The 129,284-nt window shown below is 38.5% G+C and overlaps 1 protein-coding gene across 1 annotated transcript; it reads right to left on the reverse strand.

Annotated features, from left to right (window-relative positions):
* Positions 1-28,104: 28,104 nt before the first annotated feature.
* Positions 28,105-120,069, reverse strand: LOC104605806 (Small GTP-binding protein). The gene is made up of 22 exons (XM_010270707.3): positions 119,762-120,069; positions 119,459-119,635; positions 101,442-101,528; positions 100,796-100,852; positions 100,614-100,679; positions 76,456-76,518; positions 72,549-72,593; positions 72,258-72,358; positions 67,696-67,792; positions 48,904-48,975; positions 40,930-41,084; positions 40,773-40,830; positions 38,939-39,019; positions 38,724-38,810; positions 37,697-37,768; positions 37,440-37,574; positions 37,268-37,341; positions 32,203-32,290; positions 31,357-31,434; positions 29,446-29,521; positions 29,173-29,213; positions 28,105-28,756 (listed from the first exon to the last, which is right to left on the reverse strand). The coding sequence occupies exons 1-22, from the start codon at positions 120,014-120,016 to the stop codon at positions 28,661-28,663; spliced, it is 2,061 nt and encodes a 686-aa protein (XP_010269009.1). The 5' UTR covers positions 120,017-120,069; the 3' UTR covers positions 28,105-28,660.
* Between the last annotated feature and the right edge of the window lie 9,215 nt (positions 120,070-129,284).

Consider the following 129,284-nt stretch of genomic DNA (forward strand, 5'->3'; position numbering starts at 1 on the left):
CCCATAAATCAATCCAACCCTCTCTCTTTGCTCTTTTGTGTCTTAGGTTGGCACAGAAGATCTTCCATGTCGATTGGTTCCTGTTTGCCACACCCAAACCCACTCTTCCCGAATCCCTTAAGGTCCTGGTTGTTCCTCCCCTTATTCCGCAACTCATTCAAAGGATCATCTTTCGCAGCCAACTTATAGGCATACCTAGGTCATGACCGAACACGAACCGAAGGGAGTGAGGACACAAAGCAATCCCAGGTTTCATCCTGGGATGATAATGAAAGTAAAACAAGAAAAATAAATGCAGGGGATGATAATGAGGAATCTTACCTGGTCGTATTTTGGTTCGGGTTCGTTGTTGCAACAGCCATCAGGGGTGTTTCAATTGATTTCCGTCACGGGTGGTTTGCCTTCGAGTCTAGATGGCGATTGTAGAAGATAACCAAAATGAACTCCCATATGCGAGCCACTTTATCTGGTAAAGAAATCTCTAATGGTGGTTTAGTTCGATCGAACAACAAAGCTTGCAAGAACAGGAGGGATCTCAACCGGTTTCAGATCGTCTTCTCTAACGATAGTTGCGACTGGGGATTATATCCAAGAGATTGATAAAAGGGGAAGTGGTTTCGGTGTAAACTTCGCCTGAACTCAGAGGGAAACTTCAATAACTTGCTGCAATTGGCTCCGTTGTTTGTTCTCAACGCCAGTAAGGATTCTTGACGCACAATTCTTGTTGATGGTGGAGGATATCGATGTTTGTTCCTCCTGTCGTTTCCAGAAGCAAGTTTTCTGAGTTCACCATGACTCTTCTCTTCTCCCTTGGACTAATTTTTGAGGTGGTTTAATTGGGGCTCTTGTTTCTCCAGTAACTGACCTTCTATGACAAGAAGAGAAAGAGGAAGTTTCCCATTCCACATACAAAGAGAGGGAGAGAAAGAAAGGAGGTGAGAGAGTGAGAGGATTCAAGCTCTTCATCCCCCTTCATCTTCGATGGATGGACCGATTGATTTGCTTAGTGCTCTGCGAGTTTTCAGTTGGTCGGTACTCGGTAGTTAAGAAAGATCTTTTTAGTTCCTTGATTTTTGTAATTACTCAATAGAAGGGTAGAAAGGACATTTCAACAAAATCGTTACGATTTAACACGGTTCTGACCATACATAAACAAACAGTGAGGACAGAGTTAGTCAATTAACTGGGTAATTTAAGAAATTTGCCCCTGTGAATATACAAGTTTCATTTTTTTTTTTAATAGGAATCTTGATGTATTGGATTAAAAAAGGGCTCTTTTTTGAAAGGGATTTTTGGTAAATCCTGTGTTGAAAGGACCCTATGACTAGATAAATCCTCACTCTCCTTCTACAAAGGATTTGAACCACAAGAACATTACTTAGAACAATTTACAAATGAAAAAGAAAAAAAAAAAAAAAACTTTGTTAGTTTCAAAAAGCTGTCCATATTTAGAAACAAGAACATTTTCAAAATATGATGTTACAAGTCAACATTTTTATAGGTATGCCCTTGTAAGTCAAATAATTTACTAATATTCTATTGCATATGAATTGACCAGGCAAAACCTATTGCTTTTCATAAGTTGTGATGTTTTGCTTCCTACTAATTAGTGTTTCCTATGCAAGCTTGACACCTACAACTCTAACTCATTGGAATACGTTAGGGGATATGAATGATAAAGCTCATCTCCAACTCAAGGGTGATTATTTAACCTTGATTTCTCTCATTGTTAAAGTATCTTCATATAATGGTAAGTTGTGATAAAGCTTTAGTATACATCTATACTACTTATAAAAAGTGTGAATGAGGAGTTATTATCTTCTGCATTTTTTCTTTACTGAAATATCCCTCCTCTTGAATTTAGTTCATCTTCATTGAAATGGTAGAAAATGTAATTAAAAGAATACCATTAAGTACATTCAATTAACTCTCATTACGTCTCACATTTAAATCGTTAAATAAATCACATTCTATCTCATTGAATCCAACATTTATACTTTTGTTTATCATCATTAAATTCCACTAAAAAAATCCATACAAATAATTATTAATAGAATAAAATTTTATATTTTTAAAATAAATATAGAAATGAAATCATATTTTTCATCTAGGTGGTGGGTAAGTAGTTCAACCATTTGTGTCAAATGGATAATTTCATGATGTCATAAATAAATAATACAAATTTAGAAATATAAAAAAATACCTTTATTTATCATCATTAAATTCCACTAATCCATGCACAATAATTATTAATAGAATGAAATTTTATATTTTTAAAACAAACCTAGAAATGAAATCATATTTTCCATCTACGTCGTGGGTAAGTATTTCAACCATTTGGTCAAATGGATAATTTCATGATGTCATAAATAAATAATACAAATTTAGAAATATAAGAAATATAGAAAATAAAAATAAAAAATTGGACACATTTCTATTATTACATATTTGTTATATTAAAAAATAACTATGATAAAATAGACATAATTTTATTAATGGACATCAAATATACAACTTAAAACTAATGGGAACTTAAACCATCTTTCTATCTAGGGGGTGGGTTAGTGGTTCAACCTTTCATGTCAAATAGGTTAACCCATGATGTATAATGAAAAATAAATTTTTTAAAATAGAATAGTACAAAAAAAATATGAAATAATTTTGGGCACATCTATAATATTGTATACTAATAATATAAACAAAAATAAGTATAATAAATAATAATTATTTTATCAATGAGATAAATGAAATGCAAAATTTAAAACTAGTTTGAAAATGAAACCATTTCCATATCTATATGGTAGGTAGGTCAATAATCTAACATTCCAGGTCAAATGGGTTAATCTATGATGTCATAACTACGTAACGAATATTAAATACATACATACATACATACATACATACATACATATATATATATAAATTCAAGGAAAAATATAATCTTTGTAGAAAACATTTTGATACAATTCTGTTGTTATATATTCACCATATTAAACAAAAATAAATGTGAAAGTAAGAATTACTTTTATCGATGATGAAAATGGAATACATGATTTAAAATCAACTAAAAAATCTAACTGGTTTTTCCATCCAAGTGATGGGTTAGTGGTTAAACTATCCATGTCAAATGGATGTTATCATTAAATAATAAAATACATAAAATTCTAGAAAATGTAGAAATTTGTCGATAATTTTGGGTACATTCTATAATATTATATATTCATCATATAGAAAAGTGTGATTAAGGAGAATTAGTTTTCATTAATGATAGAAATAGGATAAAAATTAGGATAAAAAATAAAGAACATTAATGTTTAACACATGACCCGAGTAACCATGTCAAATGCTTCAACAATTTAATTAGCTAGGTCATCGTAGGCAACTGGTTTAGTAGAGATGCAAACAGATCAGACCAGATTTGAATAGATTTGATCGGATCTCATAAATATTGATTCGAACCCGAATCCAAATCCGATCAAAATGTCAGATATTCGAATATGATACGATCCTATTTAATTTTTTAAAAAAGTAATAAATTATTAAAAGAAAAAGAAAAATATAATAGTTGAAATAAAAAACAAAAAAGTATAAGTATTTTTTCAACTATTTCCATCATATAAAAATTTTACAAAAATGCAATATAAATAACATATTTATATATAAATAATAAATGACATATATATTATATATAAATAATATATACTGCAATATAAATAATTGATTTGACCACAATATTAAAAACCAATCTTCAAACAATATATTGGAATTGCATTTCTTCTTGGTAAATAAGTAATTTTTATTATCTCATAAATTAAATAATAAAAAATATAAATATAATTTTTTTTTATAAATCTTATAAAAAAAGTTGAACATACATTAATATTATATATTCTTCATATTAAACAAAAACATGTTTGAAAAAATGAGAATTATTGTTAGTAAAGATAGAAATGGCTAAAATACAAAGAAAAAAATAAATTAATGTCTTAATCATAGTCCATTATCCTAGTAAATAGGCTAATGGTTCAACCAGTAAGGTCCTTTGGTTATTGATTATTATCGTCATCATCATTTGGTACTGCCACATACAAAAATAAATGTGGAAATAAGAATTACTTTTATTAATGATGAAAAATATAAAGCATGATTTAAAATCCACCAAAAAAGAAAAATTATTTTTCCATCCAAGTGATGGGTTAGTGGTTCAACTATCCATGTCAAATGGATCAACACATGATGTTATTATTAAATAATAAAATACATAAAATTCTAGAAAATATAGAAATTTGTAGATAATTTTGTGTACATTCTATAATATTATATATTCATCATATAAAAAAAGTGTGATTAATGAGAATTATTTTCATTAATGATAGAAATGGGATGAAAATTAGGATAAAAAATAAAGAGTATTAATGTCTAACACATGACCCCATTAACCATGTCAAATGGTTCAATGATTTAATTAGCTAGGTCAGGCAAGTGGTTTGGTATGGATGCAAATAGATCGGATCGGATTTGAATCAGGGTATATTTGAATTCGATTTGATATGAAGATATGATCAGATCTCATAAATATTGATTCAAATCTGAATCTGATCAATATGTTGGATATCCAAATCTGATACGACCCAACTTAATTTAAAAAGAAATAACAAATTATTAAGGAAAAGAAAATACAATAGTTGAATAAAGAAAAACAAAAAATATAAGTACTTTTTTAATTACTTTGATCATATAAAAAGTTTACAAAAATGCAATATAAATAATATATTTGTAATTAAATAATAAATAACATATATATTATACATAAATGATATATATATATAATTAATTTGACCACAATATTAAAAACCAATATTTAAACAATATATTGGAATTGCATTTCCTCTTGGTAAATAAGTAATTTTTATTATCTCATAAATTAAATATTTAAAAATAAAAATATAGAACTTTTTATAAATTTTAAAGAAAAATTTGAACATGCATTAATATTATATAATCTTCATATTAAACAAAAATATGTTTGAAAAATAAGAATTATTGTTAGTAAAGATAGAAATGGCTAAAATACAAATAAACAATGAATTAATATCTTAATCATAGTCCATTTTCATGGTTAAATAGGTTAATGACTCAACCAGTAAGGTCGTTTGGTTGCTGACTATTATTATAATCATCATTTGATATTACCACGTGCAACGCACGTACACTTTTACTAATTCTTTGAAATATGAACGTTAGTTGCATCCATTAATCTATATATGTATATGTATATAATAAAATAGTTTAGGGCCCAAAAATTGATCCAACAAAAGGGCTATCAGAATAGCAAGATACACTTAATTAATATCAATTTTCCTTTCAATTAAATTCATAGCAAATAATAAAACTTACTTCTAATGCGCAAACATGGAATAAAGGGCCAGAGAAAACAATGAGTGACGAACAATGCATTATTATTGAAATCTGGGTCCTTTGTCACAACAACTTATAATGGCAAAACCAATAAATCTTTTTAAATTCAATTCCTTACCAAATGCAACTGGATCAAATGTATGAGCTTTTTAAACTATGCAAATCAATATAATATTTGTTATAAAGGTCTATCAAGCAAATTTATATCTAATACAATAAACATATAAAAGTTTAAAACATTATTCATTTTTATAGCTGGGGCAATAATGCTATCGAATAACTGGCCTACCACATTTCATATGTTGATGTGGACCAAGGTTTATGATATGAAGAATTTTCAGTTTGTAAGAAAAAAATTTGTTGCATTTGAAAATGGTTCGCTTGTGCAAGTTGAAATATAGGTACAAAATGTCAATTAGATTCATGGTTTTTAAAACCGACTCGATGATCGAATCGGTCAGGAGCCTGGTTATTGGGTTGAATGGTCCGATCATTTGATTTATGGTTTGATCGTTCAAATCGAATGCTCGGCCCGTTCTAACAATAAAATATAAAAAATAGTCAAAACTGTTCAAACGGTTAACCACCCGATTCAGTAATTTGCTGACCAAAATCAACGGTTTTAAGGAGAAATCCGGTTTTCGAGAAAAACAAAACCGGTCATCCCAGTTTTTCCGGTCCGATCCGATTTTGAAAACCATGATTAGATTTGTGGATGATACTACATGTAGAATATTTATTGTCTTTAATAGGCAAGTAGAAATCTTGTTGGGTAAACTAGTTCATGATGCAAAAAATTTCCTCTTGAAAGTATGAGCTACACCTTGCCTACTCACCTATTCACTAGTGATTGTTCTCACTACAAATGTTCAGTGGGAATAAGAAGATCGACACCTGTTTCGAAGATTCAAAAAATGGTAGCATATGCACAAATACAACAAATCATAACTTAAACCATCGAATATAATGTGTATCATAAAGAATGAATAACAGTAATGATTACTCATGAAAGTCCACAAGTTCAAGCCTAGAGCTCAGCAATTCAGAACTCGAATTCAGTACTCATATGATTATTCTCACACCGTCCTCACAGTCACTTATAGTTGTACATCAGGAATATATATTCCTAAGACACAACTGCAAGTGACTATAAAGATGTTATGAGCACGGTCTTGTGAGGATTAAATCCGATCTTAGCAATTTAATCTCAAAATAAGAAACTTGTGACATTCATAAACACATAAACATATATATATATATATATATATATATATATATCTACTTACTAAAGCCTAATTTGATGACTTGTACTTATACAAGTACCTCATCACCTCTAATGCCTCAAAGGCCATTATATATTGGAGAAGTAGCAAAGTGCCTAAAATACGACCAGTGACATATTCCAAACTATTAGACTTACTTGACTTACCTCCTCTTCTATTTTTGAATTTTTTATAGGCTAACAGACCTACTTACTTTCTATCTTATATGCACACTTCCTTACCATTATATCTTATTTGCCCAGGTGAAAGTAATTTACAAGTTTATGTTTAAACTAATTTGGTGATTTTGTGTATTTAGCCCCTGCGAAGCAAGGCCCCCTACTATTAGTTTATATAATAGTAGTCGGTAGCACTTAATTAACATTTCAATTGGGCTAAGCCCGATATAATGGTCCAAACCATATTAGAAACCAAAGCAATTACATAATAGAACTATTTGGTTTGATTTGGTCTTTATGCTAAAATAGTTTGGTTTGGCATGAAAATTTCTTAAACCCTAATTTATTGGTTTGGTCTAAGATCTCCAAAACTGGAACATGGACACCCCTATGGGGAATTTACTAGTAGGCAAGTTTAATTGCTGAATACAAAGATAACTAAGGGATTTTTGGTAATTGTGTACTTTGCAAAAAAGGATTCGCTCTGATTCTGTTACGTGGATAAAAAGAAAGTGCACTCTCATAGGTCCCATATTTTCCCTCACAAGAGAGAGAGAGAAAAGAAAAAGAATTATGGCTAATATCATATTAGGGTCGAAGGGATTTCATCTTATCTCAGTTGTTAATGGATTAGAAAGTCCAATGCTCAATTCAACTCTAAATTCAATTATCCTAGATTCCGGTGTTAGAACTTGCATATGATAATATATATATATATTGAAGGGAAGGGAGATTCATCATATGGATGGCCGAACCATACAGAGTGGCTGGACGAAATTTTAAGCATCTCTTTTTTCTTTTCCGGGAATCGTATTCCCAGTTTTAGAAAAACGACATTGTTCAAAGATCGTTCTTGAAACAAACCGGACTAGATATGAAACCAATAGAATAGGAGAGCAATACCTAATACGGAATCCACACGTGTAGCTTCCAAAATAGGTGTTCACACCCAAAAAGGGTACCAAAACCCACCTCCACTAAGATGGCACAGATTGAGATGAAGCAGGTTCAACAAGAACTGCAATCCTTTAGCAAGGATCAAACAAGGGATGGTGAGAACGAATTAAATATGATTTTTCTTGTAAAAATCAGAATCAAGATCCAATCTTGATCAGTCCAAGAAATTAGAGATCGAATAGGGTAGGGCAACAAGAACATAGGGAGAGAACTGAGAGTAGAAAAAGGTGAAACTAAATCAATCCGCCCCCTCTATTTATAAGCCTTAAGGATCAGTTTCTCCTAATCCAATTAGGAGTTTCCTAATCCAAATCTTTATTTGGATCTGAACTCCTTAAGTAATAAAGCTTATCCCCTTATCTTATCTGTTGATCCAAACCCAGATCCATAGCCATATTTGCCCCATGTCACATGACTGCTTAAGCTGTCATGTGACACCTTGATTAATCATATTAATCTTGGGCCCTAGGCCCATTAAGTAAGTGGGCTCACCTTCCCTTTTAATTGTTGGCTAACTTGCCTCTCTTTGTCATGGGACCTTAACATTGATCTCACAAAAGCTATATGGTGCAGTCCCCGATCGTTCACTTTGTCCGACAAAGGGCTGATCCTGTCACTATGATCACCCACTTGAGTGAATTCTGAACTACCCCAGCATACCCAGATTTTGACCCCGCTAAGGATCTCACTGATTGGCATATCAAAGACATCCCAATCCAACACCCAGTGTAATACCATAATCGAGTTTAAGGGTTAAGTGTAACTTTCCAGTTTTGCCCACCAGTCTCCAAGGTCCAGGGCATAACTGGAAAATGGTCCGGGTTTAGTGTTTCAAGTAAACACACACTACATGTGCTTCAGGTCTCACCCTAGCAGCTGAGACAATCTATCCCAACCGACTTGACAACACATTAGTGTCAACCTTGGTAGGATAAACCTCCCCAAGTCTATCCAACGACTAAGAACATTTTAAACTAACATGAGTCTCATAAGTGTCCAGTTTAAGGGTAATTACACAGAAACATACTAGATATAACATGAATCAATTATGTACTTTGATTCATTTACAATAAATGTCTAATGTACATCAATCTGATTGATAAGTTTAACATTTTATACTTATGCACATTTATTATACATATAAGTTAAATTGCAACACGTGGCACCACGTAACAACTAGGCAAGCACCCAGGCAACAACTTACCAAGTTGGTGTCCCCCACCGGGCAGTTCGCCCCCAGGCAGTTCACCACCAGGTAGCTCGCCACCAGGTAGCTCGCCACCAGGTAGTTCACCACCAGGCAGTTCGCCACCAGGGAGCACTACCAGGCAGTTCGCCACCAGACCGCCATCAAGCAGTTCGTCACCAAGTAGTTCTCCCGCAGGGAGTTCACCACCAAATAGCTCATCACCAAGGCACATCACCACCGGGTCAAACAACGAGGTACTTAGCCAAAAAATTTATACATCACAAAAAATGGTACGCGACCAAAAACGGTTACATCAATTGGCGCCGTCTGTGGGAAACGCTACGAAAAGCTAAGTTCTCATCCTACAAAAGCTAAGTTCTCATCTTACCAAAGCTAAGTCCTCACTTTTTTGAAGCTATCACTTTATAGTTTACATTTTTTATGAACTCAAAAACTATGCATGGGGCTAACAGACTAAGTAGCTCTACCAACCTTACTTTCAATTCAAATAATGCCTCATCAGTCCTCTCCGCAAGGTCCCCCCTACAAAGATGAGCTCTTCGTGGCTTCCGCGGGAGTTGACGGCCAACAGACTACATAGGCGCCCTTACCGGTCGAGCCTTCCAAGGCTCCCGTGTGAGCTGGCAACCTAAAGTTAGTAGTGCTGCCCCCGAAGGTCGAGCTCCTAGTAGCTTCTTGTAGGAGTGGGTGACCGGCCTTACGAAGCTGATGCAGCACAATCATAGCTCGACACCTCACAGGCAAAGCCTACGGGCCACATTACTGCTTAAGACCCGGTCGCCTCTCCGGCACGAGCAAAGTCAAAAAAGAGTAAACTACGAGTCACTCCCAAAAGCCTACGGGCCACATTACTGCATAAGACCCGGTCGCCTCTCCGACACGGGCAAAAGTCAAAAAAGTAGACTACGAGCCACTCCCAAAAGCCTACGGGCCACATTACTGCTTAAGACCCGGTTGCCTCTCCGGCACGGGCAAAAATCAAAAAAGAGTAGACTACGAGTCACTCCCAAAAGCCTACGGGCCACATTACTGCTTAAGACCCGGTCGCCTCTCCGACACGGGCAAAAGTCAAAAAGGAGTAGACTACGAGTCACTCCTAAAAAGCCTACGGGCCACATTACTGCTTAAGACCCGGTTGCCTCTTCGGCATGGGCAAAAGTCAAAAAAGAGTAGACTACGAGTCACTCCCAAAGCCTACGGGCCACATTACTGCTTAAGGCCCGGTCGCCTCTCCAGCACGAGCAAAAGTCAAAAAAGAGTAGACTACGAGTCACTCCCAAAGCCTGCGGGCCACACTATTGCTAAATATCCAGTCGCTTTCTCAACAGGAACAAAATCAGCAAAAGTGAACTATAAGTTGCCCCAGAGCCTAAGGGCTACACTACTGAACTGGCGGAGACCCCCTCGTCTTACTGGCAGCTCGCCACATACAGGCAGCTCCCAAAGCCTAAGGAATTGGACCAAAACTTTCTAGCTTGTCGACTTACGGGCCAAAAGAAATCTACTCCCTTCGCTGAGTTACTCTCAGCTCGGGAGTGGGGGGCAATTGATGAGGGCAGATTTGGCCCTCCAGTGAAATTACGACACGTGGCACCTCGTGACAACTAGGCAAGCACCCAGGCAACAATTTACCAAGTTACTGTCCCCCCGGGCACCGGTCTGGCTGGCCTGGCGCGACCTACACGCGGCCTGGCGCGGCCTGCGCGCGACCTGTGCGCAGCCTGTGCGACCTGGCCGGATCAGCCTGCCACAGGCGCCAACCTGGCAACTTGGCCCGGACACAGGCGCCGACCTAGCAATCTGGCCCGGACACAGGCGCCAACCTAACAACCTGACCCGGACACAGGCGCCGACCTGACAACCTAACCCGGACACAGGCGCCGGCCTGGCAACCTGGCCTGGACACCGACCCGCCAACTAACACAGGCGCCGACCTGGCAACCTGGCCCGGACACCGACCCGCCGACAGACACAGGCGCCGGCCTGGCAACCTGGCCCGGACACCGACTCGCCGACTGACACAGGCGCCGACCTAACAACCTGGCCCGGACACAGGCGCCGACCTGGCAACCTGGCCCGGACACCGACTCGCCGACAGACACAGGCGCCGGCCTGGCAACCTGGCCCGGACACCGACCCGCCGACTGACATAGGCGCCGACTTGACAACCTGGCCCAGGCGCCGACCTGGCCGCCTGGCACAAGCGCCAGCCTGACAACCTCGAGGAGTTCATCATCGTACCCCGGTTCTGACGGGATATGACGTCTTACCATTTGACGGCTTTTCACCCACCTAACCCGTGAGGGCACCACTATATAAGGACTCCAACCCCCAAAGCCAGAGGGGGAAAAAAGGGATAGTAACCCCCGCTCTCTAGCTCTCTCATTTCTCTCCAAGCCCTCTGTAATCAGAATGCTAACTTAGGCATCGGAGAGTCCCCGCCGGGAAAATACCCCCGAGTCCTCTGATTCAGTTCTCGCAGGTCCCTCAGCTCCCGCCGTCTACAAAGGAGAGAAAATCACCTCACGCGGAGGGTAGTCGGGTTGCGCTGCACCAGGGAGCTCCACCATCCCCTGAGTTGCAGACCGCCTAGGAGCAAGTCAAGTGACGAGTTCGCCACCAGGCAGTTCGCCCCCAAGCAGTTCGCCACCAGGTAGCTCGCCACCAGGCAGTTCGCCATCAGGCAGTTCGCCACCAGGGAGCACTACCAGGCAGTTCGCCACCAGGCAGTACGCCACCAGGCAATTCGCCACCAGGCAGTTCGCCACCAGGCAGCTCGCCACCGGGCAACTCGCCACCAGGCAGTTCGCCACAAGGAGCACTACCAGGCAGTTCGCCACTAGGCAATTCGCCACCAGGCAGTTTGCCACCAGGCAGCTCGCCACCGGGTAGCTCGCCACTGGGCAGTTCGCCACCAGGGAGCACCACTAGGCAGTTCGCCACCAGGCAGTTCGCCACCAGGCAGTTCGCCTCCAGGCAGTTCACCACCAGGTAGCTCGCCACCAGGTAGCTCGCCACCAGGTAGTTTGCCACTAGGCAGTTCGCCACCAGGGAGCACTACCAGGCAGTTCGCCACCAGACCGCCATCAAGCAGTTCGTCACCAAGTAGTTCTCTCGCAAGGAGTTCGCCACTAAGTAGCTCATCACCAAGGCACGTCACCACCGGGTCAAACAACGAGGTACTTAGCCAAAAAAATTATACATCACAAAAAATGGTACGTGACCAAAAACGGTTACATCAATACTTATGTACATTTATCATACATATAAGTTAAAATAATTAGGCTTTTTAAAACTTTTTTAATCTTTCTTCCTATCTAAATAAAAGCTTAGAATTTTTTAACTTTTGTATATAACATGACTTTTGTGCGAAAGGAAAAGTTTTGATTGGAGTTCTTTGACAATAACTACTAGGAGGTAAGGATGGTTATAGTGTAAGTGTTTAATGGCTAGTCACCAAATATGCACAAGCTTATATTATCAATTTCTTCTAAGAAATTATGTCTAATTTTTTTATGAATTCTAATCCTTTTTCATATTAAACTTCTTATCTTTAATTTATATGTTGCATTCTTGAAATATGAGCTTCCAGGGAACCTTCTAGGGAATGGCTTATGAATTGCCTTTTGCTTACTGTTTTTTATTTTTAAGGGCAAATATTTTAAAGTACCCCTATGGTTTAGGAAATTGACTAACTCTACCCTTACTGTTTATATATTCTCTTAAAGTACCCTAAGTTTTTGACAATTGTCTAAAACCTCCCTTACCGTTAACTTTCTGTCACACTCTGTAACATGTGACATCACGTGATTGATATATTTTCTAAACATTCCTAAAATACCCTTTCTTGCTCTTCTTGCTAACCTTCTTGCTCAAGCAAACCTACCTCGTTCTTTTTGGTTGGAAGCCTTTACCACCGCCATCTTCTTGATCAATCGACTCCCATCACGGAATGTCGGCCATGCGTCCCCACTTGAACTCTTATTTGGTAAGTCCCTAGATTACTGTTTATTGAGAGTTTTCAGTTGTGACTACTATCCACCTCTTAGGCCTTACAACAAAGAGAAATTCAATTTTCGATCAGAATTGTGTAGCTTTATTGGCTATACAGATGATCATAAGGGCTACCACTGTCTTCATGTTCCGACTGGCCGCATTTACACTTCTAGAGATGTGTTGTTTCATGAAAATTCATTCTCCTATGCAAGATTGGCATCCTCCCCAAAGGCAGAACAATGACCATCTCCATCATTACTGGGCCCTCCTTTGGTAGTCCGTCATGCCTTAACACCTCACCATGGCAGCAATGATGTTACTGACAGCCACTCCACTGATCTGTCTTCCTTGGTTTCTCCTTCATCTGGTGCGGAATCACCATCTCCATCTCATACAAAATTTGGTTTTCCTTCTAGTCCATCATCTACAACTCATGAGGTTACTGTAACATTCTCTTAGCCACCTCTTCATTATGAGTCCACTGCCACATCATTCCATGCCATGCAAATCAGATCCAAATCTGGTATTTATCGCCCAAATCCGAAATATGCTATGTTTTCTCATACGATGGACGATGATGAACCTACATCATATACACAGGCAGCAAGAGATCCTCGATGGCGTAAAGCTATGAATGCTGAATTTGATGCTCTTCTACAAAATAATACCTAGTCTTTGGTTCATCTTCCATCTAACAAACAAGCTATTGGCTGCCACTGGGTTTACAAGATCAAACGCAGGTCTGATGGGTCTATTGAGCGCTTTAAGGCGCACCTCGTTGCTAAAGGCTATCACCAACAGGAAGGCATTGATTTTGATGACACCTTTAGTCCAATTGTTAAACCAACCATTGTGCGCTTAATCCTTTCCATGGCTGTCTCTTTCTCTTGGACCACTTGTCAATTGGATGTAAGTAATGCTTTTCTCCATGGTTTCCTTGACGGAGAAGTCTATATGGTCCAACCGTCGGGTTTTGCTCATCCTTCATATCCAAATCATGTTTGTAAGCTCCATCATTCTCTCTATGGCCTTCGCCAATCTCCAAGAGCCTGGTTTACATTGTGAGATTCTCTTCTTGCTCAGGGATTCACAGAATCGAAGGTTGATGCTTCACTCTTCATTTATTACACATCATCGGATATCACTCTCATTTTGGTGTATGTGGATGACATCATCATTACTGGCTCCAATGCTTCAATGATCTAGTCCATTATTGGTCGCCTCTCCAATGAATTTTCTTTATGTGATTTCGGCTCACTTCACTTCTTTCTTGGCATTCAATGTACATAGACATCTACTGATCTTCATCTTTCTCAATCTCAATATGCTTATGAGATTCTCAAGCGCACAAAGATGACCAAAGCCAAGCGATGTTCCACACCGATGGCCACCAGTACCAAGCTTGTTGTAGATCCTTCCTCACCCTTTGAAGATCCCTCTCTGTTTCGTAGCACTGTAGGTGCCCTTCAATATCTTACAGTGACATGACCTGATCTAGCCTACTCCATGAACAAAGTATCACAGTTTATGTCCCAGCCATCTGTATCTCATTGGATCGCTGTTAAGCGCATCTTGCGCTACTTCAAACACACCCTTCATTTGGGTCTCACTATTACCAAGAGTTCATCCTTTCAATTACATGGTTTTAGTGACTTCGACTGGGCTGGTTTCCCTGACGACCAGTGCTCCCATGGTGGGTACTGCATCTACTATGGACCTAACTTGGTGTATGGGCATCCAAGAAGCAGCCAGCAGTTTCCTGCTCTAGTACAAAGGCAAAATACCACTCTCTTTCTCATCTTGCTGCGGAACTAACTTGGCTTCAAATGTTACTTCAAGAGTTGGACATGCCTCCCTCCTCTCCTCCCATCCTGTGGTGTGACAATATGGGGCTACATACCTTGCCTCTAACCCCGTTCACCATGCCCGCAGCAAACACATTTCCTTAGATTATCATTTTGTATGAGACAAGGTCCAACAAAAGCAACTTCAAGTGTATTTTTTGTTTACTATCGATTAGACAGCAGATATTTTCACCAAACCTCTTCATGTTACTCGGTTCAGTTCTATGACAAGCTCACTGTAGGTCCCCCAGTTTCGCTTGAGGGGGGGGGGGTGTTAGTTGTACACAAAATTATCCATATGAGTTGTAATTGGATAATTAGTAACGAGATAATCATTATCCCTCACTGAACCTCATCATTTTCTCATTATCTCTTGTAACCCCGTCGTTATCTCTTGCAATCATCCCAAATGAATACAATCAAATCATTAGTTTTTAATCCCCAAATCATCCTAGTTCTATCTGGCCCTTCTTCTGAGCCTCCTAGTTCATGCCAAACCAAGAGGCTGCCACAGAAGGCAAATGTCTATAGCCTAGGGGTTCTGCTGCTAAAGGTGTTGACAAGGAGGTTGTCATTGCAATATCATGCCTTAAGTCTGCAAGGCGAACAGGGTGTTGATCTTTCCAAGTCGATAAGGTCAGTGGTGAGGGAGGAGTGGACGACGAAAGTATTCAATCTGGAGCTACTGAGGTACAAGAACATAGAAGAGGAGATGGTGGTGATGCTAAATATGTGGTTGGCTTGCTGATGGAGCAAAGCAGAGAAGAGGTCTACAATGTCAGAGGTGGCAAAGATGATTGAGGAGATATGGGTGGAGCAATCCCCACTAGGCGAGGACGTGGATGAATCATGCAATGCTAATTTCTGGTTGGTGCAGTGCTGAACCTCTCTCTCTCTCTCTTTGGATGTTAAATGCTAATTTCTTCTTTGTTTCTTATTCTAGTCTTCTGGCAGTCAAAAGCTCAGACCAAATGAGCTAGAAGTGAGGTTCTATGTATATTGGTACCGTCGAGAGACAACATTGCTCCATTTTGACAACACCCTAGGTGGAAAGCTTGAAGACAGATCATCTCCTTTGAGACCAAAACCCGCTCCAAAATCCATGCTTTCTTATAGACATGGAGTATGAAATAGGAGACAGAGTGGACTTGGAAGTTGATATTCCTAAAATTTTTTCATCAATTGGGTTTTATTTTGAAAATTTGATGAATAGTGGAGGGCAAATTTGACAATCATTTTTTCATTAGTGCTTAATGACGATATCAATTGTTAGAAAACTTGGGGGGGTACTTCAAGACAATATATAAACAACAAGGGTAGAGTTAGTCAATTTCCTAAACCATAAAGATACTTTAAGGTTGAGTCTCTCCATTTAGCAGACCATCATTTTTTATATCCTCTTCTCCAATGAAAACTAGGAGTGGAGGGATAAAAAACACCCAAGGCTGAGAAGGCAGAGAAAGGAGTCAAGGGACTTGTTAAAGGTTATGCCCAAGGACTTGAACAAGTTGTTAACATTCACAGCACTCAAAATAACCCAATAACAACAACTATCCAGCAACACAAAAGCAAAAATCAGAAGTTTAAATAAAGGAAAGTATGAAGAATAAACAATCACAAGGAGAAACAAAAGATTTATGTGGTTCACCCAATGAGGACTACATCCACGGGCAAAGCCAGTAAGCCATTGATTTACTATCAATATAAAAAGGAGTACAAGAGATTGTATACATCACCTCTTTACTAGTGTTGTGAAATAACCCACATATATATACAAACCCCTTTTGCACCTTAAATAAAGAGTATCCTCACCTACACAATGTCACCACAAACCTGGAAGACCATTATGAAGAAAGCCAAAAATAGTAGAATACACCCTTTGTGGAAGAAGAAAGAGAGAACCACCACACCCAAGTGTATATTGCAAGCACAAAGAACCTTTTTGTTGTTCCTTCTTTTCTGCTACTCTTTCTCTCTCTCTCTCCAAAGCAAAAAAAGAAACCCCACTCTGGCTTTAATAGAGGAACATGCATCTCTCCTTTCGAGACTTGCTTTCCATTCCCCAAGTCTATAACCAGAAATCTCTGGGACTCGACTCGACGTGTCTTGTCCAAGTAAGGGTAGTGTCTCCTGCAATTTAACCTGTGATTCATGGTCCTTATTATCTCTTTTCTTTTTCATTTCACGAGCGAAAATTGCACTCCCTTCTCTACGTACATGGATGGTCTTGGGTTACTGATTCACTCACGCACAGACCATTATTTGTTGTGTCTGTTGTTCCTACATCAAGAGACATTGTGCCCTTTCATCTTTGGCGCATTGTTTACATCATCTCAAAGAAGATCATGATCACTACATGTCGTCGGGGTCGATATATATCACTAGAAAACCATATCTTACATGAAGAAGCAAGATGAATTCAGTTCTGTTCTCCATGAATTTAGCCTTTCTGGTTTCTTGTTCTAGATAAATGGATTGGACAGTATCAGGGTCTATACCACCCAGAATATGGTTTAGGGCATTTCTGCAAATCTATGGATATGGAGAGGAGAGTGTACCGTACTTGCTGGGCCTATCTGGTTGGGTCTATACCACCCAGGGTAAGGCCTGTCTGGACTTCTGCTGCCAAAGGAAGAAGCTTCATATTGTGCTGGAGGAAACCGATGGGAGCGAGGGTGGCTTCTGAGTTGAATGATCACTTGGCAGTGACTGTAGATCAATATGATGTTAGTTAGAGGTGTAAATCTGGCCGTGCTGCCCGTGGTCTGGCATGAATTTGGACCGGCCCGGCATGACACGACACGATAGCACACGGGCCGTGCCAGGCTTGGCACGATGGTTCGTGCTGTGCTGGGCCTAGGGTTTTAGGTCCACGGGCCGGTATGGCACAGCACGACCGAGCGGGCCGTGCTGCTTGCGGCCCGACACTACCCATATATATTATTTATATATTACTTATATATGTTTTATATATTTATATAATATTATATAAATAATAATTATATAATAATATATAGTATATAATATATTAATAAAATAAATATTTTTTTAATTTTATTATATTATTTAATTATTGTATATATAAGCAATTATATACACAAAATTCATATAAAATTAAAATATTAAATTTTTTGTCAATTTTTTTTAAATAAATTGTTTGGCTGATGCACGGCCCGACCTAATTCAAGGCTCAGCTCACGGGCCAGCCCGGCCTGTGGCACGACACGGCATGGCACGGGCCTACACGGGTTTGGGCCTGGGCCGTGGGCCCTGCCAGGCCGACCTCCAAAATTTTCACCGAGGAGAGCGGCACGGCCCACTTTACACCTCTAATGTTAGTGCTAGAGGGGAAGAAATCAGTCAAATCACTGAGGACCGAGACATTTACAGTTGGTTCTTGGTGCGTGAGCTGCAACAATGAAGACGACATTAATGACAACACTTTCAAATAACATTTGAGTTGTGTTTGCCCATATGTAGAAGAAATTGTAGAAGCTGCTACACTAGAAGTTCTGTTTGGATCGAGCCCAAGTGGGTTAAGCCTTTCCCCAGCCTCAGACGGATTAAAACAGGAAAAACAATTCACATTGGAGAACATCAGAACACCCCATAATAACTAGTGTTACAATTTACAAAATTAAGGTGAACATTTATTTTTCTTGGGATTTCAAGAAATGAACTCATTGCTAAATTTTACTCAAGTACGTGTTGGCCATGTAAGAACTGAAAATCATGGTGAAAAGAAAGAAATTTTATCTACCATCAGAGATAATATTAAGTAATAATGTTATGAGATATCCATTTTGTGTCTAATTATATGGGGGATTCATGTTATCCTTTACAATTCAATAATTTGTATTAAACATGCTTTTGAGTTAACCTTTTAAGGTGAAGTCAGATTTTAGATTAAATGGGGAATTCAAAACTTACCTTGAAAATCAGAAAAATAAAAGAGGGTCAAGCACTCAAAGAAGGAGATTAATTGTTCTGTTATAATTATTCTTTTAACAAAAGCAGAATAACTTTTCTTTTGGCATTATCACTTTTATATGATTATTCTTTTAACAAAAAAGAAAAGGAAATTAAATTGAGAAATCCTCTCAACTGCTTGAATGGTTTCCTGAGACATTACAGACGTAAGGAATATTATCCATTGTGTGTGGCTTGTGTCAACCTTTTGTGATCAACAGATCCAAACTCATTTTGTTATATGACAAATACAAACATACGGGATCCAAAGTGATCAATTTTTTTGAAAAGCAAGTAATTATTTATGCATAAAATTAGCCTACCAATATCTGCATGTAAAGGGCCAGCTTACCTTTTCCTTCAATTTATATATTAAATCAAAGGTCATTACCCCATGTTGGTTCCAACTGTCTATGGCTTAGTCGTTTAGGGAGGGATGAATGAAACACAGACACGATTCTTCAAGGCTGCTCAATGATCCCCTAGAGATGTCTCTCCCTAGTCGAAGATTGCAAGCATTTAGTTCAAAGATCTAGCATGAATCATCTGCATTGACACCCACACAGAAGGAAACTCCGTATTGAGGAGTTGACCAATCCTAGGTCGACTTCCTCTCTTACCAAAGAGAGTTCTAGAATTCTTATCAAAGAGAGTCCTAGATTTCCTACCAAAGAAGGTTCTAGTCTTCCTTTCAAAGAAGAACCAGCTACTATACAAAGGACTCTTATCAAAGAGAGATCAATCAGTGCAAAAAGGAAACTCTCATCTTAGCAAGTTTCCTATTGAAGCTCATTTCCTTATTCTCTCTATTTCTATTCTTGTAATTGTTTTTAATTTTTTTTTATTATTTTACATATATATATATTCAGTTATATACAGTTATTCAATATAGTGAAATTCGACCCATTCGTTGAATACCATTCTTCTCTTAACTTTAACTCTCCGCAATAGTGGCTAGCAAACCAAGGATTATATTGGACCGTGAAGAGCTTATCCTCGGATTTTAATTCTTTTAGTTTTTCTCAATGCAGCCAGCAGGGCTCAATATAAGAAATATCCTAAGGGATGTTTATATTAAAGAGTTCAAATCAGCCTCCCACAACGTCCCACAGCAGATCCCTACTGTATATTGGGAACATCTCCCGATGATGACATCATCATTTCTAATATTATTATCGGGAGATGTTCCCAATACACAATGGGGATGTGCTGTGAAACATTGTGGGGGGCAATTTTGTGGGGGGCTGATTTGATCTCTATATTAATTAAAAGCCAAAGCATCCAAAGTAGTTGATTGAGCTTTATGTGTGCCAAGCAATCCATCGCCTGATTTGCCTCGCAATAGACATAATGATAAAGATAGGTTCAAGAAAGATAAGATATACCTTTCTCAAACCTATCCTTCAGCTCCAAGAAGTTTGCGATGATGCTCTTCAATCTCCAAGGGGGATCAAGCTTTTAAAGAAGACACGAATTGAAATGACTAATTTGGAGCCACCTTTGATGATGATTTGGCAAGGTTCAAAATATCGATACGCCTGATACTCCGATAGGGGCGTATTGGGCAAATCGATACACATTTTGGTTGTTTTTTTTATTTTTTTTTGCAACCGGTTTAGGTCTCCTCTACCCCTTGAACCGGTTAGACCTCCAATACACCCACTGTAGGGGCGTATCGGAGGGGTACCAGAATGATACGTATTGGTTGATACGGGTAGATACGTGTCGATACTTTGAACCTTGTGATTTGGTAATCCATGAAATTCAGCGCTAGATTATGAGTTTCCCATACAACCCAAGCTCTAAAAAATAGATCAAGTGCCATAACTGATGAAGAAAATGAAGAGTTGCAAAGGAACATTTCTAAAGAGGAAATTCATATGGCCCCTAGTAAGGCTCCAAGGCCAAATGGTTATCCACATCTTCTTTTCCAAAAATATTGGGACCTAGTTAAGGAGGATGTCCAAAAGGAAGTGGATTATTTTTTTTAGAGAGGGCATTTTAAACATAGAGATTAATTCTACTTACATAGCTCTCATCCCAAAAAGTGATACATCCAGAGTCAGCTTCTCAATTCAGACATATAAGTTTTGATAACACATAGTTTGCAAGATAATAGAAAAGATTTTGACAAACAGACTCAAACCAATTTTAGACAGAATAATCACCCCCAATCAAAGTGCCTTCATTCCTAGCAGCGTTATATCTGATAATATTTTAATAGGTCATGAAGTTCTGCATTTCATTAATCATACAAATTAAAAGCTTCAAAAGGCTTGATGGCTATTAAATTAGACATGAATAAGGTCTATGATAGGTTGTACTGGTTTTTTTTTTCAAAAAAAAAAAATGAAGAAAATGGGTTTGGGGGAAAAGTGGATTAAGTGGGTGATGAGTTATGTTTTTTCTATTTCATATCAGATTCTAATTAATGACATTCCCTCTCCCCTTACTTATTTTTTATTTGCTTTGATGTCTTGTTGAGAATTTTGGCAATGAATGAAGGTTGAGAATAAAGGTTTGTCATGGATTAAAATTTGTAGACAAGCTCCAATAATATTGCATTTATTTTTTGCAAATGACAGTTACATTTTCACAAAGGCCGATTTCCGAGAAGCAAGCTCTTTGCCGGAAGCCCTCTCAATTTATGATTTAGCTTTGGGCCAACAAGTGAACTATAACAAATCTAAAGTTTTCTTCAATAATAATATAAACTCAAGATTATAAAAACTTGTAGCCAATTCCCTGCACATAAAGAAAGTAGAAAATCCTTCTATGTATTTGGGTACTTACAATTGCATAGGTAGGAAGAAAACTCAAATTTTTGAGTATTTAACTGAGAGAGTAAAGAATAAAACAAAAGGGTGGAGAGGATCTCTACTATCCCAAGAGGGCAAAGAAGTCCTTATAAAGTCAGTAATCACGACCATTCCTATCTACTTCATGTCATTCTTCCTAATCCCAAAAAAAATGTGATTCCATGTCTAAATGTCAAAAATCCTTTTGGTGGGGGGCAAAGAAAGTGCTAGAGGTATTAGGTGGATTGCTTGGGATCAAATATGTAAGAGCAAATCAAATGGGGGATTGGGCTTCAGGGACTTTCGCGCCTTTAATTTAGCTTTATTGGCTAAACTAGCTTGGAGGTTGTGCCTAGATGAAACTAGTCTTTAGGCAACGCTAGTCAAAGCAAAATACTTTCCTAACACTCATTTCTGAAAGCTAAGTTAAATAATAGAGCTTCTTGGGGATGGAGGAGTGTGATGGAAGGTAGAAGAGTTCTCAGTAATTGAATCATATGGAAAGTGAATAAGGGGACTAAAATAAGTGTGTGGAATGATCCATGGATTCCTGAAGTGGAAGGCTACAAGCCTCATGGTCTGTGTCCTGTATCTACAGTAAATCTTAAAGTGGTTGATCTGCATGGATTAGTCTAGAAGATGCTGGGAAGTGGGAAAGATAAATGACTTGTTTACAAATTTCACTGCTAAAAAAAATCCTCAAAATAGACATGTCTTCAAACCCTTGGGAGGATAAAATTATTTGGGCCTGAAAAGAAAGTGGAAATTTCTCAATCAAGTCAACTTATTCTATTACTCAGAAACTTATATGAAAACATGAGAATATTTCTGCTACCCTTCCTCTCTAAACTAAGGCTTGGAAGCTTCTTTGGAAAATCCCAATAGAGCCAAAAGTCAAGCAGTTTATGTGGAAGTGTTGCCTGAATCGAATTATAGTAATGAAAAATCTTTTTATAAGGCATGTTGCCCTCAGCTCTATGTGGTAGGTGTGGAAAAGATGAGGAAACCAAAACCATTATTCATGCTTAGTTGCTCTACGACAAGATTAGATGCATTTGGCTAGGATCAAGGGTGGGAATTAATCCAGATCATAGTTGTGGTTTTAACTCTTCTCCTTTTGCTATAATTGGATCTATTCACAAGTCGTTTGAGGGGAAATATCACTCCTTGTAAAGGAAATCAATAACCTATTCAAAGGGCACTGAAGTGGGATAGATCCCTACTAGGTGGAAGTCCCCATCAGTTGGTTTTTGGAAATGTAATGTTGATGGCAGTTTTCTGAATTCAAGCAAGGCGGCTTTTGGTTTTGTTGTTAGAGATTTTGAAGGTTTTTGTTGGGGAGTTTGGGTGTAGTCTTTCTTGTGCTTCCTCTCCTCTAGTGGCTGAAGCAAAAGCCTTGTTTGAGGTTGTTTCTTTTGCTATGAACTCAAATTTGGATAATATTTTGTTTGAATCTGACAATTCTCAGTTGATCTCTTTTATCACTGGTAAAGAAAGCTCTTGGCATCAAGATATCTTTTTTGTTTGCAAAGATATTAAGCTCTTGTGTGCAATAAAGAATGTTAAATTCTAGTGGACTCTTGAGAATCTAACAGGGTTGCCCATGCAGCTGCAAAACTTGGTTTGAAGATTCAACTTTGGTTGTCTGATGCTGCTCCTCTCTGTCTCTCTATTGATATTAGAGAAGATGTTATTGCTGTTGTTAGTCCAAGTTAATGTGTTTTCCTTTTTTCTTAGTTTCTTTAGGTTTTGTTCCTTTTGTTTCTTGTTTCTTTGCTTTTATTCCATTGCGTGATCTCTAGCAATGCTAACAACTGAGCAATTCCCTATATTATTACATGAAGCATTAAAGTTTAGTTTAATGATCCCCATTTTGGGACTTCTCCACAAGATAGTCTTTCACACCTTTACATCAAGGTCATGGTAAGTGTTTTTTGTACATTCTAGGTTCTCTCACACTTCCTTTACCACCATTAATCCTTGACAGTTTGGTCATCCTCAAAAGGACCTTCAATAATTGGGTTAACAATTATCCAAATTTGTTTTGCAATCTTACAACTTTTAATAATATGATCTGTATCCTCCTCAGTCCCACAAAAACAACGCAAGACATCGATGTTAGTTCCTCTTTTCCTAATATTACTCTTTGAAAGAAGTCTATTATTAAGAAAAAGGACAATGAACACTTTAATTTTTGGGGACAATTTAAATTCTAGACATTACACAACCAATTTGTTGAAGAAACTACAACTCGCATAATGAGTACTTCAACATATATGTCGTCTTGATAGAGAACTTTCCTTTAGTATTAGGACCCCAAACCATCTTGTCTTCCTTTGAGTTTGAGTGAATAAATATCAAATTTTCCTTAACCAGATTTGATTATGGACCAATTTGCAAGTTTTGTTCTCATCCCAACAAGTTGTATCATGGTCAATCACATCCGAGACAAGAAGATTGTTATTCTCTATCTCCTATTGATTTATAATTTCTGCTATTGTCTTATTACCTACCCATTGATCATTCCAAAAGTTAACAGTTCTATCATTGCCTACTGCCCATCGAAATCCCTCTCCAAACCCAAGAAATTCCCTTTTTTACTTTAACGTTCTAGAAATTTCATTTTTCAAGTACTTATTTTTCATGATTTTCACATAAATATTCTCTTCATCATTTAACATTTTCCTTCCCAGCTTTACCAAATTTGCCTCGTTTACCAATAAAGCATTCTCATACCCAAACCACCCCATCTTTCAATTGCATTAGTCCACAAAAAAATTCTTTGGATTTTATCAATCTCATTAATAAAATTACTAGGGATCTTCAAGGATCTCATGATGAACTGGGGAATCATGTTAATTGTAGAATTAAGAAAAATCAAACTTTCAGCTAAAGAAAGAGAATTCTTCTTCCATCAAGCCATTTTTAGAATTACTTTTTCGTTAATATTTTCGGATGTGTTCTTGGGGACTCTGCCATTAATTAGAGGGGACCCCAAATACAATTCTGGATTTGTTTCCATGGGGATTCTAAGAATTTTTGCTAGGATTTTTTGAAGTCTATAAGGAATACTTTTTAAAAATTTGACAGAAGATTTAGCAAAGTTTGGGCACTAGCCAAAGGCTTTTGCAAGGTTTGTCAAATGTCTTTAATTTTCAAGCACGTCAGAATAGATGTATTTGCAAAAATAAGAGTCATTTGCAAATTGCAAAATAAGTGCCTTTAGAAATCTTACACCCAATAGGGTTTCCTGATTCCTGAGACTCCCTTTCCAACTTCTTTGATAGAGTTACAACACATGGAACAAAAATGTATGGGGAGAAAGGGTCTCTTGCCCAATCCCCCTATTTGGCTTAAATTCTCTAGTGGGGCAACCATTAATTAAAATCTGATAGGTCTCCATCTTAATGCATTCCATAACCCAAGATATCAATTTCTCATGAAAACCAAATTTTCTAAGGACCTTTACAATGAAGTCCCACTCCAACTTTTTCCATGTCAATTTTGCAAACCATAATACCTGAGCTCCCATTTCTTTTCTTCATAGAATAAAACATTTCATAGGCAATGAGAATGTTATCATTAATTTGTCTATTTGGAACAAAAACACTTAGAAAGATTTGTTTAAAATCACACACATTTTTTCACTGTGAAAGAAAGATTTCACAACTTTACAAACTATTTCTTCAACAATATTCCATATTTTTTCTTTTAAAATAGAGCATTTAACCCATCAGGACCTGGAGCTTTAAGGTCCTTGATTGTTTTAATAGCTTCAAATATTTCTTCATTTGTAACTTCTTTAGTGATTAGCCTATTCCATTCCTCAGAAATACAATTTCTAATATCACTAATAAAATCATTTACTCCACTAGTTCCCTCATATTTGAATCTTTGCTCAAACTTGTCAGAGAAATAGTTGGATACAACCACCTGTTTATCAACCCAAGAGCCATCATCAATTTTCACCCCTATAATAATCCTATTCCAAGATCTTTTGATGGTGGTTGTAATGTAGAAAATTTCGTTATTTTTATCACCCATCTTAATCCAATTTATTCAAGATCTCTGAGCCTAGTATGCCTCCTCACGAGCTAAGATCTTATCAAGCTATTTTTGGAGAGCACCCTCAAAATTTAATAATGCAACATTATCAAATTCCCTAGAGATCTTATTTTGGGCTTCCTCAATCCTATCCATTAAAATTTCCTTCATTATGAATATATCAATTAATTGATTTTTATTCCATTCATTTAAAGTTTTAACAAGGTTATTTCTTTTCCTAACAAATTGCATAGCTCTGGATCCATTTTCCTCTTTGTTTCAAGCTTGGCTCACTACATCATCCTTATTTGGGTCTAACACTGCATTGATTCAAACCTGAATGGTTTGGTACCCTAACTGATAGATAAATCAGTGTGGAAGAGATGGGGTGAGTGGCCTGATGCTAAAAACGGTAAATTTATGAGATTTGCATTAGGAAACCTCCATGGTAAATTTATTTTTCCACGTAAATTGATTCCCTTTCATCTCCAAGTCCATAAGATGGCACTCAGATATGAAGTCATTAAAGGCACAGATCTGGCTAGGACAAACTTCTCCTCCCCTACTTTTGTTTTCAGTGGATATATAATTGTTTAAATCTCCAACAATACACCATGCAACCACAATATTTGAGGCAAATTTGCTAACCCATCTTCACATTGTTTTTCGTTCATTTTTTATTTGGAGGGGCGTAAATAAATGTGCAAAACCAATAATTATTTGAAGAGTGCTCATTCACAAGAAAATGGGCCAATTGCATTGACTAAGGTCCCATAAAATCCAAAGTTCCCCAGAGAAACCAATAGGATCAATGAGAACAAAATAATTCATATTAAAATGATCTAACAATAAATATATATATATATATTGCATTTGTCTCCATCAAAAAGCAAATACTAGGTTTTTTTAATTCTAATGAGGTTAACAACATAGTGTTGCAACGGAGGCCTACCTGCCCCTCTTACATTCCAACTAAGTAGCTTCATTCATTAGTGGTGGACTTTGAATCAGGACCCATGTTGTTCCCCTCATCATTCATCTTTTCCTTACCATGATTTATTTGTAGTTGTGTCTTGCCTTTCTCATCTACTTGATGTTTTCATCATACTCTAGGGTATTCTGATCGTCCCAGTCCTCCATCTCATTCCCCTACATGGCTACATCCTCTCCATCATCATTGTCCTCACCCTCATCAAATACTTCATTCTCATCAAGTCTTTTCTATGTTTGATATCATAACCTTCATACCGTGTCAGCCCATCATTACCATCTTCACAATCCTTCACTAATAGACATAACATACCCAACCCCTTTCTAGCCTTAAAAGGACAAAATCCAATCATTTCCTTTATTCATCTTTTTGGACTTCTTTACCTTCTTAATGCCCAACTCTGAACAGCCCCCTTCTCAATCTTGCAAACACCCTTGAAACCTGGATTGTCCAAAAGCTTCTCTGATTTACAAGTAAAGCCGTATACTCTCTACAACCAAATCTTAACAAACAATGATTGGAAAATGTTATAAATAATAGAATGTAACGTAAATTACTTATCCTCCCTAGAGTCTCAAGGTAATGGTCTTATTGGTGGATTGAAAAACTGATACGTATGACACACACGAATACATTGTGATATTGCGAACCTTGGGCTGTGTTTGGTTGCAATACAAATAGATTTGCACTGAAGCAAAACCATGGCAGTGCAAATGATTTGGGTGTAAATTCTGACCTATTTTTGTTTCAAAATTAGCTTATTTTGTTTGATTGCAGCAAAAATAAAATAAATTAAGACATAAAGCAGAATAAGGTAGAATCCAAAACAAAATTAAACAAGAATTTGCATCTTTTACATTTGCACTCCCATGTATTTGTACTAGTACAAATAAAATTGCACAACAACCAAACACAGCCTTGCATCCAAAACCCATCTTCAATTTCTGGAAGCTTATGAACCAAGTGCGTGTTTTCAGTTTGGTCAAATTGGTTTTGGATTCTTGATTATAATTTTTTGTTCGAATTTAAAGTCTTTCAACTTCAGATTCCTGACATATTTGACTTTGGTTTACACACCCTGCACTCTTCTTATTCTATTTCGTTGTTCATAGCTGAAACCGTAAGTCACAGTACATTGGACTGTTATCATTACATTTACCGATACCAAAAGAGTTCCACATGTCACTTAGGTGATTTAACCCACCTCAGAGGCTCAGACCAGCCTAAGACTACCATTCAATAACACGATTACTTGGTGCATGTCAGTGAATCATGTCCTTATCTTTTCCACTGTAATGATATAATCCATTGGAAAAATTAGAGGTGAATCATCTATAAAAATAAATTTGAACCAACTTGTTTGATAAAATTAGGTAATAGAAAACCCAACTAAGCTACACTGCTACAGAAAGACTGCCAAAAGGAGAAATTGAGTGTTTAACAATAATGGCCTACATGTTAGGTGTTAAGATCATCATCGCTATGATTCAAGTACATGAAGTATTATAATGTATATGTTTTGAACTTGAAGTACAATTTCAAAACAATATTAACAGATCAATGTGCAGCAGTGGAACCGAGATAAATTTGTAGCTAATTGAACTCCATCTGTATTAAAACCCAAAATTTTCATCCCTTACTCTAGAATACATGTCAGAACAAACTTAAAAGATGTCCAAATCCTTGATGCCTGTGCACCAACCATGTAAGCTGGAAGTATCTACTAAACTCTCAGATGGCAGATAATTGAATTCTGAAGCATTAATCTGATGGAATTTCCAAGGGAATCACTCTGCTAAGCTCAAATTATTAGTCCTAAATACTTGCATTTTATCAAATATAGTAGCATTGAAACGGAAGCAACAAGCAGTTTATTCTGAAAATTGCATAGAACTAATTACATCTTCGTGGCCATAAAATTAGTCTTTCTCGAACTTTGACTATAATCTTGATTTGGTAATTTTGATACAGGAAGTGGCTGGGGAGTAATGTCTATAGTACCTCTTTTTCTAATCTCAACACAGCCATGAAGGCTTCCTGAGGTACATCAACTTTACCTATTGCTTTCATCCTTTTCTTTCCTTCAGACTGATCAAAAGAAGACAAAAGAACAGTTATTGACAACTAAATACTATTTCCATATTAGCTAAGTAATATGTTTGGGTACAACGCTGATTATCATCATTCAGAACAATACACAAGCATGAAACAGGAGCACTAGGATTATATTAGCTTTGTTCTTCTGATTACTAAACCCAGCTGTAATTTGTGGTATATTTTTAGGAGATTTTGGTAGGGGTAAGCACATGGTAGAGCTGATCATGATAACTTGCTGAAGCAAATTGTTCCTAATCTTTCATGGGTTTGATAAACAAGGACAAGGAGAAAGGGGCTGCATGATAGTTTTAGTAGGAAAGTTTCAAAATAGGAATCTGTTCAGGAGACTATATCTCTATATCCAAATGCTGGACCAAATATCATATAAAGTGTGTGAATGAGCATACCTGCTTCCTCAGTAATTTCTTTTTCCTTGTAATATCACCACCTACAAGAAATATAAATTAGTTTCGTGTTTTAAGGTATGAAGAATCCACCTAAAATCAGTGAATCAATGATAAAATGCATATTTCTGCAGAACAAATATTACAGATACACCAACTTCTACGATGATATTGCAAATACCACCAAAAAAGATCCTAATGTATCACGTAAACATTTTGAGATACTTCTAGCATGGGAAGATTGGTCTTGATGACCATTACACATTGTCCTCTTACCATAGCATTTGGCTAGAACATCTTTCCGGATTGCTGATAACGTCTCACTAGCAATCACCTTTGAACCTATGCATGCCTGTCATAAATATACACATTCATTAATAATGATAACCAGAAAAGATAATACAAGTATATCACAGATTCATACAATAATTAAATATATAAGATACAGTCCTGACCTTTAATTTTCCTTTCCACCAGAAGTAAATTTTGGTGTTAAAAAAAGAATAAAAAGAAAAACTAAATAAGCAGAAACCTGCTTGACTTAAGAAAGGGGTTTTTTGGCTTCCTCCAAGAGTAAAGAGATCTTGAACTCTAATGGGATGCACATCAATTGGAGTTTCTCTATTTTTTTTACACTTTACAGGAAAAAAAATAAAGATAGATTTGAGGGCTCAAAGTTGTTTTTTGTTATGGTAGTAATGCTTTTAAAGAGAAACCTAATTTTCATTATATCTTTAATGATAATTTATAAAGCTTAAAGCTGTTTTTCTTGTGATAGTAACGTTTTCAATAAGAACTTATTTTTGCCAAAAAAAATATATATTTTTTCAATAAGAACAGTCCAGGTTTTACAGGTCAATATATTTTACTGGACAAGTTGACAGGCAAATATCAAGTTTATAAGGTTATCAGAGAAGCCTCAGGTGTTCCAGATCTACAAGGGTGCTAGGTGGAAGATTGAATATTTATCAGGGTTACAAGAGAAGCTTATATAGAAAAAAGTGCAATGTCAGCATAATGTGGTGCAGAGATTATGAACAAGTTTTTCTATATTATCCTTTTGTTTCTCCTTATAAACATTGATTTTGATGTGCTGCAATTTCAGTGAAACTAGATTGGAAGTCCAAGAGATGGTGTTAGTTGTAAATTGCAGCACATCAAAATCAATGTTTATAAGGAGAAACAAAAGGTTCGGAGAACTAATTCTAGGTCATTTTATAAGAGCAAGGCTATATGCCAGGAAATGTAACATCAATAGCATTTAAGACCAACATATGAATAAGTCTGTTTTGCATCATCTTTATCAAATAAAAGTTTCCTAGGATGTTACAAGTAACTTCATTTCTTGGATTTCCAAACTTATTTCACTGAAATAGTAGCATTTCAAAATCAGTGTTTATAGAGTGGCGGACCAAAACGTTGGGAGAACTAATTCTGGGTTACTTTACAAAAGCAATACTAAATGTCATGAAACAAAACGTGAATAACATTTAGATCACCATAAATTAAGACCTTGATGGGAACAATAAGTTTTTAACTTCTTGGATTAGTTTCCAAGGTTTGCACTCGTAGGAAATCAAATGGAAAGAAATTTTCAAATATTTTTGTTGAGGCATTGCTGTTCTTGAGCTAAAGAAAACATTTTATTCACAAAACAGAAAGATACAAGGTTTTGGTGACAAGGGATATCACCCCACCACTTACATAAAAAGTTCTGGAGCTTATTATCTTAGTAAAAAGCTATTGCTGGTTTTCCCTTATCAGCTTGATATCTTTTGGTCAAGAATTCAAATATATTTCATAGGAGCTTTGGTAGGGACATCTCATACTTTCTGATCGAATGGTTCATCTCAACTGTGATATAGATCCCACAGAAGGTAAATTCCTGGTAAATTTCATCTTTGGCAGGCAATATCATGCTTATTAGAAACTGTACAAGTTATATAAGACAATTATGCATATAATCCAGAAGTAAACTGGATTAAAGTTCGAAACATCTTAAACTAATAGCAACCCAAATATAAATCATAAAGCTTCCCAAAACTTCTCTGCAACTGAGCTTGACAACAGGTACTAGTTAATGATAAAAAAAGTATATTTTATATGGATACACGAGATTATTTTATGGATTTCAAAGATTTAGAGACTTCTAGTGCACAATCCACTAGAGGAAGAGATGAACCTTACTTGGATGGGTACTTTAAACATTTGCCTTGGTATAAGTTCCTTCAGTTTTTGTGTCAAAGCTCTTCCCACAGCATAAGCCTGCAAATTGATTCCATTGGTACAAAACATTGTTAACTTACATCATTTATATTATAAGCTACCTATATTATCATCCAATCATCATATAATTATCATTGTCATTTTTATAACAACATCAATAAGTAGCATCACATCTCTGCATCCAAGTCTGAGTTATGGGTGGTTATGTAGTCTAGCACAACTAAGCTCTCACCATCCCTTCTCTAGCCACAATATTTTCCATGGAATTTGCTGAAATTCATGTCCATTTGAACCAGATGCACACTCAAGAAGTCATAGCTCGTCTCTCTGTCAGACCCTTGATGGCATCTTTGACCGATCCAATAAAAAACTATAAATCACCTCAGCCTCCACCTGAACTCTTCCTATGAGTTCCCATGCACAATTTAACTGTGCATCCATCATAAGTCTCTTAAAAATGATGTAAGAGCAATTCCCTCGATACAAGACAAGCACAAAATACTATGCTGTCTCCAGGCTAATAGGAAGAATATCTTTTAAATCACATTTTTCCTTGGGGAGTCGCACACAAAGGCATCAACAGCTCCACACACATCCATATCCTTATTTTGCAAAAGTCAAAATATAAAGCAAAACGCAAGTCTTATTGGATTCCTCATATCTTTTTCGTATACAAGATTTAGTAGCATCACCTAATTATCAATTCTTTGACAAAAGTGTTCAGTTTTCTATTGCACAAACGCAGAAAACACCTTATGTAGAATTAAACTGATGAACTAGGCAGCAGAAAAGAAAATTCATTATCACCTTGTCCTTGTGGACAATAGTGGCCAATGGTTCAACAGGATCACCATTAATCTGAATATCCAGCTTTATCAATTCACTTTCCCTATACCTGGAAATTAAGCAAAGAAAAGAAAATCACAAATTAAACTTTGGTGGGAGGTATTTCAATAACATCTATTCTCATTAGATAAAAATCTGTTAGTAAAAGAAATTTCCAAAGGCACTTGAACTTTCAACCTCTAGAGATGAGGACACTGAACATTAAGCAAAAACAGCACACACAACCATCAAGGTTGACCCAAGGGACAAATGGAGAAACAAATGCTGACCAGGCATTACTGTCCCCAACACAAATAGTGTGAAGGCAGGAGTGTGAAGACATGATGCAGTACAGGCTAGCCTAAAATCAAAGCACAAAAGCAGAAATAATTGGACAGCAACAGCATGTTCAGCAGTTTGGGAAAAATAAAATTTAAATCAAGAAGAATAAATTGACCTTTATGACGAAATGGATACTATATGTAGATACACCTAAGGACCCGGGAGGCTAGGACATACTACAGGTACAAGCAATGTTTTAAAAGCACATGGGCCAATTTGCGCCTGAGGCACAAGGCGCAAGGTGAGGCGCGCCTTTTTAAGAAAGGCGCAAAATTACAAAAAAAAAGTCAGAAAATTCAAAAAAAAAGGCAAAATTTTTTTAAAAAATGCAAAAAATTCAAAAAATATTAAACATAATTTTAATAAAAAATATGAACTTAAATTTTAAAATAAATGATTTAAAAAACCTATTATCTAAAATTAAAATACATAAACATAACATGTAAAGTGTATTCAAATGAAAATTTAAAAATAAAATCAAACATACAAAGCATTTTCAAGCATGTAAAACCCACAATCTCTTTTTTTCCTTAATTGCATTCTTCAAGTAGTTAATGTGATGTAAAACATATTGCATTCTTGATTCTGAGTCGCCTTTGTTCCACACCCCTCGAGGCAAGCCTGAACAAGTCTATATTAGGGTCTGAAATTCTTATTTTTCGCATAAAAAATAATGATTTTATAACTTTCATTGCCTTTTAAGAAGATACTTTATTGCAATGAATGAGTGAACAACATTAGCAAATAGGGGGTTCTCGGAGCTTCGGTAAGTGAGAGAAGTGAGTGAACCGAAGCGGGCTTGCCGTGGTCCCCGGCCCAACCGTTAGACTCAAAAAAATGCAAAAAGGCGCATGCCTAGGCTGAGGCGCAAGGCACATCAAGCGCACGCCTTTTGAAAGGGGTGCGCCTAGGACCTAGGAGAGGCGCATACCCCAAAATGCGCCTCACCTATGTGCCTAGACATGCCTTTTAAATCACTGATCTCGATTACTAGAGTATAAGGCCCCACATCAACTTTTGTTTGCTACAGCTCCGTTGTCCTCCATTGTCCCCTACTCACGGTAAACTTGATCCTCGTGCTATTCCTTGTGTGTCCTTTGCTACCCTTTATCTCAAAAGGGTTATTGTTGCTATGATCCTACCTCATGCAAGTACTATGTATCCGTAGATGTATCCTTCTTTGACAGTCAACCTTTCTTCTCGATTTCTCCTCAAGGGGAGAGTAGGGTTGAGGAGAAACACACCCAGGCTCAGACTCAATTACCTCTTCTTCCTGATCCTCCTCTATTTCGTGTCTTTCTTTGCCGCCACAAGAGCCAGCAGAGTTCAAGAGCAGTGGAACTTGAAACCATGCAACCAACATCATCGGATTCTCCAGAGGTAGATCCTCCTCATCAGCCAGGTACACTTGTTCCTATTGATATGCCTGAACCTCTCAATGTTGATTCCCCTATCATTAATGATCTTGATGTTCCTATTGCTAAGAGAAAGGGTGTTAGATCCTGTACTACTAATCATCCTATCTCTCACTTTGTGTCCTATGACCATATTTAACCTTCATATCGTGCATTCCTCTCTTCTGTTGACAGTGTCTCTATTCCTAAGAATGAGGCAAAAGCTTTATCCAAACCAGAATGGACAGATGCAATGAAGGAAGAAATTGATGCATTGCACAAAAATGGCACTTGGGAGTTAGTGGATCTTCCTGAAGGGAAGGAACCAATGGGATGCAAGTGGGTGTTGACAGTAAAGCATAAGGCTTATGGAACTGTTGAAAGGTACAAGGCCAGATTGGTGGCAAAAGGTTTTACACAGGTATATGGAGTAGACTATGCAGAGACATTTGCTCCAGGATTCTTCTCTCATTGGCAGCAAATCTTGACTGGGAACTTCACCAGTTGGACATTAAGAATGCTTTCTTGAATGGTGACTTAGAAGAGGAAGTGTACATTACTCAACCTCCAGGTTTTTGTGCCAAAGGTAGTGAGCAGAAGGTGTGCAGGTTAAACAAATCTTTATATGGGTTGAAACAATCACCTCGGGCCTGGTTTAGTAAGTTCCACTTAGCAGTTCACCAAATGGGGTTCAAACAATGCCAATTAGACCACACTCTGTTTGTGAAGAAAGGTGAAGGGAAAATTGTAGCTTTAATTGTGTATGTGGATGACATAGTTATCACAGGAGACTGGGAGACTGAAATACAGAAACTGAAGAAATTCTTAGCCACTCAATTTGAGGTGAAAGATCTAGGACCCTTATGTTATTTCCTTGGAATTGAAGTTGCCCACTCTCAAAAGGGCATCTTTATTTCCCAACGGAAATATGTACTAGATCTACTAGAAGATACAGACAAGCTAGGGGTGAAACCAATTGAACCTAACCATCAACTGGAAGACAGTTAGGGGTAGTTCTTGAAAGATGTGAAGAAGTTTCAGAGACTTGTAGGGAGACTCTTATTTTTGTCTACGATCAGGCCTAATATTGCTTATGCAATGGGTGTCCTTAGTCAGTTCATGCACAACCCTAGGACAAATCACTTTGAAGCTGCAGAGAGGATCCTTAGATACCTCAAGAAGTTTCTAAGAGCTGGTTTGTTGTTCCAGAAACATGGACATTTAAAGGTGGAAGTATATATTGATGTTGATTGGGCAGGGGCAGTCGATGACCGAAAGTCTACCAGTGGGTATTGTACCTTTGTAGGAGGAAACTTGGTCACCTGGAGAAGTAAGAAGTAAAGTGTGCTGGCTAGATCCAATGCTGAAGTAGAATACAGAGCTATGTCTCACGGAGTTGTTGAAATCATGTGGATAAGAAACCCGTTAGGTGAACTGGGTTTTGCAGTTAACACCCTATGTCACTCTATTGCAACAATAAAGCTACAATCAACATTGCTGCTAATCCAATCCTCCATGATAGGACGAAACACATTGAAATGAACAAGCATTTTATTAGAGAAAAACTTGTGAGTGGAGAAGTGTGCACTCCATATATCAGCTCAGAAGAACAACTTGCAGACATCTTCACCAAGGGTCTTCATCATGTGTAGCATAATGATTTGTGTGACAAGTTGGGCATGATTGACATCTATGCTACAACTTGAGGAGGAGTGTTGAAATAGTTTATTTTATTTCTTGTTTATTATTTTCTGTCTTGTTAGAGTCTGTTTGGTCGGTTTGAAGTCTTTTTTATTTTCTGTTATTGTACTTTATTTACAGCAGGGGCACAAGGGTCTTTTTCCCTTTTATTTTAGATGCCCTATAAATATTAATAGAATCTGGCACCGCCAGAACTATTCCATTGTCACGAATCTCTCTTCTTCTCTTCTACCTTCTCTCTTCTTCTTCTCTTCCCTTCTCTCTCTTATTCCTAGTCGACTTTACTGTCAAGAGATTCAACTCATAACGGGTTAGCCAAGTTATATGCCCACCCTCTTACAATTGTATAAGAGAGCCTTTTTATGCCTAGTCTCCACTCCTTAATGGAAACACTTAGGCATGTATATATGAAATAATTTGCTTAGTTGAAAGAAACCTAACCGCACTATAAACCAAAACCAAATATTGGTACAACCACTTGCCTACATAATAATTTCTACTTGTTTACATATATAGATGTAACCCAAGAACCTAACATTATAATTTATGATCCAATGAAATACCTCATCTTTGGAGAGGGCTCGTTATTGACACGTGTCCATGAATCAACTCATGTTCGACTCTCCAAAATGTGTGTTGGACTTGGCTACGTTGCAAATTAGGCAGATATACCAAAATGCTTGCCACATCAACTCTCAAAGCTTATTTATCCTCACTTTAAATGCCTATATGTAACAGTGGTCCAACCATTTAAACTATCTAATAGGGCACTCTAGAATTTGTATTTTCCCAACTTACATATAGCTTATAATCCATTGTTTATTAGATCTTTTCTAATCAATAATGGAATTAATAAAACAATAAAAAGCAACTAGTGTGGTTACATGGCAAATAAGAAAAGGTTGTGACTTTTTTCTTTTTTGCTGGCAAGTTGTGAGTTTAACTTGTCAATCATGAAAGTAATTTAACTATTTTGTGCTTGTATAGCCCAATGCATTTTAAGAATAATATTAAAAAATTTCAACATTTAATAAAATATTATTTATGTGAGATGTGTCCAGAAATCCAAGCTTTTTGGGTTCATCCAAGGACACCAGACATGTGTCAGATTTTGACTCCCATGCCCGAGTCCATGCAACACTATGAGATACAAAAATATGGAAAACAGAAAAAAAGGGGATGGAGATGAACTAAAGCTAAAGCCAAAGATCATAGATAACATATGCTCCATTCTATAGGTTAAGGTGGTTAAATTACACATGTTTAGCACAAAGGTTTCGCATGTATAAGTGCTTTGTGTGATTCTTCCATCTTTGTTTCCTCAAACATGCAACCTAATACAACACAAATATGAAACTAAAATAATTGCTAACATGCTAATTGACACCTCAAAAGAGAGAGAAACTACAAAAAAAAAAAAAAAAAACAGTTTTCGTAAATATTGTAGAAGACAATATTTTAATAACTCGTATCTTTGACTAAAATTGTAAGTAGCATTCCAATTAAGGAACTTTCCATGCTCTGTAAATCTAAATTGCATGTTTGAATTATAAGATTTTCCTTATTAAACCAGGAAGAATTGATATTGTGCAATCAAAACTAGTACTTACCCAACGAAGGAGTACTCCATGCTAGCATAGCCCTTACTTCGGGACTTCAGTTGATCAAAGAAGTCCCCAACCATCTATTTTACAAATCAATGGAACATATAAATGTAAAGCAAACAATATTTCCAAATACAAAACAACAACAATAACAAATTGTACAAAGACAAAAGCTTGCCTCTGATAGTGGCAATTCATAGGTGATTGATGCTCTATTCTCAGTGATGTATTTCATTTCCTTAAATTCACCTCTTCGATCTTGAGCCAGCTCCATAAGAGGACCAATATAATCTTTTGGTGTGAGCATTTCAATCTATAAATTCAACTAAAAGTCAGCTAATAGTTTTCAATAACCAAATTTCCAAACCAGCATTTATAGTTAGTAGATAATCAAACAAGTCTAGAGAAAAATTGGTTTTAAGTACAACAAATAACCTTAACAAACGGCTCCTCTATCGACCTCCTCTTACCAGGTTCAGGAAGTAAAGATGGATTTGAGCATTCAACCTGAATCAAGCAAATACTTTTTAAGAAATTTTCTTGTATAGTTCATAGTTAATAAAGCTATCTAATCACTATTGCACATCTCATAAGAATAGTGCTAAAAATATCATGATGAGCACTGAAGGCAAAACCATAAACATCACTTTTAATTGAATATACAAAGAAAACAAAAAAGAATATGAATATTAATCATCAAAAAGTAAAACAAAATACAATTATTCTTTAAAATGCATTGATCTAGTCATAATATGACTGCATGTATTAAGGCTATACCTGGTTTTGCCATTTGATTTTCACATGTTTAGGTACTGAAGTTAAAATGTGAAAAAGCCTAATTGAGCTAACTTATTCAAAAAATCGGTTCAATGCCTTCACAAGGATTTCAATGAATAGTAATTATGAAGATGAAACCAAGGTTCTCTTGAAAAGACAAGAGAGAAGTAAACAGACATTTGTTATTAATCAACAAAATTAAATTGAAGATACAATAAAAGTAACTTTGGCACTATATTATCTGGACACAGCAAGGACACTGCTGGATACAGTATCAGAAATGAATTTTACACAAAAATTGAAGTATCCAACAAGATACGGAACTCTTGTACAGGTGTCCAGTTATCATATCTGTATTCTGAAAGCTCTTTCTCTTTCCCATTAAGCACTGATATGATATCTGCCATTTTAGCAGGTACTAAGTAATATAGGGATTTTTTCGTGGATAAACTAAACTAAAGAACTACAAGAAAATAGTTTATCCTATGGCTTAGATTCATGAAAGGACCAAAAATATGCCAAACAAAAAAAAAAGGTTTATCATGAAAAGCACCACAAATACATTTAGGTTGCTGAATATATTAGAAGATAGCCAACAATCATTCTGCATGAACCAGGCCATAAAATACTCAAGAAATGAAAACTCCATAGCAACAGAGACAGTAAAGGTTTGAGAAGAAATTACAGTATCACCATTTACACAATCCACTCTGTAAACAACACTTGGAGCAGTAGTTATCAGGGTCAAGTTGTATTCCCTCTCAAGCCTTTCCTGAAAGGTGGAAGTACATCAGGAAAAACTCAGTTTAGATTTCCAACAAGCTTAGATATTGCAACTAACCTAGGAACAGCATAGATGGCAAAAAAACAATACAGAGGAACAGTTGGAAGTATGTATACCTGGACAATTTCCATATGAAGAAGGCCTAAGAACCCACACCGGAAGCCAAAACCCATAGCACTTGAGGTTTCTGGCTCAAACTGCAAAGTTGACCTAGTGAGAGTGAGACCAATATGTAACACTAAATCCCATATTGTATAGCAACTTAAAAATTAGCACCAAGTGTTTTCTGGACTCTGAATGGCTAAACCTACCCAAATTCAATTAGAAACAGAAAATAAAAGGCCAACATCTCCTATTCAAGGCACTAAAGTGTTATCTGCACAGTGCTGAGACATTTAGTCACCCTTAATCTCAGCGATGTAGCATATGTTAAAGCATTACATTCCATAGTTTCTAGTGCACTTTATCTCTAGTCAACAATTTCATGTGAAACGTAATTTGAGAGGTAAACAAAGCTATTAGATATAATTGGGGGATATCTTGACATTATATATGGTGAAGTGATATACTGTAGCAGGGCAGTATAATAATATTGTTCATGTTATATTGAATATAAGAAGGTAGGCTATCCAGAGAATATCCCCTGCTTCTTTCTCAATTTTTTTTTTTCTCTTCTTCTCAATCATTTTTCTCTCAACTGTGATTCCAAGTTGGTATCAGAACCATTTTTTCCTTAATGTGATAGACTTGATGTCTGGACTTTGTGACAGTCATCATGGTACCTTGATGACATCATCACTGTACAGATGTCAAATGGAAAAGTAGGGTGCTTATAGATCTTGATAGATGAGTAACTGTTGGTGCTATTGGACATTTTTTCATGACTTATTGAAGCATCTAGACCATTTTTGGATTGTTTCCTTGAAAACTCAAAAAAAAAAATCAGGAAACAACCTTCTTGTCAATGGAGCAGTCAAGAGAGATTTGTTTTGAATGAGATTGGTAGATCCTATTTTGCCTAATATTGGGGTCATCCAGAAGTGATCTCATGCTTTTTGGCTGAGTTAGGAGCCTTTGGTGGTCTGATTTGTAGACCACATTTACTGCCTGACCCATGTTCTTAAAGAGATGAGTGGCTTTATGGGAATTATGATGAACATCTGTAGTACTCACCAACAGTTCCGGACTTATTTTCTGGTGTGTTTTAAGTGCTATCAGACCAAGTGATGCTCATGTGTGGACCACGGAAGGCCTGATAAACCTATATTGAGGTAATAAGGCTACGATAAGTATTGCTCACAATCCAGCACAACATAACAGAACAAAACACATTGAGGTGGACAGGCATTTTATTAGAGAAAAGGTTGCCTTCAAGGATATCTGTTTAACTTTTGTGCGAATGGTGGTCAACTTGCACATATTCTTACAGAAGTTGTAGGTAAGTCAAAGACAACTAATTACTATACTCAATGAGTTGGGCATATGTGAAAGGGGGGTGTTGGGTGTAACTGGGAGCTATCTTAATGTTATACATGGTGATGTACTGTGGCAGGGGCAGTTTCGTAATTGCACTGTTCATGTTATATTAAACAAAAAAGGAAATAGGCTGTTGAGAGATCAGTTAAACTTGCTCGCCTCCCCAAATTGAACTTCAATTGCCTAATTTCCAACTTGGTAAAGTTTTACCAAGATGGGTCTGAGGTATTGGTTTTACATAGATAGATATGAGGAGTTGGCTTAATTCCATTGTGAGGATTGGCCACCCTCATTTGGCTTTCACCTGTTTTCCCCCAAAAACTATTCCTTTCCTTCATCTTCTCTTCTTTCTTTCATTCAATCATTTTCTCAATTTCTACTTAAAAATTTTAAAGTATCAAAGGTATTTACAATTTCAGCTCCTGAATGAAGAAACAGAAAGATAAAGATGGTGTGTGTGACTGTGTGCCTAACCTTTAATGCTGCATCATTAAGTTGCAGCTTTTCTAATGCATCCCGTAGCTCAGGAAACCTACAAACAGAATAGACATGGAAGCATTTATAGCAGCAAAATCTTGAAGCACATTTAAGTCTAAGCCAAGAGATGCAGATGAGGAGCACAAGACAGTACTGGTCAGCATCAACAGGAAACAGGCCACAGAACACCATTGGAGTGGCTTCCTCGTATCCAGGCAGTGAATTTTCTGCTTTTCTAGTATAGTGAGTGATAGTATCCCCCACCCTGGCATCTGCTACTGTTCTTATAGAGGCTGAGAGATAGCCCACCTAAAGGCACATGAGAAGAGGAAAAATAAATTAACACTTAGAAATGAGAAATGAGTTTTGAAAGCAAAGACAAACAATATATAGTGACTTACCATAAGTCCTCATAAATGATTATTAGATTTATTGATGATAGTTAAAACTTAGAGGTTGGAAGAAACTTTCAACTATTCTACATGTAGAAGATGAATTAATTTCTGTACTCAAGATGCAGTCCTGTAGGTTATTAAAGCAAAGAACTAGAATGGATTAAAAAGGAAATTAGATCATAAACAGAAGAAAAAGGACAGCAGTCCTGGTTATACACTAGGAATAGATAAAAACCTCCCATTTCCCGGAAAAAAAAAAAAGAAAGAAAGTTGAAATACATAAAAGTAGTGCATTTTGCAATTAAAATATATAAACAAGTCTTAATTTTTGAAAATAGACTTTTTTGGGGTCCTTAGAGGGTGTATATGTTGAACAGAAACACCTATATATATATACCCTAAACTTTATGGGTAAATTGCAGAAAGGAGGAAGCTAGGGATGACCCAAAAACTTATGGCAAAAGAAAGATCAATTGATGAAGAGAGTTTGGTATTGAGAGTTTTAGTAGTAAGAAGACAAGGAAAGGTCAAAGTAATAAATGCTTTTCAACCAAGATATTGCACATAAAGATAAAACCCTTGTTGGGAGCTCTTTCATGTACTAATTTCCGATCTGCTTATTGGAAGCTTTGGTTATGTGGGGTGTATTATAATTGAGAATAAAAGAGAAAAAGAGGAGGCAAGAGGAGGGAAAAAGGTAGGGAGATCTGTCTTACACGGTAGAAAACAAGAAGAAAGTAAAAGGCCTAGGAAGAAGATATGCACTTGTCTTCTTCAACCTATCAACCTACACTGTTATTCCCTTCATTAGAACATGCAAAAATATAAAAATGCCCTTAACAAGGGAACTACAAAGCTATAGAAAATGATAAAAATGCCCCTTATAGGCAAACATTTCAACCCCCCCCCCTCAAGCTGGAGTAAATGTATCATAGATCTCCTACTTGTTACAAATATAATCCATCCTGGTACGGCACAAGCCCTTGGTAAACATATTTGCCAGCTGTTCTTCTAATTTGACATAAGGAGTCACAATATCACCATTTGTCACTGTTTCTCTCACAAAATGACAATCAACTTTTATATGTTTGGTCCTTTAATGGAAAACCGGGTTGGAAGCAATATGAATAGTGGCTTGATTATCACAAAACAACTTGTCAAGCTTCCCTATAAAATACCCATCTCTTGAAAAAGATGATTCAGCCATGTCAACTCACAAGTGGTGTGGGTCATTGCTCTATACTCAACTTCAGCACTACTTCTAGCAACTACACTTTGCTTTTTACTTTTCCAAGTAATCAGATTGATACATAAAAAGGTATAATACCTTGTAGTAGACCTCCTGCCCAATCTGCATTGAAATATCCCTCTAAGGTTAACTCTCCCCCTTTCTTGTATAGTAATCCCCGGCCTAAAGAACCTTTCAGGTATCTCAATACTCTTACAACACCTTCCCAGTGAATGACTGTGGGATTCTACATGAACTAACTCAGAACCCCTACACAGAAGGAGATATCAGGACGGGTTATGATGAGATAAATTAGTTTGCCAACTAATCTCTTGTACCTTCCAAGATCATTGAATGGCTCCCCTGACTATCAGTCATTTTCACATTAGGATCTATAGGGGTCTCAACTGGTTTAGCCCCTAGTAGACCGATCTCATCCAACAAATCTATGACATACTCGCATCGTGACAAAGAGATTCTCCACTTCGAGCAGGCTACATCAACACCCAGGAAATACTTCAAGGATCCTAAATCATTGATTTGAAAGTGTTATAGCAAAAATTATTTTAAATCATTAACCCCACTAATATCACTGCCAATAATAATTATGTCATCAACATAAACTGCCAAAATGATCTTCCCAGATGTGGTATCCCTATTGAAGACTGAATGATCAAGTCCACATTTCTTGAGACCTGTTAGAGAATATCAAACTATTCAAGGACCTCACCTAACAACTTGAGCTTTTAGGTTGAGTGGTTCTTTGAGATGGTATCAGAGCCACTTTGACCAAATGGTCTAGTGTTCAATCCTCATTACCCCCATTATAATTAATTAAGTTTCACCACAAGGTATGGGTGGGCCTATGCTTGTTCACACTTCAAGCCCAATGGGCTTTCATGTGAGGGGGTGTGTTAGAGAATATCAACCTATTCAAGGGCCTCACCTAACAGCTTAAGCTTTTAGGTTGAGTGGTTCTTTGAGAAGACCAAACTCCTAAACACCACTACTAAACCTACCAAACCAGGCCCGTGGTAATTGCTTAAGTCCATAGATTGCCTTGCGCAACTAACATACCAAACCAGCCTCTCCCTGAGCAACATACCCAGGAGGTTGCTCCATGTGCACCTCCTCTTGAAGATCACCATTAAGGAAGGCATTCTTAACATCAAGCTAGTACAACAGCCAATCAAAATGGACAGCAAGAAAAGTAATAACTCGTATAGATTACAACTTAGCCACTAGGGGTAAGGTCTCAAAGTAATCAATACTACCATCTTGTATGTGTTTGATCATATACACCCACCTACAACCAATTGCCTATTTTCCAATAGGTAAGAAGGTAAGGTCCTATGTGTGGTTAGACTGGAGAGCTTAAAATTCATCATCCATTGCTTTCTTCCAATCAGGTGAGGCAAGAGCTTCCTAAACAAACCTAGAGACAGATACAAGAAATAGAAGAGACACAAATTTCTTATGTGTGGTAGACAAATGAACAAGAGAGCAATAATGAGAGATGGGATGGTCAATAAAAGTACATTTGCCCTTACGTAAAGCAATGGGAAGATCAAAACTTGGAAGAGGATCTATCAATGGCTCAATGTTGGTGGAGAGGTGGAAGATAGAGTTTGAGCCGGTGTACAAACTAGTGCAAACTCCCAAGCATGTCCGACGTACACCTTATGAATTGATGGTTGAATGGGCTCCTCAATAATGGGAGTAGAAATCTACTGAAAAAAAAAAAAACTATAGAAAAAGAGGAAGTAAAGTATAAGGTTTTATGAGAAGAGGAAGAAGAAGAAAAAGAAAAAAGGAAGAGAAAGCAATCACTTCTAGCCACCCTCTTCCATTTGTATTTATACCCCCTCTCTTACGAAGTGCCTATCAACTTCAATATGTTTTGTCATGTCATGTTGAACTAGGTTGTGGGCAATATTGATTGCAATTTCGTTGTCACAGTATAACCATGGTTCAAAGTATCGATACACCCCTGTGTATTGGTAGGGGTGTATTGGTACTAAAAAATATCTGCTCAATGGGTTTTTTTTAGTTTTTTTTTTCAAAATTTGATTTTTAAAGATGTTTTTTAATGGTTTTTTTACTAAAATAAATGAGGGTCCCGAAACACTTGTAAATAGGTGTATCAAAACCAAAAGATACAATACGATACGTCCGATACAAGGCGTATCGTATCGATACTTTGAACCTTGAGTATAACATCATAGGCCCCTTTGCATCAATCCCAATCTCACCCAACAGGGACCTAATCCAAAGCAACTCTGAAACACCATGGGTTTGGCCTATAATCAGATTGGACTCATCTAAATCCGAGTTCGATTCAACAAGATATTAGTTGCATCTGACTCCAATCCAAAATCCGATCAGATTGTGTGCAAGGCATCCAAGTTCAAAACCGATCGGACTTTTTGGATTTTGGATTTTAATCTGACTAATGCTACTATAGATCTGTAAAACTTGAATTTTTATTTCAAAAGTTTTGAAATAAAACAATTCTTCACTTGAAAAAGAGTAATTTATTCAGAAAAAACAAGAATAAGAGATCAAATTAAACATGTAAGGTTACTGATTAAATTAAACATGTAATTTGTAATCTGTAATATATAACCACTTTTAATTTGTATATTGTAAGGTAAGTTAAACCTGTAATCTGTAATATATAATTGATCTATCAAAATAAAACAAAAAAAAAGAATTACTTTGTACAGAGAGCAAGAACAAAAGCCTAGCCTAGTTACAACTAAAGGAAGAAACCAAATAACAAAACAAGAAAAAAATTATCAAACAAAATAATCAAAATAAAAAATAAGGATTAAGGAACTTGCCGTTATCTTTAGTTCAGAGAATGAGAAGATTGTGTTCGGACTTCAATTGCAGAGAGGGGAATGGCGAGAATGAAGAAAAGGGTGGAATAAAGAACAACGAGTCGACAACGACAACAGCGAGAGTTGTAGTCTTGTAATCTTGTTGGTTGTTGCAGAGAGTGAGAGTTGAGAGAGGAGAGAACGACAACAAGGCGACGGTGAGAGTTGTAATCTTGCAATCTTGTTGGTTGTTATAGAGAGTGAAAGTTGGGAGAGGAGAAAACAGTAGCAAGGCGATAGCGAGATAGAAGAAAACCTGGGTTGAGAAGAAAATGTTGACTGATTTAGGGTTTAGGGCTGATCGACTGGGGGTTTGAGGAACAAATTTCCTTATTTACCCCCAAGAGATTTTATTTATTACATTAATGTATAAAAAAAATATAATATATAATATATAAATACATATAAAATATATATATATATATTAACTTATATATCAGACTCGGATTTTTTATCGGATCAGATGGGAGTGAATCCAAGTTCGATCCGATTTTTAATCAAATTCTACTTCTACCATTCGAATTCGATCCAATATGACATTTACCCCATCCAAATCCGAGATTACCAGATCGGGTCGTGGGTTTACGGGTATCATTGACAAGCCTAACCATGGGCCATAGACTTGTACTCTACTTCTGCACTTGACCTTGCCACCACTGATTGTTTCATACTTTTCCATGTAACCAAATTTCCTCCCACAAAGGAATATACTCCTGATGTATATCTCCTATCATCTAGGCAACCTACCCAATCTGCATCTGTGTAGGCTTCAAATTTCAAGTTCCCATGATCAGTAAATAAAATCCCTCTGCTAGGATGTTTCTTTAGGTATGCAAGTATCCTATCAATGGCCTCCCAGTGTTGAACCCGAGGAGCATGCATATACTGACTCACAACACTTACAACATAAGAAATGTTTGGATGTGTCATGAACAAATATAGCAGTCGACCTACCATTTTCTAATATCTCCCTACATCCTTAACAAACTCACCATCTAAATCATTAATCTTGTGGTTCTAGTCAATAGGAGTATCAGCTGGTTTAACTCCTACTTCCTTTAATGGTTAAATATCCTATGTTGGACCTTGCAACCTCAAACCCAAGAAAATATTTCAGCTCACCTAGTTCCTTAATTCCAAATTCCTACCGCAGTGACTTCTTGAGTGCATCAATCTCATTCAAATCATTCCTTATAACTATATCATCCGCATACACGATCAGCACTGACACAAGTTATTCTCCTCTTCAGAAAGAAAGTGTCATCCAATTGGGTTTACGTGTATCCAAAACTGATTAATGCCCCCTAAAACTATCAAACCATGTTCTAGGTGACTGCTTCGGACCATATAATGACTTCTTCAGCCTTCAAACCTTTCCTTCACCAACATCCTTATAAAATCCAGCTAGAAGGTCCATATACACCTCTTGTAAATCACCATTAAGGAAAGAATTTTTGACATCAAGCTGGAAGAGTGGCCATGAGTAAGTAGCTGCTAAAGACAAAATGATCCAAATTGAGCTCATCTTAGCCACTAGTGCAAAGGTCTCTAGATAATCTATACCATAGGTTCGTGTATACCCTTCTACAATCAACCTTTCCTTGTACCTCTCTATACTGCCATCAGCCCTATACTTCACAGTGAACACCCATCTACACTCAAATGTCTCCTCTGTAGGAAGATCAACTATTTCCCATGTTTGATTCTTAATCAAAGCCTCCATTTATTCTTGCATAGTTGTTCTCCACTCAGGTTTAGAGAGAGCCTCACCAACAATCCTACAGAGAAAGGAAGAAAGGAAAGTATGGTAGAAGGGAGATAGGCTATTGTAGGAAAGATGGTGTGAAATGCAACGGGCAATACAATTTCTCGTTCCCTTACAGAAATAGCATCAATAGGATCAGAAGCGATAGCACACTCAACTGACCTAGAACTCATAGTTTTCAAGGTGCCAAGACGAGGATAGGTGACATGGGGGGCCTTGTCGCCTAGTTGCCTAGGCGATGGATTTTTTTAAGTAAACAACACGTATCCAAGGGTAGTTCCCTAGGTTCTATAACCATATATATATATATATATATGGACTCAAATAAGGTAACATCCATAGTGACAAACCTACACCCCAACTTAGTACACCATCACAAACACCTTAAACAACCAACTCAAGGCACTAAAACCTCTTTTCCTAAGGGACAGTCAGTCCTTTTAAGTCCCTTTAGCTGCTTGTCTCGAAAAGGAGTTCTCAACTCCTAGGGCAAAAAAAGAGGTGTGAACAGTAACCAACAAGTTCAGTGCTCTGATAACATATTTCAACAGGGTAGACCAGTTCCACCCAATATTAGAGATTTTTTGTTGGGAGGTCTTTCATGTGAAAATTAGTAGTTGTGAACATCCTCAAATAAAAAGGCCAAATTGGTTTAGCTAGACTTGGCATGGATAGGGATTTATTATCGCAAAAGCTCAATGCCTTAGGAGTTGAGTTCTTGTCAGTAGGTCGGTCTCTCTGATCATAAATTTGATGCATGCTTCCTACTTCTGTAAACCATTTTACATTCTCTCATTTACACTTTTCATTTCATACAAAAACAAGCTCATTGCCTCCTCAAGAAAAGGAAAAAGAAGAGAAAGGTAGATTCAAATTTGTGTCTAACCACACTCTAGCCTTGTTAATCAGAACTATGCCCATCCACAAACAATTTACACAATACAGCTTCTCCGAAAAATGCTTGGTCAACCCATCCACAATTGATGCAAACAATTATGGCCTAAGCATTGAAATGTTAACTGAAACTCAGTATTCTTTTTCTCTACCCTAGTTGGTCTAGCACTAGTAATTGCCATTGCCTCCAATAGGGACCCTATGATACAATCCCCCTAAATCTACAAATACAAGTAAAAGACCTCCTTCTCTCTGTCAATTTATCTATTCATCCATCATCTAACTAACAAGATTGCTTCTGCTCTAATTTTCTTAGCACAAGGCCTAGTTTATTTTCCCATACAATTGTTCCGTCCTACGGTAATTGGTACAAACTTTTGCGATTAAACTTATGAATTTTAGACAGTAATAAAACCTACATTCTTACATGCTTTAAATCATATCTAAAAATTTCTGTCAACTACCTATTTAGATTTTGGAAGCACAATAACCAGTTCTAGAGGAAGAAACAAAAATGTTTCCAGCTCAAGATATATCAGATAATTCATCGCAATCCCATATACAAGAAATTTCCAGGTTACCTTGTTTTCATAGTCAAATGACAACAGAGATCTCCAGAAAAGGCAAAAAAAGATATGCAATATTCCCAAGGAAGAAACAAAAAAGTTTCCAGCTCAAGATATATCAGATAATTCATAACAATCCCGTGTACAATACATTTCCCGATTATCTTGTTTTCATAGTCAAATGACAACAGAGATCTCTAGAAAAGGCAAAAAAAGATATGCAATCAAGACAGTAATATTTTTTTCTTCTTTTATGATCAAGGCAATAGTAATTTTTTCTATCTTCTCATTTTAAATAAAATTTCTAGTAATTCGATCCGAACAGAAAAAAAAAAAAGAGAAAAAATAAAAGAAGATGACATCACATTTCAAACTAAAAACACTCTATACTTGTTTACCTCACCAGCATAGAGTTCATCAACCTGTAGTTGATTGGGTGATAAAACACCTATTTCATCAGCATAATAATCCTGTAATAAGCAAATAAAATAACTTTGAGATTAACATAGAGGATACAATTACAATACACCAAAATTAGTGAAATATAGAAAACTAAAGTATGCTATGTACTAAAGCTCTATATATATTATCACATTGCTTGCTCATCCTATTAGAGTATCTGGCAAGAGAGAAACTCTGGCATATTTGAAGACAGTGCTCAATCCATCTAAGTGCTCACTGCAGGCAGGTAGCACATCAGATCATAACTGTCAACATGTTCCATAAGATCTCAGTGGAGTCTATTTTATACAAGTAATTAACAATCTCTAGGACAGAACCATCTCAATGTAAGATTTGGGTACAGTCAACCACTCCCCTCTCCCCCTAACCAGGGCATCATCAAACTTAGTTCTGATGATTATTGGGAACCCTGGGCCCAAAGGGTGGACAAGTGTTGCATAAAATCTCCCAAATGGTTGCAGTTTCCTAGAGGAACGCATGTCAGATTCCAATATTCCATATATTGTTTAGAGAGGATTCTACATAACATTTTTCATTTCTTCCTTGCTTATTTTCATACAAGTAAACAGATAATGTACATGATAAGTCTCATTTTTCCTATATTACATTATGTAAGTAACAAAGATCAACTTTTAGGCCTTTTTCTATAGGTATATAATGTTGGAATTCAAAATATATGAACTACAACTTTTTGACAGTACATAAATAAAAAATATAATATTAAAAAGAAAAATAGAACGCAAGAAGTGAGCCTTGTAGCAGAACCAAAAAAACAGTCAAATTCAAAATATACAAATATACAACAGCCCCCACAATCTCAACACTGCCAGTACTACAAAAAAACCTGCACCCATTTCCACAAAAAAGCAACACAGTGCTTATTCACTGAGAAACCTAAACCTCAGCTACCAAAAACCTATAATCCCTTGTTCAATCACCTTGTTTCAGGGGACTCCCTCGCAAGTACAGTTCCACAAACCATGCAGCCTGTTTTTTGCCACTGTCACCTCTTCCTCTACCCCTAACACTCTTGGAGGCTCCCATCCCTAGTGAAGTTGGGGGATATAAACTCTTAAATAGCACCATGTTCTCTTTCTTTTTTTTCCTTTTATTTGATCACCTTTGGATCTAACCACTCAGAATTCTCAATGTCGTACCTCACTCTGAGTTTCAAAACCTCCAATTGATAGCTCCTTGCTTGCAGCCTCTCTCTACTGCCTCTCCGTTTCTTCAAGCCTTCTAAGCAAGCTCCAGAGCACTTCCATTATGTTCTTATGCAGGTAGAGGTGCAAAACGGAAGTGCCACCTGCAGGCTGGCAGCCGGCTAGCTACAGTGACGAGCCATGCTTGGAATGGCATGGCCCGCTAGGCCTGAGCCTTGGGCCATGTCAGGCTTCCTTTTTGGGGAATTCATGCCAAGCAGGCATGGCCCACCAGGCCCATGGGTTGGCCCGCTACAATGCAGATGGCCTGCAAAAGTGGGTTGTGCCGGTCCACCCCACATTACACCTCTATTTGGAGGTTGGATACAAAAAAAATGCTCATGATTCATCTTTATTCATCCATTGTGATCAACAAGGTCTTACTCTTTTTCTCATATATGCGTATGGCATTCTTATTACAGGTGATGATGGAGATGGCATTCAACAACTTAAGTTATTACTCCAAAAATCCTTCAAAATGAAGGATCCTAGACGTACTCTCTTGGATTAAAGGTCCACTCATCATCCCATGACCACTTTGTGAAGTGAAGGAAATATATCTTGGACCGAGATGTGATTTAATCCAATAAAATTCTACAAAAAAATTTCAGATTTAAGCAAAGAAAGAAAAGGAAGAGGATGACATCAAGAAAGAAGAAGAATAAGATGGAGAAGGGAGAAAGAAGAAGAGTATGATGTTCTCCTCTTCTACCTCTCTTAACTTTTACTAATCTTACTAAAACTAATCAAATTACAAGTCTGCCCTTAAGTGGGCGGCCAGCTCATCAATCTATTTAAGAAAAAACATAAAAAGGATTAATAGGCCCATGAAGGAAAAGCCCATTAACAAACAAAGCAACTAGGAAGAACAATAACAAGACAATAATGGGCTAGGGCCCATTCGGCCCAATCTCTACACTCCCCCTCAAGCTGAACATAGATATCAATCATGCCCAACTTGCTTATATAGTGTATAATGTTTTTCTTTGGGAACACCTTATGTCAAAACATCAGCCCAACTGTTCTTCATAAGCAATAAATGGCAGGCAAACTTCTCCTAAAGCAGCCATCTCCTGTATAAAATGCCTATCAACCTCTATGTGCTTAGTTATGTCATGCTAAGCAGGATTATGTGCAATGTTGATAGCGGACTGGTTGTCACAATATAGCACCATTGGCTTCTCAGGGTCAATATCCAATTCTCCTAAAGATCTCAGCCACAATAGTTTTGAAACTCCATGTGCATGCACTATACTCTGCTTCAACCAAGGATCTAGCCACTACAAATTGCTTTTTAGTCCTCCATGACACAATGTTCCCTGCCACCATAGCACAGTAACCTGAAGTGGATCTCCTATCATCCATATATCTAGCCCAGCCAACATCAGTGTATGCTCCCAACTTCATGTGTCCATGCTTAGCAAACAAAATACCCTTCCCTGGAATCCCTTTCAGGTAACACAAAACCCTCTCCGTAGCTGCTAAATGTGTATCTCTAGGAGAATGCATGAACTGACTTAAGACACTAACTGCATAGGAAATATCTGATCAAGTCATACAAAGATATAACAACTTCCCAAGCAATGTCTAGAACACTCTCCTATCAGTCAACAATTCACCATTAGTAGCTGAAAGCTTGTGATTTAGGTCTATAGGAGTGGAAGCTAGTTTAGCACCTAGTTTGAGAAATGAAGATACCATCCTTAAACCAAGCAACTTCAATTCCCAAGAAATATATGAGTTCACCTAAGTCTTTGATCTCAAACTCAGTGGTAAGAAATCTTTTGAGATTAATCACTTCTTAAGTGTTATCATCAGTACCCCAATGTCATCAACATAAACAATCTTAAGGGTCACCAAGGAGTCTCTCCTCGTAACAAAGAGGGCATGATCAAACTGAGTTTGTGTGTAACCAAAATTAATAAGGGCAGCCCGGAAACTCTCAAACCGGGCTCTAAGAGATTGCTTGAGGCCATAAAGAGGCTTCCTCAATTTACACACTTCGCCTTGCATTTCCTTCCCATACACCCCTAGAGGTAAAGACATATAGACCTCTTCATGTAAGTCTCCATTCAAGATAGCATTTTTAACATCAAGTTGATAAAGTGGCCAATCAAAGGTAGTAGCTAGAAATAGCAAAACCTGAAATGAAGTGATTTTAGCCATAGGGGCAAAAGTCTCTAGGTAATCAATACCATACATTTGGGTGTATCCTTTAGCGACTAAACGAGCCTTAAACCTCTCAATAGTACCATTAGATGATACTTAATAGTGAACATCCACTTACAAACAACTAGTTCCTTCCCCTTAGGCAAGTCCACAATTTTCCAAGTATTGTTCTTATGAAAAGCATCTAGCTCAGTCATCATAGCATCCCTCCATTCTGGTTTGGTTATTCCGAGATAGACCTGGGAATTGCATGTTTAGAAACAGAGGCAAGAAAGGAGTAACAGGTAGGAAAAGAAGGTTGTAGGATAGGTGTTTGGAAGTGCAATGGGTTGTACACTTTTGTTTGCCTTTGCGAAGGGCAATAGGAAGATCAAGGTCTGGGTCTGGGAAGCTATCAGAAGGGGTAGAGGAGGGTTTACCTACTACCTCAATAGTGATGGGAGGTGCAAGAAGCTCAATTGAAGAAGGGGAAACAACTTGCTCATACCTAAGTCTTTGTCTTTGGTACCTACCACCTTTGGACAATAGGATAAGAAGTAAACGTGGGAGGATGAGTTGGAGGAGGAGGGGGAGCAAGAACACGTGAAGGAGACTCAATAGAACACTCAAGAGGAACCAAAGAGGAACAGCCGGGGAAATAGCAAATAACTCCTCTAAATGCTCTCCCTCAGGAGAAGTACCAAACAAAGGGATGGACTCTGCAAATGCGACATCCATGGACACAAAGCGGGTGCCACAAACTGGATCAAAATAGCAATATTCCTTTTGTATAGAGGCATATCCTAGGAAGACACATTTGTGTGCTTTAGGCTCGAACTTATGTCTTTGATGACTGTGAACATGAACATAACAAGTGCACCCAAAAACTTGGAGAGGAAGAGAGAAGAGATCCTCATATGGAAAGAGGAGGCTAAAGGGGTTTTAAAACCCAGAACCCAGGAAGCCATACAGTTTATCAAGTATGTAGCTATGAGAAGAAAAAAAGGAAGCTTCTAGCAACTTCAATCGCATGACAGTTCTTCCTTTCCGCCACTCTATTTTGTTGTGGAGTGTAGGAACAAGAACCCTGATGTATAATCCCAAAGGAATCAATGTAGGATGTAAGGTTCTTCTAAAAATATTCCTTAGCACTATCATATCGGAATATTTTGATCCGAGTGTTAAATTGGGTAAGGATAAGTTCATGGAATTTTTGCACAATAATTGGCACTTCATCCCGGGATCTCATACGGTAAATCCAAGTATAGCGAGAGAAATCATCAACGAAAAGGATAAAATACTTGTAACCCCCCATAGAAGATAAATGATATGGCCCCCACACAATATGGAAAGGAGAAACTGATCTTTTACTACTCATTGAATAAGACTATCTACAATGTTTTGCTCACATGACTCGCAATGAAGACTCAACAAGGATATTCCCTTAAACATCTCTGGAAATAAATGACTCAAAGCAAAAAAAGGCAAATGACCAAATCTTAAATGACATAACATGACTCTATCAACTGACTCTAATGAAATAGACTCCAAAGCAACTCCACTAGGTGGTCCAAGAATTCGATCAGGTGTATTCAGCAAGTAAATTTCGTTTGCCTCATGGCCACTCCCAGTCATCCTCTAAGATTTTAGGTCCTGAAAAACAGAGTGAGTAGGGAAGAAAGTTACACTGCAATTCATTGATTTAGTTAAGCTACTAACAGATAAAAGGTTTGTGTTAAGTTTGGGAACATGAAGAACAGAGGATAAAACAAGGGAGTCAAAGGCTTTGATATTCCCTTTGCCGGATATGAGAGCAAGAGACCCATCAGCAAGGGATATTTTCTCTCTATCAGAGGGGAGCTGATATGAACAAAAGAGGTTAGATATGCTGACCATATGGTCTGACGCACCAGAATCAACAATGCAAGGGATTTTACGATTACCAGAAGTAGTAGCATTATTTGCAGAAGCACGAGTGCCTGAGTGAGCAAATGCAGATGAAGAGGTGTTGCCTGAGGAGTTGGAAGCTGCAACGATAGTCTCTAAATGATTAATTAGCCTCCCGTACATTTCACAGTCTACCTTTACTATTGCCAACTACTCCATAGCAGATTTCTCTTCACTTTCTCTATTTCCCCTTCAGGTGTTGTGGCAACATTTGCATTCTTAGGCTTTCCCAGTGTTTTAAAAGTGAAAGGCGCAAAAAAGGTCCAAGGGTCAATTTGCGCCTAAGGCACAAGGAACAAAGAGAGGTGCACACCTTTTTAGGCAAGGAGCAAAAATAAAAAATAAAAAAAAAGAGGCTAAAAATAAAAAAAGCCAAAAATGCAAAGAATGCAAAAAATTATTAAACATAATATTAATAAAAATATAAACTTTCATTTTAAAATAAATGTTTTGAAAAACCTATTATCTAATATTAAAATACATAAACATAACATGTAAAGCATATTCAAATGAGAATTTAAAAATAAAATCAAATATATAAAACATTTTCAAGCATATAAAACCCACAATCTCTTTTTTTCTCAATTGCATTACTTCAAGTAGCTAAGGTGATGAGTAGAAGATCAAGACTGTAATCAGTCTTGAATCCTAATAGGTTTTAGGTTTGCAAAACAGAAGAAAAGTGAGAGAAAGGAGAGAGAAGAGAAGAGAAACAAGAGAACACAAGTTGTTGAAAGGAGGGACAGATTCAGTGGGCTATATTAATAGCTGAATGTCGATCAACTTCGATATGTTTAGTTCTGTCATGCTGCACTGGGTTGTGGGCTATATTAATAGCTGCCTGATTATCACAATATAGCATTAAGGGCTTTTCATAGTCAATACCCAACTCTTCAAGTAGTGACCTCAGCCATAAGATTTCAACCACTCCATTAGCCATTGACCTGTATTCCGCTTCAGCACTGGAGCGAGAAACAACACTCTGCTTCTTACTCCTCCAAGAGACAAGGTTACCTCCCACCAGGGCACAATATCCAGAGGTAGACCTTTTGTCATCAACACTTCCAGCCCAATCGGCATCTGTATAGACTTCCACCCTCATGTGATTATTGTTCTTGAGCAATATACCTCTACCCGGGCATCTCTTCAAATATGCTAATATTCCCTCTGCCGCAAGAAGATGAGAAGTCCTAGGGGAGTGCATGTACTGGCTAACAACACTAACTACACAGCTGATATCCGGCCGAGTGAGGCAGAGATATAGAAGCTTTCCAACCAACCGTTGGAACATAACTTAGTCTTCAAGAGGCTCCCCACCCACTGCACTAATCTTGTGATTTTGTTCGATGGGTGTATCAGCTGGCTTAACACCCAACTTTCCAGTTTCCGCCAACAGATCTAGAACATATTTTCTCTGAGAGATAAAAATCCCCTGCTTGGATCTAGCAACCTCAATACCCAAAAAGTACCGTAGTGCACCAAGGTCTTTCACTTCAAACTCTTGATGAAGGAGCTGTTTGAGGGACTCAATCTCATGACTGTCATTTCCTGTCACCACAATATCATCAACATATACTGCTAGTAGTGTCAGAGAGGACTCCACCCTCTTGATGAATAGTGTATGATCTAATTGGGCCTGTACATAACCAAACTTTCCAAGGGCTAATCTGAACCTATCAAACCAGGCTCTAGGTGACAGATTCAAACCATACAATGCCTTGTTTAATCGGCAAACCTTCTTACCTGTCTCTGTATCATAGAATCCAGGAGGCAACTGCATGTAAACCTCTTCTTGTAAGTCTCCATTCAGAAAGGCATTTTTAATATCCATCTGAAACAGGGGCCAAGAATGATTTGCTGCAAGGGATAACAGAACTCGGATGGTGGTCATCTTGGCTACTGGGGCAAAGGTCTCCAAATAGTTTATACCATAAGTCTGAGTGAACCCCTTTGCAACCAGCCGGGTTTTGTACCTTTCAATAGAGCCATCAGCATTATGCTTAACAGTGAACACCCATTTGCATCCCACCGGTTTCTTTCCTTTTCGTGGGTCAACCAGTGCCCAAGTATTATTCTTCAACAGGGCATCCATTTCGACTTCCATTGCATCTTTCCATTCTGGAACTGATAAGGCTTCTTGCACTGTTCTTGGAATAGAGACATCGGCAATGGAAGTGAGATAGGACCGGTAAGATGGTGATAGACGATCATAGGATAAGAACTGTGAGATGTTGTGAGCTGTAGAAGTGGTGCAATGTCGTTTCCCTTTGCGAATGGCAATAGGGAGATCAAGGTCATCCACAGGAGGGGAAGTGGCAACAGTGAGAGGTATCTCAGTAGGCTCTGGATCTGGAGTCGCAGAAGGAACTGGAGCTGGCCGGGACTGCCGAAGACTAGGATCAACTTGCCCGCATCGCCTGTGATAAACTCTCAACTCCGACTCCCTCTGACCACCCTCACCACTACAACCTTCATTACCCAGTGGAATAGGTAAAGGAACAGCCCCACTTCTACCAGCCCCACTTCCACTCTCACTGCTCTCCCCCTGAGGAAAGAAACTCAAAGCAACCCCACTCTCACTGCTCTCCCCCAGAGGAGAAACCCTAGGATAATAGGGTGTCTCCTCAAAGAAGGTGACATCCATGGAGACAAAACGTTTCCCTAAAACCGGATCATAGCAGCAACAACCCTTTTGAGTTTGTGCATAACCAAGGAAAATGCATTTAGAGGCCTTAGGTTCAAACTTGGAATGATGAGGCCCGAGAAGCTGAACGAAACAGGTACAACCAAAGGTTTTAAGGGGAACAATGAACAACTCCTCGTCTGGGTATAGAAGGGAAAAGGGGGTTCTCATATCAAGGACCTGGGAAGGAACTCGATTAATGAGATAAACTGTCGTGAGGATAGCATCACCCCAGAAGCGAATAGGTACATTGGAGGTAAACATAATGCTTCTAGCCACCTCCAAGATATGCCTATTCTTCCTTTCGGCAACGCCGCTCTGCTGTGGTGTATAAGGGCAAGGGCTCTAGTGAATAACTCCATGGCTAAGAAGGTAGGAGGTCAATGGCTGAACAAAATATTCCTTTGCATTATCAGATCTAAGGACTTTAATTTTGGTTCCAAAATGAGTGAGAACCATCTGATGGAAGTTTTGGGTCAGAGCAGGAACCTCATCCCGAGAACGCATAAAATAGACCCAAGAAAAATGGGTATGGTCATCAACAAACAGTAGAAAATATCTGTACCAACCCATAGAAGAGATATGATATGGCCCCCAAACATCAGTATGCATAATATCAAAAGAGGAATTACTCCTTTTATTACTTAAAGAATAAGAGGTTCTACAATGTTTGGCAAACTCACAACTCTCACACCTCAACTTTGATAACTCAACAGACTCAAATAAAGCAGGAAACAGACTCTTCAAAGACTTAAAAGACAAATGACCTAATCGGTTATGCTTTGGCATAACCGAACTCACAGACTGGGAAACAAAAGACTTCTTATCCACTGATTCCTCCCGACGAGAACTCTCTCCAAGCAGATAGATCCCATTCGTCTCACGGCCAGTCCCAATCACCTTCCTCGTCTCCAAATCCTGAAAAACACATCGGTCAGGGAAAAAGGTTACTGAACAGTTCATGTGTTTAGTAATACTACTAACTGAAAGCAGGTTAGTATCAAGCTTAGGAACATGCAAGAAAGAAGATAAAGAGATAGTATCCGATAGCTTGATGTCCCCCTTGCCCGAAATGGGAACAAGAGAGCCATCAGCAATGGATACTCTATCTCGGCCAGAGGACAAGTGATAGGAAGTGAACAAAGATGGCAAGCTAGTCATATGGTCAGATGCACCTGAATCTATTACCCAACAATGATCAGTATTACCTGGAGCTAAAGCATGGTAAGCTGAGGCTCGAGTACCTGAATGTGCAAATGCAGATGTGGCAGGAGCTGATGGTGACTGAGATGGCTGAGCTGAACTCCCAACTTCCTTTTCCAACTGTATGAGGGCAGCCCGAACAGCAGCTAAAGTCTCTAGGGATGTGCCTGATGAGGATGTTGAATCAGTGTTCACTGCCATATGAGCATTACCCTTCTTATTTCTTAGTTTTGCTGGGATCAAGTGAGGATGTAGCTTCCGACAAGTATCTTTTGTGTGCTTGGGTTTCTTGCAATGTTCACCCCCTGGCTTAGGTTTAATAGCTGTCAAGGCTGGGAAAGAGGGCTGAGGCTGCATCATGACTTTCCTCCTGGTCTCTTCACTATGCACCAGGGAGTATGCTTGATAAAGGGTCACACTATCTCTTGCCAATATCTGTTGTCGCACAATGTCATATTCTGAATTTAAACCAGCCAGAAACTCAAATACCCTATTCGTCTCGACTTGCTTTCTGTGAGTCTATGCATCTTTGGGACTCTCCCACTCAAGGGTCTCTAGATGGTCAATCTCATGCCACAAGGATTTCAAGGTAGAGAAGTAGACAGAAACTGGCTTCTCTCCTTGTTTAAGGTTGTTCACCTCACACTTCAGTTCATAGGCTCTGGCAACATTAAGGGGTTGGGAATAGGTTTCTTTCACAACATCCCATATCTCTTTGGCTGTCTTTGCCCACAAGTAATTCCGGCTGATATGTGGCTGCATAGAATTACACAGTCATGCCATAACCAAATAGTTCTCTTGAACCCACTTGGTGTATGTTCGGTCCTCCTTGGAAGGTTCTTTCACATCTCCCAAGAGGTAACCCGGTTTTCCCCTTCCTCCAATAGCCATCATGGCTGATTGAGCCCACTCCAAATAATTTGACCCATCAAATCTCATAGTTGTAATCTGAAACCCGGTTTCAGATACACTACTATAACTGTGGTTTCCAAAACTACTTTCTCTCTGACCCTTAAACTCCATCTTTGATCAAGATTCAGTGGCTACAAACTGTTAGAGCCACTATACCAGAAAACAGAGTCAAACAAGCAAGTCTGGAATCTGATCCGAAACCAACACAAATCTAATCTGATCTGAAATCTGATCTGATCCAATCTGAAACCAACCCAAATCTGATCTGAAATCAATCGCCTATCACAGTATATGCAAGAAATAAACTCAAATCTGATCTGAAATCAATCGACATGCACAGTACCAGGCAGCCTATCAATCTGAGATGCTATTTACTGAAATCACTACTGTGGGGCCCACTGCTGCGAGAGCAAAATTAGGGTTTCAACTGTAGGTCTGAAGTAAGTGCTCAGCTGCACTCTCCAAGCAGTCCGCACAAGTGGGACTTGTCGTGGGGCAATATGAAACCCTAAAAATTAATCACCTTTAAAGAAGGGGGGTTCGGCCCAACAGTCAAACCCTAGAAACAAACTTAAACACAGTTCGGTCCCTCTTTCTAGATAGGTCCAACCTATCTTGACTGATTGCAGTCTCTGAAACTCAGTATAAAAAACTTACTTATGTACTTCGGTTTACTGTCTTCTAGGGTTACCTGAACCCTAACCTTCACTGCCCCTTCCTGATTACCAACTCTCTGCAAGCCGTGGCAAGTCTTCAACTGCTGCGAACCTCTTCTGGTAATCTCCAAGATTCAGCCACCGAAAACTTCTTCAAAGCTTCCAGCCCTAGCTAGTCCTCATGTGGTCGGCTGGACTAGACACACATGAGAAGCCCTAGATAAGGCTCTGATACCAAGTAGAAGATCAAGACTGTAATCAGTCTTGAATCCTAATAGGTTTTAGGTTTGCAAAACAGAAGAAAAGTGAGAGAAAGGAGAGAGAATAGAAGAGAAACAAGAGAACACAAGTTGTTGAAAGGAGGGACAGATTCTAAACTAATCTGCCGCCGCCACTCTCTTAATATTTATAGGTTATGTTTAGTACATAATGGAAAGGACACATCTGCCCTTAGTACTTACATAATAAATAAAGTAAATAAAAGCTGAAATAAATAACAACTGAATTAACAAACTGACACTGCTATAACTGAAACAAATAACTACACTGCTGTCCTACAAACACAGTGGGGACCACTGCAGTGGGGCCCACATCAGTGTTCTCTACATGATGTAAAACATATTACATTCCTGATTCTACGAGCTGCCTTTTGTACACGCCACTCGAGGCAAGCCCAAACAAGTCCACGTTAGGGACTTGTTCATTCATTCGTCAAAATAAAATGTCTTATTAAAAAGCAATAAAAACTATAAAATCATTATTTTTTGTGTGAGAACTAAGAATTTAAGACCTAACGTGAACTTGTTTGGGCTTGCCTCAAGGGGCGTGAAACGGGGTCTGGGGGCAAAGCCCCCAGCCCAGCCGCTAGACACAAAAAAGCAAAAAAGTGTCAAAGTTTCAAAAGGCGCACGCTTAGGCTAAGGCGCACCAGGCGTGCGCTTTTTGAAAGGGCTACGCCTAGGACCTAGGCAAGGCGCCTACCCTAAAATGCACCTAGGCGTGCCTTTTAAATCATTGGGTTTTCCATGCCGACAATTATTCTTAAAGTTGTTGTTATTGTTCTAAAACCTTTTTGAGAGAAGATCAGGGTGAAATTTCCAACAAGTGTCCTTAGTATGTTTCGGTTTCTTGCAATGTTCACATATCACCTCTTTCTTCTTAGTCGGTCCCTTTTGGCTTTATTCCAACCATGGTTTCAAATGTCGCGATATTTTGCTAATGTCGCCCAACATATGTCAACTTTGAGGCTCATCAACATGAAAGTTGATGGTAATATAAACTTTACATTATTTCGGTCAACATTTCCTATATTTCGGAAATGTCGAGCAAGTCGGTCCAAATAACCAAAAAAAGACAATCCTTCCTATTATGTCGGCAGGCATGTCGACTAACATACAACAATGGAATAATGTTTCACATCAAACAGAAAAAAGAGAGACATTTTTTAAAAGCAAACTGAATTCCTACAATCATTCATACACAAATACACGCTTAAAAAAAAAGAACAAGGGGAAAGAAAGAAGACAACATGCTTACAAAAAATCATCATACACTCGTTGATGGTTATAAGAAAGGAACAAGAGGAAAGAAGGGTTTCATAGAATGGGTTTTTTGTTTACAACTTTACATACCTGGAGGCTGGAACCAAAAGCATAGAAGTTGAAAGGAGCTTGGCTTTGGAGCAATGAAGCTTGGTTTTGGATTTAAATCAGCAACCAGTTGGAGACTTGGAGGCTGAACTGCTGGAGCAACAGCCAACAACCAAAAATTGAGGCTTTTCATCCCAGCCATTCTCGAATCTCGAGTAAGAGTAAGCAAACCCTCTTCCAAATTTTTTAGGAGCAAAAAAAAGAAAAAAGAAAAACTTGAGGCGAAGTCGTGAGGAAGATTTTTCTGCTAGAAGCCTAGAACTTGAAGCTTGCAATCTGATCTTCGTTTTCATGCCTTCAAGTTTCTGGCTTTCTGCAGTTGTAAAGGTTGAAGTTCTGTTGCAAAGCTGCAAAGCATAGCCTCTCAGTCTCAGCTCCATTCGAATGTAATCTGTCTTTTACTCTTATATTACTTAAATTATCTCCTCTCTAAGTAACTTAAAAGTTTTACTATTATGTGTGGTGGTCTATGAAATGTCCATAGACCATCACAACAAATATATCATGCATTTTTCTGTTCTACAATAGATGAAGGTTTACCGCAATTTTGTAAACCTTCGAAAAAGATACCAATTAAATGTTAATTTATTAGTATAATATATTAGTATATTATATTAATATAATGCAGTATATTAATATAAATCGTTCCATTAATAATTTATATTTAATATTTCAAATAAAATATTTATAAAAAAGAATTAACAAAAAATAAAAACAAAAGAATAAATTAATTACTTTATAATATAAAATATAAAATATTTTTCAAGTAATAAAATATTAACTAGTTAGTATTTTTAAAATATTTATTAAAAATCAGAATAAATTCATTAAGTTTTATAAGAAATCAGAATTTATTATAATCTTAAATTTAGGCAAGATGTGGCCTAAGCGTAAAGCCACCCACCCCTTATGAAATAATGGGCCCTTATTTGGATGAAGAAAAGAGTGAAATAAAAGTATATATAGAATCTCTTAAGCTGAATTGGCCTAAATATGGGGTAACAATTATGTGTGATGGCTGGACAAGTCCTACAAGGCTGTCTGTTATTAATTTTATGGGGTAACAATTAGTTCAAGAACAAAAATGCACCCAGGTAGATGATATCATAATGCCAAAACTCAAAGCTGAATTAGAGAGTGTCTATTTAGTTTTTTTAAATTAGATTTCATGAATCTATTTTTAAATATAGTTGAACAATCAAACTGACACTAAAAAAATTAATATTTACAATTGAATGGTGAAGGATGTATGGACTTGATGCTCCTACTTTGAGACGTATAGTAGCTACATCATCAAGATGTGAACGAAATTGGAGCACGTTCTCTCTTTATCCACACAAAACAATGGAACCGCTTGGGTCCTGAAAAGCTTAAAAAATTAGCTTTTGTCCACTACAACTTGAGGCTCAAGGCAAAACATCTTAAAGGTGATGAAGAAAAAGCGATTTATACTGATCATTTGGACCTCTTAGATGTATATGCTAAAGAAGATGAAGAGAACCCACTCTATGAATGGATAAAGTCTCTTGAGCCTTTGTTAGATGAACCAAGTGGAAGGCCAAATTCTCAGATAGCCAATGAGATGGGAATTAATGTCAATGATTTTATGGCATCTCAAAATCAAGGGCAACAACAAATTGAGGAAGAGGAAGATGAAGATGAAGATGAAGATGAAAATTGGTCTGATGAATTTGAAACTCCAAACAACACAAAAAGTGGAAGTGGTGGGGGTAGTGGTGATGGTGATGATGGTGGTGGTAATGGTGATGATGGGGTAAATATCCAAGAACATAATAAGAATCAAAATCAAAGACATTTGAGCCCAAATATTAGAGGATCAAAGTTAGATCATGGTCAAGCTTCTCATGTTACCACTTCTACAAATGAACTGAGAAGGCAATATCAATGACAAAGGAAGAGAGTAGAAGCTGATTATGAGCAACCATTGTCAAAAAACTTAAGCTCAATGGAGATAGACAATTCTTCTAGATCTTATAAGTGGGGCATTGCGGGTTCTACATCATCATATGGCTATGAATATCCACTTCAAGTCAAGATAGCCAAACTCAATCACAAGCATTTAGGATTGGAACCCAAAATTATGATAATAGGCTCTTTGGAAAAGATCCTAACATGACCTCTTATTGTTATGGATATGGATATGAACAATACCCCCAAATAGGAGGTTCTCAAAGAACTGACCAAGCAAACAATCAACACTTTGTAGAAGATTACAAGAGGTGGTATTATCAAAATGTGATGAGCTGGCAAAAACATTGCAAACCACCAGAACAATAGTATTATCGCCCACCTAATGGAGATGATGACCACCAGCCACCTAGAAATTCTTTTTTGATGTGATTTTAATTTGAGTTTTTATTTATGTAATAGATCATGTAGTTTAACTATTAACACTAACTCTTGAAGTTTGTAGGGTGATTTCATTTTTTATAATTTTACTACCAATCTTAGTTTTTTGGCTTTATGTGATGGTTTGAATGTAATGCTATACCTTATTTTTATTTATATAATAAATTAGGCAATTTAGGTGTTAATTGTTTACTTTTGAAGTCTATAGGACAACTTTGTCATTTACTAATTTGTTATTGATCTTAGTTTCTTAGTTTTATATAATGGTTGGGAATAAGATAATAGTCTAGAAATATGTATTAATGCTTCTTTTATCATTTTACAAAATATCATTGCATATTTCCACAATGTCTCTAATTTTTACAATATTTCTCCTCGACATTACCGACATATGTCCTATATTTTGGTAAGTGACATTTCCATCGACATCGACATTTTAAACCTTAATTCCAACATGTGCAAAATGTTCTAAAGTTGATCCATGTAACTGTACTTGTCACCTATTCTCTTCCCTACTCACCATAAAATATGCTTGAGCAAGGGTTACTTCATCTCTAGCTAAAATATTGTCTTGTAATGTCAAACTCAAGGTTGAGTCCTGTAAGAAACTCGAACACCCTGCTTCTTTCCACCAGTTTCCTAAATGTCTCTACATCCTTGGTGCTCTCCCATACAATTGTTTCCATAACATCAATCTCCTGCCACAATGACTTCAACATAAAGTAGTAGACAGCTACACTCTTCTCCCCCTGTCTGAGATTGTTCACATCATTCTTCAACTTATAAGCTCTTGCAACATTCAATTTCTGAGAATATGTTTTTGTGACACTATCCCAAATCTCCTTGGCCAAAGTCATCTAGAGGTAATGTTGACTTATGCAAGGCTGCATAGAGTTTACTAACCACTCAATCACTATGTAGTTTCCTTGCATCCATTTTTCATATATAGGATCAATCCCTGTCGGTTTCTCTTTACTACCCATGAGATACCCCAATTTACCTTTACTACAGGATAAATCCTTATAGATAGTGCCCAGGCCAGATAATTTGTTCCATCTAGTTTGATTGTAGTCACTCCAGACAAAATATAATCTATGGGACCAACCCCGAACATCAGAATCTACTTCGTCCCACTTCCAGATTGCTTCATTGACCAAACAAACATCCAAAAACAAGGTTTTTAGTCTTTATGGACCTAACTGAGGTTAGTCTAGTACCTAAAGGTCCCAAATTTAGGGTTTCACTACACCAGGCTTTGGGGGAGAAGAGAGAAGAAGCAACTACTCCTACCAAAGCTTCCCGAAAAAACTCTCTAGTCAACTAGGGTTTTGGGCAAAAAATTAGTAGCCTCACTTTCTTGGCAATCTACAGCTAGATTCTAACTATCCAAACCCTTTACCGACTAGGCATAAAAGTTCTTTGAACAATCAACAACTTCTCTCCATGAACTCTTCTAATCAAAGGGTGTATGGGAAAAGAAAGAAAAACAAAATATTAAAGACTTCTCTGATACCAAGATGTGATTTAGTCCAATAAAATTCTGCAAAATAATTTCAGATTTAAGCAAAGAAAGAAAAGGAAGAGGAAGAGGAAGACAGCAAGAAAGAAGGGAAGAGGAAGAAGGGAAAAAGACGAAGAGTACGATGGTCTCCTCTTCTACCAAGATGTGATGTAGTCCAATAAAATTCTGCAAAATAATTTCACATTTAAGCAAAGAAAGAAAATGAAAAGGGAAGAAGAAGAAGAAGAAGGAGGAGGGAAAAAGAAGAAGAGTACGATGGTCTCCTCTTCTACCTCTCTTAACTTTTATTAATCTTACTAAAACTAATCAAATTACAAATCTGCCCTTAAGTGGGCAGCCATCTCATCAATCTACTTAAAAAAACATAAAAAAAGGATTAACAGGCCCATAAAGGAAAAGCCTATTAATAAACAAAGCAACTAGGAAGAACAATATTAAGACAATAATGGGCTAGGGCCCATTCAGCCCAGTCTCTCTACAAATCTGATCAAGCTTGCTCATCTCACTAACATTAAGTAGGTTGACACTCCTATGGAATTGATCAAGTATAGGAAAAATGTAGAGTTCCTACCCAATCCTAATTTACATTGACAACTTGTTGGCAGCCTCATCTATCTCATACTAACAAGCCCTAACATTGCCTACTGTCACGGACCTAGACTCTAGCGTCTCGTACGGCACTTGGGCAGCAATCCGCCGCTCCACAAGTCAGCCTTCCCTACTTAGAGCACTCTCCTGGCTCTTGAGACCAAGTAGCTTACCAACTCGTCCCTCATACTAAGACACACTTAGGCAACAAAGGCACAAAGCACACAAGGAAAGAGAGATGGAGAACTCAAAGGAACTCTTTGTATTGCTCAAGAGAGGGATACAACACTTGATTGCTTGGTTACTTGATTGAGTGCAAATGAGGGAGGGGGTCCCCTTTTATAGGCACTTCCACCTCCTTAAAGGATTTCTCTAGAAAATGAATGTTCTAGGCTTGCTTCTAGAGTCCTTCTTCTAGATTTATCTTAGTTCCCTTAGATACACGAATGCTCTAGAATAGTTCTAGAAGTATGTACAAAGTTCAAGGGTGTCCATGAGGCTTCTAGAATGCTTCCGGAATCTCCTTGAGCTCTCTTGAAGTGTCTTGGGGCTTCTGAAAGCTTCTAGAGTATTCTTGAAACCTCTTCCATCATCCCTTCTCTCAGTAGGGTCGAGTCACATAGCATCAGTCTTGTCACCTCGTGACACTACACTATCCAAGCTGAAACCACATTTGTCTCTTCTCTATGTCATCTTCATCTCTACAATTCACTAGATCATTCCTCCTCACCTCCAGGTACAGCTAAGAGAGGGCTATTCTTTCTCTCGTCCACCCTCGATCTTCGTGCCTATTCTAATGCTGATTGGGCTGCTTTTCCTAACACACATTGCTCTACTACGAACTGGTGTGCTTTCCTTGGTACCTCCCTCATCTCATGGAAATGCAAGAAGAATCCAACTATACTCACATCTTCTAATGAAGCTCAACATCATCCCATGAATTCTGTTTGTTGTGACATTGTTTCGTTTCAGGGCTTCTTTTTTTTATTTTGGTAAAGACAGAAGGAGCTACACAAATCGGGGGGTAGCTCAGCCCCAAACATCACACCTTCAAATAGATGCTAGACCATAAGATCAAAAGAGTTGAATTGAAGAAGAGAGTCCTGAGAAGAGAGCTTCATGAGCAACCCAATCCAAATCTTGATTGGCCTCGTATAATACATGATGGTAAGGCACACCGTATTCCATCAGCTCCCTAGACTTCAGGCATTCCTCAATGGTCGTCTTCAGTCTCCACAGCATGTCTGTCTTTCCCTTTAGGCAAGAGATGATGAGCAGAGAGTCACCTTCAATGGACACAGAGTGGTGCATAAAATTTAAGGCAATATTGTGAGCTTCCCATGCAGCCCACGCTTTAACCCGGTTAATGGAAGAGACCCAATGAAATAAGCTTTTACTTCAAGAGCCTCCCCAAAATGATTTCTTACAATGCACAATGTACTCCATCAGTTCTGGGGTTTTCATCATGAACTGGGCATGCTTCTTTGACCATACACTTCTTAATCTAGATAATATGAGTGCCATCCATATTGCCTTTTATTTTCTCTATTTTATTGTAATAATGTAGGTCTGCTACCAGTCCAAGGGCATTTTCATAATTGAACTTATCTTTCACCCTCTTAATGAAAGTTGAGCATTATGGTTGTGGACATTCATTCTGTTACACCCCTTGTATTTCTTCACTCAAGAGTTTTGTGGTCATGGAAACCCTAGAAGTATCGATTTTCATGGGTGATAAGTTCCCCATGGCTTGCATATAATGCTTATGAATCCAAAACAATCCATATTAAGTTAAGCTTCAAAACATAAATAAAGAAACCAAAAAAAGGACTTGCCAAAGTAATTTACCTTCCCACTGGCCATAAAATAAATTCTGTCACCTTTCTTTATACTCCCATCAATCACTCGGAAATATACAATAACACCCCTATAGGGATCATAGTAACTGCATAGAGAGCACAGATACAGTCAAAAAGAACAATCAAAAGGTAAAAGATAAGTACATATTCAGAAGACAAGCAAAACAGGTCAAACTAAATGATACAACAAGGTCTCACAAGCTTCAAAGGAAAGCACATTCTGATAGCATCTCCAACAAATTTATAAAATGGATAACTGTGTTCAAGTGTGTAATAATAGGAACAATAGAAATATTTTGGCACCAACTATTGATCAGAAAAGACCATCTACATGTATATAGGCACCACAGTGCCAGGCTATATTTAAAAACAAAGGTAACATTCAAAGTTGCAATAATTATCACTGGATTAAACCCGTGAACCATGCTATGAAATTTTGGGAGAGTAAATGAGCAAAGGTTACAACATGAAACAAGTATATCAAAAAATCAATTTGATTTTATGCTAGCAAGATCAACCATAGAAGTTATCTTTTTATTGAGACAATTGATAGAAAGGTTTAGGGAAATAATGAAAAATCTCCAATATGGTATTCATTGATCTAGAATTTTCTAGAAAGATAATATGGTGGCCTGGTGGGTTTTAAAAAGAAATGAATACTGAGTAGGTATGTGGACCTAATTAAGAATGTGTATGAGGGTGCAACAACCAACGTTACAACACCTATGGAAGAGATATCAGAGTTTCAAGTAATGATGGACATCACCAAGGCTCAGCATTAAACCCTTATTTATTTGCACTATTCATGGACGAATTGTCTAAAACACATTCAAGAGGAGGTCCAATCATGTATGTTGACGACATAGTATTCTAGATAGGGAATTCGGGATTAAATACAAATTTTGGTTTATGGAGAACTAGCATAGAACATATGCAATGTAATTGGGCGCCATAAGATATCTCAATGTGACCTCTTTTGTTACTTTGCTTCAACAATCCATAACAAGGAAGAGATTGAAGAAGATGATGCCCACAGAATCAAAGTAGGATGGACAAAATGGACAAGTGCATCTGGTTTATGGAGAACTAACATAGAACATATGCAATGTAATTGGGCGCCATAAGATATCTCAATGTGACCTCTTTTGTTACTTTGGTTCAACAATCCATAACAAGGAAGAGATTGAAGAAGATGATGCCCACAGAATCAAAGTAGGATGGACAAAATGGACAATTGCATCTGGAGTCCTATGCAATAGGAGAATACCACTTCAGCAAAAAAAAGAAAATTCTTTAAAAACAGTTATCAGACAAGCAATGTTGTATGGAGAAGAGTGTGTTGGACAGTCAAAAAATGTGTCCAAAAAATGAGTTTAGCAGAAAAGCAAATATTGAGATGGATGAATGGGAAAACTAGGAAGGATTAGGATCAAAAATGAATTGTTCAAAAGAACCTATGAGTGGATCCAATAGATGACAAAATGAGGGAAGGTAGTCTAAGATGGCATGGTCACACACAGAGAAGGCCATCTCTACAGCACTAGTAAGAAAAATAAAAATAAAAAATCACACATGGGTTGAAATAGCGACAAATGATTCGGGAGCCCATTGAAAACACATGGGTTTAACAATGGATATGGCACTAAATAAAAACAGAATGGCAGAACAGGACTTATGTAGCCAACCCCATATGGCTAGGACTAGGGGTGCAACTTGGGTGGGCCCAGCCCGAGCCCAAATCGGCCCAATCCAGAATTTTTCATGGGCTGGGATTGGATTTTCAGTCCTCGGGCTGGGCTCGGGCCCAAGAAGTCAGACTTTTTTATTTTTCGGGCTGGGCTCGGGCCTAGCCCTTAGGTAGCCCGAATCCGGCCCGAGCCCGGCCCAATTATATACATTTATACATATATATGTGTATATAAGTAAATGTTGCATACATATTTACATATATATGCATACACATTTGTATATATAACATTTGTATACATATTTACATACATACATAAATATATGTATATATATTTGCATAAATACATTTATTTATGTATAATTTTAGAGTGGGTTCATTGACCAACCTGAACCCAGCCCAGGCTCAAGCCCAACCCAAGTGCATCAAATTACAGGGCGGGCTAGGCTCAGGTTGGGAAAATCGGGCTTGACCTTAGGCTCGGGCCTTAAGCCCAAATTTTAGGGCCGGGCCTGGGTTGGCCATAAACCCAGCCCAACCCACACGACTTGCACCCCTAGCTAGGACAAGGCTTAGATGATGATGATGATGAATAATGATGCCTCCCTCCCTCCTTCTCTCTCTATCTCTCTCTCCCCTGCCTCTCTCTCATTAAATAGAGCAAGGGCTCCACCCCCTTGTTCTTCTCTCCCCCTCCTCACTCTCTCCCTCTCTCACAAACACACACATTAAATAGAACATGGGCTCTGTCCCTGGTTCTTTTTTTCCTCTTCATTGCTTTCTCCCTAAAAGCATTTAGTAAACTAAATTATAGCTTTCTTTCGCTATTAATAGCATTTTGACATGCATTTCTTCAATTAAACTAATTGTAGTGTTAAAAATATCAAGTTAAAATGTATAATATGCTATTTTTTAGATATAATGATTTGCCCTCCCATCCATCTCAAATTTGATCAAGAGCATCAGAAATATGGTATACAAGACAACTAGCTTCTCGACTTTCGAACTTGTGCAAACCCCTCCTAAAACAAAACAAAAAAAAATACAAGAAATACCTAAAATAGTGGTGAACCCAGTCAGTGATATGATGATTCTTATGTTGAGAGCTAAGATATGCAGTCCTAAAACAAAAATCCCAAGGAATTTACCTAAAACAAGTGAGCCTAGTCGGTGATAGGATGATTCTTATGTTGGTATATGTAGCGCAACCTAGGGAAGCTATCAGAAAGAAATCTGTTTGAAAACCATATTCCCATGATACTCTGGATGATTCACTCCTTCCCTAGCCAGTCTATTAACTAGAGTTAGCCAACCATAGCACCCTGAACAAGGTGTCCATCTTGGATTCATATATCTAGCTTCTCCAATATGATTTCTCAAAATACTAGGGTCTTTCATCCATTTAATAACTACCTGAAAATCTCCTTTGACGAGAGAAGTTAAATTCTTTTGAATATGTATTATGGTTCTACTGAAAGATCTCCAATTCTCCAAATTAATTGTAATATTCAATTGATAAATCATATGGATGGAAAATATCTATCTCCCCATTAGCTGCTTCATGGAATATACCAGGAGATTCAATTCCACCATGCAAACTGTATTAGATTCATTTTCACAAGATGAGAGTGCATTGATGAATTAAGGGGTATATACTCTACAGCAGTCATCCCTTGAGATATACAGGAGCTACAATTTCCCTTAAACGGCCCTATTCATCTTTCCATATTTTTACAGATAACATAACAGAAACTTTTTTGACTAATAAAAGAGAATGGATTTATATACAAAAAATGAGAAGCAACCTAGCTTCTAGCAGCCCCTTGTCACAGTAAACCTAATTGAATTGTTGTCTACTACATTTGCTCCTTATTGACCCCTTTGTCTTGCTAAATAATCAGCCATGCCATTTTCTGTTCTCTGAATCCAGGTAAATCATGCATTCATAACCTTTGACAGCTTCCTTATCTCCATTATATTTTGTCCAAACCACCATGAACCCGGTTTCTAATGCTGCAGTCATCTGATTACAGTCCTTGAATCTCCTTCCACTAACAGATTTGTGATGTTGAGGCTTGAGGGATCTATAAAACCTCATTCCATGTAGTGATGCGAAGAGCTCTACTTTCACAGAGTTGTCATGTCCTATAAGGCCAGAGAAATAGCCATGATAGTACCCACTTGATTTCTTATAACTCTCCCCCACCCCAATTCAAAGGAGGCAGACAGTTGAATCCAACAGAAACTTGCTGGATGAAGATGAAGAATCAGCAATCTGTCTCCAGCCCCGAATTATATCGTCCATGGATAAGTCCATGAACAAGGCAGGAACCTTGAGCCAGTTTGCAACCCAATCATTGTGTTTTCTGTACGCTTCCTCTAGATTTATTTTCCTCCTTGAATATTCTTGAGTTCCTTTCTTCCCAAACAATCCAAAGAATAGCCCCCCTAATGCATCTCCACATCATCTTTCCTTTTTCTTCCTTGGATTGAGAAAACTTTCTTCACATACATTCTCTACATCCCTTGGAGCTGACCATCTGCAACCAAAGAGATCAAAAGCAAAATCCCAAATGCTAGAAGTATAGGGACAGGAGATTAGCAAATGGAGCAATGTTTCACTACTAGCAAATGCAAAGAGAACAAACATAATTACTAAATGGTCATAAACAATCATTAGTACAAGTTTATGCTACTTCATATAACATCAAAAACATGATTATCAATAACGAATGCTGCAAGAAACATGTTACAATAAAGAAGAAATGAAAGATGCATCAAGTAGCAAAAATATCAAAGCATTAAGGAATATGATTCCAGGATTTAGCATGGGACAGATCTCTTAGGATAGATTGAATAGATACCTATCAAATATAAGAGCCCTTAAAGGCTTGTCAGCAGTGTCTTTAGGTGGTGGAATCCTTTTAACAATGGCATTTAGAATTTCTTTTATGCCTATTCCTTCCTACAACAGAAAGAAAAATCAAACATATGCCTGTGTATAATTTTGCTAGTGCCAAGAAGAAGAAGATGAAGAAGGGGAGAGAGAGAGAGAGAGAGAGGTGCTCTAACAAAACAAGTGTAGATCACTTGTTTATGCCACTTCATTTTATAGGAAATTTTTGCCATGTGTTAAATTTAAAACATATACTAACCTTGGCAGAGCAGTAAATTGCATTGCTGCAATCCAATCCAATAACCTAAAGACAAAGATGTTATGTTAGTTTACAATCGATAGTCCAATACAAGAGGCATATCACAGTTAACAGTGTCTGCCTGTGATACATTTCCTTCCCAAGGGCACAAAGATGTTGTCCTATATGGCAAAAGCCAGCATGTGTATGCCACATAATGAACACATACAGGAAAAGATCTAGTAAGTATCCCCATCATTATAACACATGCAAACATACTTGATGTAAGGAAGTATTTGTAACTATAATTCATATGAGGAAGTATTCTTAACTTAATTATTTAAACTGAGAAAAGAAAAAATGCAAGTGTTTTTGATAGGAAATGGGTTTCCCAATTTCTAAGTGTACCATTCAGGGATGGGAATTGGACTGAGTTGGCCCCAAGCCTAGCCCATAAAATCAGGGCCAGTCCAAGGCTAGGGATGTCAATTGTGTTGGACAGTTTTTGTATGCCCTTAGCTTCAATCAATTCTGATGTACTTTTGATATTTAATGTAAATAAAAAAAGTACATGTTTGATTCATGTGTGGTATGCTTCTGTGTAAGACTCTAAAACTGGACACTTAATGAGACTTGTGTTGGTTTTAAATGTTCACAGCCGTTGGATAAGTCTGGGGAGATTTATCCTGCCAAGGCTGCCACTGGTGTGTTGCCAACTGTTGGGGGTGGCTTGTCTCAGCCGCCAGGGTGAGACCCAAGGCACACGCAGTGTAGGATTACTTGAACCCTTGAACCGGACCAGATTTCCAGTATTGCCCTGGACCTTGGAGATTGATAGGCAAAACCGGAAAGTTACACCTGACCCCTAGACCCAATTGTGGTACTGCACTAGGTGTCAGATTGGGCTGTCTTTGATATGCCAATCAGTGAGATCCTTAGCGGGGGTCAAAACCTAGGTATGTTGGGACAGTCTGAGAATTCATCTGAGTGGGTGATCATAGTGGCAGGATTAGCCCCTTTGTCGAACAAAGGTAATGATTGGGGATGCACTCTCTCTGATGGAAACCAAACTGCCGGCAATTGATTTCAATCATTGGAATTTTGTTTTGCAAAATTTATATATATGATATATACCTACATATGGTTTCAAAATGTTTGCAAATGGTTTTAATTCCCGGGATCCTTGTGAGTAGAGAGTGCAGCACTGTTCCTTGCAGCCGAAGGAGAGGTCCTTTCTTGTCGGGCAGTGCTTGATCATTATGGGCTGAGAGGTTAAGTGTAAGGCCATTTAGGATAATACCTGATGGGCTAATCTTGCATCTGCCCACAGTCCCTGGGTTTTTATAAGATGGCTTGGCCCAGGGACCACTTAGTGTAAGTGTTGGGCCCATAGGGTCCATGTGATGGGATCAAGGGGTTCACTGGGTTCACTGGGCCGAACCCATGTGGCTGGTGTGTAGATCAATGCTTGGGTCCCACGCCATACAAAGAAGCCCAACTGGGCAGCAGTTTGGAAGACTATTGAGCACTTATTACTTAATGGGCCTAAAGCCCATTTCGAACTGGGCTGATTTGATCAGTCATTAACAGGGGGCGGATCTAAGATTAGGATGAGCCCAAAAGCTTATCTAATCTACAGATAAGATTAAGAAGAGTCCTAATCCAAATACTGATTTGGATAAGGGCAACTCCTGATATGATTAGGAGGTTTTCTTAATCATTAAGCAAGTGGAGGAAACCCTAATTCGAATTACAAGAATTCGAACCCAAGGGATTTCACAGAGAACACACCTGCATTCTGAAGATCAGATCTCAGAAACCCTAGAGGAGAAAAGCAGTTCGCCACTTTCTTCTCTAGCTCTCTTCTCCATCAGCCGCCGCCAACCACCACCAGTTCGTTTTCTCTGAGAGGGAAAGATCAAGAAAGAGTTCTTGATATCATCCTTTGCTGAAAGGCTGATTCAGTTCGGTGCTCATTGTTTCCAGACGATTCTTGTGAAGGATTCAGTGCGTAGGATGCACTCAGCTGGTTCTGTTCCACAGTTGTTGTGTCATCTTCAGCAGGAGAAGATCTTGGTGTCTTCTTTGGGCGTGAACACCAACTTTGGGAGATATTATTTCTCTGGATCAGGTATAATCACTCCCTTCTCTTTTGGTTCAGATCTGGTTCGGTTCTGCTTCAAGTAGGATCCTTGAATCTTTATTCTAAAATCAGGAAATGTGATTCCCAATTGGAAGGAAGGTAGGAAATTTTTGAAATTCACCCACCCATTCCGCAATAGTTTTGGCGTCCATATGATGGATCCTACCATCCCTTTCAAATTGGACTGGATTTGGTCCAATCCGATCCAGTCCAATGTTTGTTCATTACAAATGGACAAGGTCCAATCCAATCCAATGAATATTTTGGACCATTTTGGATCAGTCCAATTCAATGTCTGAACCATCCAACCTATCAAATTTGTTTTAATTTAGATTAATGCTAACTCAAACCAGGTCCATTGACACCTATATTCTTATCTTCTGTTAATGGATCATATATTAGCTCAATCCAACCCAATCCGATACAAATTTATGAATGGATGGACCAGGTCCAATCCAATCCAATCCAATAAACACTTTGGACTATTAAGTTTGGACTGGTCCAATTCAATATGTCTTGTTGGTCCATCTAAATTGATTTTGGTTTGGACAGGGTCCAATCCAAAACAGGTCCATTGACACCCCTATCCAAGGCTGAAAACTACGGCCAAAGTTGAGTTTGGATTGAATTCAGGTTCACCTGAACCTGTCTAATATTTATATATTATATAATACGATATGAATTTATACTACATAGCATATTACAAATGAGGAGTTTTATATTATAGAAATACACTTGACAGTTCCAGTACCACATAGGGCTGTAAAGAGTGCACATTTGGGGTTATACTGCTGCGCCCCAAGATTACCATGCACAGGGTGCAATATTACACCATCACTATTTGCAAGCGCAGTGCAACATTCACAGCCTAGAGTGGTTTCATGGTATCGGTACCACATAACTTGTTTCTATATAGAATTTGTGATTAAACATCTGCAGTGCAAAAACATGTTTAGCTGTACCATTATAACAAAACCACTATAGGTCTATAAATGGTGTACATCTAGGCTGTTAATGTTGCATCCCTTGTCTGCAAACAATGATGTAATGTTACACTTACACCCTGTATACAGTAGTAGTTCAAAAATACGTCTTGCATTACTAGTATTTTATAAGTGAAACAGAAACATTGTGATGTTGTACCCCATGTTTTTACAATATTAATGCTGTAATGTTGCACCTATATCAGGATGTAATATTACAACACTTATATTGGACAAGTCATAAATCATAGCTCAAGGTGTGCTTCATTGTACTGTGAAAAGTGTGTGCATGTGTGCGTGTGTATCAGTGTTATCAAAGTGTCAACTAGTCTGTTGACTAGCTAGTGGGGCCAAACCTACTGCATCACTAACAAGTTTGGTCAATACTCATGATTCAGTTGCCTAGGACAACTATGCATTGACTAAGTTGGCTAGTTGATTAATGACTAATCAACCTAATAAACCACAGTCATTTTAAAGCTTTATTTGCATAAAACAAAAGAAGGCAGTGGAGTTCTTTTAAGTTGTCATCCAATCAGTATTTGTTGGTACAGAGTTGCCACAAATCTTCCATGGAGCCTTGCAATCTGAACTAGGGTTGGACAGGGCTAGGCCAATGTTGGCCCTATAGGGCCCAGATTGATGCTTACCCTAGGTACCAAAGCCAAATCTTCCAAAGAGAACTCTTGAACTACATGCATTAGCTTTCCATGATCCATGGTCATTAGTACTTGAGAAGTAAGAAAAAAACAGGCATTGGATAAGCTATACAACGCAAATAGGATCATTTTCAAATACTAACCTCTTCAATTTCTTGTGTGACACGATTTGGTTCAGCACCTGGGAGATCTATTTTGTTCAAAACCTGTAATGGAAGAGAAAATTTGTTTTGACTTAGCACAACTTTAACCATTGAATATTTTAATTTTATTTACTTGAGAATGGAGTTTTTGCTACTTCATAATAAACTTGTTTGACATAAGTGCACATCTACAAAATATTTATCAATTCCATTGATTCCCCAAGGACTTGTATTCATCCCATTATATTCCTGTAGTAAAGAATACTACATACTTTTGATTGTTGTAACTTAGAAAAGGAAAAGGATAAAATTGGTCTGATTCCAGAGTCACTACAAATCCAAGTCCAAGATTACAAAATTTAGTCATGATTAGGGCGAGTTATTACAAATTTCTCAAGAGGGCTACCTTGGATAAATGGTTGTGTCTGATTTACCAGGTGCAAGTAATTAGTTTTTTTTTCCTTATATATAGAACATTTTTTTATGGATAATCAAAAAGCTTTTATTAATGTATGGGTGCAGAAAGCAAGTTATTCTATTATTAAATGCAAAGTTTTATCTTTAGGTTCCTCTATGAACTCTTGACCAATGTTTTGAAAACCAAGCAGAACAACAATGCAGAAAGTGGGCCAGTTCTAGTCTCCTGGTTTAACTAGTTGAATCAACCTCATAACTGCCAAAACTGGAAACTTTAAGGGGGTGTTCAGTACCATGGTGAGTTCATGTTCCAACTGGTTCCAAAACAAGCCACACCGAACAAACATTCTTTTAGAGTATGGCATGTTCTGGAACCAGCAATTCATGGTTCTAGAATACAAAATGTTGTGACATTTTGAACATGGTCATTTCTCGTGATCCAGAACACATCACACCTTATTTCCTTCATATAGCTGAATAGGTACATTTCACCTGTGGGTCAGTACATTTCAAGTCCCAATATTTGGAACACACCACGCCAACATAGTACAAAACAGCACCAAGGATGTGGTGAGTTAAAAAAAAAAAAAAAAGAACAATTTCAAACACATCACTGTGAGGCCCAAAAGTCCAAAACTCACAACACCTGGTTGACACCATTGTACAGAACATGCCCCTAAATTGAACCAAATTGGTTATATTCCAGTCCAACCAGATTAAACCAGCCAGTCAGATTTGGTTTTTAAAACATTGATTTTAGCATACTTGGATCAGTGCCTCATAGGAGGCATCCCTTTGGTTTATTCAAGCAACCTAGGCTTTAATTGATTGATAACATTATACATCATCTTCCAACATTGTAGCAGAGAGTAAATTTTTTTATTGCATCAGATGCAATATTTATTTCCTCCATTCAGTGAATCCATTTAAAGTCTCATTGTTAAAATCAAAATGCAGAATTGATTTGGTGGGGGGCCTTCCCTTACTTCCTTAATACAGTGTATCCTTTTAGAAGGCCCAATTAATAGTTCAGTATTCTGTATTCCGCCTAAGGATCCAAGATTATTGATATGAAAACTGTGATAGGACCAATCCAGTGAGTCCAACCCCTTCCTTAATAGTTATAACTTTGGTGAAATATAACTGATTTAAATAGGGTTTCATGTTAGATCTGATTTGGCATCTGCCTGAATGCAGATTTAATTTAAATAGTCTCATTATTAAATTGTTATAAAGATTTGTTTTGGAGGGGCCTCCCCTTTGCCTGCTATTGATGCAGTGGGTCCATTTGTGGGGCCTAATTAACTTTGATGGATCTATTTCCATGGACCTTACTACCAATTCCCAATGTAAAATTCCAAATTAATGGTTTCCTAAAGAACCTGTAATGGGCCCTTGTCTATTTTCAATATGGGAAAAAAAAAACTAAAATTTGATAGTTCTCTATGCGACAGTAATGAATCTAATTTGGTAGGCCCCCTAACTATTTCCAAATAAAATAGTGTCACACAATGGATACAAGTACTTTGTTATTTTTGTTGATGACTATTCAAGGATAACATAGCTTTATCTTATAAAAGAAAGAAGTGAATTATTTTCTATTTTCCAAAAGTTTCATGCTGAAATCCGCACTCAATTTGATGTTCATATTAAGAGCCTACGTTCAGATAATGGCCGAGAATATTTTTATACACCCTTTCAGCAATATTTAGAAAAACATGGTATTATTCATCAAACCTCTTGCTCTTACACCCCTCAACAAAATGGGGTAGCTGAACGGAAAAACTACCTTCCCTTAGAAACCGCTTGGTCCCTGTTGCACCATATGAATGTACCCAAACAGTTCTGGAGTGATGTGCTTACATCTTCCTTTCTTATTAATCGAATGCCCATGTCCATCCTTGATGGTAAGTCTCCCTTCTCTCTTTTGTTTCCTACATTGTCTCCTTTTCCTCTTGCCCCTCGGGTTTTTGGGTGTGTGTTCTTTGTTCATAACCTTGGCCCTGGACTAGCCAAATTGGATGCACGATCTACGAAGTGCGTCTTTCTTGGCTACTCTAGGACCCAAAAAGGGTACAAGTGTTACAGTCCCAATTCTCAACATTGTTTTGTGTGTCCTGATGTTACCTTCTTTGAGTCGATTCCCCTCTTTTCTGGATCGGATGTCTCTTCTCCTTCCACTTTCCTTCCGCTTCCAGTTCCTATTCCGGACCCCATTCCTCTTGTTCCAGCTACAACTAAGTTTTCGCCTCCGATGCCACTTCCTCCTGCATGGCCACCTATCCAGCAAGTGTATACGCATCGACATGCACCAGCCCCTCCAACTTCTTTACCATCGACAGATCCAGCAGTAGTTTCCACAACACCATCACACCCTGTGTCTGACCTTAACCTTCCCATTGCCCTACGGAAAGGTAAACGTAGTTGTACCCTTCATCCTATCTCCAATTATGTTTCCGTTTCTCACTTCTCTCCTTCCCATTGACAGTTTGTTTCGTTGTTATCTTCTCTTTCTATTCCTAAGGATGTCCAGGAAGCCCTTATCTCTTTGGGGTGGCATCAGGCAATGGAAGAAGACCTCTCTGCTTTGGCTCATAATCATAAGTGGGATCTCACCACTCTTCCCCCTGGTAAGCATGTTATAGGATGTAAGTGGGTATACAAGGTCAAGTATTTGCCTAATGGTAGTGTTGAGAGATTGAAAGCTCGGTTGGTTGCCAAGGGTTATTCATAGTTATATGGTATTGACTACACAAAGACCTTCTCTCCTATAGCCAAGATTGGTTTCGTTCGTGTTTTTATCTCCCTAGCTGCTATGCATGATTGGCCCTTGTTTCAGCTTGATATCAAGAATTCTTTCTTGCATGGTGATCTTCTTGAGGAGGTGTATATGGAGCAACCACCCGGGTTTGTTGCTTAAGGGGAGGATGGTAAAGTGTGTAAGCTCAAGAAAGCTATTTATGGACTTAAACAGTCCCCTCGTGCATAGTTTGGAAGATTCATTGAACTAGTGAAAAAGTTTGACATGAAATAGTGTCAAGTCAATCATTCAATATTTAGTTATGATTCTAATGTTGGAAAGATTTTGTTGATGGTATATGTGGATGATATTGTTATTATTGGCAATGATAGGTTTGGGATTGATAGGTTGAAGACCTTTTTGCATGATCACTTCCAAACAAAAGATCTTGGCAAACTAAAATTTTTCTTAGGGATAGAGGTAGCAAGGTCCAAACATGGTATTAACTTGTGCCAGAGGAAGTATGTCCTTGATCTACTAGAGGAGACAAGGTTGTTGGGTGCCAAACCAACTGAAACACCCATGGAATTGAATGTTAAGTTGAGTAGTGATACGGGTGAGGAGTTTAAAGATCCAATAAGGTACAGAAGGTTAGTGGGTAAGCTAAACTACCTAACTATCACTCGGCCAGATATTTCATTTGTTGTTGGTGTGGTGAGTCAGTTTATGCAGAATCCTTGGGTCCCTCATTGGGATGCAGTTCTAAGGATTGTAAGGTACTTGAAAGGAGCTCCTAGTCGTGGTTTGCTATACAGGAGTGGAGGAAAACTTGAAATAGAATGATACACCGGTGCTGATTAGGCTGGTTCTATATCTGATAGGAGGTAGACTACAAGTTATTGTACCTTTCTTGGGGGTAACTTGGTGACATGGAAGAGTAAGAAACAAACAATGGTGGCAAGAAGCAATATAGAAGCTGAATACAAAGACATGGCACATACAACTTGTGAACTGGTGTGGTTGAGAAACCTTCTACAGGAAATGGGGTACACAATTGACACACCGATGAAGCTTTATTGTGACAACCAAGCTGCTGTCCACATTTCTTCCAATCCATTCTTTCATGAGAGAACAAAACATATAGAAGTTGATTGTCACTTTGTGAGAGAGAATGTTCTTAGTGGAGTAATAAGTACAGCATATATTAACACAGGAAGCCAATGGGCAGATCTGTTCACCAAAGGGTTGAATCGGGCGAGAGTAGACTACATATGTTATATGATATATACTCTCCAGCTTGAAGGGGAGTGTAGTGTCGATTATATAGGGGTAGAATAGTCTTTTTGTTTATGTTTAATATGAGGTGTAATACTGAGTTAGATGATGTGTCCCATACTTAAGTAGGGGCACAAGAGTCATTTTGTTCTATAAAATAGAAAGCTTAATACATCCTGGCCGAATGGAGAGACAAGATTTTTCTCTCTCGTTCGAACCAGATTTCTCTCTTCACCCTTCATCTTTCTTCCCTCTCTTTTATCTTTCTCTCTTCTTTATCCTTTCTTCTCTGATTAATCTGAAACCAACAGGTATACAGATCTGAACTTTATCAATTACCATAACAGAAGTAATCATCAAACCCCTTGGTCTACTGAAACAGAGACCCTTACAGAGGAAATAGAAGACCCTCAGATGTTCTTATGCAATTTTAGGCCTTTATTTTAATATTTGCAAAAAAAACAGTTATAAGGAGTTAAACACTAGGGAAATTGCAATTTGCTAGGATTATAGAATTTTGCCTTTTTCATATCTACCACTGGCGTCAAAGACCTGCTTTGTATCAACTCAAATGGAAAATTTCATGTTGGTTCATAATGTGGATGGAGAATAGGCTTACTTAATGGAGAAGTGAATATATCTTTATAGAGGTTCTAAGTCACTCCCATTAAAGTATTCTTTGCTAGTCCCCGATCTTCTCTACTTGCATCATGGCATTTTTTATCAATAACTAAACCATTTTATTAATTTAAACAGAAATGTATAATATTGCACCCACCTGTTAGGGAAATAAAAAGATTTTCATCTCCTGCATTTTAGCCCTTAAAAATACAAGATTACAAAAAGAGACCAAAAATTGATATCTTCCCACCCTTGTTTTGCTAATGCATCAGCAGTGCTGTTTGCAGCTCTTTGTATCCACTGAATTCTCACTTCCATGTATCTAACTAACCATCCGAAATTCTTTATTTCATTTCTGTCAAGTGTACAACCAAAGAGCAGTCCAGTCTTTTTGCAACCATATAATCACCAGTCTTGAACCTCCTTCAATAACTATGTGTTTCCAGTTCATCATTCTAGCCCTTTGCACACCCACGAAGACAGCCAAGATCTTCTCCCTAAGAGAATTACCCATGCCAACTGGTGCTGAATACATGGACAAAACATGACCTTCCTTATTTCTGAAAACTCCTCTTATACCTGAAGGCCCCGGATTTCCCATGCTACCCCCATCAAAAATGAGTTTTATAAACCTATTCTCTGCATCGTTCCCCATTTCTCTATGCTTATTAGCATTTCCATTAAGATTGAAAAATTACAGTGGGATCTCCTCTGGAATGGTGGATATTTTATCAAATATGAAATGAAACCCAATTACCAAAAATGAGTGAGTAGAAGATCAAGACTGTAATCAGTCTTGAATCCTAATAGGTTTTAGGTTTGCAAAACAGAAGAAACGTGAGAGAAAGGAGAGAGAATAGAAGAGAAACAAGAGAACACAAGTTGTTGAAAGGAGGGACAGATTCTAAAACAAATCTGCCGCCGCCACTCTCTTAATATTTATAGGTTATGTCTAGTACATAATGGAAAGGACACATCTGCCCTTAGTACTTACATAATAAATAAAGTAAATAAAAGCTGAAATAAATAACAACTGAATTAACAAACTGACTCAAACTGACACTGCTATAACTGAAACAAATAACTACACTGCTGTCCTACGAACACAGTGGGGACCACTGCAGTGGGGCCCACATCAGTGTTCTCTACACTCCCCCTCAAGTTGGGAGTAGATATCTATCATTCCCAACTTGGATAGGTCTGTCTCTAACTTCTTCCTTAGTACAGCCATGGTGAGGATATCCGCGAGCTGCATATTAGATGTGATGTACAGAAGACACACTTCTTGTGATGTGACCCTTTCTCGCACAAAATGTCGATCAACTTCGATATGTTTAGTTCAGTCATGCTGCACTAGGTTGTGGGCTATATTAATAGCTGCCTAATTATCACAATACAGCATTAAGGGCTTTTCATAGTCAATACCCAACTCTTCAAGTAGTGACCTCAGCCATAAGATTCCAGCCACTCCATTAGCCATTGACCTGTATTCCGCTTTAGCACTGGAGCGAGAAACAACACTCTGCTTCTTACTCCTCCAAGAGACAAGGTTACCTCCCACCAGGGCACAATATCCAGAGGTAGACCTTCTGTCATCAACACTTTCAGCCCAATCGGCATCTGTATAGACTTCCACCCTCATGTGATTATTGTTCTTGAGCAATATACCTCTACCCGGGCATCTCTTCAAGTATGCTAATATTCTCTCTGCCGCAAGAAGATGAGAAGTTCCAGGGGAGTGCATGTACTGGCTAACAACACTAACTGCATAGCTGATATTCGGCCGAGTGAGGCAAAGATATAGAAGCTTTCCAACCAACCGTTGGAACATAACTTTGTCTTCAAGAGGCTCCCCACCCTTTGCACTAATCTTGTGATTTTGTTCGATGGGTGTATCAACCGGCTTAACACCCAACTTTCTAGTTTCTGCCAACAGATCTAGAACATATTTTCTCGGAGAGATAAAAATCCCCTGCTTGGATCAAGCAACTGTTAGACAGTTTTGTATGCCCTTAGCTTCAATCAGAATGATGTACTTTATGAGTTTATTGTAAATGAATAAAAGTGCATATTTGATTCATGTTCCCTTGGTATGTTTCTGTGTAATACCCTTAAACTGGACACTTAATGAGACTCGTGTTAGTTTAGAATGTTCACAGCCAGTGGGTCGGTCTGGGGAGACCTATCCTGACAAGGCTGACACTGTGGTGCCACCAAGACGATTGGGGTGGCCTGTCTCAGCTGCCAGGGTGAGACCCTAGGCACATATAGTGTAGGATTAATTGAATCTATGAACTGGACCAGATTTCCAGTATTGCCCTGGACCTTGGAGATTGATGGGCAAAATTGGAAAGTTACACCCGACCCCTACACTCGATTATGATACTGCACTAGGTGTCGGATCGGGCTGTCTTTGATGTACCAATCAATGAGATCCTTAGCGGGGGTCAAAACCTGGGTATGTTGGGACTGTCCGGGAATTCATCTGAGTGAGTGATCATAGTGACAGGATCAGCCCCTTTGTCAGACAAAGGTAATGATCGGGGATGCACTCTCACTGATGGAAACCAAGACTGCTGGCAGCCGATTTCAACCGTTGAGATTTGTTTTGCAAAGTATATTTTATATGAGATATAAAAGTATATATATTATGGTTTCTAAAATGTTTGCAAGAAGGTTTTAATTCCCGGGATCCATTTAAGTGGAGAGTGCAACACTGTTCCTTGCAGCCGAGGGAGAGGTCCTCTCTTGTCGGGCAGTGTATGATCACTATGGGCTGAGAGGTTAAGTGTAAGACCATTGAGGATAATACCTGATGGGCTAATCTTGCATCTGCCCACAGTCCCTGGGTGTTACAAGGTGGCTTGGCCCAGGGACCACTTAGGGTAAGTGTTGGGCCCATAGAGCCCATTCGATGGGTTTCAGGGGGTGCACTGTCTTTAACAGTGTATTCGGCCAGGCCTTGTAACAAAGGCTGGGCCGAACCCATGTGGCTGATGTGTAGATCAATGCTTGGGTCCCACGCCATACAAGGAAGCCCAACTGGGCAGCAGTTAGGAAGGTTAAGTGAGCACATAAGCTTAATGGGCCTAAAGCCCATTTCGAACTGGGCTATTCATTTAGTTAATTAAATGGGTGAATTCTGAGATGGATTAGCAGATAGGATGGGGTCTTGACCCTATCCACTCAGAGAGTCTAGATCTGAATGTGATTCAGATTTAGAAACCTCCTAATGAGATTAGGAGAAAGCTAATCTAATCTGCAGATAAGATAAGGGTTTATCCCTATCACCTAAAGAGAAGTCTTATCCAAATATGATTTGAATAAACTACTCCGAATTGGATTAGGAGCCGATTCCAACAAGTATCTTTTGTGTGCTTGGGTTTCTTGCAATGTTCACCCCCTGGCTTAGGTTTAATAGCTGTCAAGGCTGGGAAAGAGGGCTGAGGCTGCATCATGACTTTCCTTCTGGTCTCTTCACTATGCACCAGGGAGTATGCTTGAGAAAGGGTCACACTATCTCTTGTCAATATCTGTTGTCGCACAATCTCATATTCTGAATTCAAACCAGCCAGAAACTCAAACACCCTATTCGTCTCGACTTGCTTTCTATGAGTCTGTGCATCTTTGGGACTCTCCCACTCAAGGATCTCTAGATGGTCAATCTCATGCCACAAGGATTTCAAGGTAGAGAAGTAGACAGAAACTGGCTTCTCTCCTTGTTTAAGGTTGTTCACCTCACACTTCAGTTCATAGGCTCTGGCAACATTAAGGGGTTGGGAATAGGTTTCTTTCACAACATCCCATATCTCTTTGGCTGTCTTTGCCCACAAGTAATTCCGGCTGATATGTGGCTGCATAGAATTACACAGCCATGCCATAACCAAATAATTCTCTTGAACCCACTTGGTGTATGTTGGGTCCTCCTTGGAAGGTTCTTTCACATCTCCCAAGAGGTAACCCAATTTTCCCCTTCCTCCAATAGCCATCATGGCTGATTGAGCCCACTCCAAATAATTTGACCCATCAAATCTCATAGTTGTAATCTGAAACCCGGTTTCAGATACACTACCATAACTGTGGTTTCCAAAACTACTTTCTCCCTAACCCTTAAACTCCATCTTTGATCAAGATTCAGTGGCTACAAACTGTTAGAGCCACTATACCAGAAAACAGAGTCAAACAAGCAAGTCTGGAATCTGATCCGAAACCAACACAAATCTAATCTGATCTGAAATCTGATCTGATCTGATCTGAAACCAACCCAAATCTGATCTGAAATCAATCGCCTATCATAGTATATGCAAGAAATCAACTCAAATCTGATCTGAAATCAATCGGCATGCACAGTACCAGGCAGCCTATCAATCTGAGATGCTATTTTCTGAAATCACTACTGTGGGGCCCACTGCTGCAAGATAGCCTATCAATCTGAGATGCTATTTTCTGAAACAAACTTGAACACAGTTCGGCCCCTCTTTCTAGATAGGTCCAACCTATCTTGACTGATTGCAGTCTCTGAAACTCAGTAAAAAAAAACTTACTTATGTACTTCGGTTTACTGTCTTCTAGGGTTACCTGAACCCTAACCTTCGCTGCCTCTTCCTGATTACCAACTCTCTGCAAGCCGCGGCAAGTCTTCAACTGCTGCGAACCTCTTCTAGTAATCTCCAAGATTCAGCCACTGAAAACTTCTTCAAAACTTCCAGCCCTAGCTAGTCCTCATGTGGTCGGCTGGACTAGACACACATGAGAAGCCCTAGATAGGCTCTGATACCAAGTAGAAGATCAAGACTGTAATCAGTCTTGAATCCTAATAGGTTTTAGGTTTTCAAAACAGAAGAAAAGTGAGAGAAATGAGAGAGAATAGAAGAGAAACAGGAGAACACAAGTTGTTGAAAGGAGGGACAGATTCTAAAACAAATCTGCCGCCGCCACTCTCTTAATATTTATAGGTTATGTTTAGTACATAATGGAAAGGACACATCTGCCCTTAGTACTTACATAATAAATAAAGTAAATAAAAGCTGAAATAAATAACAATTGAATTAACAAACTGACACTGCTATAACTGAAACAAATAACTACACTGCTGTCCTACAAACACAGTGGGGACCACTGCAGTGGGGCCCACATCAGTGTTCTCTACAGAGTGGAAAGACAATTTTCATTCTTTACAAATCTTGCATAAGGAACGTCACGATCTTGGTAGGAAGATCAGACCAGCCCAAGGAGATTATCTTTCTGAGCTAACAACAATAGCATCAATTAGTAGAAAAGTTCCAAACAGCTTTTTCATTAAAGTCATTCAGAATGTTTTCAATCAAGGATCCTTATTCAAGGATAAGGTTTTGAAGGATGTTTTATGTGAAGAAATTTATTTTAGGGTTTCTTTTCCTGAGGTTTATAGCACCCAAGGGTATGGAGTAACTTAGTGGTAAATTTATATGCAAGGAGAAGCAGAAGACATCATCTAATCCAGAGACTAGAGAAAACTTCAATGACTGAGAAATCAGTCCACAGCTTACCTCTTATAAGGCCTATGGAATTGGTTGTTCATTTTGGGGAAGACAATGGTCACATACTTATTTGATTAACAAAGGGAATTTACCATCCAAGATTATCTGAAGGACACTTCTAATGCAATAACACAACAAAGTCTTATCCCAACTATACAGAGGATTTCTTTTTTTTTTTTATCAGAAAAAAAAAATCATTAAAAACAGAGAAATTCAGTTACAATAGATAAAGATTTCAGAGGGACATCTAAACTGCAATCTCCAGCAATTAGTTACAATTCTGCCCAGTACAATGAAGATCTATTTGCCCCTTGTTTTGCGAGGGTATCCGCCATCCCATTTGCATCCTGTTTGACCCAACCAAACTGAGAGTTGAACTTCCTCGCAAGTGTGTCAATTTCTCTGAAGATAAATTTGAGCTTCCAAGGTACTGATGTGATGTTTTTGGCCCAAGAAATGACCAATAGTGAATCTCCTTCTATTTCTAAGTCTGTTGTTCCAGTAGGAATCTACTGAATTAAAAAATAAGAAAGTAGTTTCTTGAAGAGACAAGGAAGAGAGAAGGAGAAGAAGAGAAGAAGAGAAGTTGAAAAGAGAGCAATAATCTGGCCACCCCCTTCACTTATTATTTATACTAAAATAATAGATCAGTACAAAGACAACTATGCCCTTATAGGGCGGCAAAACATAAAACAGCATATATAACACTCAGAAACAAAATAAAATTTGGACTCACATAACCGTTGTGGTCCCCACCTCCTATCTAACAACTAACATAAAACATCTACTCAGAAAAACAGCATAAAACTAATTAATCTTCAACACTCCCCCTCAAGTTGGGAGTAAATGTCACACATTCCCAACTTGAGTAGATCATGTTCAAGCTTATTCCTTGCCACCCCTTTAGTGAGAACATCAGCCAGCTACAACTCTGAAGAGACACAAGGCAAACAAACTTCTCCGGTTGTTACCCTTTCTCTTATAAAGTGTTTATCAACTTCAATGTGTTTTGTCCTATCTTGCTGAATTGGATTGTGGGCAATATTGATTGCAGCCTGATTGTTACAGTATAACATCATAGGTTCCTCTGCTTTCACCCCAATCTCACTCAAAAGAGATCTAACCCAAAGAAGTTCTGAGACACCATGAGCCATGGATCTATACTCAGCCTCTGCACTTGACCTTGCCACAACCGCTTGCTTCTTACTCTTCCAGGAGATCAAGTTTCCACCTACAAAAGTACACACTCCTGATGTAGACCTCTTGTCATCTAAGCATCCTGCCCAGTCTACATCTGTATAGGATTCTAGCTTCAGATTCTCATGATTTGAGAAAATAATGCCTCTGCCAGGGTGCTTTTTCAAATATGCAAGTATTCTCTCAATAGCTTCCCAGTGCTGAACCCGAGGTGCATGCATGTATTGACTCACAACACTGACAACATAAGAAATATTTGGTCGTGTCATACACAAATACAGCAGTCGGCCCACCATTCTTTGATATCTCCCCACATCCTTTACCAATTCACCATCCACACCATTAATTCTATGATTTGGATCAATAGGAGTGTCTGTTGGTTTGGTCCCCAGCTTCCCAGTCTCTCGCAGTAGGTCAAGTACATACTTTCTCTATGAAATGAAGATCCCATGCTTGGATCATGCAACTTCAATCCCTAAGAAGTATTTGAGCTCACCAAGATCTTTGATCTCAAATTCTTGTTGCAATGATTTTTTGAGATCATCAATCTCCTCCAGATCATTTCCTGTTACCACTATACCATCCACATACACAATCAAAATTGACACCAAAGCATCTCTCTTCTTCACAAAGAGGGTGTGATCAGACTGTGTCTGTGTGTATCCAAAACGGATGAGTGCCCCTCTAAACCTATCAAACCAAGCCCTAGGTGATTGTTTCAGTCTATACAGAGATTTTCTGAGTCTGCACACCTTTCCTTTACCAACATTTTCATAAAAGCCTGCTAGAATGTCTATATATACTTCCTCCTGTAAGTCACGATTGAGGGAAGCATTTTTTACATCAAACTGGAACAAGGGCCATGAATAGGTGGCTGCTAGAGATAGAAGGATACGAACTGAACTCATCTTAGCTACTAGTGCAAAGGTTTCCAGATAATCAACACCATAAGTCTGAGTATACCATTTTGCTACCAACCTTGCCTTGTACCTCTCTATCTTGCCATCGGTCTTATACTTCACTGTGAATACCCATCGACATCCGAATGTCTCCTTGTCTAGGAGGAGATCAACTATTTCCCAAGTTTGGTCTTTGACCAAAGCATCCATCTCATCATGGCTATTTTCCACTCAGGTTTGGAGAGAGCCTCAGTAACATTCCTGGGTATAGACACAAAATCCAGGGAAGAAAGAAAAGCAAGGTAGGAGGGTGACAAGGCATTGTAGGAAAGATGGTGTGAAATGCAGTGGGTTGTACACTTTCTCTTCCTCTTACGAAGTGCAATGGGAAGATCAAGGTCAGTGGGATCAACTGCAACAATGGTGTTAGGGACAGAAACATTATCATCAGAAAACATAACAAGCTCAAGAGGAATACCTGGAACAATATCTGCCGAATTTGGAGTTTCAAAAGGACTGACAGAGAGTGGTGTGGGTCGAGGATGTGTGGAGTCAACCATCATCTGTCGGCGTTGATATTGTTACGAGGCTGCCCGTAGTGGCTCAGGTAATGAAACTGGAGATGCAGGTGCTGGCTAAACTGATGGTGCAGGTGGTGGCTGAACTGATGGAGGCACCATAGAAACAGGCAGAGGAACAGATTGTGAGTTCTCCTCCCCAAAACTCTCCCCCTGAGGAGAACCACTCGAGAAGAAGAATGTGGATTCAAAAAAGGTAACATCCATAGTGACAAATCTGCTCCCCGACACTAGGTCATAACAGCAATACCCCTTTTGGTTCTGAGCATACCCAAGAAAAACACATTTCTTGGCCTTAGGATCCAATTTCTTGCGATGAGGGCCAAGAATGTGAACAAAAGAAACACAACCAAAAACCCTCAGAGGTAGATGAAATATCTCTCCATCTGGAAAAAGAAGGCTAAATGGCACCTTAAACCCCAAAGTCCGTAAAGGAACACGGTTAATCACATGTATGGCTATAAGAACTGCATCTCCCCAGAACTGCACAGGAACTAAAGCACACACCATAAGACTCCTTGCCACCTCCACAATGTGTCTGTTTTTCCTCTCAACAACTCCATTCTGTTGTGGTGTATATGCACAACTGCTCTGATGAACTATTGTTATAAGGGATACGTGGTTAGGTCCTTCTCAAAGTACTCTCTAGCATTATCTGATCTAAAAGCCTTAGTTCTCACTCCAAATTGTGTGAAAACCATCTGGTGGAATTGTGGTACTTAGTTAAGAACCTCATCACGTGATCTCATCAAATATATCTAAGAATATCGTGTATAATCATCCACAAACAAGAGAAAGTAACGGAATCCTCCCATGGAAGGGATTTGATATGGCCCTCATACATCAGCGTGAACAATATTAAAAGCAAAAGTACTTTTATTACTTGGTTTAAAAAACTGTCTACAATGCTTTCCTAACTGACAACTCACACTCCAAAGTAGATAATTGAACAGACTCAAACAACTTTGGGAAAAGACATTTCAAAGAACTAAAAGATGTTCCAAGCGATTGTGCCAAAGCATAATCTGGTTTACTGACTCTGACCCACTACTACTGTTGCTGCTAACATGATGGCCCTGATGTCTCGGAATCTCATCCAGAAGGTAGACTCCATTCACCTCACGACCACTCCCAATCATCTTCTTTGACTCCAAATCCTGCAAAACACAATTACCAAGAAAGGTCACAGAATAATTCAAATTTTTTGTCAAAGAACTAACAGACAGTAGGTTGGTATGAAGTCTAAGGACATGTAAAACAGAAGACAGAGTTATATCATTGGTCACTCTAACTGTCCCCTTCCCAGCAATGGGCATATGTGAACCATCTGTTGTAGAGACTCTATCTCTACCAGAGCACAACTGATAGGAACTGAAAATGGTAGGGGCGTTAGTCATATGCTCAACTACTCCTGAGTGTATATTCCAGGGTGGTCCCTCCTTACCTGAAGTGGGTGCAAGATTTGCAGTTGCATATGAACTACCTGTATGTGCAAAGGAAATGGTGTAGTTGGCTCCTGCATTCTACTGTCCATCTGGAAGGCTAGAGCTGGGTGAACCTTTCTTACTCATAAGTTGTCCAAACCTCTCCAATTCTGTTCTCACTGCTGCTACTACAATGGATTCCCAATCAGTTTGGGAGAGAGAAGTTGAAGAGTCTCCTGTAGTGGCTACATTTGCATTTCCCTTCTTGTTTCTTATCCGAGCAGGCATAAGATTTGGATGAAGCTTCCAACAAGTGTCCCTAGTACGCTTAGGCTTCTTGCAATAATCACACACCAAGTCCTCCTTATCTTCCTTGCTAGTCTCACTACTCCCCCTGTCTCCATTCGGCTTAGGTTTTGTTGTACCAACCATAGCCGACTAGTCAACCCCAGGCTGTCTCAGCATTACATTCCTCCTACTCTCCTCTCTAGAGACAAAAGCAAAAGCCTGAGAGAGTGTCACACCCTCCCTAGAAAGAATTTGCTGCCTAGCAATGTCAAATTCAGGGTTCAGCCCTGCCAAGAACTCAAAAACCCTATTCCTCTCTACCAGTTTGTAATAAGTTGTTGCAACATTTACACTTTCCCATACCATAGTTTCTAAGTGATCTATTTCCTGCCATAGGGTTTTCAGCATGGATAAATACACAACAAGAGGTTTTTCTCCCTGTTTCATACTTATCACCTAATTTCTTAACTGATAGGCTCTGGCTTCATTTTGCTTCTGAGAGTAGGTTTCAGTCACTCCATCCCAAATCTCCTTAGCAGTATTAGCCCATAGGAAATTTTTTGCAACATGAGGTAACATAGAATTACACAGCCAAGACATTACCATGTAATTCTCTTGCACCCATCGGGAAGAGTCTATATCAGGTTTCTTCTCCTCCCCAGTGAGATACCCTAATTTTCCACAAGTACCAATAGCCATCTTAGCTGATTGTGCCCATTCCAAATAATTTGTACCATCAAGTTTTACTGTAGTAATGATCCCAGACCCAAAAATATCACTACTACCTCCAACACCTAGTCCCACGGTACGGTAGATTTCATCTCGGTATTCCAACTCTCCATTTTACTTCAAACAGTTCAACAGTAAGAAAAAAATTGATTGGAGACCTTCAAAAAATAATTTAATACCACACACACAGAAACCAACCCTTCCGGAAGAAGAAAACCCTAGCTGGAGGGAAATCTCTCTCCTCCCCACGCCTCCCAACAGAGAGAAAAGTGAATCGATCACTCCAGGAGGCCTAGAAAATTTCAGAAACCAAACCGCCCTCTTCAGAAAATCAAAAGAAAACTAACAATACCTGGGCGCCCAAGATCATATCAAAAACAAAGAGTCCAACTTTTCTGGGACTCTTCCCCGTACTCCAGTTCTTCCTGATTTTGATGTCGAACAGTAGATCACCTTCCCGATGTCTAGATCCCACCAAAAACTCCAAGAACTGGGCAATCTATAACAGATTGATCAGCCCTTTACTACTTCATGCAGTCGGCTGATCTAGGGCTGCATGAGAATGCTTCAAGAAACCCTAGCCGATGCTCTAATACCAAGTAAAAATCTGCTGAATTAAAAAAAATATATGAAAGAAAGTAGTTTCTTGAAGAGAGAAGGAAGAGAGAAGGAGAAGAAGAGAAGAAGAGAAGTTGAAAGAAAAGAGAGCAATAATCTGGCCGCCCCCTTCACTTATTATTTATACTAAAATAATAGAACGGTACAAAGACAACTATGCCCTTATAGGGCGGCAAAACATAAAACAGCATATATAACACTCAAAAAACATAATAAAATTTGGACTCACATAATTACTATGGTCCCCACCTCCTATTTAACAACTAACATAAAACATCTACTCAAAAAAACATCATAAAACTAATTAATCTTCGACACTGAGCTAAAACATTCTTTAATCCACATCCTCCATCTTTCACCTAACCCCATCTTTTCCATTAAATTCAACAGGAATGACCAATCCACCATATCATAAGCTTTTTCTAGGTCCAATTTACAAATCAAACCTTTGCCACCTTGTTTTCTCTTATCTGTCACAACTCATTTGCCACTAAAATTTGATCCACAATCTGTCTCCCTTTTGCAAAAGCGCCTTGGTTCTAAGAGATAACATAGGGCAATACAGTCTTCAACCTACCAACAAGGACTTTAGTAATGATTTTATACAAGCTACCCACAAGGCTTATCAGTCTATAATCCTTAGGGGTTTTGGCCTCCTTTTTTGGCACTAAAGCAATAAAAGTTGCATTTGCTCTAGGCGATAACTTCCCTTCTTGATAGAACTCCACAAATACATCCATTAATTCATCTTTCAAGATTTCCCAATGTGAATAAACCCGAGTTGATTCTAGGTCAAAGTAGAGAAGAAGGAAGAAGAAAGAAAAGAGAAAGAAGGAGAAGAATATTCGGCCAGACTAGAAGAGAATGTGAATCAATTCTCTCTCCTAGCCGACCCACTTGGATTTTATTCATAAAACTTGGAGTTACAAGAAAGACAGTTTTGTCCCTCATATAAGATGGGACACATAACTTAAACTCAGATACAGTAGACCTTTCACTTCCAAGAAGATAAACCAGAATGGCCAAAATACCCCTGACTCGAGCACTCTAACACTCCCCCTCAAGCTGGAGAGTATATATCATATAGTCCCAGCTTGTTACAAATGTAGTTTATTCTTCCCCGAGACAATCCCTTTGTGAAGAGATCTGCCCACTGATTTCCTGAGCTTACATGAGATGTAGTAATTACTCCACTTATCACTTTCTCTCTCACAAAGTGACAATCCACCTCAATATGTTTAGTTCTTCCATGGAAGACGGGATTGGATGAGATGTGAACAGCAGCTTGGTTATCACAGTATAGTTTCATGGGTTTGTCAATTGAGAACCCCATCTCCTGTAGTAAGTTCTTCAACCATACTAGTTCACATGTGGTATGGGCCATAGCCCTGTACTCTACTTCTACACTACTTGCCACCACTGTTTGCTTCTTGCTCTTCCAAGTTACAAGATTGCCACCCAGGAAGGTACAATACCCTGTGGTTGACCTCCTGTCTGATATAGAGCCAGCCCAGTCAGCATCTGTGTATCCTACTATCTCAAAAGTTCCCCCCTTTTGGTATAACAAACCACGACCTGGAGCACCCTTTAGGTACCTAACAATTCTCAGAACAGCTTCCCAGTGAGGAACCCGGGGATGTTGCATAAACTGACTCACCACACTCACAGCAAATGATATATCTAGTCGGGTAATGGTCAGATAGTTCAACTTTCCCATCAACCTTCTGTATCTTCCAGGATCATCAAACTCTTCACCGGCGTCCACACTTAACTTGGCATTGAGTTCCATAGGAATCTCTGCTGGTTTAGAACCTAACAACCCTGTTTCTTCAAGTAGATCAAGAACATATTTTCTCTGACATAGGTTGATCCCTTGTTTTGACCTCGCCACCTCAATCCCTAGGAAATACTTTAGATTCCCCAGATCTTTCGTATTGAAGTGGTCCTATAAGAATTTTTTCAGCTTGTCAATGCCATTGTTGTCACTTCCAGTTATGACAATATCATCTACATACACGACTAGCAAGATTGTCCCATCCTTTGAGTTATAACTGAACACAGAATGATCAACTTGACACAATTTCATTCCAAAGGCCTTCACCACTTCACTGAACCTGCCAAACCATGCACGTGGAGATTGTTTCAGTCCATAGATTGCCTTTTTGAGCCTGTACACCTTATCAGCCTCCCCCTGAACAACAAACCCTGGTGGTTGCTCCATATACACCTCCTCAACAAGATCACCATGTAGGAAGGCATTTTTATGTCAAGTTGCACAAGAGGCCAATCATACATAGCAGCTAATGAGATTAACACCCGAACTGAACCAATTTTAGCCACAGGAGAGAATGTCTCCATATAGTCCACACCATATAACTGAGAATAGCCCTTGGCCACTAACCGTGCCTTCAATCGTTCCACACTGCCATCAGGAAGATGCTTCACTGTATAGACCCATTTACACCTAACAGTGTGCTTACCAAGAGGAAGGGTGGTGAGTTCCCACGTGTGATTATGTTGTAGAGCAGAGAGTTCTTCTTCCATGGCTTGCGTCCACCCTGGGGAGGTAAGGGCTTCCTGTACAGTCTTGGGAATGGGAACCGATGAGAGTAATGATATAAACTTTCAATGAGAAGCAGAAAGGTGAGCAGTGGAAACATAGTCTGAAATGGGATGAGAAGTACAAGTACGTTTACCTTTCCGCAAAGCAATAGGAAGATCAAGATCTAAAGGAGAAGGAGCAGTAGCAGGATCTGTCGACAGGTGCTGAAGTGGAGGAGGGGCCGAAGCACTTCTGCGGGTATACACTTGAGTAATTGGCAGCCTCTCTGTAGTAACAGGCATATGATGTGCATCTGCAGTAGGAATGGGAGCTACGAGGAGAGGACCAATAACCGGTATAGGAAGAGGAACCACAGAGGGAGAAGAAGAGACCCCGACATCTGAGAAAAAAGGAACTGATTCAAAGAATGTGACATCAGAGCACACAAACGATTTATGAAATTTTGGGTTATAACACTTATACCCTTTTTGAGTCCTCGAGTAGCCAAGAAAAATACACTTCGTAGCTCGAGCATCTAGCTTGTCTAATCCAGGCCCCAAGTGTTGAACAAAACAAACACAACCAAAGACTCTTGGGGTGAGAGGAAATGGAGACAAAGTGGGAAACAACACGGAGAAGGGGGATTGACTTCCAAGGATTGACATGGGCATCCGATTTATCAAAAAACAGGATGTAAGAACAGCATCACTCCAAAAATGTTTTGGGACATGCATATTGATCATCAAGGACCGAGCAGTTTCAAGAAGATGTCTATTTTTCCGTTCAGCTACACCGTTTTGTTGCGGGGTGTAGGCACAAGAAGTTTGATGAATTATTCCATGATGTTCTAGGTATTGCTGAAATGGTGAGGAGATGTATTCTTTGGCATTAACGGAGCGAAGTATTTTCATATGAACACCAAATTGAGTGCGTATTTCAGCATGAAATTTTTGAAAAATAGAGAACAATTCACTACAGTCTTTCATAAGGTAGATCCATGTCATCCTTGAAAAGTCATCAACAAAGATTACAAAGTACTTAAACCCATTGTATGACACAACTTTAATTGGACCCCATACATCAGAATGAACTAAAGCAAAAGGACTAGAGACACGACTATCAATTCTTGGACTAAATGAGACTCAATGTTGTTTTCCTGACTGACATGACTCGCAATCTAACGATGAAAGATGACTCAAAGAAGGAACTAGCAGCTTCAAAGCCTTGAGAGAGGGATGACCGAGTCTGCAGTGCCATTGGAGAGGAGTAAGAGACGACTGAAAAGCCACTGGGGGGCCACCACCATCAAGGTAATACAAACCACCTGCTTCATGCCCTCCACCAATCTTCTTCCCCATCTTGAGATCCTGAAACACACAAGAAGAAGGATAGAAGGTTACTGAACAATTAAGAGACTTGGTTAATCTGCTAATAGACATAAGATTAAACGAGAACTTAGGAACATATAAAACAGATGCTAAAGACAAAGAGGAGAAATCAACATCACCAACACCACAAATAGGAGATGTAGAACAATTAGCAAGAGTAACTGACTGAGATGTGGAGGAGCGAGAAAGGGAAGAAAATACATCAAGAGTCCTAGACATATGGTCCGAGGCTCCGGAATCAATGATCCAGGGTGAGGCTTTGGAAGTTAAGCAAACCATACCTGAATGGGCAAGTGTAGCTATGTTCTGCTGAGATGTTTGAAGGAACTACTCATATACTGCCCGTGGTACACTCACCATTTCCTGCCCGGAAGCACAAGCAAGTGTGGAGGGGGTTGGGGCAGTTTGTTGGCTTTCAATAATTGTGCTACTACTCTTAGATGTAGCATGGTTAGCCCAAGTGTTGGGTGGACCACGCAAATCATAGCAGAAATTAACTGTGTGCCCCTCTAAGCCACAATGTGTACATTTTCTCTGAGCATTACTCCTTCCTCTTCCACGGCCTACCCCTGACTCTCGGCCTCCAGTCCGGCCACTAGCCTGGTTAAACATGTGTCCACCACGGTTGCTTGGAGGGCCACTGCTGCCACCACCACTTCTACTTCCACGGCCACTCCCTTTAGTCACTACCAAACCAGATCTATCAGAGAAGGAAGAATGTTCCACCGGCTCAATGGATGTCCTTTTAAGACGGGCAAAAACTTCTTCAAGTGAAGTGAGAGCTGATCCCCCCGATATCTGTGCTCTGACAGGCTCATACTCAGCCTTCAAGCCCACAAGAAACCTAGTCACATCAAGCTGTTCACGTTGCTTTTGTTGGATCTGGACATCTGATGTTAGAGGGTGATACACATTTAGCTCATTGCGGATGTTCCTCAAACTTGCATAATACTTCTCTAAGCTTTGACTTCCTTGCTTCAAATTGAAGTACTCTTGGTATAACTGATACACCCTAGTTGTGTTGTCTTGTCCAGAGTACAACTTTTTAGCATGATCCCAGATCTCTTTGGCAGTATCTAGGAACATGAAGTTCACACTAATCTTTGGTTCCATGCTGTTCCAAAGCCATGTCATTATCTGTGCATCATCTTGTTCCCAATCACTGAACCCAGGAGAATGAGATGAAGGTTTCTCCTCCCTCACATGTTTTACTTTCCCTCTTGGCCTTCAAGAACACTTCCATAGATTTTACCCATGGTACATAGTTCTCACCATTCAACTTGATGGATGTCATTTGAACACTTCTATAATCTGAAGAAAGCATGATGCTGGTATTGTTGTCATTCCCATCTACGGAAGAAGCCATCTCCATTATTTCACCTTCAAGTATACAACACAACCACACACTCTTTCACACGGCTTATCTCACTTATAGCACCACCAACCCCAGCTTTAAATACACATTACACACCACACACTAAGGCTGAAATCACTCAGTCTTCACATCAAACACCTGGGTTGCACACTACAAAACCATTCACCACCACACACTAAGACTGAAATCACTCAGTCTTCACATCAAACACTTGGGCTGCACACTGCATAACTGATTACACACAAGGTCTAGGACACAACCACCACCACCACCAATCACCACGACACAACCACCACCAATCTACTGCTGTAGTGAACTTCAACAGTCGACAACTCTTCTTTCAGCATACATATGAAGAGAAATGCAGAGGAATACGACTGAAATGCATATCAGTCACACCGAGCATCACCACAACCAACTTTTGAAGCAACAAGAAAACATTCACAGTCCCTTACTTGAACAAACAACAGTAGTGTTCATACCTGTCCACATTCAGCCCTCTTCGATACTGAATAGAGGGTTTAGTAAACCACTTCAACGACCACCACAGCAATGACTGGAGGCATTCTCACCTCCAAACCCACAAAACGACAGCTCCTTTTCAGCCCCTTATCGAACCTCCACTCAGGTCAATCGAAAAAGAAGAAGACGACTGTGAAAGCTGGCGGCGAACCCAGAAAGAGAACAGAAACAAGAAAAAAATAAGGATACGACCTTACATCTCTGATACCATGTGAATAAACCCTAGTTGATTCTAGGTCAAAGTAGAGAAGAAGGAAGAAGAAAGAAAAGAGAAAGGAGAAGAATATTCGGCCAGACTAGAAGAGAATGTGAATCAATTCTCTCTCCTAGCCGACCCACTTGGATTTTATTCATAAAACTTGGAGCTACAAGAAAGACAGTTTTGTCCCTCATATAAGATGGGACACATAACTTAAACTCAGATACAATAGACCTTTCACTTCCAAGAAGATAAACCAGAATGGCCAAAATACCCCCGACTCGAGCACTCTAACACCCAACAATCCTGATAGAAAGCCATTGAAAATCCATCCGGCCCTGGAGCTTTAGATCTATCCATCGAGAATATCGCTTCATGTATCTCCACAATAATGAAAGCTCTTTCTTGGAAGTTAACTTCGGATTCTGGCACTCTGTCCCACTGTAAATCTCCCAATTCTGCAATGTTTTCATCATAGGATGCAAGGATCAACTTAAAATGATCCAAGAAACACATTTCAATGTCCTCTTTTGCATTTACTACTCTTCCCTCCACCTCTGTATTGGAAATTTGGTTTTTCCGTCTTCTCCCATTTGCTAGGGAGTGGAAAAATATGGTATTACCATCCCCCTCCAGAAGCCATTTACATCTAGATTTTTGCCTCCAAGAAATCTCTTCTTTTCTTAGGATCTCTTCCAATTGCACTTTTAAGTTCCAACTTTCTACTCCATCCTCTATCCTGCATTCTTTCCGGGCCTCCTTTTGGTCCACTTCCTCTATTTTCCTGGCTAAGTCCTCCTTTATGACCTCAAGTTTTCCAAATTTCTCTTTGTTCCACTCCTTGATATGGAGGATTTCTTATTCCGCAGTAAAATCTCTTTTTCATTGGACAGTGTGGCATGCTATCTTAACCATTGATCAATTCATGATCCTTGCAGACATAAGCTCCCTTTGCACATAGAAGATGACAATTAGTTGATCATCTCACTCAAGATCATTTGAAAAGTGAAGGATTTCAGTTGGCTAATAGGTGTGTGCTTTGTGAATCTGAAGTAGAGGATGTGTTTCATCTATATTTTGGGTGCTGCTACACAAAATTTATTTGGGAATTGTTCTACCATCTTGTCAACATGGAGATGTGGACACCTTGAATTCCAAATGACACCTTTGATTGTTGGCCAACTCTTAGTGGGAATAGAAAGGCAAAAAATTTCTGGAGTTGTGTACCTTTTGCAGTTTGTTGAAATGTTCGTAAGGAAAGAAACAGAAAGGTTTTTTATGGAAAATCAAGATCCAAGGAGAAGCTTTGTGCAGGAATTGGTTCCAAGCTGCTGCTATGGATTTTGCTGCTAATTTAAGGGGATTCAGAAAAGAAGCTTTTGGATCCAGCTTTTGGTCTGCTTTAGAGTTAGATAATGGAGATCTTGAGTGAAGAATTATTTGTGATCTCTTTTTTTTTTTATTTTGTATCGGGTGATGCCTTATCACCTTGATATCTTGTAATATTTTTTTATATTAATGGATTTTTGTTTTTTATTTATTTAAAAAACCTCTTACCACACTGCATATATCAAAGAAGTCCATCCTACTTTCTCATCACTTGGGTTCCTTATGAGCATCTGAATTAACTTATTACACAGGAAGGCAAAATGAAGCATTTGTAATTCAGCTGGGCCTGCCAACTGGTTAATTCTGTATTGGGTCTGTTTTTTCACAACTTGTTGTATTCTGTTGCTTTTCATTCTTTCAGTTATTAAATAAAAATAATGCAAAGAACTAAAAAAGATTATCATATGGGTGTAGGTATTGATCACTGTTATTACTCACAGGAATAATTTCTAGGTTGTTTTCCAGAGCCAGGTAAACATTAGCCAGTGTCTGAGCTTCCACCCCCTGCATCATAGTAGATAAGGTATTTTATGGCCAAATCATGGCTATTTCTCACTGCATTGAGAATTAAAAATCAAAGGATAAATAGAAATTCAAACAGTATTAGAAGAAAAAGGCACCTGAGAAGCATCTACAACAAGGAGAGCTCCCTCACAGGCAGCAAGAGAACGAGAGACCTAATTAGCAAATGGTAGAGTAAGATGTGAGAACAAACTAAAATATATTATCAGTAAGATTTTCTCAAAATGGAAATGCTTCTTTCTTTTTTTTTTTTTTTTTTTTGATCAATAATGGAAATGGATCAAGAGAACCATGAAATAGTAAATTAGGACCCATGCAAATGACTAACAAACTATTTTTCCTTTTCAATCAGTTACATATCACAGATAAAAAAATTAAATAGTAGAAATGATATTTAATGAATTATCTATGATAATTTACCTAACCATGAGACTAGGTTGCTCAGGTCCTGTGTTGCATGGATAGGCTATGATCTCTAATAAGAATACATGGTATCTGACTTAGTAAGCCCCAAGAAATAGGATTCAGAGACCCAGTAAGAAGACATAAGCCACATGGCATTCACAATTCAAATCGTAAATTGTATCATAAGTTGTATTTTGGCAACTATGCTTTTTGTGTCACTCGTTTCTACACACCAAACAAGGAAAGAATGGATGGATTCTTAAATTCTCATGTGCCTCATTATCAAGCAGACGCAAAATAGCTATATCAGTATGAAAGGATCAGATAAGCTGTATATACCTCATATGAGAAGTCAACATGCCCTGGAGTATCAATTAGATTTAAGCAATATGGCTCACTTTCAAGCACATAGCGCATTCGGGCTGCCTGCAATGAAGAACCAAAAAAAATGAAGTGCAAGATACAAATATTACAGACAGATCACGAATGCAATCATCATACAAATATTAGACAGATCATAAATGCAATCATCCAGAAATAAACAGTACCATGCAAGAAGTCCTAAACATAATGTATATGAATACAACAGAAATAATTACATACAACATATCAAGTATGTAAACAAGGAAATCATTAAGTCTTTCTCCAGCTAAACAAATACCTCGATGCTTCCATCAACTAACATAAATCTTATGAAATAATCATAGGACTGCAAATGGAGTGGATTTAATCCAATTTGTTTAAGTTGGATTTGGAATGTAGCCGACCACATATAGTTGGGATAAGGCTTGGATGATGATGGTGATGATATAAAATATCATTTTTGGTATTAAAATTCTTTAGAATCAAGTGGAATTTGGGGTTTAGATAAACTTTTTTAAATTTATAGTATATATTCTTTTGGTTTACATCTAATTTTATAAATTAATGCTATTTATTGATGCTTTAATCAAATCAGATTTGAATTTGGTATTCAGATATGTAAAAGAATCTTGGTCGGCCTTAAACAGATCAAATTCTGATATCTCAGACTCTTATCAGATTAGATTTTGATATATCCTTATCCAAACTCGATCCTATCCATTTGGAGCCCTAAATAATTGGTCATAATAGCAGTACTTGGTTAGGATATAAAAAAAATGACTAGTATATGCATGGTTCGCACTGTTTCCGTCACATAATCTTACTCTTCTTAGGCACTAGTACTGAAATCTTACTCTCCTTTGGCACTGGTGCTGAGTTTCTTTATATGGATTGCTAAGAATGTAATATGAGAGAGAGAGAGAGAGAGAGACTAGCCTCAAGAAATGCACTACATTATAATTTTATGAACTATGATTCTAGATCTCCAACCCCTTCTGTAAAGAAGGGATATCCTTTAACATTTACAATGAACATTTTCTTGCAGGGGAAAGAATGCCATGAGAATTCTACAAATACTCCATCAATTTATTAAGATTTGGATGGGGAGAAATGACAAATCAATTTTGACATTCATTCTGATGCAGCTTGAGGATAGATCAGAGATTCTTTGCATGACTTATACGAAGCATAAAATAAAATGAAACAAAGATACAAGTTATTTAGTTGATTAAACATGTCAAATGAATAACTGAACAGTTGTTCTTATAAAAATAAGGTATCTCACTCCACTAAGAGGAGCTGCATATGATAACTGTTCACTCTTGAAAAAAAAAACCTCTGGCTTTCTCAATCTTGTGTGCAATAATGCATGCACTTACAAGCACTGGTAAGTATCTAGTATCTGCATTCTTTGCACGTGGCAATTCTTCATGAAGATGATGATAGTAAATAATATGTTTCCAAAATTTTCTACAATTTTTTTGTTTATATGTCTATAAAAAGTTGTTCTTATTTGTAACACTTATTTTTGTTTAATATGATGAATATATGATATTAAATATGTGCTCAAATGTTTTATACAATTTTTTTTGATTTTTTTATACTTTTATGTGTTTTCATCCTTTTAATTTTTATTATTATTATTTAACTATGACATCAAAGGTTGACACATTTTAACCCAAAATGTTGAATTGTTGACTCGCCACCAAACAGGGAAAAAACTCCATTTTTTGGGTTGGTTTTAAATTTGTATTTTATTTCTAGGGCTTTTTGCAAAAATATTAACAAAGTCTACAAAATTGACAAATTCAGTAACAATAAGAAAATAATGTCCAAAATAAATGACCAGGAAACAAAATAAGTTTTTCGGATAGGATTACCCCTCATTGAAAAAGAAAACATACAAGGCATCCCTTCAACCCTCAACCTTAGCCATTCCTTTGCCACACTACTCAGTAAGAAAATACACACACACACACAGAACCCTCAATCCTTTTGTCATACAATTAATCCAGAAAACATAGAGGGATAGAGAGAGAAAGAGAGAAAATAATGCAAGTAGTGCCTTTCAACATGTTAAGAAAATAGAGAGAACCCCCAGCCTTTCTTCCACACAATGCATTAAGAAGAGAGAGAGAACCCTAACCACTTATTCCACCACATAGCGCAAGGGAGAGAGAGAGAGAGAGAGACAAAGAGACAGAGACACAGAGAGTTTTAAAATGAATCATGGATCCATGATGGAGATGATTGGCATGAGGAAAGCATTGGAGCCTCCAATAACAATAGGCAGCTCGGTTCTATAATCATGATATGTGACAATGAAACAATTGAAATAGAACATGCCCACATTTAAAATCTACAAAATACACAAACCCATTTAGAAAAATTGTAACAACAAAGAAAACTGGTCTTGGTTCCTTTTGGATATTCCATTTAGCAAACAATATTAAATTGAATGTTGTCTTTTGGGTATGGGCTGAATTTGTTCACACTTGATTTTTTCTTTTTTCCATATAATTGAAAAGAAGAAGGACTGCAGTTTGGTTGGCATTTGGGAGAGAGATGAGTTTTCAGCCTTGAGAGATTGAGCGAAGTTCTGGTTTTAAGGTGTTCAAAGTTACTTGATATATTGTTTTGGGAAAGTTTGTCCAAATGAACTTGGTTTCTTCCCCAACCACTAATTTAGCTATTACTTTATACAAATCAATGATTTTGCCATCGTAACAAACTTTGTTATTTTTTCTATAAGAAGTCTATTTCTATCTTCAATAAAAGCAATTATTCTTTATCACACTTATCTTTCTTTAATATGGTTAATTAATATAGGATTCAATGAAAGAATGGGTGTTAATACTCTAAATATAAGACTTAAGCAGAGGGAATTGAATTAGGAGAGATGCAGTAGTTCAAAGTACATTCTATGCCCTCACAAGTAGAGAGGGACCAAAATTCAAAAATAGGGGTATTCTAGCCAACAATAGGATTAGTTGAAAACAGCCCTCTTGTAGTATAGAACAGCTTGAGATTAGATACAAAACCAGAAAAAGAACAAGAGAAGCTTAAGAAGTTGAGAGAGGAAGAGAGTTGAAGACAATGAGAGAGTTAGAGAAGAGAGGTTCGAACTCAACCTCCCTCTAACACTCTAAATCATTTTATTAACTTAATCTTTGAAATATTACAGAGGGGCCCTTGGATGGGCAAGAAACTACAAAACAGAGTATGTAAGACTATGGGCCCAGAATAAGGCCCATTACAGAGAAAAAACATAAACATAACATAGAATGACAGCTTATGGGCCATTCGGCCCATCTCCTCTACACTCCCCCTCAAGCTGAGCATAGATGTCAATCATGCCCAGCTTGCCAGTGCCATGTTGAAGCACCCTTGGTGAGGAAATCTGCCAATTGTCCTTCAGAGGCAATGAATGGAAGACACACTTCACCGGAAGAGACTCTTTCTCGAATAAAGTGTCTATCAACCTCAATATGTTTGGTTCGATCATGTTGTACTAGGTTGTGAGCAATGTTGAGGGCAGCCTGATTATCACAGTACAACATCATTGGTTTGTCATGATCAATCCCAAGCTCCTCCATTAAGGACCATAGCCATAACAATTCAGAGACTCCATGTGCCATGGCTCTATATTCTACTTCTGCAGATGATCTGGCCACAACTGATTGTTTCTTACTCCTCCAAGAGACAACATTACCAGCCACCAGACTGCAATACCCTGAAGTAGATCTTCTATCATCAATATTTCCAGCCCAGTCAGCATCAGTATAGGCTTCAAGCTTCAAATGACCATGCTTGGTAAATAGAATTCCTTTTCCTGGAGAACCTTTCAGATAACACAAAATTCGTTCTGCAACTGCCATATGAGTATCTCTGGGAGCATGCATGAACTGGCTAATACAACTGACAGCATATGCAATATCTGGCCGAGTCATGCACAAGTACAGGAGTTTCCCAAGAAGTCTCTGAAAGACCCCTTTGTCTTCCAACAATGTTCCATCCGAAGCTGAAAGTTTGTGACTCATATCAATGAGAGTTGCAACTGGTCTGGCACCCATCTTTCCAATTTCATACAGCAAATCAAGGACATATTTCCTCTGGGAGATAAGAATCCCATCCTTAGATCTAGCAACTTCTATGCCAAGGAAGTATCTCAACTCTCCCAGATCCTTAATCTCAAATTCTGTGCGAAGGAAAGACTTAAGGGCCTGAATGCCTGAGGCATCATCACCAGTCACTATAATGTCATCAACATACACAATGAGATACACTGCTAGAGATCCACTTTTCTTCGCAAAGAGAGTATGGTTTGACTGTGTCTGGACATAGCCGAATCTAACAAGTGCAGCTCTAAACTTCTCAAACCAGGCTCTAGGAGACTGTTTGAGTCCATAAAGTGATTCTTCAACTTGCATACCTTTCCTTGCATATCTTTCCCATACATTCCTGGCGGGAGAGACATATAGACTTCCTCGTGTAAATCACCATTCAGAAATGCATTCTTTACATCTAACTGATAAAGAGGCCAATCAAAGTGAGTTGCCAAAGATAAGAGAACCCTCACAGATGTCATCTTGGCAACAGGGGCAAAGGTCTCTAGGTAGTCAATCCCATATGTCTGTGTGTAACCTTTTGCAACCAGTCTGGCCTTGTACCTCTCAATAGTCCCATCAGCCCGGTATTTAATGGTAAAGACCCACTTGCATCCAACAGGATCCTTCCCTTCAGGCAAATCCACCACTTCCCATGTATCATTTTGGTGTAGAGCATCCATTTCAGACTTCATCGCATCTCTCCATTCTGGAATCCCAAGACCAGTATGAAGGAGAAAGTAGATCATAAGAAAGGTGTTTGGAAATGCAGTGTGCAGTGCACTTCCGCTTTCCTTTCATAACAGCAATGGGGACATCAAGATCTGGGAATGATGGTTCCAAGGGGGCTCGAGCAGTACCTATTATCTCATCTGTGATTGGGAGTGTATGAGCCTCATCTGTTGTAAGGGAAACAACTTGCTCATTTCTGGATCTTTGCCTTTGATACACTTTTGGATTATGGGTAGGACGAGGAGGTAAAGAAATATGAGCACTAGGGCAAGATGATTGAAGTGGTTGATCCTCCTTTGGTTCATTTGGTGAGGATACAGGCTTGCCAAGAGACTCAACTGGGACAGGAAGAGGAAGAGCAAATACTTGTGACAAACTCTCCCCCTGTTGACAATGTCCTTCCTGAGGGGAACCATAAAAAGGTGAAAGCTCGTCAAAAGTAACATCCATAGAGACATGTCGAGTGTCAGTCTTAGGATCAAAACAACAATAACCCTTTTGTGTAAGGGAATAACCAAGGAAAATGCACTTGTGGGCTTTTGGTTCAAACTTATGTCTTTGGGCACTTGGAATGTGAACATAACAAGTACAACCAAACACACGAAGAGGAATCGGAAAAAGATCCCTGTCTGGATGAAGAAGACTGAAGGGGGATTTAAACCCTAAAACCCTGGATGGCATACGGTTTATAAGATAGGTAGCAGTAAGAACAGCATCACCCCAAAATCTTGTAAGAACATGTGAGGCAAACAAAAGGCTTCTTGCAACTTCAACAATATGTCTATTTTTCCTTTCAGCAACTCCATTTTGTTCAGGGGTTCTAACACAAGAGCTTTGGTGAATAACCCCCATGTCAGAGAGATACAAGGATAAGCTCTTTTCAAAGTACTCTTTTGCATTGCCAAATCTGAAAACTTTAATTCTGGTATCAAATTGGGTTAAAATATGCTCATGAAATTGCCTCACAAGTCTTGGAACTTCATCACGGGATTTCATCAGGTATATCCAAGTGAATCTAGAAAAGTCATCAATAAACAGGACGAAATATCTATAGCCCCCCATAGAAGATAAGTGGTAAGGCCCCCACACATCAGAATGCACAATGTGAAAAGGAAAAGAAGATCTTTTATTTCTCACAGGATAATTGTTTCTACAATGCTTTGAAAACTAACATGACTCACAATTGAGACTGGACACACTGACTCCCTTAAACAATTCGGGAAGTAAATGACTTAAAGCAGAAAAAGGTAAATGACCAAAACAACAATGACTCAACATAATTCGACTGACAGACTCCGAAGAAGTAGAACCAAAGGCAGCGTTCTTGGGATAATCAAGGCATTGGCCAGGAGTGTCGAGCAAGTATATTTCGTTCGCTTCATGGCCACTCCCAATCACCTTCCGAGATTCCAGATCCTGAAACACACAGTGAGAAGGAAAAAAGGTTACACAACAATTCAATGACTTGGCCAAGCTACTTACAGATAATAAATTTGTATTCAATTTAGGTACATGAAGAGTGGAAGATAAGAGTAAGGAGTCTGTAGGCTTGACAGTTCCCTTGCCAGAAATAGGGGCAAGAGAACCATCAACTAAGGTGATTTTGTCACGACCAGGAAGCAAATCATACGAAACAAACAAAGTGGAAAGGTTGGTCATGTGATCAGAAACACCTGAGTCTATGATCCAAGGGGTCTTGGGATTACCTGAGGTGGATGCATAGTTAGCAGAAGCTCTTATACCTGAGTGAGCAAATGCAGTGGTGGTTGAACTTCCATAAGGGTTGGATGATGAAGTTACACCTTCAAGCTGGCTGATCATCTTTCTAAACTTCTCATATTCAGCTTTCATGGCTGCCAACTGTGCACTGGCAGACTCAACCTCTGTATCTATACTTGTGGCTGCATGTGCACTTCCTGTCTTTCTACTATCATTCTTCGTCTGGAATCGGATAGGGACAAGACTATGATGCAATTTCCAGCACTTGTCCTTGGTGTGTTTCGGCTTCTTGCAATATTCATGCACCACCTCCTTTCCTGTGCCACTGGGAGCTCCTATAACCCCTTTGGGTTTAATTCCCATATTTGTAAAATGATCATTGATGCTAACTCCTTGAACATGCACTTGCCTCCTACTCTCTTCACTGCTGACCAAAGCATATGCTTGAAACAATGAAACATCTTCCTTGGACAAAATGTTTTGCTTTGTGATGTCATATTCAGAATTCAGCCCTGTCAGGAACTCAAAGACCCTGTTCCTTTCAACTAATTTCCTGTATGTTTCAGCATCATTAGGGGTATCCCATGTCACAGCCTCTATCAAATCAATCTCTTGCCATAGAGATTGCAGGGTTGAGAAGTATGCTGCAAGTGACTTCTCCCCCTGCCTTAGATTCTTCACATCACTCCTCGGTTTGTAGGCCCTGGCAACATTCAACTTCTGGGAGTAAGTTTCTGCAACACTATCCCAGATTTCCTTAGCCGAGTTCATCCAAAGATAGTGCTGACTAATTTGTGGCTGCATTGAATTCACAAGCCACCCAATCACTGTATAGTTTTCTTGCATCCATCTCTCATAAGATGGATCATCCTTTGGAGGAGCTTTCTTGCTCCCAGAAATAAACCCCCATTTTCCTCTGCTACAAATATGGATTTTCACTGATTGTGACCATGACAAGTAGTTGGTCCCATCAAGTTTAACTGTAGTTACAGCCAACATAGAATCGGCCGGGGTTCCCAAAGTTTGTCCATATTCAGCAGAATTCTTGCTTTCAAGGTTCGAGAAATCCATCATGCAAAGGCTCCAATTAGAATTTTAATAAGTTTTCCAAGGTACAGGGGTTCTTGATGAACTTAGTTTGAGTTGAATCGACAACAACAACCAGCTCACAGAATCAATTCAATCTTGATAACTGTGGCAGTCCAACTCGGTGGCAGCTCTTTCTAGAGTAAGAAATACTATTTCAGCCTTCAAGGGACAACTAGCAGACCTCCAAACACAAAGTATTCCAGGTCCCCAACAACCGTTGTCCCAAAGAGAAGAAAAAAAGGTCCACGGTCCTTAAGAGACCTTTTGTCAAACACTCTGGGTGCAGTAGTTAACAGCCTACTGTTAACTAACAGAAACCACTTCAATAGTGTTTTGTATAGGTCCAAGAAAAGAGCTGGGCTGAAATTGAGACTAGTACCACTTAGTCCAAAACAGTTTTAGCAACTTGGCAGTCCAATAACAACCGAACTACCCTCCAAAATAACCCAGAAATTTCTGAGTTGAATTAGCCCAGCAACAGTAGGGCAGAATGGAGGAGGGTTTTGAATGCTTTAACAGCCCTCCCGAGCAACGGAAATAACCCAGCAATAACTGAGAAAACTTATAGTAAGAGAATCTCTTATTTGAACTTCAAACCAGGCCAAACACCTTGCTCTCTGAGATAACTTCGAAACCCTTTTCTCTGATTACAAATCAGGCCGAACACCTTGCTCTCTGATTCTTCCTGGTCACCAAACCATTCTCCAAGTGTGTAGAGACTTGGGCACCCTCCAATGACCTCCAAGAACCAGGCGAATGACTAACTTTCAGCCCTAGAACCTCCTCATGTAGTTGGCTGAACTAGAACCACATGAGGGTCACGCCAAGGTCTGGCCTACTCTGATACCAAGTTGAAAACAGCCCTCTTGTAGTATAGAACAGCTTGAGATTAGATACAAAACTAGAAAAAGAACAAGAGAAGCTTAAGAAGTTGAGAGAGGAAGAGAGCTGGCGGCAATGAGAGAGTTAGAGAAGAGAGGTTCGAACTCAACCTCCCTCTAACACTCTAAATCATTTTATTAACTTAATCTTTGAAATATTACAGAGGGGCCCTTGGATGGGCAAGAAATTACAAAACAGAGTATATAAGAGTATGGGCCCAGAATAAGGCCCATTACAGAGAAAAATCATAAACATAACGTAGAATGACAGCTTATGGGCCATTCAGCCCATCTCCTCTACAGGATTCAATGAATGTTAATAGGAGTTAATACCTTAAATATTAGACTTAATGAGAGAAATTTGAATGAGGAGAAAAGTGGTTGTTCAAATTACATTTCTGTCCTTAGAATTAGAGAGGGACCAAATTCAAAAATTGGGTATTCTAGCCAAACATAAGTTCCACACTCCCATTAACACTTTTGATAGTAGTATAGATTTATATATCTTTTCCTTTTTTGTGTTTTGTATCCTTTTTTAATTTTTATTATTTAATTATGAATTAAAGATTAAAACATTTGACCTGAAAGTTGAACCATTGACTTGCCACCAAATAGGAAAATAATTGTATATTTTGGACAGGTTTTAAATTTCATATTTCATTTTCATCTTCAATAAAACTCTTCCAAGTAAAATTTTGGCCTGCAATAATGTAATCAGAATTTCATTTCTTAAATTTATTTATCTACAAAAGTGTGTTTGTGTGTGTGTGTGTATATAGTGTTGTTCTAAATTCTGCCTTATTCCATAATACATATGAAACCTTAATTTCACTAACTTCTTAGGTATAACATCAATGGCTAAGCTCTTTATGCTTCTAGCATGAAAATAATGAAAAGTGGCTCATGTGGAGGACTTATGATTCTTGTTTATTAAACTTATTTTTCATTAATATGATCAATATAAAATTTTAGAGATGTGCCCAAATTTGTCTATATGTTATTATTTTTTATATTTTTGTATTTATTTCTATTTAAAAAAATACTGTTTAACTATGACATCATGGGTTGACCCATTGACTTGAATAGTTGAATTACTTACCCACCACCTAGCCAAAAGAATGATTTTATTTTTGGGTCAATTAAAAAAAACATGGGTTTTATATTGTTATAAGTATTGGATATGGATTTAATTAGTAGAATTTATTAGTGAGAAATACCTTAAATACAATATTAAATGAGAGGGAATTAAATAAGGTGATGAAAAGTAGCAATTCAAATTACACTTTCAGCCCTCACAATTAAAGATGGACTAAATTCAAAAATAGGGGTATTTTGGTAAAAGAAAAGTTCCACACCCTCATTCATACTTTAATAGTAGTATAGATTAACTAAAAACTAATATAACAGAAAAATGAACTAATACACTTTCAGGCATGCCTTTAGGGAAGTGGAAAGAAAGTATTGTCAATTGTCAAGATTTTAAATGTAGATTTCAAGTGGGTTAAAAGGACTGTAAATGGAATGGCTGATACTCTTGCTAAACAGGGGGTCATGAGATAGCAATTTTTTTGGGCTTCATTGTAATTGGTTTTTGTTTGGGCTGGCAGTCTTTTTACCACTGTGTACTTTTTTCTCTCTTTAATTTAATGAATTAAATTTTCTTGCTGCTCAAAAAATATATAACAAGAAAAAATGGACTTTAACCATCATATTTCCTAAATAGAAAAAGTCAGCAATTTATGGCATTACTCATTTTCCAGTCACAATAAAACTAAAGAAAAAAATAAGGAGAAAATTTTGATAAGTGCTCCCAAATACTAGAAGCATAAGAACAAGAGATTAGTTAATGGTGCATGAATTCATCAGTTGCTTTACATAACAAGCAGATGTGGTGAGGCAAGAAACCAACTAGGCCTCCTTTTCTATAGGCCCTCAGATGTGTTAATCTTTTGATGGAAAATTTCCCAGGAAAAAAAAAGGCATTGAACTTAGGTGGTATATCTGTACCCCCCAAAAAAAGAAGGGGAGAAGAGGAAACTGTAAAATTCCACTTTCTTGATTTCTTGAAGTGTTTTTTATCTTTCTTGATTTCTTGAAGTGTTTTTTATTGTTTCGACTGCTGCTACAGTAACCCGAACCAGCAAGAGGAAGAAGAAGAAGAAGAGGAAGAAGAGAAGAAGAAGAAGGAAAATGAAGGGACTGTCGAATCTGATGGGTTAACCCTATCAGTCGACTCCTTAATAGTAATTAGTCTCTAATTACTTGTACAAAGACTAAACTGCCCTTACTGTCGAATCTGATGGGTTAACCCTATCAGTCGACCCCTTAATAGTAATTAGTCTCTAATTACTTGTACAAAGACTAAGCTGCCCTTACTTAAGTGTGGGGCAAAGTGTCTCTAATAAAACTGCCACATAAGCATACAACTTAACAAAGACAAGTTGACTAAACTACCCTTATTCGACTCACTCTAACACTCCCCCTCAAGCTGGAGAATATATGTCATATAATTCCAGCTTGTTACAAAGATAGTTCACTTTCCCTGAGCTTAGAGCTTTTGTAAACAAATCTGCCCACTGATCACCTGAGCCCACATGTTCTGTGCTTATCTCTCTAGCAAGAACATTCTCCCTCACAAAGTGGCAATCAACCTCTATGTGCTTCGTTCTCTCATGAAAAACAGGGTTGGATGAGATATGGAGTGCAGCTTGATTGTCACAGTACAGTTTCATAGGTTTATCCATGTGGAACCCGATTTCTTGTAGGAGATTCCTCAACCACACTAATTCACAGGTAGTGTGTGCCATGGCCCTATACTCGGCTTCAGCACTGCTTCTAGCCACAACCGTCTGCTTTTTACTCTTCCATGTCACAAGATTTCCTCCAAGAAATGTGCATTGCCTGTAGTAGATCTTCTGTCATACACTGAGCCTGCCCAGTCTGCATCTGTGTACCCAACTACTTCAAGTTTTCCTCCTGGTTTATACATTAGCCCACGGCCCGGAGCTCCCTTCAGATATCTTACAATTCTAAGAGCTGCATCCCAGTGAGGTATACGAGGGTTCTGCATGAATTGGCTCACCACACTGACTGCAAAGGAGATGTCTAGTCTCGTGATAGTTAGATAGTTCAGCTTCCCCACTAGTCGTCTATACCTTCCAGGATCTTCAAATACTTCCCCTGTATCACTACTCAACTTAACATTTGGTTCCATAGGGGTTTCAGCCGGTTTTGCACCTAACAGTCATGTTTCTTCCAGTAGATCAAGAACATATTTTCTTTGGCACAGATTTACACCTTGTTTTGACCTGGCAACTTCTATGCCCAAGAAATACTTCAATGTCCCAAGGTCTTTTGTTTGAAAATGATTTTGCAAAAATACCTTTAGTTTGTCAATCCCCAATTTGTCACTGCTAGTAATGACAATATCATCCACATAGACCACTAATAAAATCTTTCCAGCTTCTGAGTCATAGCTGAACACTGAGTGATCAACCTGGCATTGCTTCATTCCAAAACTCTTCACCACTTCACTAAACTTCCCGAACCAAGCACGCGGCGATTGTTTCAACCCATAAATTGCCTTTTTCAGTCTACACACCTTACCATCCTCCCCCTAAGCAACAAACCTAAGTGGTTGCTCCATATATACCTCCTCCACATGGTCACCATGAAGGAAGGCATTTTTTATGTCAAGCTAAAACAGAGGCCAATCATACATAACTGCTAGGGAAATTAACACATGAACAGAGCCAATCTTAGCTACCGGAGAGAATGTCTCCATGTAGTCCACTCCATACAACTGTGAGTAACCTTTAGCAACGAGTCTGGCCTTCAGACGCTCCACACTACCATCTAGCAAGTATTTAACAGTATACACCCATTTACAGCCCACAACATGCTTACCAGGTGGGAGAGTAGTGAGCTCCCATGTTTGAGTATGTTGGAGAGCAGAGAGTTCCTCCTCGATTGCCTACCGCCACCCAGGTGAACTAAGAGCTTCTTGGACATTGTTAGTTATGGAAATAGATGACAAAAGTGAAACAAACTGACGATGTGAGGTGGAAAGGCGAGATAATGAAACAAAATTAGAAATGGGATGGAGAGTAGAACTGCGTTTACCTTTCCGTAAGGCAATGGGTAGGTCAAGTTCTGAGGGTTCAGCAACAGGAGCCATGTCAGGATCCGCAGATAAGGTAGAAGCTGGAGGAGGGGCCGGTGTCGTTCGACGTGTATACACTTGCCGGATCGGTGGTCGTTCAGTAGTGATCTACACTGGATGAGGTGATGAGTCTACTCCAACAGGAACATCCGGAACCGGATCACTAACAGGAAGAGGAAGAGGAAGTAAGGGTGGAGATGAAGATGCTTCAGGTCCTGAGAAGAAGGGGACAAACTCAAAAAATGTGACATCAAGACAGACATAGCACTTCCGAGTAATGGGATTATAACACTTGTACCCTTTTTGAGTCCGAGAGTAGCCAAGAAAGACACATTTAATGGAGCGTGCATCTAGCTTGTCTATTCCAGGACTCAGATTGTGAACAAAGCACACACAGCCAAAGACACGAGGAGTTAATGGAAATGGAGAAAAAGTGGGAAACAAGATAGAGAAGGGGGACCGACCATTAAGAATGAATGAGGGCATCCGATTAATGAGGAAACATGCAGTGAGTACAGCATCACTCCATAACCGTTTAGGAACACTCATATGATGAAGAATAGACCGAGCAGTTTCGAGGAGCTGACGGTTCTTTCGTTTAGCCACCCCATTTTGTTGAGGAGTGGATGCACATGAGGTTTGATGAATAATGCTATGCTGTTCTAAATACTGTTGAAACGAAGTAAGAAAGTATTCACGACCATTATCTGAACGAAGAACTTTGATTGGAACACCAAATTGTGTACGTATTTCAGCATGGAATTTTTGAAAAAAGGAGAATAATTCACTTCTTTCTTTCATTAAGTAAATCCATGTCATCCTTGAACAATCATCAATAAAAGAGACAAAATACTTGTACCCATTATAAGACTCTATCTTGATCGGGCCCCAAACATCTGAATGAACCAAAGAAAAAGGACTCAACATACGACTTTCAACTCTAGGACTAAAGGAAACACGATGATGTTTCCCAAACTGACATGACTCACACTATAAAACTGACAAATGACTCAAAGACAGAACTAATATCTTGAGTGCCTTGAGAGAAGGATGTCCCAGTCGACAATGCCACTGTAGAGGAGTAAGTGAAGTCTGAAAAGCAATTGAGGATCCACCACCGTCAAGATAATACAATCCACCAGCTTCATGCCCCCCACCAATCTTCTTCCCCATCTTGAGATCCTGAAAAACACAAGAGAAAGGAAAGAAGGTAACAGAATAGTTAAGAGTCTTGGTTAATTTACTAACAGACATAAGATTGAAGGGAAACTTAGGTACATATAGAACAGATGATAAAAAAAGAGAAGCCATGTCAACATTACCAACACCACAGATGAGAGATGAAGAACCATAGGCAAGTGTAACAGTTTGTGATGTGGAAGTTTCAGAAAGAGAAGAGAACACACCTGGAGTCCCGGTCATGTGATCAGAGGCTCCAGAGTCAATAATCCAGGGATAGGTTTTAGATGACATGCAAGCAATACCTGAGTGGGCCAGAGTAGCAGTGGTATGCTGTGAAGTGGTTTGAAGGAACCATTCATACTCATCACGCGGTACACTTACCATCTCCCTCCCAGAAGCAGATGTAGATGTGGAGGGAGTTAGGTCTGCCGATTTACTATCACCGATATCAACCTCACCAGCTACAGCATGATTAGCCCATTTAGAGGGAGGGCCATGTAGATCATAACAGAAATTCACTGAGTGTCCTTCCCTGTCACAATGGGCACATTACCTTGCAGAGTTACTCTTTCCTTTGCCGCAGCCTCCCCCTGAGTCACGACCACCACCCCGGCCAAACATGGAACTACCACAGCCTCCTCGGGAAGCATGTCCTCCCCCTCTTGTACCACGTCCACCTCATCTGGCTGTCACAAGTGCTGATCTATCAGACTGTGTGAGATTCTCTGTCTATCCCAAAGAAATCCTATGAAGTCGTGCAAATACTTCCTCAAGTGTAGGAAGAGTAGAGCTCCCTAATATTTGGGCTCTAATTGGTTCATACTCCGATTTCAACCCCACTAAGAATCTTGTAACATCTAGTTGTTCCCTTTGTTGTTGCTAAACTTTAACATCTGAAGTGAGGGGATGATAGACATTGAGTTCATTTCTGAGATTCTTCATGCAGGCATAGTACTCTTCTAGGGTTTTGTTTCCTTGTTGCAAATCAAAGTATTCCTGATAAAGTTGATATACCCTTGTAGTATTATCTTGTCCAGAATACAGCTTCTTAGCATGTTCCCATATATCCTTAGCCGTATCTAGGAACATGAAGTTGGCACTAATTTTTTGTTCCATACTATTCCATAGCCAGGTCATGATTTGAGCATCCTCTTGTTCCCAATCACCAAACCCTGGAGAGTCAGCCGGTGGTTTATCTTTTACATGCTTCACTTTCCTCTTTGCCTTGAGGAAAACTTCCATTGATTTGGCCCATGGAACATAGTTCTCACCATTCAGTTTAATTGAGGTCATCTGTACACCTAGATAGTCAGAGGGAACTACCACACTAGGTTTCTGATCATTATACCCATATCCCATTGCTGCCATGATACTCTTTCACCGCTGCTTCTAACCTGAATTCCCAGCTACCAACTGAGTGTTGTTATTAGGAGTTTGATGTTCCAGCACCTATAGCAGTCCCTAAGCACAATAACAGGTACACAAGCCTTGTTCTTGTTCACACCACTACTGATTTCACAACACCATGAACCACATAAACATCAATTCAACACTTACTAATCACATGCAAGCCCTCTTACAACCACTCAACAAAGATTGTGCATCACAAGCACCACCACATAGTCATATCTGTTACACCCGGTACAGACCTGTTTAACACCTTTAAGAGGGCACTACATGACCACAAAGAACTCAGCTAGGTCACTGCATTACACTCTGCACAATTCAGCCACTTACAGCAGCCCTTACACCATTCGGCTACTGTAAACACAGTCTGTTCTTGGGATTTTCTCCAAGAACTAGGGCAACAATAAACCTAGTTCTCTAGGTTCTGATCAGTACTCGCAGGTTCTTGAAGGTTTTCTACCCAGAAATACCAGCAGCACAAGGAGAAGAAATAACCGACCTTCTTTTGAGAGTTTCAACCAACCATTCACTGCTGAAGTCATTTTCTTAATGAAGAAGGTTATGCGCAGCAGAGAGAGACGAGCTGAGATGTTTCAGACCTAGGACGAACCAGTTTTCTCCATTGACAGCCCAGAAACGAAGAAAGAGAGGTCACGAACAGAAGAAGAAGAAGAAGAAGGAAAATGAAGGGACTGTCGAATCTGATGGGTTAACCCTATCAGTCGACCCCTTAATAGTAATTAGTCTTTAATTACTTGTACAAAGACTAAACTGCCCTTACTTAAGTGTGGGGCAGAGTGTCTCTAATAAAACTGCCACATAAGCATACTACTTAACAAAAACAAGTTGACTAAACTACCCTTATTCGGCTCACTCTAACATTTATCTTTCTTGCTTTCTTGATATTTCTTGCTTGAAAATTCCTCTTTCTTCAATTCTTTCTTGCCAAAACCTATTTTACTGCATATCATTCCATTCTTGTTTCACTTTGGCCTGAAAGAATAGCCTTAAAGAAAGAAAGAGAAACCACTAGGATAAATCACCTGACCCTAAAAGTATCACTAAGCTACCTTAATCCATGTAAGTTACCTTATGGTTGTTATTCGGTTTGTCTATTAGTTAGGACTAACTGCACAAGACCCAAATCATCCCTAGGGAAAATCAGCATGCCCTAGGAACTCCCCCAAGCCTTCCCCAAACGCCACAAGTAATCCTAAGAATTCCACCTCCTTTTCCATGCGCTACTAAGTGCTTCCTCTAGATATAAAAGATTTCTTCTCTAGTTTGGCAGCATAACATCTAGGATCACTGGACCTTTTTCAGTCTCTCATCATCCTATCATGATCCGTGAGCCTCCCTTAATAGCTGTCCCATGAGAGCTGGTCAACAAGGATAGTCCAACACCCTGTATCAATGATAAGAGTTCAACTTTTGATAATTCCACTGAGTCAGTCAGGTCCAAGCCTAAGTAAAAATATCACCATTTCCTAAAGGTCCTAGGTTTCCTAGGGAGCATCCATCAAAGTTGAATTTAATGAAGCTCAAACCAGGGGAGAGTGAGATCATCACTGTCTGATCGTAACATGTAAGAAGAGGAATTAATCATTGTGGTTAGAGTCACTTCCTGACCCGGGGCTGAAAAAGCAACTTCTCTCCATTTTCTTGACAGGTCATCCATTGACACACTGTTGAATATCTCCAAAGATTTAAGCCAATGTATAACCCTGATAAGAATTACCTCTTGAATGGCTTCCCTGCTCCTCTCCTTCCCAGAGAATATTCTGGAATTTCTTTCTTCCCAGGTGGTCCAAATAACGGCAGCCCTTACACAACGCCACATCACTCTTCCCCTTCTCTTTGGCAGACTGAAAAAAAGAAGGTTCAAACAAACTTTTCACATCTGATGGTGGGTTCCACCTGCATCCAAACAAAGAGGAAAACCATTCCCATAAACCTTTAACAAAAGTACAGGAGATTGATAAATGGTAGCAGTTCTCACCATCGACCTTATAAAGAAGGAACCAATAAGGGGACAAGCATCTCTTGGTCTTTTACTTTGAAGTAAATCACAGGTGTTGATTCTTTCCAAATATGATTCCCAACAAAAACTTCCAATCCTAGGTGGAATAAGTTTACTCCACACCTCTTTAACAGGGAAAGATGGACCCCCACTAGCTGCCGGAAGGGTTAGGATATTGAAGAAGGATGAGCAAGTAAACAAACCATGAGAAGTAGGGATCCAAAGATTTGTTGCTGAACCGACAACCACCAAACAAATAGATACTTTGGCAAGTTTCTAGAGCAGGACGCAGCCCTTAGTGAACCAAATATTATATAACCATAACATTTGTATGGCAACGAAATCAAAAATGGGATAAAGAATTTCACATCTTTCCTTAAATTGGACGAATAGCATGAAAGAACAGGAAGTTGATTAAACAAGTAGCAATGAAATTTAAAGCAAAAAGCATGCTATGTTAATTGAGAACAGCTTGTACGAGGAAATAGAATTTACTTCATTAAAATTAAATTAACTCACGAAATCAACAATATAAATAAATTCAAAGTCCTTAGGAAAAAAAATCAGGAAACTACTTCTATTGAACAGAATGCATAAAGGAATCATTTTCTTTTCATCTCCTCTGCTGATAAAAGAATGCCATTTTCAACAGTAACTTAAGCAACGCGTGCAAAGCATAGTAAGAAAATGCAGACCTGCAGTTTGATTGTGATACCTCTCTCTCTCTCCAAATCCATGTTATCTAAAAACTGCTCTTTCATCTCCCTCTTCTGTACAGTACCAGTCATCTGCAACAGCTTATCCGCCAAAGTTGACTTCCCATGATCAATATGCGCAATAATGCAGAAATTTCTAATATTTGAAACGGGCACCTGCTCGAAAGCATCCAAAATGTAAATCCCAACTCCACCTAAAAAAGACAATAAGAAGAAGACGACGACGACGACGACGAAGAAGAAGAAGAAGAAGAAATAGAAAACTCTCTTACGACAGGGTACCTTCAGCAGACGATCCTGACCGAATTCGGTGCCGAATTCGGCGTCGGAAACGCCTTTGGGTTGTGTTCCTGCAGTCTGGCAGGAAACGCCGAGCCTCCGCCGGCGAGTGGAGGTAGCCGAAGAAATGGAAGGCAGGGATAGACGAGTTTGGGAGGGAGAAAGAGCGGTGGATAATTTGAATTCAGTGCACCGGCGACGCTGCTGCGGAGTGTCTGTGGATAAGAAAAGTGTGAGCCGAGTGACGGCCGTGGCCATCTTGGAGCAGCAGTTGTTTTTTTTTTTTTCTTTTGAACACTCGGGCGTTTTGCTTGGCAGTTGGCGTCCTTATATTACGAAGCCTGGGTGACTGGGTCTGGGTGTGTGGCGCGAGCGTTTTGAGCCACAAAAAAGTGAGGGCAATTGAGCTGGGCCTTGCTATTGGGGCCCAGGCCAAATGGACTCCCATAACATTCTAGACTTCTAGGACACAAGAAACACAACTAAAATAGGAATCTACTCCGGTTAAGGCCTGTTTGTTTACTCTGAAGTCTGACATCTGAAAGTATAATAATTTTTGGCACCATCTTTCACCATTGCACCAAGCAATGGCACCTTATTTCTGTATAAAAGGGACAAAGTTAACAAAGAAATTGAATATGTATAGACCAATAACAAACTTTACATTAAGGGGGCGTTCTTTTTCAGGATTTTGAGAGGGGAGGAAGTTGGTCAATGGGATTTTGATTCCCATTGACCGAAAATCCTATGTTTTTTTTTCAAATTTATGTGGAGATCAGGGAAAGTTTATTTTCCTGGGTAAATAACTTTCCCACCTTGGGGAAAAGTTGCCAACACTTAAAAGGGACAAAAATACCTCTTGTAATAATGGATTTTTATGGATAAAATGGCCATTGCCTTATTTACATGGGAAATAAAAGAACATGGGTAAATACACTTACCAAGGTAATTGTTTCCAGGTAAATGCATTTACCCAGGTAAATAACCAAAATATGAACAGGGCCTAAGATCTAAGAAGGAGACTTTAGAATGAGACAATGATGAATTTTTCAAATCATTAAGAGAAGTTAACAAAATAACAACAAAACTAAGACAAACACAACCTCATCTACTTGGAGCTTGAAAATGTTAACATTGGAAAAATTGAAATTGAGGCTCTACTTATTTACTTGAGGTTGTCTTCAGGTATAGATTATAAAAAAAGAGCACATGTTTAAACCAAGGTAATGTAGCTGCTTCATTATTTTTCTCACTAAATAACCAAAATATGAACAGGGCCTAAGATCTAAGAAGGAGACTTTAGAATGAGACAATGATGAATTTTTCAAATCATTAAGAGAAGTTAACAAAATAACAACAAAACTAAGACAAACACAACCTCATCTACTTGGAGCTTGAAAATGTTAACATTGGAAAAATTGAAATTGAGGCTCTACTTATTTACTTGAGGTTGTCTTCAGGTATAGATTATAAAAAAAGAGCACATGTTTAAGCCAAGGTAATGTAGCTGCTTCATTATTTTTCTCACTAGTTGCTACGGTGGGGCCCAGATACCCTTAGATAGTAGTAGGCTTTTCATTATAGGGCATCAACAACTATCCAAGAAGGCACCTATCTCCTTTCCCTCACAATTGTGTGAATTCTAGAGTATTTCATTGAGCATGGGCTGTTTATTATAGCTTTAGAAAAAGTGGATTATAAAAAACATATATACACACACACATAATCTCTGTCTCACGATAGATCGTTTAATTACTCTTCTGTTGAAACAAACATCATTTGTTACTCTTCTGTTGAGACAAAGGATGTTCTCAATAGAAGAATCCCTGCTAGACGTTAGCTCATTTTGACATGTAGTTAATATTTACATTATGAGCATCTTTGTATGAACCTAGAACTACCTTGTGCATAGCAAATAGCAGATAAGTGAACTATCTTTTCATCTAATGTATCTTCATATCTCAAATCCGATACTATTTCTCTCTTTCTGTTGTGCTATTTAAGGTTCTGCTTCTTAGGATGTGTATTCAACATCCTCCTTCCTACAATCTTAGTGTTAGGGGTAAATTTATACGATTATTTCAATTTCATGTGGTTCTTTGCAGTATATGGAAAGATATCAATTCTAGAAATTCTTAAAGCAGGGGTGGGTTACCATTTGAGTAATCCATTGGGTATATACTCAGTGGAGTTGCAACTAACTCAATTATTAGAAAGTCAACCTTAATGCTTAGCCCTGTGTTTTGTAGATTGATGATTCTCGTCATGGTTGCTGATAAGGCCAAAACCAACCACTAGTTAGAAACCGCCAAGTGGTAGCATGTTGGGGGAAAAGTTGTCAATTGACAAGCTAACTTGGTCTTAATGAGCTACGAGATAACCTGGTCCTAACAAGCTACAAGCTAACCTATCTTAGTGAGCTAACTTACTCCTGACGAGCTACGAGCTAACCTGTCTTGGCGAGTTAACCTAGTCCTGGTGAGCTACAAGCTCACTTGGTCCTAACAAGCTGATCTGACACCAATTCATAATATGCACAAGCAACACATAGTTGATTTGATCAGAACATCAATGCCAGCACACTCCATACAGGTCCACTACCTACTACGTACACACAATGTGTCAACTAAGGGAGCGATAAGTGGACTGATCTCCAACCACGTGTGAGAAGCATGTCGGTTCTTGGATGAAGCCCCTTTCCTATAAATAGGTGAGTCCCCTATTCATTTGGACACAATTGAACATGGTAGTACGCTACTATGAACAAGGTAATTGAACAAAATAATCCACTCATTAAAATAGAGTGAGATCGTTCTGTATTTATAATTTTTTTTTACAGTTCCATAACTTAAATATAATTGCTAATTGATACAACTACTTTACAAGACTTTAGTTATCTAGATAATAATAACAACTAACTGTTAACTGAACACTTGACGAGCACGTGTTAGGGATCTATTTTATCTCTAACATCCCCCCTCAAGCTGAACGAGGGTGAAGCAATGTTTCAACTTGGTCTTGAGAAAGGAAAAGTGGGAACTGGTGAGTCCTCTGGTGAAGATATTTGCTAGTTGATCAGCGGAGGAAATGAATCTAACTTCAAAACATTTTTGAGCCACACGTTCACAGACAAAATGAAAGTCAATTTCAACATGTTTGGTTCTCCCATGAAAAACTGGATTGGTTGTAAGATATGTAGCTCCTAAATTGGCACACCAAAGGAATGGAGAGGATGATGAAAAACCTAACTTAGAGAGCAAAGATTGAAGCCATGATAGTTCACAAGAAGCAATAGCTAAAGAGTGGTACTCAGCTTCAATGCTAGACCATGAAATGAGATTTTCACCAAGAAAAACACGATATCCACCATGGGATCTCCTATCATCAAGGCAACTAGCCCAATCAAAGTCTGAGAAGGCACTAAGGCACATGGAGGAACAAGGACAAAGCATGAGACCACAATCAATTGTGCATTTTAGGTATTGAATGATACATTTTACTACTGCCCAGTGAACAGTCATAGAAGAGTGCATGAATTGACACACTCTACTAAAAGAGCATGTGATATCATGATGTGTAATACTCAAGAAATGAAGTGCACCAACAGTACTTCTGTAAAGGGAAGCATTAGAAAGGGATAAAGGGTCATCATCATGTATGGATAACTTAGAACCAATAGCTGAAGAAGAATTACAAGGCTTTGCCCCATCCATACTTGTATGCTTCAACAAGTCCTCAATATACTTTCGCTGTGATAATAATAAATCATGTTGCAACCATTAAGCTTCAAGGCCCAAAAAATAATGGAGAGTATTGAGATTCTTGATTGCAAATTCAGAACCCATAGAGTTAATAACATCTTGGACCACATGAGAAAGGATCTAGTAATTAGTATATCGTCAACATAAACAAGAATACATGTGATATCAGCTCCACAAATTTTAATGAAAATAGAGGAATCGGATTTAGATTCCCTAAATCCCAAGAGGAGAAGATAGTCTCTAAGACGATGGTACCAGGCTCTGGGAGCCTACTTTAAACCATACAACAATTTTTGTAAATGACATACATGTGAAGGGAAGTTTTCATCCTTGAAACTAAGGGGTTGCTCCATGAAGACTTCTTCATGCAAATTGCCATGAAGAAAGGCATTTTGCACATCCATTTGACAAACAAGCCAACTATTGGTGAGTGCAATGCTAAGAACCGTGCGTATAGTGGCAGGTTTAATAATAGGGCTAAAGGATTCTGAGAGATCAAGACCTTTTCTTTGATGAAATCCTTTTGCAACCAAATCAAGACCTTCTGAGAAATCTACACAATATTTGTTGTGGAATACCCACTTACATCCAATAATGTTCATCTTAGGTGTACGTGGTGTAAGCTCCCAAGTTCTATTACGCATTAAAGCATTATATATTTATCACACATAGCTTGTCTCCAATCAGCATGTTTATTTGCTTTAGAGAAACATGTTGGATCAACAAATTGTGATAAAGGATGCCGTGTAGAAGTGGACACACATGGCTTAAGTGAACCAGTCTTTGACCTTGTAAACATGGGATGTCGAGATTCAATAGCAAGAGTGCCAACTATAGATGATTTAGGAGTAGTCTTAGACAATGAAGAATTTGTATTATGTTCAGAAACTATGATAGGTGAAGAAACACCAACATCATAATCAATAGGTGGAGCTTGAAGTGATGAAGAAATAGGGCCATTATGTTGTGTAAGAACATGAGGTGGTTCAATAATGAGTGGTACATTCATCGAAGTTCAAGAGGAGCTAGAAGTTGTATCATGTTGAATCATGATAGCAACCTTAAATGGATGATACTTGGCTTCATTGAAAATTTCATGACTTGAGATGTATACTCTATTTATCGGAACATGAAGACATCTTTACCCCAAGAAAGTGCATGGTAAATAATGAAAATCAAGTTTATGAGAGTTATATAGTCGTGTGAATGGAAAACATTCACAACCAAAGCTTTTTGACCATAAATAATCGGGTTTCTTACCCATTGCCTTCTCAAGAGGATTGATGTGCCCAAGAATAGGGGTAGGTAATCTGTTTACAAGATAAACAATAGTATCAAAGGCATAATACCAGTAGGATAAAGGGAAAACTAACTAGGCAAGTAAGGTTAGTCTAGTGTCAACAATGTGTCGGTGACGTCTTTCAACTGACCCATTCTAAATAGATGTGCCCAAGAACAGGGGTAGGTAATCTATTTACAATGTAAACAACAATATCAAATGCATAATACCAATAGGATAGAGGGACAACTAACTGGGCAAGTATGGTTAGTCCAGTGTCAACAATGTGGCAGACACGTCTTTGACCAATTCTAAGCAGATGTATGGGCATGAGAACCTGTGCAGAATGCCATGCTGGTTTAAGTAAGAAGTGAATTTATGAAACTCACCACCCATGTTAGATTGAAGCACTTTAATTCTTCTACCAAAATAATTCTCAACATGTGCTTTAAATGTAATGAAATGAGAGAAAGCCTCATATTTGAGCTTCATAGGATATATCCATGTAAACTTAGTAAATGAGTCAACAAAGATTATATAATATCTGAACCCATCAATTGATAGAACTGGGGCTGGTCCCCATACATTAGTATATATAATATCTAGTGGTGCATTAACATGAGAAACACTAGGTGAAAATGGCAATCTATGTCCTTTGCTAAGTTGACAAGAGGAACAATAAAAGGGAACTATCTTCGATGTGATTGGAAGATGTGAAGAAGAGATGATGTTATGGACAATCTTGTGACTTGGATGGCCAAGCCCATTATGCCAGACATCAAAGGATACTCTCTCACCAATATCGGCAAAGAAGTCCTTATTCATGACATTGCTACTACTATTGTTGTTATCAAATTGATACTATTCACCAGCCACCAGTTTGTAAAGTCCATTTTCATTCACCCCATGTAGAACCTATGCCCCTGTGTATCAATCCTTTATAACAAAGTGTGAAGGATGAAATTCAAAATAGGCATTGTTGTCATTAGTAATCTGACTAACAGATAATAAGTTTTTGGTAATACAACAGAGAACATTATGAAGAACAAGAGGCCTAGTTGCAGTGGGAAGGATGGAGAAAACAATATGAGAAATAGACAAACCTTCACCATTTCCAACTTTGATATGTTCAGTGCCTGAGCATTCGGAGTGAATGTTCATATTATGCAAATTAGCAGTGAGGTGATTCGTTGCCCCTGAATTAGGATACCAACTATTGTCAGGAGGTTGAGATTGAGAAGAAACATGATATGCTGATCATTGTTGTGATTGAGGTGGGTGTTGTTCATAATTCCTATCCAACCTAAAGTAACAGTTAAATCCATTTCTCTTTCAAATTTAGCAAGGATGATAGGTTTTGTTCTTAGAGTTGTTGTTGTTGTTATTGTTGTACATCCTATTTCCTCTGCTTTTGGATGTATTCTGTTGGTAATCTGATACAGTTTGTTTGTTTCTAGTAGCAACATTTGTAGAGAAAGGAGATATGTCTAGAGAGGACTTAAGATGTTCAAGTCTGATTTCATGATTAAAAAGCATACCTTGAACATCACCAGAAGATACTTGATCTGGGCATGTGGTAATTATGGAAGTCACAAATGATTCATATTCGGGTCCAAGCCCTGATAAAATAGGGAGAACATAATCTACTTGAGACAATGGTTGGCCAGTTACTACTAAATTATCTACTATACCTTTGATTTTACGTAGATATTCCACCATAGTAAGAGTTCCCTTCTTGATTGTTCTCAATTCAAAATGTAATTGCATGATTCTCACCAAAGACTTTGAAGAATACAATCGATCAGGAGTTTGCCATGCCTCTTTGGATGTTGAGCAGCCAATAACTTGAACAAACACACTTTTTGTGAGTGAAGCTTGAAGCCAATTCATCAAGAGTTGGTCCTGTATCTCCCAATTTGCATATTCTGGGTTCATTTCTGTTATAGCATCTATTTCAGTAGTAAGAGTTGCATCTTGAGTGAATAAAAATTTTGGAGGACACTTCTGTGTGCCGTCCACATAGCCCAAGAGTTTGTGACTTCGAAGAATAGGAAGCCATTGAGACTTCTATACTAGATGGTTTGTACCACCAAGCTTGATAGAAATTAATTGTGAAATGTTTACAATAGGAAGGGAAAATACAGTAGAACTAGTTAAAGAGGTTGTTGCAGATGTTGCCATGAATGGAGTATGATGCAAGTCTGATTGCTCTGATACCATAATTGAACAAAATAACTCACTCCTCATTAAAACAAAGTGAGATGGTTTTGTATTTATAATTTTGTTTATAGTTCCATAACTTGAATATAACTGCTAATTGATACAACTGCTTTACAAGACTTGTTGTTATCTAGATAATAATAACTAACTGCTAATTGAACATTTGATAAGCACGTGTTAGGGATCTATTTTATCTCTAACACAAGGCACGTCGGACACCTCAGCACATGGAGCTTACTAGCTCTCCATACGAGCTTTCCAGCTCCCCCTACGAGCTCTTCAACTCATCACATGGAGCTCTTCATCCCATCCATATGAGTTCTCCAACTCTCCTTACAAGCTCTCCAGCTCAAGTTATTTTCCCTTGGCATTACTGACTTAACCGTCGAAGTCCATGCCCTTGGGATCACCCAAGGCCTTTGACGTCTCTTATGGTTACAGGTCTCTCTTAACAACCAATATATTGAGCTGAGGTAACACTTCGAGCCGAGGTGCTGAGCTGAGGTGGCACCTTACTCTAACAGCTTTCCATCCTTGCCCTTATGCTCAATTTTGATCCTCATTAGTTCCCAATAGTGAGAATACTATTGAGCTAAGCTTTGTTGGCTTTTTTTCTTTTTATTATTTTGATCAACAGTTTAATGACTATTCTCTAGGCACCTTAGTGGGGAATTGAAAGATTCAATAAAAGTAAAGTTGTGGCTAGGCTATCATAGCATATTCTAGACTAGTAGGCACAAGCAATTTTGTGAGATCTTAACTCTTATCTCTTATTCATGGGCCCTGACTATCATCTATAGGGGATATTCAGGTATACTATGAGGTTGTGATAGGATGGATGCATGGGTCATGATTATGCTATCAGATTAAAAACAAGCCAATAGGGTTCCAAGATCATTCTATTCAAGTGCTAATAGCCTAGTGGAAGAGGGAGTATTCTGGAGTCAAATGTTTTGGGGCATTGCCACATCATTTGCTTATATTGAACTAATTTTTGTATGTTTGTGAGTAGGAAACCTGCCTATGTGCCAAACTCATTGTATTATTCTTAATTTCATACCAAGTTCAAGGGCTTGTACTTGTACTTTTTCTTTCATATTAGGACAATATACTTACTGTTTCCAAAAAGATTTAAATATGTCTGAAACTATAAAAGAATAAAATAAAATGAATTTCATGTTTCATTCTTCATTGTATTGATTATGAATCATTTCTACATTACATTAATAAGATGGCTTAGATGGATACCAGTGGCTAGAGGTGAAATTATTCTTACTATATTAGTTTCACATACATATTTACCATCCCCTCAACTTGAACCCATAAAACCTGATGTTGACTGATCTGAGGTGTTCTGAACCAAGGACATAATTAGATAATCCTTACCAATTGGACGAGGCCAAGGTGGAAGGACAAAAGGAGATCTATAACCAAGAGAAAGGTCAAAGACCCGAGGAGTTATTCCCTGGGTAACTACTTCGACGCTCAAGTCAGTTTGGTAGAAAAAGAGGTGGTCGGGCCGAGCAGGTTGAAATAATGTTGGTCCGAGCCTAAGAGATAATGCAGAGAGATATTCAAAGAGTGTTCTTCTAAAAGTCCCTTACCTCGAGCGGGGAATACCTATTTATAGTTGGGTGTTCGTATCCTAGATGGATAGGGATTTTGGGGTTATCGGATGAATCGTCTGTTGAGGTCTTTGGAAGATTTCCTCTTCCCCGGTAGAGTCTGCTTCCTTGTCTATGCAAGACACTCCTTAGTCATCCTCTTCCATTACACGTGGTGTCGATGTGGCTGGAGAGAGAGGACGGCCATGGAGATTGCCACGTGACATCCTTGGCCAGCTCAACCATCACCCGAACAAAACCTATGTTAGATGCAAGTCGTGAACTAGATGCATCATTGATCCTTGACATTAGTGGCAGACTTAATTATCAGGACGCTAGAAGTTGTTTGGCAGTGCATAATAGCTTTTGATTTAAAATTATAAATAGAAATCAGTATTTTATGGATTTTGTTGAAGAACTAAATTCTATCAGTAAGGGCTCTGTCATGCTTTATCTTTATGATGGGCTAAAGAAATCACTACAGCACACTATAGTAGCCATGATAGATAGGCACTAGATACTTCCTCTCATTGTCCTTTTTTTATATATATATTTTTCTCTATAATATTTCCTTTTGCATTATTTACCTAATCATCTTTCTACCTTGTATAGTGCCACGTGAAAGGAGCATATATTTTGTTACCATACGGATGCTGAAGAAT

Source organism: Nelumbo nucifera, chromosome 1 (genome assembly GCF_055504915.1).
Source record: "Nelumbo nucifera cultivar China Antique chromosome 1, China Antique-T2T, whole genome shotgun sequence".
NCBI lineage: Eukaryota > Viridiplantae > Streptophyta > Magnoliopsida > Proteales > Nelumbonaceae > Nelumbo > Nelumbo nucifera.

Coding starts and splice junctions, on each gene's coding strand:
- LOC104605806 (XM_010270707.3), bottom strand. CDS start 120,016: ATGGCCACGGCCGTCACTCGGCTCACACTTTTCTTATCCACAGACACT. Junction 119,636..119,761: donor GTCAGGATCGTCTGCTGAAG/GTACCCTGTCGT, acceptor GCTTTCGAGCAG/GTGCCCGTTTCAAATATTAG. Junction 31,435..32,202: donor CTATTGTCCACAAGGACAAG/GTGATAATGAAT, acceptor ATCAATTTGCAG/GCTTATGCTGTGGGAAGAGC.